The following is a 119,132-nucleotide window of genomic DNA, read 5'->3' on the forward strand; positions in this document are numbered from 1 at the left end:
CTGTTTTAGCACTTTGAATGACACAGTCATGTTACACTTCTGTGGCAGTCATCATTTTTGTGGTGTCCTCCACAGAAAACTATTATTTTCAAGACAGTCTGTACAATTAGCATTTCCATGAATGAAGATCCCTCTGTACTCACCAATATTAATTATGATAGCCAGAGCTCATCAGAAAATTGATTGTTCTGTTGAAGTGTGTCTCTCCTGATTTTTCAGGATTTTTAAGCACGGCACCTCATCTGCCCAAAGCACAGCTACCACTGGCTTTCAGCGGTACCACCCACCTCTTCAAAGATTGCTTGAATGAAGTGCCCTGCATCACCTGGGGACAGAGGGACAAGGAGAGTCCATCTTTCTGGAGCAGCACTATCCTTCCTATCCCCATCCTTTCCTTGCTGCAATATGCGCTTCCCTTCTGTTTGTGCTCAGAAAGGATAGACGGACTCTGGAGGTTCTAAAATCACAGTCTAAATGTACCTTGAAAACTGCTCTGGTCTTTCAAAGGCTGTTCTTTTGCTTCATGCTCTGCACTATAATCAGTTCTTTAGTCACATTATGAGCTCTTTCCAGAGAGTGGATGAACTGTCACTCATCCCACCCCCACATCCCCCCAAAGGGCACTCAAGAAATTCAGGCCATGAGAAAAAAAGCATTTTCATCCTCAACTTGGATCTTGAAAGTAGCTTAAGCTGGATGTCTATCATGGAAAATCTCTTGTCGAAACATTTTTAAAAGTTTGGCAAAATCACAAACAAGGAAGACTGCAGTTTTATAAGAGGGAAAACTGTTCAACCCAAATAATGAGTAGACTTGCTAGATCTCTCCAAAAGAGCACTTGATGTAAGATGTAAAAGAGTTTCTCCACATAAGGTTCAAAGCTAATAAGCTAAGGACTAGTGCTTTATAAAGAACTAGAGGGACCACAAAGAATCCTCTACAACTTGCTGTAGGCATTCATTGAGATTAGACTGACACCAAGAGTTGTGCTGAACTAAATCCACAGCCAAAAAGTGATAGTGTCTCTTGGCTGATGTGAATAGCCAAGTGTCTTCAGACTGAGTCGCTACCTTTATGTTCTACACTAGCAAGCTGTAGGACTAATTTGTGGAGTATAACTGATCACTTATTAAATCAAGGTGACAACAAGTATTCACAAAAATCACCTTCTGTCTTCCTACAGATGGTGTCTTCAGAAATATTACTCTTCATTTGCAAAAAGGTCTGTTTGGAAGAAAAAGCAAAAGCATTACTTTGACAGTCTGTGTGAGCGTTGCCTCTCTTTACCTGTTTTTCTGAGGGGTAAAGTGTGGGAACCAGAACAATAACTCAAAAAATGTTCTAATTTAGATACCTAATGTTAGATAGATATGGTTGAATATCATCCCAAATTCTATTTCAGGTTCTTGGCTTTATGCTCACTTCTATTCTTTTGGATTTAGTTTTCACTGATATGTGTTTTCCCTAAAGCCTTTTGCACTGCAGGAAAGAAAAGCCCACTAAAGCTGGATTGTGTAGATGTTTGAAACTGACTTACACATTAAAAGACAGACACAGCTGCAGTGAAGGGTACTAGGCTTTTGATCTTAAAAGAAGAAGGAACTTGAGTTTAAAGAACGTTCATTTTATGCAAATAAATCTGTGCAGAAAAACAGCATAAGAGAAATCCGTGCCCTTTAGAGACCCAGGAAAGCAGCTGGCCTGGCTCTGCAGGAAGCATCCTGCAGGTGCTGGGAACTGGTCAGAAGGTGAGATTCTCAGCTGCCAGATTCAGACCTGGCTTTTGCCACAGCAGGAGCAGGAGGACGTGCCTGAGGAAGCAGTAGTTGTCCCTGGAGAGGTGTTCACCCCCTCCTGGCTGCTTGGCTCTTTCCATCTATCACATGCAGATTTCTATCAAGCTGAATGTTGCGTTTGTCTTTTTCTTGCAAAATAAGACTCACTTTGAGAAATGTTTGTTTGGAGGTGGTGGCTGGCAGGCATTTCCCTCCAGGGCAGGCTGTGCTCTGACTTTTCTCAGCAGTAAAAAATCAGATAAATGCTTCTGGAGACCTGCAGAGGAGAGACTGATCTATTACCCATTTGAAACTTGAGGAGCTTGTATTTGCAGGACTTGTAACATTTTCTGTTTATTTCTCGCTTTTTTGGTACTGCTGTCATGACTGTGGATTTTCTCCCTCTTCAATATCTTTCATAGGAATATCCTGCTTTATCACAGGTAGTATTAGAAGGTATGAGGAGAAGGGAAGACAAAAGGAGTGCAACTGCCACATGTTTCTTCCCACCCCAGCAGATCTGAAGTGCTTGGCTTTCATCTCTCTAGTCTGTAAAAGTAAAGGATCAGTATAGGTAAAGGATCAGTGGAGGTAAAAAATGTTACACTGTGCTGTGTGACCTGCAAAGGGCTGGCAATTCCAAGGACTGTGTAACAAGCCAAGGCTGACACAGAGCAGGTAATGTGATGCATTGCCTGCCTTTTGTGTCACTTCAGAGGAGAAGGTGGACCAAGGCATCTGCTCGTCTCCCAGAAAAGAGAAGATATGTAGATAGCTGGAAAAATAAACATTTTAAGAAAAACAGTTGAGAAACAACTGGAGAACACAGTCATGAATATGTAGTGCTAGAACAATATTTTCCTACTTTCAGATCTCAAAATGCTTCACCACTTTATAAGATGGAAAGTACACAAAACTCATTGTCGTGTTCACCAAACCTGTCTACATCAGAATCAAGGGTGACAAATTACCTCCATGCTACTGCAGTCTCTAAACATTCATCTTTCTTTCACCCAGTTCATCTTATGGCATATTTCAATATAAATGTTCCCACAACAGAGGTTCACTGAGTTCAGAAGTTGAAGAAAATTGAAGGTAGACTTGGGTTTAAGGTGGATTTCAGAAAAAAAATGAGGTTAAGTTGGCAATATATCTTTCAAACTTTGAGAAAAGTCTAAGTGAGGGATGAGGGATGAGCAGCTGAACAATTAATTGTTCCATTCAGTGGGTGTTCCCAGTCATACTGGGACCCAGGTCCCCAGGAAAGAAATGCCAAGACACAGCTTTCCTCCTCAAGCACCAAACTAACATGTCTAATCCCTTCCCAGCTTTTCTTTAGCCATCTCGACCCAACCAACAAGGAAAACCAAGGCCAACCTCCATAGACTTTTTTAACCCTCAAGCTATTTTCCATACAAGTGTGAAATGTCAGATTTGCCTATGCTGGGTCTGAAACCACAGGACTGGGATGGAACAATTCAGTTGCTGTATCAGAGTCAAATGAGATTATGAGTTACATGTTTGGGACTGGGATATAGGATGATTGGCATGAAAAGATCTGTGGAGCTCTGGCTGTCAGGGTTTGGTAAGTGGGAAGAAACTGTGGTTAATACAATTTTGAAAACAATATCTTATTGCTCTGCTTCCAGGAGACCATCACTGGAATAAACACCAGGTCTTTTGAAATATTCATTAAAAAGACAAGATTCTCCCTTGCCAGAAGAGCCCAGTAGCCTGAAGTATCTAAACTAAATCTCATAATTTGGGTATGTACCAGGCAGAGCAGAGAGTGTGGCTGCCACGCATTGGCTTTTATTCTTTCTTTTTCTAGATTTTTGAGGTATTTCTCAGCCTTTCCTTCTAAAAGTATCCTATTTTGCATAAAGAAATGGGTATTTGGTAAGACCAGGAGAAAATGTGTCTGTATAGGCTATTAGTTGGTGTAAACTGATTACTGATTACTGGCATCCCAGTTTAAAAAGAAGAAGTAATTAAAAACAAAGGGTTTTGGCCAGAGTGCAAGGTGTGAATGAGAACAATGAGGCATGACACCAAAGTCAGGAAGGGATGGGAATGGGAGGAAAGTAGGATGCTCTGAAGGGGTTTACTGAAGAGTCAAATGTTGAGGATGATGTTTTGGCCAAAGTGAGACTAAAGGTGTTATGCTCAAAACCAAGAGCACGTTTCAGTGAAGTAGACAGATGTTTTCAAAGGTCAGTGGTAGCTGGTGAATGTGGTGACACTGCTGAGTAATTTCATATGTGTTTTGTGATCACTTCCTAATCCTTGGAGATGCTCTTACAGTGTAGTTTTGGGTCACCCTGCCTTTGGGAAAGCTGCTGAAGCAGAGCCCATGTGTCTCAGGGATGCTGGAGGGACAAACTGGTTGATGGTAGTAGATGGATTACCCACCTAGAAGAGCAACACTAGGCCAGGTGGTGTAATGGGTGCCTCTGCAGACCTGATGTACCTGACGAAGTCAGATACATGATCCTAGGTAGGCCTATCCTAAGGAGAGTCACAGTGGAAGTGGTTTCAGGACAGACATGTATTAACACATGCCTCAAAGATAAATCCAAGGAAGTGTGAGCTCTAGTGAAAGGTTTTTTGAATTTTTTGTCTCTTTCCAGGCCTGCCAAAAGATGCTCCTAACAGCATGTCATAGCACCCATGTGTCAACACACCTAATATCGTTCACCTGTTTAAATAGCGCCCTTTTTAAAAAAGAAAAAAAGTCAAAATAATTTCCTTATTTCCAAACTCAATATTTAATTTTCAGCATTCTTGAACAAGAACCTTTGTGTAGCATCCATTTGACCAACTGTAAGCATCACAATCTTAAACATGTACATATCTCTGAGTAAAGTGAATTGACATGCAGACAAGCTTCTTTCTCTGAATTTACTATAAATATGGAGTTAGATAAAATGCTTAACTCAGATTTGGCTACAGGCAAGTATTTTTGATAGCCTCCCTACCCTCAGCTCTCACCAGCTGTTTCTGCTCCTCGCCCAGGCTCCAGTATAACAGAACTTGGAGCCCACCAGCCTCCACCTATCCCATCTGCCTCGCACTCCACTCTATCTCTGAATGTTCCCGCTAAGTCCTGTTGCCCTACTGCAGCCTGGTCTCTATCAACCTGCACCTCAGGAAGTCTTCCATCATCCCCGTATCACCATTGGAGAATCAGAGCTCAAATCAGTTCAGCAGTTTAATTACCTAGGCAGCCTCATCTCCTTGGATGGTAAGCAGGTTAGCAAAGGCATACAGTGCCTTTGGAAAGCTTCATAAAGGAGTTTGGCGAAATAAACACTTGAAGAAAAGTACGAAGATCAGTGTTTACAGAGCCATTGTGCTGTCTACTCTCTTATATGGATCTGAATCATGGTCATCTACCGCCATCACCTACGTCTCCTAGAACGCTTCCATCAACACTGCCTCCGTTCAATCTTAAACATCCACTGGTCAGATTATGTGACTAACACGTCTGTTTTAGAACAAGGAGCAGTCACAAGTATTGAGGCCATATTACTGAGAACACAGCTGCGATGGGCAGGGCACGTCTCCAGGATGAAGGACCACCGCCTCCCTAAGATCTTGCTTTATGGTGAACTTGCCACTGGCTGCCGCGAGAGGATCCCTGAAGAGAAGATACAAGGACTCCCTGAAACAACATCTCAGCCTTGGCCACATTGATCATCATAACTGGTCTACTCTGGCCTTCAATCGGGAGGTCTGGAAACACACTATCTATAACGCTGCTGATGCTTTCAAAAAAGCAAGCAGGATCACTCTCAAGGAGAAAAGACAACACAGAAAGAATCGTGCCTTGCAGAATATACCACCTGAGGAGTCTTTCTGCTGCACCTTTTGCAACCGGACGTGCCTGTCTCGTATTGGCCTTTTTAGCCACCAGCGCGCTTGTAACAATCGTGGGTAGAGCCCTTCCCAAATCTTCCTTCGCGAAGCCTAGTCATGATGACCGCGGCCTGTTTGCCCCTTCAACCTTTGCTAAGCGGTGTGTGGCCGGCACACCGCCCCGAGCCCGGCCCGCGGCCCGGCCCCGTCCCTGCCCGCAGGTGGCGCTGCTGCAGCGGCCGCGCCGGGCCCCTCACACGAGAACAGCAGTAAAAACACAACAAAAGCGAAATAACTTTTCACTGACGGACGTTTCTTCTGCGGAAAACAAGCAAACAAGCAACGAGCCGCGGTGTCAGGCCCGGGGGCAGCGCTGCCACAGAGGAGCGACCTGTGGCCGCCCGGACGCAGCGCCGGCACCGAACGGAGCCCTCCGGGTGCGGGAAACCGCGTGGGTTGTGGCTCTGCGTCGGGGCACGGCTGAGGAGGGGTCGGGGCAGCCCCACTAAGACGACACGACGTTAAGGCAGACTGATTTCATAGCCCATGGCTTTTGTCTCTGATAACGTCCTCGAGGAGGAGGAGGTCTGCCGCTGCCGCCTTCTCGGGGGTTTCTACTGTATAGCACAGTCCATCCCGGCTGTCAGAGCGACAGTGGTTAGGAACGGCCTGCGAAGGGCACACACAGGCCACCAGCCACACTCCGGTGAGGTTTGTGCCTGACAGGAGATCAGAGGTCAGCTGCAGCCATTTCAAACAAGCAGCTTGGGTTTTTTTCTTGCCCTGCCTTCACATAATTGAGTTTTTTGTTTCCCTTCTCAGCTCGATGTCTTTGCTTCACCACTCCACAGCTATTATGAACTCCTTCAGTTATTTGTACAGTTCCAATGTACTGACACTGCCTAAAAAAATCCTCAGGGCAGAGTTTTAGGAAATTGGTCAGAAATCTTAGATACTGAGTCATTGGGGATGGGTTGAACTTTGCTTTTTTCTTCCAGCTGCCTGCTGTGTGTTTGTCAGATAGGGATTGAACTAAGAAAGGGTCTTGGAGTTCAAACGCCTTCCCTGCTGCAGTGAGGTGGAGCATGGCACAGGATGCAGCTTATCACAGATAACAGCTGTGTGTATCAGGGGTCTCTGCTTCCCTCTCCCTGCTGCTTGCTCGGCTCCCTGCCTCTCCCGCACACTGAGCGGAGGGAGGCTGGGGGTAGGGTATGGTTTTCAGACCCATTAACAGCTCTTCAGCCACCTAAAGTCAGTGTCACAGGGCACATCCTGCTGATTCAGCAGCATAGGGCAGTTCCTATCTCAGGGGGAAGGAGAATAAAACAGAAATAAATCTGTTTTGCCGTAGGAGCCATGAGTTACACCTTTCAACCCTGTCTGGGTGAAATGTGGGCCTATATTACAAAACTGTATCGCTTCACTCACTGCTAAAACAGTGTAATTTCTAAGCTGTCAAAAAAACTGTACAGATATAAATGCAGTCCCTAACAGTTTCCAACCACTGAACTTGAGCTGCAATAGACATTCCACTCCATAGAGCTGTGTGCACACCAGGCTTTGGGGGTTTGAAAGGTTGAGGGTGGGGGGAAAATTCAGGTACTCAGATCAAAACCATGAAAAATAACTTTTGGGGTGGTGGGGAAATGGGGTTTTCAAAGACCATTTCAGAAAGTTTGAAATCAATCCACAATTGTTTCATTATTCCTACTCCTCCCAAATACTCTTTTTAAATTTTATCAAAAACATTATCCCAGAATTATTAAAACACCAATACCATAGTCCATAATATTTTGATAATAAAAATGCAATAAAAGGCACAATGTTCTCAATGAACATTGCCTTATTGCAAGAGTTGACACCATCCATGAATTTTGTTTTTCACTTCTCTGGGGGAATAAAGGATGACTTTTACATAAGGAATGCTTCTGTTTAAAATCTGTCCCAGGAACTTGGTGGCCTCTGTTTGACTGTCCTGACTCACTTCCCTGCAGTGACTGTGACTCTTGGGGGCAAGAATGACACTGTGACGGGGGAAAGGGCCCTGTATTTTTGGCATGGTGCTGATATCCTTAAGGGGACCTTTGGCTGAAGTGATGGAATTGTATGACAGCTGTGCAGGGTAAAGGAGGATGTTGCAGGAACATGAAGGTGTGTCTGTGCTAAGAGGGAGAAGGTGCTGAAAAGCAATGCAGAAGGAAAAAAATGTTTTGTGGATACTTTTCAACCTCAGGCATTCAAGAGGAGGATGAGAAGGGAAGGAAATAAGAAAAGCAGCATATCATGAACTGAAGAGAGCAGTGACATTTTACAGCAGCCGAAGATCTCCTCCACAGTGTTTGTACTCCTTTCATGTGGTGTTATCAGAGCTCTTTGCAAGAGTTTATTATCGTGTTCTCCCAGACAGCAAGCAGACAGCCATCCTGTGACCCACATCCTGAGTTTTACAGCCCTCCTTGTCCTGTGCCATCTGGGGTATTTATAGTGTGACCTACCACTGGGAGAGCAGAGGACTTCCTTTATACTCCAAACATTATGCTACAATAATAATGAGAAACTGGGACAAATGACAAGCTTTCCTGCCCACAAAATGTCATAACCCTGCCACTTCAAATGACATGAGCTGGCTAGGTCACCATGCTCTTTGCTCAGTGGGTTTCAGGTTACTGGCTGTTGTTGCTACTACGGGTGAAACCCAGGCTAAAGGCTGTACCTGGGGCAGTACATGGTATGGAAGTCTAAATACTTTGCAGACTAAATGGAGTAGGAAGGGGGTAAGAGGAGAAGCTGAAGATGTTTCTCTGGTTATGGAAACATCTGTCCACCCAGCCCTTCCAAGGACTGGCTGTTAAATCAATGGCAAAGCAAGCTACAGCTATCCTGTAAGTACACTTAGAGCAGCACTATAGCACCTCAGAGATTTTAGGGATTTATTTCTTTTTTTTTCTTTTTTTTTTCCCCCCAAACATTTGCCATAATCTCAATTATTATTACACTAAGTGATCTTCTTTTAAGGGGTTAAAGGGGGGAGTTGGCTTCCTTCCTTTCTGCATCATCTCCTGAGGTATCACACTTCTGCAGGCTGTCCTTGGCACCTCACTGCATAAATGGTGTAAAGGGATTCCCCAGGGGGCTATTTTTCTTTCCTCCCGAGAAAGGAAAGATTCTAAGCAGAACACAGAGAAAGATAATACAGCCTTAATTGAACCTGGTAACATACCATTGTTACCCAGAAAGGTCAAACAAAGGGGCTGTGAGAGGTCAGTGGGAGAGAGAAAGAAGATGAGGTGTGTGTAGAATAAGATAAGAGCTTAAGGTCTTATGTGATTAGCCAAGGGTCAGGCATCTGTGCTAGTGTGGCAAAGGGTGAGTTGGTGGTTCTTCAGCTAGTTCTGGAGAGGTGGTGAAGTGAAGCCCTGCAGCTGGGAGTGTTTTGGGTTGACTTGGCAAGAATCCTTCTGAGTGAGATCTGAGCAGCATTTGCTCATCCTTAGCCACCACTACACTTTCCCACTGACTTGCTTTGCAGGCCAGGGTGGGCCTGAGCACCTACAGATTTGTCTGGAGGGAGCACAGACTATGTCCCTGTCCCTGTCCCTGTCCCTGTCTGGTGGCAGGAAGCAGAACATCTGCCCACCTGAAGCATACCATGAAAGTGCTGGCCAGGTAATATCCAAGAGCAAAACCGAGAGATGGGTCCCCGCTGGTGCAGGGCAGAATCAGCCTTGATACAGCTGCCCCCCTCTGCAGAGAGGGTGGGTGTGGGTGGGTGTAAGCAAGTGTAGGAAGGCCTCTGCCCTTATGCCTTCATGGCAGGGCTGTGTGTGGGTTCCCCAACATAACACCAGCCCCTTGCTTTGAAATGTCAGGTCTCAGAGCAATAGGACTGTTTGGACCCTGCGGACTTCTTTAGCTGAGAGCAAATGGGCCCACTCTGTTGTGTGCATGACTACTTTTGGAAAAAGTAATTAACAATATGCTTGAATTGATGCAGGTATCAAAACTAAGGTGAAGAGTAGAAAGAACAAAACAAACCATCCATCAGCAATTGAACTGAACACCTGCCCTCTCCTACCAGCAGGGGGGAAAAAAAAGGGGGTAGGAAAATTAGTTTCTAGACTCAAATCGAGTGAAAGATGACATTATGCTGGACTAGAGATTTTTATACTTCAAGCAGGTGAGGAAGGAGAGTTTATAGTGAGATTGGGTTGGCTGGATGATGAAAAGAAAATGAGAGTAAAACTGCCACAATGATTTCCATCTTCAGCCTCCCCAGATCTGTTGGGTCTTTTGTTCCACAGGTTTGTTGGTAACAGGAATCAGGATGAATCCATTGCTTGTACACAGCAGTACATGTGAACATGACAGTAAGGTCTAACCTTCTTGTGACAAAAGACAGAGCTGCACATTCTAGCCATGAGGAGCCTACACTTCTGCCTGAAAAAAAAATAAGACATTTTTTATATTAACTTGATAACTTAGTTCTCTTGAAGTCCTATCAGCAGAGATACAGAGCGTGCCATTCTTTACTGCAACACAGCCAAAGTAAACTATCCCAGTGCCATATCAACTTTTGCAAAGGGAGGGGAAAACACTTACATGAAGTGGAAAATGCTCTAACACTGTAGGTTTGCCCAGTGCAGATGGCTGGTTGCCAGGCAATAAAGAAGGAATTGACTCTCACACAGAGGCAGAACATGCCCTGTAAGCAGAAAACAAACAGAACACAACTTGGACACGAGTGACCTACAGTCTGTGCTGATCTGAGAAAGTGCGGATGTGAAAAACAATTCTTTAAAGTAAACATGATTTCTGTACCTGATGTACCTGATGCTGTAACAGGCCAGTCATGACGCCAGGTTTGGAAGCAGCAGTCCCCTGGAGAATACTGCAGCCTTTTAACAGTTCACCAATACCTTTATCTTTCTTGAAGGCAATGCAAACATCGGAGCACATGCTCCATTTTGCCCCATGATAACAACATCAACATCACAGAGGAGTGTACCCATGCAAAAATCTTTATTTGGAGAATTTCTCCTCTTGAATAACAGCACCCCTCTGGTTTACACGTAAGCCCAGAAACAGTATTTGCATTGTCCAGAAAAAAATACAAGGACAATTCTTAAAACACATTCATCTTCTGATATCATATAAATAGCATTGTAATAGCTTACCCCTATCTCCTCTATTTTTATCCTGCTAAATCTGTCTGTGGGCTAGTTAGAGAAGAAAACCAAGGCAGTGACATAGTATTAGTTTTGGAGATAGGCCACAGTATCTTAAAAGTCAGTGTAAATAATTATCTGTACTGTATAGGGACAGACACATGGATACTGATACATTGTCTAGCATATATATCTCATTGTTTTCCTTCTAGGTCAGGAATGGCTTTCAGAATGGTTCTGATTATTTTCTCTGCTGGTCCAGAGCTCTAAAGAAGGCTGAGATTGCGGCTGTTAAGTGTAGAAAGTTCCTCCTTCATTTTATAATCTCTATGTTATTGTGGTTTCCCTTGGCTGGGAAATTTCATTTTTATTTCTAATCTCAGCCATGTGTTGGTCAATTCTGACTTAAGTTCCCTTCACCCTCTCCCTGCTGTGCAGCTCTGCAAGCCATATTAGAAACATATTTTTCAGCATGGGTGGGAGGTAGCATTGTGGTTTTGGGCTTTACTATTGATATCAGGCTTTTTCTTTGTTCGAAACATTTTTTTCTTTAAAAATAGAGTTGATGGTAAACAGGGTTCATTTAGTCTACAAGGGGAGGTGGAGTGAACATTTTCATGCAAGTTTGAATAAGAAATCACAATTTCACAACTTCCCTAATGAATTCAATGATATAGTCATCATCTCATGAGATCTTCAGCTCAATCCTTTATTTGGATTATGCAGAAGGATAGAAGTTTAAATTTTGTAGACTCCACTTGTAATTAAATCTCAGTTCAGTAAATTAGGGTTGCAAGCACTGTGGCTTATTGCCAGTGGAGGGAAATTGAGCGATTGTTTGATCCTCAACCAAGAAAATACCAATGTCTTCCAAAAGGACAGCTTCACAGAAAACATTCAAAAGTCTGACAAGCTGTCAGCCCTTTCCATTCCTTTTAGCACTGTTTTGTCTACCTTCTTTGAACTGAAGGCTCCTGCCAAGAAAAGATTCATTTCTCACATATACTTGCCTCTATCACATTTTGAATCTGGACAAAAGGGCCCACTTAGCAATTGCAAGAACTTTTGCCATTCAGAATGCCAGAACATTACATTTCTACTTTTCTTCCAATCGCTCCACTGTTTTTTTTTCCTTTGAAAAGTGACAATGAAGATATCAACATTCTAAACCAAAAGAAGGTTGAGCATTATAAAACTAACACTCAGCTGGCTGTGCATGTGGCAAAGGCAGCAGAATGTTGACCCTAGGTATTTATATAGATTTATTATATTAAACGGAAATATTTTACTAAATTCCAGTATATATCTGTAAATAAGCTTGATGGGACTGCTCATTTCCTAAGGGTGACAGATTAATTCTGTGGCTTTACCACTTTAACCATATGCCGTCCTTCCTGTTTTTCCAGAGTCACTGGATGTTTCAGTACACAGATCTAACTCCCAACATCAGAAGCTGAGTCAAGGAAACTTGATGGTTTTGATACATGATACTGTTGTTTGTAATAAAGACAAACCTGTGTTATGAAATATATCAGCCCTTCTTATGCCCGGGGAAGGTTTCTTGAGTTAATAACTGGCGAGTGACGCTTGGTCAGGTGCGTGGTATCTTTGGGCATTTCCACCACCGGAGGTCTCGAGTCATTCAGAGGCGTTTCCCTCCTCTGCCTTCCTGTCCCTCCCGCCTCCTTTAGCTGTGGTGGCGGTGGGATTTGAAACACTGAAGAGTTCTGCTCAGACCGCACTTTGTCTCGTTCCAGACGCCTCCAGCAAGGAGGCTGGAATGGGGCCCGCAAAGAGCGGTTCCTCAGGGAAACCAACCTCCCGCTGGCGCTCGGGAACCGCAGGAGGGAGCGCGCTCCCCGCCCCAGATGCACCGCCCCGGGCAGAGCCCGCCCGCCCCCCGCTCCCGCTCCGATCCATCCTGCCCTGCCCGCGGGGCTCGGGCCGTTCATCAGCCCCGGAGTTCACCGGTGACTCCTCTTCCTCAGATTGAAGATAGGAGCCTGGAACTTTGTGTTCGTTGCTTATCTCCCTGCCACCAACCCCTCAGGCTGACTGTCCCTTCCGGATTTCAACACGGCTAAGGGAAGGAGACAGCAGGTCCTCTTTAGCTACCAGCTCCTGAGGAGTCTCTCCATTAAACATTTTTAAAAATGTATAAGCCAGGCAGGTTTGTGGTTTTTTTTCTGCAAGAGTTTCTGGAGATGCTCGTGAAACCAGTATCTTCCCCGACCCCAGCTTCCACAGCTGCAGCAGCACAGCAGCAGCACGAGCTGGGTACACAGCGCCTGTAAAAGCATAATTTCTGAGGATCTAGCTCTGCTCTTCCTCCTGAGAACAAAGTTCCTCACTTTTCACTGTTGTACTGCAGGAGGCACTGGAAGCAGCCTGGCCTGCCACATCCTCCACCTCTGCACCCGCCCAGCCCTGAGCTCCTGCTCTTGCCATTTCCATTGACAGCTGTTGCCAAGACAGTTTTATGCACCCATTGAGACAGGCACTGGAAGTCACCATTTACTGTTTTTTAACCACATGTGGTGTAAAAGGGGCTTTCTGTTCACTGCTGTTTGCAAACTGGCAAAGGGTTTCTGGAAGGGTGGTTCAGCTACGGTACCATCCAGCCCATTCCAATAGCTGATATTTACCCATGGCATAGGCACTGTAGAAACACTGAGGCGCAATTGTTCAGAAAACTGTACCCCATGTATTTCTCAGTTGTCTGTATCACAGTACCAAATTAAACTACCAGTGTTGTTAGAGGAATACACCATTTTTAAAGCAGCACTAACTCTACTCTTTCATTCACTGGTCAGTCACATACTACTACAAAACAAAGCTTACCCACTTTTTACGTTCTAATTTCTTATTCTTGGCCAATAAAACCTTCCCTGCAATATTGTCTCCTTTTTTTTTTAATTTGTGTCTTTATGTGCACTGAAAAAGTAATTACTTGACATGACTGATGAAACAGACATATTGCAGAATCAATTAACCCACTCCCATAAGAAGGAAATAAAATGCACAGAAAACTTTTGTTCCAAGGTAGCAGGACTAGTTATATGGGACCATTTACAGTTCTCCAGAAACCAAGGATAAATTAAAACTTTCAATTAATTGCTAGGCATCTCAGCTTTACTGGTAAGTGGGATGACAAGAGTTGGAGTTCTTTCAGAACTGGGCAGGATTCAGGTCAGGGGTATTGGCTAGGAGGAGGGGGGGAGGGGGCAAAACATGCTTTGTAGCTATTTACAAGCCCCTAGATGTCCTAGATGGTGATGAAGAAAGGTGAATATAGTAAGAGTGGTAGGAACAGTTTGTCAACAAGTACTGCTGCACGTCATGCACAGGAGTTAATAAAATAAATTATACACCACATTTTCCTTTCAAGCAAGCTTTAAATAGTCCATATGTAACAGAATCATGTGTTACAGACAAGAAATTCTTGCTGCCAAAACACAGGATGAGTGTTTTTCCGCATCGTTCTTTCCAAATTACAGACTTAGGAAAAAATATTTCATGAAATTAGAAGACTTTAAAAAATAAAATTATGCTAGAAACCAGAAAACGCCAGTAGAATAGACTGGTGAAGTACATGAACAAGTCATCAGAATAATGTTAGTACACATGTACTTACAAAAAAAACCATACAGGAATGGACATAAAGGCTTTTAAGACACAGATACTAAGCAGGCTAATTCAGGATCAAAGGGCAGAATGCACAGGCTTTATTATAAATTCTGTCATTCATGCATTTGTGTGTGCAGATAAAATATATTTAAAGCCATGTATTTAAATGCCATCAAGAAGACACCTGAACTTCTCCCCAGCAACACTGTTGACTTCAGGGAAGAACTAAACCCAGTTTTGCTTATTTTTGTACACTGGCCATATCCAAACTCATAATCTGCAAAAGGGAACAAAGTATAAGAAAGAAAGCAGGTATTTTATCTGAGCCATTCAGTGACACTGGGACAAAGATCCAAACTCACTTTTTGGTAATGAATGTCCCAGGAATGGAATGTCAGCAACACCACCTAGACAGTTCTCAGCTGTGTTTCAGAAAGTGGCTCCAAGAACGATCCAAGGATTGAGTGGGAAAAAATAGAAATTAACCCTGTAGGACATACATACATAGATAGATGGCTTTTTTAGAACAAAATAAGGTAGCACTACTGAGTAGGTGGCAATATGGTGTGTGCATTAAGATAAACAAGTGAAATCTGCTTGGGGCACCTTCACTCAGAGGAATAAGTCTTCTTAAAATATAATTATAATAATAATAATACTTCTTTATACTTGCCACTTGTTAGCAATTGTTTACATCGTAGAAAAATAGATAGTATTCTGTAACAAGAAATATAGTTACTTTGTTAAAATGGGCTATTTTAAACCAGCTACTATTCTTTCATATAAAGAATTTCTAAACAGCAAAACAAAAATAGGTAATACTGAGTGCAAAACAGCCAGTGGTATACTTTGCATTGGTTTGAAACACTAGTTGCCAGCTACTATAATTACATGTTCTGTACACTGTACTACAAAAGTCTTCCATCTTTTAGAAGCTTTTGGGTTTTTGTTTTTCTTCTCTCTAGGTGGCAAGTATTTAATCCAAGTAAATTCAAACTCTGGAAGTCAGAAATAATTTCAAAATCAGTCCTTGCTACTCTTTCACATTCCTTCCCCTACATAGTGCAGCAGCACTTTCTACTTATGGCCAAAACTCCATTGAGTTAAACAAAGTTTAGAATGTAGATACTTAGAAGTTTAGCTTATAGATTCACATTCTTTTAAAAATCATTTCACTAATCTCACATGTTTACATTTACACTAACGTAACACCTCACTTTATAAATTTCACCATCCCTGCTGAAGACTGAAATACAGTTCAGATGAAAACTCTTTGCCAATGGTAGGTATTGTCTTAAATGCTACAAAGCCAGATGGTTCCAATGTCGAAGTCAGATTTTTCTGTGGTCTCCACAACATTTTCAGATATGAACAGCTAATTCCTAGTGGCAGTGGTAAAGGCATTGTCAGTACACCATGAACATCACAAATGGAGACAATTTCCAAACATTAAAGAACAAAAACCAAACAAAAAGCACCCAGAAAAAAAAAATCAGTGAAACATTCTTAGTAGAGCAGAAATCTCTCTATTCTCCTCTTCATTAATGTCACACCTTTTCAACTTTGGTGGGGTCATAGGTATCTAGAACAAAACAAGAAAGCACTATTAATAATGTATTGTGAAATCTATTCAGTATTACTAGCTGTCGAAATGAGACATGTTTTCCCTACCTTTTATTAAAAAAAAAAAAAAGAAGCTGATAATGGACTTAGCACCTTAAAGATACATATCATATTCCTGACCCAAATTCTGTATTTATACCAGTGTAATTTGGGAACAAGTTTGATCAAATGCATGGAGATAGAATTTGGGAGGCCTTTGGTAGGTAGGAACAAGCACACTGAATGCTGAGTGATTACTTCTAGTTCTCAGATGCTTTGACAGGGAGAAAAAGACATAAGACTTGCTCCCCCTTGTACTGAAGATGAAGGAGCAGTAAATGCTTTAAAGATCCCAGCAGGGTGTTTAAGGCTAGCTGAAGGAGTGATTATGCCATGCAGTCATCAGGGTCTTTTCGTTTGATTGCAAATCCTTGGTTTCAGATTAATTCAACAGAAAACAGGAAAGCACAGCTGTGTTGCATCACTATGGCTGTCTCACTTCAGTCTGCAAAACCGCAGCTCACGTTTTGAGCCTTATTCACTAAAGCACTGGACTGGCTTACTAACACTGTTCTTCATTTTCAGCCTACCTCCTGTCAGTTCACAGGACATACCACACGTTGCCTTTCCTTTTCCCAAATCCCCAAGGGACACTCTTCTATCAGATTTTTTTATTGGATTTATCCTAGTGTTGGCCACAAAGTGAGCAGACATGAGCCTCGTCCTTCACCCTTGTGACTCTGGGATAGGATTGCAATGAAAAGGCTTTGCCTTGTGCGGTCTGCCTCCCCAGTGCCATCATGCAGGTGCCTGACTTACCTTTGGGATGCACAGTCATGGCTTGGAGGAACCACAGCTACCTGCAGAGGAGTCTGTAGGCGCAGAGGGGCCTGGACAAACCGGCACTGCAGCCTGTGCTGCCGTGTGCTACTTGCTGCTCTTACGCAACCCGAGTATCTGTGCTAACCTTAAACGTCCCTCCCGTGGGCTGTACTCCCACAGCACTCGCATTTAAACAGCTGAGCATGAAAACAGTTCCACACATAAATATCACACTTTGGAGTAAAACGTTCATCCTCAGGACTTTCATGTTGATGTGAGTGAATGTCTTCATTCAAACAAGCATAAAAATCCCCAAGGGAAATTTTTGCTTCCGTGTGCAAGTGTCCATCTGCAGCATCCAGACTCATGTCAAGGGGGAGACTGACTAAGAAAGGAATTCTGGATTTGCCCCCATTGGGTGGATTCCTGGTGCAGAATCCTTTATCGCTGCTCTTGCCCACCCTCCTCAAATTGATAGGCTGGCCAAGAAAGGCGTCTGGGCCAGCAACACCAATCATTTCAGAATTGTTTATCACTGCTAAGCTTCTTTTGGTATTTCCAAACAGACACCATATGAATGCAAAAAAAATCAACAGGAAAAAAGTTTTTGAGGGCTAGGGCACTCCAGGATAATGTTGCATCTTTCTAAGCTTAATGCACAGATGGTGTGGGGACATGCCTCTAAAGCAGTAATATTTTTTCTACTGTAAATATTTTGCCATCTAAACTGCTAGAACATACAAAAATTCTGAACTATTCTGTGACAGGTTGACCTAAGAATAAAAACGAATTTACATTTCAGAAACTTGATTTTCCTAAGGCCAGACACATTCACATTATGAGAATTCCCCACAAAATTGCAGGTGCTCACTGTTTCAGGGAGTGGCGGGACAGGGGTAGGGGTGGGGAGGGAGGGATAAAATCAGGCTACAAGACATGGAGCCTCTGGATGGCTCGGTTTATTCCCTTACTTATGCTTACTCATGCTTTCAGCACCTAAACAAGGACACAAAAGTGTCAGACTGCCAGGCTATGTCACCCTTCTGAGGGGCAGAGACACTGGAGTTCTAGCACCGAAACAGAAATGTTTATTCAACATTTGGTTAAGCTCATTTGAAATGCCTCTACAGAAATAAAGCCAGATTAGCAGCCCCATGTCTTCAAACAGCAAAGGAGAAAAGACATCCAATGCATTTGGGAACACTTGGAGATCTTCTTCTAATGGCAGTATTTGCATAGTAAGATGAGCTTCTTGCACTGAGCTTTGGCAGAGCTCTTACTCTGAGATGACTGTTCCTCTGCCAAGCTACATTATACATGTGAAAGCCTGTTTCTGCTAAGGGCTCCAGCCTCTGCGACAGGCCCAGTCTGCAATTATAAGACTAACCCTACTCCGTTTCAAATAGAATGGCCTTTTAGAATGGAATATTTGCTCATTATAACCAATGAATACAATGATTTTCCAGGATTAATTCTCATTTGGGCTTACAATTGTACCAATGGGCTAGTCTGGAAGCTGCAGTGAGATTTAACAGAGGAAGACACAACATCAGGCCTTTCTATAAACACAAATCTTCAGCCCTGTGCTGTTAAAGTACGGTGAAGATTTTGTGGCCATTGACAAATTAGGGTCTCTTTGAATGGGAAGAAGTCAGTGGAGGAGCTGCCTGCCCACCCCACGTGAGTGTGTGCTACCCTGCGGTACTGAATGTGTGCAGCAGGAAAGGAAATCCCTGCCATCCAGACATGGTGAGGGCTGTTATGGCTGTGAGGGAACTGCTGCAATGGGAACACTCTGCAGAACACAAGCCTAGCATTGTCAGCAAGAGGGATAAATTTAGACCTAATTTACTGCAGAATAACTCTCCAATAAAATGCACACAATCTGTTTTGATACATCCCTGAAGTCATGTCACCACAACAGATATTTTCTTCACTCCAGCAGAAACCCCAAGGGAGGAAAGCATATGAAATGCATGTGGTGCATACTAGACCTGATGGGTACAAGAAAGCTGAATTAGCCTGTTTGGAAAATCTGGTCTAGAGAAATACAGTTCAGAGCAGAGAGAGACAAAGATGTAGGATACAGAAAAAGACATGAAGGGAAAGGCTGCAAGACTGCAGGAGTCAATACTTCGAACTCATACAAGCATTTCTCTTCAGATGGAAATGCCTAAATCCAGTTTAAAGTATACTCCATTTCATTCCAGTCCCTCTGTACTGGAAAACTGTGAACAGATTTATATTGATGAGGTTTAATGAATAACTTGTGCAGATTTCAAGGTAAAGTGTTAGCTGTTACAGAGAGGATGGAAAAAGGAGGAGGAGATTGATGCTAATTTAACAACTTTCACACCGTACATTTGCTCACTTCAATTAATTTAATGGACTAGGCAGGTGGCCTGGGAGATTTATCCCTTTACAGAGAGCTATGGCAACAACTGATTTTCAGTCGTTCAACACAATGCTGTATGAAAACAGTTTTGATGAGAGAACAGCTTGTGTTACTTTTGGGATGCATATGGACTACACAAGTTTATATGCTTTCGAGAGATGAGAAACACAAAAAAATAGGGAAAAAAAGGTGTTCACTGAAAAAGTCAAGTTTCCGTTTGACCTGGGGTTAACAGTTATTCTCAACATCAGAGAGAGAGAATTTTCCAGGCCTCTGAATGCAGCCATTTCCCAGAGGCTTCACAGAAGTACATCAGATTTTTATTTTTAGTTTCTTATGAACTATGATATAGTATGTGTCTATTTAGGTATTAGGGAGGGAAAAAATTGGCATTCAAGGAGAGGCTATGATTAAATCACCACGTGTTCCCAAGCACTGGCACCAGAGTGACTGTCTTGGAACTCCACTGTTTTAGCCTGACCATTCCCTGAAACAATTAGACAGAGATGAGACCATAGAGAGCACTCCAGTCTCTGTGAATGAGTTTCAGTATCACAAGTGAGTTTTACAGTAACTATTCCTAAAATGGGATCAGAGAACACTCATCTTTTCCACAAGGAGAGCAAAGTGGGTGGCTCCCAGATGAGGGTAGTACCACCTACAGCCTGTTACTATTTGAGCAGTATACGTGGGCATAAGCAAACTGATCATGCCCGTTACATAAGGAAAGAGTACCCATCTGGATCTCCCACAATAGGGTCTTACCTAAAGAAAAATCTCTGCTGATCTTCTTCTTGTCCATTCCATCTAAACATCCATTTTCACTGAGAGAGATAACACGCTTGGAAACAGCCCCTGAGCTTGCCAGTTTGCTTCCTCTCTCCTCTTGTACCTTTGACAGCTTCTCCTCATCGACCTCCTCTCCCGAGTCTGCGCTCTTAATGCTCAGACGTCTCATCCGGGACACAGAGTCAACTTCTTTCATCCGCACTAAGCGATCCATGGCAGTCCGGCTCGGAGGAGAGGTGAGCTTGCCTTGAAGTGTCTCTATCACCTTCGAGGTGCTTCTCACTCTCTTTTCTGAATGCTGATACACAGGTGACTTGCAAACCAAGTTTTGGTCCTCACCTTGGCTGGGACTCACAGGTTTTTCAAGAACTTGTTCAGTTACCCGTGTTTTAGCACTGGCTTCCTGGTGAGTGGTCTGGCATTCATCAGGGTGTAAAGATCGTCCTCCAGCTCTGACAAAGAGAGCACTCTCTGTCCAGCCACACTTTCGTCTGCCTTCATAAGAATCCTCCTTTTTTCCTTCTTTGTCACTTACTGTGCTCTCCACTGATGATAACTCAAAGTCCTGAGCTCCATTTGCAGGACTAGTGCCTGGGTGGGGCCCAACATGGTCATCTGGAAGGAGAGACTCCACTGCTATATCTATACCTAAAATTCTTGCAGCTCTTGCCTGCAATGACTCATTCACGGGGATTTCCACTGCATTTGCATTTGAAGAGTGATCAGAGTTGTTAGCACCAGGTGCTGGGGCCACATCAAGTCCCACTGACCTCAAATCTGGCTCAGAGCACCCTTGGTTCCTCTTCGTTAGTGACAAATGTACTACCGAGCCTCTCTCTAATACTGTATTATTTGTGGGAGTTGCACCTTTGCTCAGTTTAACAAAGTCTAGGTAATTTTGGTCTTCACTCATCTCCTGCAAGACAGGGTTATTGAAAGGATTACTGTGACATGAACTGCTTGAGCTACTGGACAAAGCTCTCTTGACAGGGCCCACATGAACTGGCTGCTTGCTCATGCTGCTCTTGGCTTCCCCTGTCCCCATTTCTGTTATCAGACTTCCATCTGCTGGCCTGACTCCTTCACTGCTCCCTCCTGGATGCGAGGAGCCTTTAGAGCCAACATAGCTTGGCTCAACACCATGCTCTGTCCCCATACTCCAACTTTCAGACTTACTTTTAACTCTTCCTGACCTAAATACAGGCACCTCTGGCATAACCAGTTCTGATTTCCCACCATGTTTTGGCTCCTGGTTTGATTTCTCATTTCTGGATGTCCTCCTCTGCATAAGGGCACCTGCCTGCAGAGAGGCTGCAGCACTTTCCAAGTCTTCTTCACTGCTTGTGCTCTCCTCCTGTCCTTGCAGCTCCTTGTTAAAACTTTCTAGCTCACTTATTGCATCCCATGGACGGCGACTTACAGGTTTCAACAGGAACTGCCCAAACAGCTCTTTACTGTTGCAGGGAGCACTTGGTTCTCCCTTAATTACATCTCCCTTGGAAAGAAGGCCATTTTCCCTCTCCTGGGCAGGCACAAGCTGGCTGTGGTGGGCTTTTGGGGAGGGAGTCTGAAGGCCTGAGGTGGCAGTCCTGGAAAATGCACTGTTGCTAGACTGGCTGAGGTACATCTGACCCTTCATACCATAACTGCTCTGCCTGCAGCCTCTCTCTTCAGAAGGTGACCCTGTCTGTTTTGCCCCTATCGTGGATGCTGTACATCCCAGGCGTTTTGGAGACAGCAGATTGCTACTATCAAGCTGCCCAGGCTTTGTACCATGTAAAAATTGTGGGCTTTCAGGTTCTTCACTGAAACTGGTCTGTGTCTGCTGGTCTTTGTACTGATCACCTGGCCAGGAGCCAGAATATTTGAGCTCTCTGTGTTTTGTAGGCTGAATAAACCTGAGGTCATTCATTTGTTTGAACTCTTCTGGTCTCCACAGCTCTTGTTTTTGTAACTCATTTTTATTGGTCATGCTTCCTGTAAGCGCTTGTAACTCCAAGTCCGTTGAAGACATACTTAAGAGACTTTGTTCTTGCAAAGCCCCATTGTTATCAAACCCATTCTTATCAGGGCTCTGGGTTATGTTGTTGTTCCTATCTGTATCTGGCAGATTGGATTCTGATTTAATTGGGATAGAGACCAAACAAAATATAGTTTCATTCATTTTTTTCTTTGAACTCTTTTTGCTCTGCATCCCAGTTCCAGGTTCAAACTTTTTCACTTTTGTAACAGTCTCACAGGTGCTGTCCATATGTGAATTTCTTACAGAAAGTTTGCCTTTCGCGTACTCTGTGCTGGCTTCGTTACGGGGGCTGTGATTAGTTGCACTACAATTGTCTCTTTGGTCCGGCAAGGCACAATTTTCCTGATCTCGGATGGACGGTGCCAACCATCTGTTGCTATGGGTGGAGCTGTAGGAAGTTCTTTCTCCCTTTGCAGAACTGGACAAGTTTGATGCATCCACAAAGGCACTGTTGTACTGTACTTCAAGATTTCTCTCTTGCAAAGCACCAGAACTGGGACTACATGCATTTTCAGTGTATTTAGTGTTGTCCTGCAGACCTTCCAGTGGTGCAATTTTAATATGTCGTATCCGAGGATCATCAAAGGGAATGTACTGGACAGAACGCAGGTGGTCAGCAGGGCGCCTTGCATGGCTTTGCTTCCCATGAGGAAAATGGTTGTCTTTGCAAGGGTCACCCACCACTTCAAAAGTATTCATGGCTGGTCGTTGGCAGGGGACGACCCGCTCTGCAGCACCCTGTGGATCGCTGCTGGCGCACGTGTCGGCGTTAGGCACTTCACTGGGGGAACGTGGGGTCACGGTTTGGTGAGGTGGGGATTTGTAAGAAGGAGGAGGTACGTACACGGGGGGCTCCAAACCAGAGTCTGGAATGCAAACATCTTGCCTTGGCTCATTAACTTTGGCTAAGTAGGAGGTGGGTTCATCTTTCTGGTAGTGGTCCTGGAAACCCACGGTTTCTGCAGGTGCCCTGGTCTGCCGCTGCAGTTCATAGGATGGAGGCTTGAGAGGTCTCCCATACTTGGGTTTCACCAGGGGAAGGAAATGGCCTCCCGTTACATGGTGCTTGGCTGGTTCCACACTCAGTCTGTTTGGGGAATAGGAGGGAGTTTTAGTTACACTGAGTGAGTTGTTACTGTTGGTCAGGGAGGGTATTTCCACGCACCTCATGCTCTCAGGTGAAAGGACCCTCGGCAATGACTGTGATTTCCCCTTGCTGTGGGTGCTGAGTACGTTGTCTCCCAGGGTCAGTGAATACAGCTCTTGGAGCAGCTTCTCCCTGTCACCCTCGGACATTTGCCTCCCTACCTTTTTTGGCTGGTTCCAGCTTTCCATTCCCAGATTCTGCCATTTGCAGTCACTGGGCACTTCACAGCTCTCCTGCAAGCCGCTTCGCCTGACATACCCTGCGCCTGTCCCCACCTTCAGCTGATTCTCCTTGGGGTGCCGGGGTGCCCCCGGGGCTGCAGCCAGGCTTTTCATTTCCACAGTGGCTTTCTGGGAATAGCCTAGTAGCACACTGAAGTCCTGTCCTCGTCTTCTCCAGTAGGCGAGATCTTTATCAGTCTTGGGCTGGGAAGACCGTGCTAAATGAGGTCTGTCACAAACCCTGAAAAAAAACCACAGCATCAGAGGCAGCGTGCACAGGTGCCCTTTCTTTCTCATATGGATAAGGCCACTAGGAGGTCAAATGATGAGTTATGCCAACAGGGTTTGTGTAATCTATTTGCAACCAGATGACTGATTTTAATGAGAGGATTTAAAAGTCAGTCATTAACGTGAGTAAAGGAAGGGACAGAAGCTCTTTTGACATGTTGTTAGCTATGCAAAGCTGTTAGAAAGAAAGACAAATGGACACAGTTACCTGCTGTGCAAACATGCACAGTCCTCCTTGATGGACACTAGAAAACTGTCCCTGCCTACAGCAGGGGGCTTGGAACTAGATGATCTTGAAGCTTCCTTCCAACCCCAACTCTGATTCCATTCTAAAACCAGAAATTACTGTCTTGAACTTACTTCTGCACCCTGCTAAATCAAAATCATACCACAGACTGCTGTGGTATGCAAGTTTAACAGGATTCCAGGCAGCACAGGTAAGGAGAACAGGTAGACAGCTATTTTGTAAGATTTAAGATACGTTCTGTCAGCAACATGATTTGCAACCTAACATAAGTGCTGAAATTAAACATGTCATTTCCAGAATTGATTCTTGTTCATCTTTCTAAGGGAATAAAATTCTTCAAAGTGCTTTGGATTAAATCACATGTCACAACAATGGTGATGTATCAATACAGTTCTGAATAAGACGGAACCAATATTTAAAATGTAAAATACATCAAATAAGTATAATTTTTTAAATAAAAGAGGGATTACCTCCAACAATCTATTACTGAAATATGGAAGACATTGGACATTTTATTGCAGATTAGAAATTCAGAACACAGATTTACGTGAACAGAATGGGTTCTTTGTGTGTTCTGAACAGAGTGTAAACTGTTTTATACATTACTACAGAACAAAATTGGTACCCTTCTATATAAATAATTAATTTTCTACCTGAATTGCATTCTGCTATTCTTGTACCTAAGGTGTCCAACAATATAACTGCCTTTACACTATATGGCTGCCACCAGCTTAAGACTGGAAAGAAAAATCAAAATTGACAGAAATAGGACAAGTATGTACTTAGAACTCAAGAATTTCTTTCTTTTCTCTTCACCCCAAGGTATATAAACACTGTCATCTGGCTCTTTTTTACTAAAAACAATGATCTATTTAAATAGGAGTTTGTGAAGACATAATACAAGTCAAAATTCAGAAGGAAAATTAAGCCATCCAAATCCACAGCAATTTTTTTTAATGTATATTAACTTCATCCTGTGAGTCTAAAAGTTTTAAAATCAAACTGGGATAAGGAGCATCTTGTTCATATTAATTCAACTGGATTAAGACTGAACATCTGAACAAAATGTTCTGCTGCTGAAGCACGAAATACAGTTCGATTGCTGAACCCCAGGAAGCAACAGACGTCTTCATTAATCAGTGAGATATAACAGGACACCTCCTATATCAGAAAGCTGATTGCAGTAACAATGAACATTTCCACGTGGAAACATACAGCTGGACAAATGCTGTCTTCTACCTTTTCATTTCACCCCCATATTGCTGTGGCACCATTTGTATCTGTGTTTACAAAATGGGGTAAGAAACAGGGTCTAGCAATAGTGAGGAGGGAAGGGACAGGTTGCTCTTTCTGTTAGATTTCATCTATCATCATAAAAGGGTCTACAGAAATTGCAGGAAGTACACAGTCATAGATTCCAAGATCAGAAGAGACCATTACAATTATTTAGTTTGACATCTTGTTCAGCGCAGGCCATCAGACTTCTTTGAAATGACTCCTGCTTCAGTGGTATCATCTCCTAGAAAAGCATCTAAAACTCTTGATTTTTAAATTTCCAGAGATGTTGTTGCAAAGCTTAATTCACCATTTAAAAAACAACGAACAAAGTAAACCCAAATTCTTATCAATGGGAAGGTTGTTTCTCCATTTATTAAAAGTTGCTTAAAAGATTAAATTTATTTTTAAAGGTTAATAACTAGACTCCAGTAATGAACTTCAGAACATGATACAAACCACCATGTAACCTGTACTATGTCATCACTGAAACAGGAATGTAGAAAAGACATTTAAAGGATGGTATTTAGAGCATTTTAAACCTGATCTTTTCTAAGATCTATTCAAAGGACAGACAGTATCAGCCTCTCTAGCTCCTGGCTAAGGCACTAGAAATAGTTACACAGACAGTCTCTATAAGGGACCCCATAAACCTCTGGAAAAGATGAGACTGCACTGCACAGTGGGAAGGGGATGCTCCAAGGACCCTCCAGTTTAGCTCTATCTTGAAGTCTCCTCTGCTCCCAGCGTTGGGAGAGCAGCTCCTTCACACCTGCATGCAGGGGTGGCAGGTAGGCAGGAGGAAGTGGGGCAACACAGCATGACCACAGCTTGTGGCCACAAATGCAGCAGAGATTGCCTCCTTCCAGGACATGTAACACTTCCGAGTCTTGCAGTCAATGACGAGGTGGAAGGGGAAGCTTCCAAGAGCCTCTCCAAGTTCAATATGCTTCACTACAGCCTTAGCAATGCCACATCTCTGAACAGCAAGTACCGGTCATAGTGCAGTCTTTGTGACCATGACATATATTCAGTGAAAAGACCACACAGTCCCTCTTAGCAGCAGCTCATCTCTGTGCCGCTACCCAATTCAGTCTCTCCATGATGTGCTGGTACTGATGCACACCCGGACACAGCAGCTTGCAGACACCTCACAGCTGGGAGAGGTGCCAAGGATGGAGCAGTCCCATGGGACCAACTGTGGAGATTTAAGTGCCGAGAACAGAGTGGTCCCATGGGACCAAGGAGCTGGATTTTAACATTATGAACTCTTTCCTAACCAGCCTGCTTCTAATGGATAGCACATTTGCTGTCAAAGTGCTTTGAACTGATTCTACATAAAATTAATCTAATTAAAACTGTGTAAAACCCTTAAACTATTTCTAGCTTTCTATGAATTTTAGTCCTTTACAAGAAATGAGGCCATCAGTCCACCCTGCACTGGCTGCATGACTGCATTTCACTGAGCTGTCATGCTCAGAGCAGTGTGTTGAAGCTGCCCAGTTCCCTAAGGTGACACTGGACCAGAAGGACCTCATGTAATGCAGATAATGGGGCCAAAAGTGAAGGAGTGTGGCACAGGCTTTGAAGTCCAAACCCTGGAGAATGAGGCCACTGCAGGGGTATCTGTAGAGTGTCTGTCCCTGTTGCTCACTGACACCATGCAAGCAGTAGGTGTTGGGCACTCACTACTTCACCCTGCCTGAGCTGCAGGCACTGGCACAGATTTGGGGGCCCAACAAAGAGGCACTCTTAGAAAGGCAGCAAGGTGGAAAAATTTTCAGAGGGCTTTTCTGGACACTGGCAGCTTCTGTTCTATTTTGGGATCCTCTCCCGACAAACACTCTTCTGAGACTCAGCAGTGCGGAACACCAGTACGCTTTTCTAATTTTTCCAGAAAATATTCTCATTAACAATGTTATCTATTTATCTCTAAATTTGCTACCTACCAACATAACTTCTCCCACAGAAACAGCTAAGCAAAGTGCCTCTTCTCTCCACACAGAAGAGAATCAGCAGGGAGTTCTCCTTCTGTGAACCCTCTCATCTCTACCCAGAAAGGGTCAGCTTTCCCATGTTCTTTGACTTGTCTCCTCTTCCAAACCTTTACTTTGCAGACTCTGAATGCTCAATTAAGCAAGGACAGCCAGGACAGCCCTACCACCATCTGCTCCCTTACGCTTGCCTGAAGAACAACAGGATAGAGCAAAACCCCACTCCCCGACTCCACCAGGGCATCGCTCCCCCATCATGTGAAGCAGGAGCAGCGGGTGGTGTGGTGCCCATATGCAGTTGCTATGAAGCCTCTCTCCTCCTCAGCAAGGTTTAATTAGCAGAACAACCTTAATAAGCAGAGGTGATGCCCTGCCATCACAAAACACCCCAAGCCCTGCAAACCTGCCTGCAAAGGCAGCCACGAGGCCGGCAACATCACTCACTTCTGTGGTGCACAGGAGGTGATTAGCTCTTCTACACCAGTGGTGTAAACAACAGTGTGGTGTAGCTAATTTCCTGGCCCAGGAGCCTAAGCCATGCTCCGAGTTGCTGTGGAGCTGGTCACTGTCTGTGAAGGTAGTTGGGACACACACACACCACCTCTTCAGGCCCTCTCCTGCTACTGTGCTGGCTGGGAAAGCAGCACCAGCCTGTAATGTCCAAAGAGTATCTTGCTGGATGGTCATCCCCTCTTTGGGCCCAAATGGTCCCCAGGTCTCTACAATGTGCAGTTCTTTGCCAGCCTGAGAACCAGAAGGCTATTTCCCCCAACAGTCCAGAAACCAGGCAGCAATATCAAAATGTCTGGTGGAGTTCACTATGGCCCAGCTGCCACAGGCCCAAACACTCCAAACTGGGCCATCACAAATATCTTCTCATCAGTTTTAAAGCGCTCACACTCACATGGCAGCCTCGTGCTTCAGGTGCTTCCCCAGGGCAGGGGAGTGGGTCTGGAGAGGGATTATCACCCTGGAGCTCAGGAGCTGACACACAGGTGCCACAGTGCTGCAGCTGCAGCTTCCCTGGATCCGGCCCAGGGAGCTTGCTCCTCCCTTCCTGGACCAGCAGGGCCGTGGCTGTGTCACGCTCAGCACTGGAGGCACTTCACACACTCAGGCATGGCACGGAAGGGATGGCTGATATGAAGGTTTTCCCAGATGCTAGTGTCTTGCAAGAGTTCCCAGTAGGCTCACTGGGAAGCAGACTTTGCTGTAACAATAGTATCAAGAAAATATTTCTATTTTTATGAAAGCATGACAAAGCCATTTCCAGGGCTATGTTCCCTATTTTATGTGGAAAAGCCACTTTTAAAAACCAGGATACAATATTTAACTATCCTGTAGACTGACAGGTTCCACTCCTTGCATTTTGAGATATTAGAAAGAGACCACCTCTCTCACCCTGCTTTAAAATTTTCTTCTCTTTCATTCTTTTTCAGTATCTTCTCTCACTTTTTTTGCCATCCAGTTTACTTCATCCAAAACACACCAGGAAGGATCCTCCTTATTACCTTTAAACCTGTGTCCTGTCCTTCCTTCTTTAGAATGGATGGTTCCACCTGCAAACCTTCACCTTGACTGGGACTTGCTGCCCTACAACTGCTTTACAGGGCTTTACCTCTTCCTGCCCATTATCCTAGCTGGCAACCAGCAGCCATTCCCGCTCCAGGCAAACGGGCTTGCAAGGGGAAGAGATATGAAGGGAAAGAGTAGACAAGCCCAGCAGTGAGGGGACACATGGCTTTGCTACGTTACTGAAGGACTTTGTAAGAGGACAAGCTCCCAAGGTGACAGTGTTTTGCCCTGCTTTCAGTTTCAAGCCCACTCGGCAGGAGGAAGGGGCTTTTCCTTGTAAACTATCGTCATACTTGGGCTGGCTTCCAGTCCTGCTCGAGCCCCTTTCCTTTGTTCATCTGCAGCACTCAAATAGCTGCAGAACAATGGCCGAGCAGTGGTGTGTACACACAGCTCTTCCTGCCCAGCCGGCCCCAGCCCCGGTGTGCACGTACTCGGTGTCGAGCAACCATGATTGTACAAGCTCGTTTTATGGTGTGACGACAAGAGCTTCCACTGGCTTGGGGATGTTTTAAAAAGAAGTGCACAGGCACCTTCTCATGCTTACTCCATGACAGTGGCCTGAGGAAAACAAGAAAGTCCTCAGTACATACAGGAACACCCATCAAAAGTGGGTGTGTTGCACCCACCATGCTGCACGTGGCTGAATCTGCAACAAAAACTGGAGTGTGTATGTGGCAGAAAAAGCTGAGTTCAGTTTTTTAAAACTGAAGAAAAGGAAGAACTTTTCCCCCTATTTTTCCCTGTACTAGGACTGAGCTTCCCTAAACCTATCAGAAAGGCCTTTCTGATACAGACCACATAATTAAATCAAATTTTCCCACATGCAGCCACTTCCAATCATCCCAGTATTCCCAAAGGCCTTTCTCTAGTAGAAGGTGAATGGATGTGTCGCTGCTTCGTGCGGACATCCAGTGCATGGAAATGGTCACTAGGATGGGAGCAGGAAAGGATCACAGGAAGATGGTGTTAAGGGTTAGATTTGTGGTTAATTACCTGTCAGGACCAAAAGAAAGAGAAAGCAAAGCCATGGCATGATGCTGAAACTTACCCCCCTTCTGAAGTATGAAAAGTGGACAAACCCTGAAGGTCATGGTGGTAACCAGGACCTGTTTGCCTCCCTTGGCTCCCATGGCTGCTTTCAGTGCTGCTCGAGTTGCTTTTCACCAGAGGTTTCTTGCTGTAGGCCCCAGCTCTGGATTCTGCCTCAAACCCGTTCAGTGTTGACCTCTGAGCAGATCTGTTCCCCGTGACTTCATGCCGGTATCCATCATACCTGTTCTCATATGAAACAGGGGGATTTCTTGACAATTTGTATCCATGAGAAATCAGGAGGTCCTCAACACTGAACATGTTGTGCTGGTTTCACTCACAGCTGTGCCATCAGAAAGCTCTTTCCAGCTGGACCCATCACTAGAAAACAAAACCAAAAATAAGCAGAAGACTGCTTTAAACAAGGAAAGATATCTTTGATCAGCTGCTAGGCTACTGAAGCTAAAAATCTCATCCCCTGGACTCGGTTTTCCACCCTCTTAATAAAATAGATGAAGCAAAGTGCATGCAGATGCTGATGAATCATGTGATGGCTTTCCCTAGACAATACACCTCCTTGCACTCAGCCAAGCAGCAGATGCCGTGCTGCCACTGCTGCTGCTGACTCAGTCCCTTTCACTCAAGAATTCACTGGTGATTGCAGCTTTCAGATTTCACTAATGTGATCTCAAAAAAATCTTTGCACTGGAGGTAAACCCACAACTTGAGCAGACATTTCCTTAGAAAACTATTTTTCTCCAGTCATGGAGAGGTGTGTTCTATATTGTGTTTTAAGTTGCTGCAGGAGGAGGGAGCAAATTACAGGACAATATGCTTCTCCCTACAGGTCTGCCTATTGCAATTAAAAAAAAAGTTCACATGAACAATGACAAAATATACATGAGAACAAAACTGAATTATGCAACCACATGAGAAACCCAGGTAATATCATGCAACACCCCAGCTAAACAGTCTTTTTTACAGCTTACTTTCTATTCTCCCTGCCTTGGCCCATTGGAAATTTGCAGTCCTCAGATAGAATAACATAAAACCTAAGATTATAAATATGCTGTTTTTACAGTACATTTCCACTGAGTAACACGACTGGAAACAATCTGCAATGGTCTCCTCTACTGTGTCTCAATGATTTCCAAGACACAGGATGGTCAAGATTTTTCTTGCCCAGTGACAGCCCTCAATTCTGCACTGACTAGAGCAAAGATCCAGTAAACTGAACTAGTTGGCCAGAAACAATCTCTATTGTCTATACCACTCTCACAGCTTATTATAGCAATTACAGAACACCCAGTCTTCCAGAGTTTTAAAACGAGTGGAAGGTAACGTTCTGTACTGTAGGTTATGCAAAACAATGGACCCGTTCCGATACATTCCTCCCTGTTTGAACTGTGTCACCAGAAAAAAGAAATCTAAAAAAGGTGGATAAAGAGGTAAAATGCACAGAAATAAATTCTTTATGTAAAATATAAAACACAAGATGATTTTCCTTGCATGAGGAGTTCATTTAACATGCCTAGTGAGTACTGTATGTCCTTAGCAGTAGCAGGTCCACCTGTGAATCATGAATCCAGCACTGGCAGCTGCTCAAAAGGAGACTGTCCCTGCAAAGATCATGACATGCAAGTACATTTTATACGCTGGTCTCTAATGCGCTCCTTGGGCACGCAAAAAGGGAGGAGTCTGTTCACTGCTGTTGACAATTATTTCCTTGAAATGGAGCAACTACTGAGATAGATGCTGTGTGTTTATTAGTACCAAATCTCCCAGGCTACATATACACAGAAGTGGATGGGTTGGCTTACTATATAAACCAGTTTCTGGGCTGCAGCCCTCTATATACTATGGCCACTTTTTGCCTATCGAGCACCTCACCCGTTTTCTGTTCTGCCTTGTCTCCTGCATGCTCTGCAGGCTACAGAGCTGGTCTGACCAGCTGCTCTGGGCCAGCCTGGTGTGCAGCTCCTGGGCATGCAGGGACCCTCCAGTCACATCTGCCCTGCGCTGCCCACAGTGGCCACGGCACTCGCCCAAGGAGAGCCCACAAGTGTGGAAAAACTGGCACAATTTTTATGCAGAGCCACAACTTAACTGGCAGCCTGGAATGCTGCAGAAGTGGCTTTTCAGCCTGAGAGCCTGCTGAGCACTTAAACCGGTTTGTCTCTAGAGCTTAATGAATCTCTTCCCTTTTCACACATGTAACACTACACACCCTTTAAAAACAGAGAAATAAAGCTCTGTGCTGAAGATATTTTAGGAGTAGCCCTTGCTAGAACAGGAATCCAAATTCCCAGTAAGAGCTCTGAGTAGGCGAGCCAGCAGTAAGTACAAGCAGACAGAAAGCAGGGAGGAGTGGGACCCTTCCCTCATGGAAGGAAGGGAAGGCTTTGTGGGTTATTTTTGAATGCTGACCTAAAAAGCTGATTTTCCATCCACCCCCTGCCCGGACTGTGCAAGGAGCCAGGTACAAGCAGAGCAAAGAGAACAGCTGGCTGCTAGAGCTGTTCAGCTTCTAAGGAGAGAAAGATCCAATGTGACTACCATAAACAGCAGAAAGCCCATCGAAGCGCTCACAGGTGCAAAGAAGAAATGTGCTTTTCCTGCTATTATCAGGCAGTCTTGGAGCAGAGCTTAACCCCCTCTCTGCCGCCGCTGCAGCCATGGTGGCATCAGAGAGACAAAGATGAGTGGGTGAGAAACCTCCAGCCCATGGGGTTTACTCTGATCCTCCTTCTGGCACCAGCAGTGAGGAGCAACGAGTGGAAATGCACCATGAGGAACTGGAGTGACTGTCTCCTCCTGCTCCACAAACTTATCACATGTGGAAGGGAAAACCCCACAGTTCTATGGGTGGTGGGGAGGCCCATCTGGAAGCAGGATGCTATCACTGTGCCCATCACAACACCGTAATCAGAACAACCAAGGGGGTGAAGCCTGCACTGCTCTGCCTGCCATAGTGCTCTCAGCACCAAACCCCAGATGAGCTCTACTCAGACTCACCATATGTAAAAATGCTCCATGCTCATGGCACAAGCTCCAAAGAACCAGTAGCAGTGGTGGCAGGTGGTTGCTAGCTGGACACATGCCTTGAAGGGCTGTGCAGAAGTTGTGGGGAGGTGGCATCCCTTGCATAGGGGCAGGGAAGCTGGAGGTCATGCCTGATCAAAGCTTGCAGGACATCAACCATGTCAGCACCAGCATCTGCAAGGATGTTGGCTAGCTTTCCAAATCTGGCTTCAGCACTGGGACACTCACCCCACCCTCCCTTAGATAAATAAATCTAAAAAATAAAATCAAAGGAATTGGATTGGCAGGAGTAACAAAACCATTGCTGCAGCACTGTCATGTAAATAATCTGTCAGACTGGGCCACAGAGTAAAGGCTGTGCAGAGCTTCTAATTTGAGGGAAGATCAACAAGGCTGGAAAACAGTTTGTTTTTCCAGCGCTCATTTGTTTTGTTTGCCAATGACATCAGTGCTTTCTGATAGGGTTTGCTTCCTGAGGATGCCTGCTATCTTGCCAGCGTTTCCGACTTGTCCCCGGCAGCCAGTACAACTCTGCATTACATTAGAAACAGGGGCCAAGCTTTTCTCTGGAAACTTCTCAGCAGCACTCTCAGATGCAAAGAAACAAGCGTGAATGGCGGAAATCAGCATCAGCCCCCGTGCAGGCAGACACAATGGGGAGCTGCAGCCTCAGCGAGCGGGACACAATGGGACCAGCAGATGGAAACGTCATCAGAGCACCTCGTCTTGGGGTGCTCCGTCCAAGAGTGAGGATCTCATCTCTGGCACTGAGAAAAGCCCAAAGCACTCCTGAAAAACACCCTGAAGAAATCTGGTGCTAGAGTTTCCTCTGAGCTGCTTTTGGAGCTCATTCTCAGTGGGGAAAACACACGGGTTTCTATTGATGATCTGCATTTGTCTGTAGTTCTTTTCAGTGGCAGGGGTTCCCAAGCCTTATTATTTTGGGAGGGTACCACTGCCATCTGTATGGTAACCAGTGCTAGCAATGATGAATGCTAACACCTGCAGCAGTGGCAGGAGCAGTTCTTACCTCCATGCTCTGAAATAGCTTGCACGCTGTTGAACCCTCCCTTCATGGTGCTCCAAACAGCCCATTGGCAGGCTCCTTTCTTTAGCCCAAGTTCCAGAGAGCATCCTGGCACAGCAGCCACATATTGGTCTGGGAGACCAGAAGTGACAGAGAATTTGGCCCTGGCTGCCCTCTGTAACATCTCTTCAGCTCTCTGCTACTTGATTTTTTTAATAGAAAACATAGAACAAACATGATTCATATTGCAGAATTATGCCTACAGCAGCAAGAATTGCCAAAATCAAGGCACCCCACATGGACACACAATTTGCTGCAGTCTGTAATTACATGACTTGAGGCTACTGAATTCTGCAGGACTCCTGTCCCGGTTGATGTGCAGACTAGGTGATGCTAGTCTTCCCAGGTTTTATCTACAGCAGTTATCCAAACACTGTTCTGAAGATAGAGTTACTAACAGGCATCTAAATTACAAAGCATATTATCTAGATGGGTCACACATTAAACTAGTTTATCTTCACTCACGTCTGGGTGACATTATTCCCATTTCATATCAGACATGTGCCAGACAGAAGTATTCATACAGACAGACTAAAGCGAAAACAATTCCCTCCATTCTAGGCACCCTCTCTGAAGTGCCTACAACCTGATTTTTAAAAGAAAGACTTAGCTTTAAAAGTGAACTGGGTACGTTCAAAGCAACTGCTGCAAGAACCTAGTAGCTCTGCATATCAACCCAAGTGTGGCAAATCAGCTGTCCACGCAATGAAAACATGGGATAAGCAAAAGAACTGGTTGCAGTAATTTGTCTACTGTGCCTTCTTCCATTCCTCTGCCCATCTAATCCAACATCAACCCTTTTGTCCAGGCAGCCCAATATCCCCCCCACCCCTGTTAACTTCTAACCACCATGCACCCTAGTGCTTTCATTTCCCTCTTCCCATTGCCCATCTGTCCTTCTTGCTATCCCTCCAGCAACCCTTCCTTGTCTTCCTGTCTTCTGGTTCCACCAGTTCAGCCACACTTCCCACACAGCCCACCACTGTGCCAGCCAGCCCATCCCACCCTCCTGCACCCCTTACAGCTTCTCCTGGCCAGTCGTCTGTTTGCTTCCATCACCCCCCATTCTTCCTTCCCCTCCTGATGAACACCTTCTGTCCTGTCTATATTTCCAGCAGAATTACCTCTGTGCCGGCTCTCTGCTCCCAGATTTGAGATCCCATCTCACCTGTTCTTGCAAGAAGCAAGAGCCATCTTTGCAGGGATAATCCCCCTCCAGCAGCACATGCTCTGTTGGCACGTCCCCTGCAGCAGTTTACGGCATGAGCACCATCTCTGCACAGGGCTGGGTCAAGAGGGGGCTGCTCAGCACCAGAGGCTGGGGGGTGCTGATGTATCAGAGGGAAAAGTCTTTGGAAAATGGAGTAGCCGGAAACAGAGATGAGTCTGCCGAGGACATGCGCAGATGTCTCCAAGCCTTGTCACCACAGATGCTACTCCTGAACACGATGGCACAGCAGCTCTCAATCAAAAAGCTGGAGGATTTATCTTCTTTCCCCTTTTTAATGTGGGCAAAACAACATTCCTTCTCTCCTCCCCCCTAGTTTTTCTTGGAAATAGTTGCATTGGTTTAGCTGACAATATTAAAATAAACTTATCCTGAGAGAGACACACAACCTGAAAGTCTCAGATCAAATGATAAAAGCCTGACAGACTACAGCAATGGAAAACAGGTTCTTGTAGTTGAAGTTTTAATACTAGATGGTGCTACTTGCTCCATCTAAATATAACCCTGAGCTACATCCCAGGAGAATATCTAAGGCTTTGGCCATTTTAATTGCTCCTGTTTTCTCACTCTGGTTTTGCATGTGTGCAGATAAGACAGCTTATCAAAAACACATTAAACGAGGCTTTTACCTTGCTAATTTCATCTTTTTGGGACAATAAAGTCAGATAGGACCATAAATGGCAGGCTGATGTGCTGCTGTGCCATGCCCCTGCCCTCTGCTGTGGAAACAGCCACCACCACATCCACTGACTTGCAGAGACACGCTCCATCGGGAAAGATAAAATTCATGTGCTTGAAGAGCCTTCAACAATGATGTTCACTATGATTAAATGTTAGATATTTAACGCAAAGATTCTCTAGAACAGAGGAGAAAGAGATTAGAGAATATTAATGCAAGTTGGATGTATTTGATTCGGTGGGGCTTAATTAAGCATAGGCTAGGAGTAAGGAAGGAGTAGGGAATTAGCCAGGGCTGCCTCCAAGCCATCAGTGAAAAAAAACCCTTCTAGAAATTCTCAAAGGATGGGTGAAGGGCAAACATATTATCTAACTTCAAACAAAAGGGGGAAGGAGACAGATCTGGGGTATCATAGACCAAACAGCCTTGCTTTGATACCAAATCAGACAAATTATTATTCAATCCACTTGTAAATGCTTATAACACGTGTTGATTTATCCTGGAGCAGGAGGGAGCAGGTGTGCAATCCAGGAAATTTCCCTCTCCCTGCTTCCCACCTTGCACTGCAACTGCACCCCCCCCCCATGATAAAGTCATGAGAAAACAGAAAATACAGACTTGTCAAGAACAAATTAAGTCTAATCTATTTAATTTTCTTCTTTGACAGAGCTGGGAGCAGAGTAACTACGGAAGAAAAAACAGTAGAAGTCACACATTGGAATGAGGAAAGCTTTTGATGGGTTCATGTGATAGTCTTATATGCAAACCAGGTGAATACAACTGAGGTATAATTTACTCTGGGCAGGTATACAAATGCTTCAAATCTGTACTCAAGGAATAGTTAGTAAATTCAATGTCAACCTGAAAAGACACATAAGGGCTGTGCCTGGGGTCTTGCTCTATTTGGTATTTCCATTAATGACTTGTAAATTAGAAGGAAGATTACAATTACAAATATGTAGGGAGTGCTGTGAGCATTTTCAGGGATTGCAATTAGAATAAAATCTTCATAAATTAGAGACCCAGTCTGAAATGAATGATTGAGATTCAATAGAGGCAGGTGTAAAAAACCATGCTGAAGAACAAGGATGCAATGCAAAAGTACGAAATGGAGCGGTACAGCTGGGGCTCTGGGGCTAGAGCTACAAAGACAGAAGACATCATTTGACTCAATGATCTTACAGACCTTTTCCAACCTTAACAATTCCACAATTTTATGGTAAGAGCAGTGCAGGGCTTGGTACACACAGCTGAATATGCTTGGAGACATATCAAGAGAAGCATCACATGTCACGCTCTTTACTCCTCTCAGCCCTATATCCAGTTTGGGCCCTACCTCAAGCAAGATGCTGCTCACTGCCACTTACTCACAGGAATGATAAAAAGCTTAGCCAAATGTGACCCTTAGAGAAGAGAGTACAAGAAGTGAGCTTGTTTAGTTGAAAGAAGGGGGAAGAGGAATGAGGGTGAGAGAATGAGAGATGATAAGTTTTAAATATGTCAGGCTGCTAAAAGGCAGTGACAATCTTGTCCTTCTCACTGCAGATGTGGAAAACCAAAGGGACTGGCTTAGCAGGCAGCAAGGGAGATTTAGGTTAGATATTAGGAGGAACTGTCTAGCCATAACAATAGTTATCCACTGTTTATGCTGGGAGTCTGTGAATCTCCATCAACACAGGTTTTCAAGAACAGCCTCAACAAAGATCTATCAGAAATGGTGCAGATGAAGCAGATCCTACCCTCAGAACCAAGGGTGTGGGATGGAAACTAAACTTTTTGATATTCCCCCTTTCTCTCCCCCCCAAAAAGTTATTGTTTTGTTGGCGTGCCCCACACATTACCACGAAAATCAGAACTCTTATGTACAAGTCTCCCAGTCTTATAAAGAGCCACATCACCTGAATTACAATGTGGCTTTCCCCCTCCCCCACTAAAACTGTCCTTGCATCCCCTTTCCCAACATCCTCTGCATTGCAGGGAAGAGTGAGGGGCGTGCCAAGGGGAAGCAGGCCTGGCACAGGGGTAGGAACAGAAACTTTCCTCTCCTCCAGGGATGGGAGGGATAGGAAGCCTGAGACACAAGAGACACACCAGTGCTCAGGAAGGTTTCTGAGCAGAGAAGAAGCAGCAGATGAGCTGAGTGGAGGCACCAGAACAGGGTCCTGACCAAAGGACTCATATCAGATCACAGGTATGCACCAAGCAAAGCTTCAAGAAAGTTCCCATTACAGTCAAAGTACACTGTACTAAAGGCTTCAAAGCAGCTACTTCTAAATGCATAATCATTTCTACATGGAAGGAAGATGTGCCAAAGTCACTTCTGGAAGATAAGCCAACTTTATGCTGGCTCTGCATGTCTTCCCAGGCCAGTCTCTCCCATTCATCTCAAAGAATATAAAAAGAAATCTGTGAATTTTTGAGTTTAACCCTCATTACCTGTGGGCAGGAGAGTTCACATTTTTTCTCTAACACAAAGATTCGCAGACAGTGAAAATTACAGCTCACATCCTCTTTGCATTCTTTGAGCAAAAAGAAATCACTGAGGAACCATGCCAGAGAATAAATTAATGATATGATGTGTCTCAAATAAAATTAGGAAGCGGGGAGGATGAGAGGAGCAAGTCTTAAGAGTTTCTTTAACTCTCAGAAGGTAGTCATTCCTGTCTTGTATCTCACCCATGCACATACATGTGCAAACCCACTACCACAGCATGAGAGAGAGTGCAGAGCATCTCCTGGGGGAGACCTTAGCAAGTACTCTCCAGGTGCTGCCAGCCCCATTTGTTAGGAGATTTCACAGTTTGCTTTCTCAGATTTGCCAAGAAAAAATGGTAGAGAGCTAGATTATTTTTTTTAAATTAATGTGGGTGTTTGAGTATTGGGTTCACACAATGCTGAAAAACATGTCTGACTGTGCATGGATGGGAGTCAGTATCCAAAATAAGTTTGATTTTTAAATATTTCACGGACCAATCCATCCCCAACTGAACACTGATTCGCTGGGGCTCATAAGCATCCAAAGGCATAACAGGGAGAGAGGATACATCCAAGAATGCACAGATACCGCTGTTTGTATTAGCTGGTTTTCAAAATGTCAACAGCTTGCTTCCACTGATGACAGAACAGCACATTACTCCACTGAAATTGGTCCAGATTTTTTTCAGAGAAGGAGCAATTGTAAAAGAGTACTCACTGCTACTCTCTGCTCCAGATATAACCAGTCCTTACACCAATTGGCAGCATATGGTGTATTTTCTCAAATGACAGCTTTTGTTTGTCACAACAGGAGAAGAAAATAGTACATTTATTAAACAAAGCGTAACTAGTCAACTCTTTCCATCCCTGAAAGGAACTGCAGAAGTGGATATATTTTAAGACTCGGATGAACGTTTCCATGCTGTTTACAGTTATGTATGGAGAAATCCAGTCTGGTCAGACAAAGCACAGGGAATTACATTTGTCACTCATATCTTAAAATTAGGATATTATGGTCTAATCATCCCACCTAAAACACCTATGGGCAGAGTGCTAATAAGCTACTCCCACGCTAGGACTACATGGATAAGTATTATTGTTTGTATTTTTTTAATAGAAAAGCTCTCCATCTGTACAAGCCAAAAAGAAAAGGGGGGGAAAAAAGGATCTCAATAATAACTGTATTAAATCTTTCAAAGCACAATTTTTTAATAAGGGATCTATCACACAGCTGAACTTCTTTGAGGTGACAGTGACATGACTTATAGAGCCTGGGCTCTGTGATCAAAAGGATTACACGCATTAGCATCCTACTAATCACAGCAGGACAGGCCGGCCCGTCAGGCCAGGACTCATGGAGGAGTGATCCGTAAACAAACACTTTCTCCAGCTCACAGATGTGGCTGGGAGCAGAGGCGTTCCAAGGTTGGTGTGGTCTTCTCCTCTTTCAAAGAGATAAGGATTGTGTCTGCTGGAGTAAATAAATTCTCAGCATAGTCTTACACATCTGTTTGTTTACTCATTTTCAGACACCACCATCCTCTCCTGTGTGTTATCCCTTCTATATTACCCTTGTACGTATAATCAAATGCCCTCTCTTCTGGTTTGACCCTCTGCTTCTTCCTGTATTAAGACGCCTTTGATCTTTCTTGGATCTGTGTGTCCTGACTAGTAGTCTCTGCAGGATCTCTCCCCAACCCCTTGCTCTACCAGAAAATAAATGCCAAAATAGCATTTTTATGCATTAGCATAAAAAAAATAAGACAGATATTTGAGAAGCCTACACACAAGCGGTGCTGTGCTGTCGAGGCACTGTGCGTGCTGGGCAGGGCTGCCCCACCAGTAAGGTAAGCCCAGGCTGGTGAAAGGTGACCCAGCTGCTGAGCACAGATAAGTCCCCTGGACCAACAAGGTGAGCAGCCATCATCACAATCGGGGAAGACAGACCACCCTGAAATTTCAGAAACGAGCTGTTCATTCTTCCCCCTTCATCACGTTCTTGGTGACTTGCAGGGCCCCCTCAGCACTTCCAAAAAGCAGAACCCAGCCTTTAACTTTTGTCTTTTTCTCAACTAGCTGAGATTTCAGAACGCCTTCCCTTGCCCCACCATTTGAGATGGTCTAAGTTATGGCTGACAAGTTCTATTAATATCCTAACTGTAATACTCTTAGGCAAAGAGGCTGCTGCTGCTTTTTGTTCCCTGCAGGCACTGCCAATACCAGAACTGAGGGTTATTTCTAGGTAGATGCGAAAAGATGCCATCAGTTCACATAGAGACCTTAACAATCTCATCGCGTCTGCTGAAAGGCTGACCAACTCCTTCCTTCATAGCTGGAACTGGTGAGTAAGTTTCCCCAGCAAGACCAAGTCCACTGGCTCTTGAAACAAAGCACAATAGCAAGGTTGCAGAAAGTGAGATAACCCTTTCCACTCAAGAAGTAGAAAACAACATCTGTTGAAAAACAAATAAACTGATGTAATGGCTTCAGCAAGAGACCCAGAGGATTTTAGAGATGCAGCCCGTGGATTGGTCAACACATTGTGAACAGCAAATTACAAGAGAACAATTGTTTCATACCAAGCTCTCCCACCCCTGAACTCCCTCAAGGTTAATTAAGATGGCCTCTGGCCAAATTAATTAGAAGGGAAGATTTGGGCAGGACTTTGCTATGCACTCGTAACTAGTTCCAAAGTGACCAAGAAGTTCAGAAATGCCTCACCTTCCAAACGGAATTTGCTTGGCAAAAAACAAGCTCACATGTGCCATGTCATTTCTCTGACAATCAGGAGAAACACTTAAAAGTAATGTTTCCCTAAGTAACGGCTAAGGTAGAAGAACTTTCTGCATCCTTCTCACTGAACAATATGCCCTTGTTTATTTTCTGTGTGGTTTTTAGGTCATAAGAGGCCAGTGAAATTATCCATCTAAAGAACAATATAGCACTGTAACATGCCACTCGATACTCACAGGCTGGCAGACCCTGAAAGATCAATCTTTTCCAAGAGCTAGCAAATGTATGTTGCAGCATGAAGAAATACTGAGCATCATCATAGGAAGAGAGGATGCAGAAGGGCCTAGCCTTCAAAACGAGAGACTAAATAGGTATTTTAGTTGATATTCTAATATGCCCCAACAGCACAGCTTAGGAGACTATCCTGCCTTGAGTGCCACAACCATGCCTAGCTTCTCTACCCCACAGCAGCAGTTTGCTTCAACTTCCTCCAGACTCCTGCTGCCTTCAGCATCCTTGGAAAAAGGAATAGCTGGCAGGACCACACTTTTTTTCTCCAAGTGGTACCACAGTGAGTGGTAGAACTGCAAGAGGATAGTAGGGTACAGCAGATCTAGCCTCTGTGATTACAAATCGAGTGCTGGCACAAATTAAGGCTCTTGCAGTGGCTGCATCTCTGAACTGCAGAGCCCTTCTCTGTCATTAATCTGATATTCCTTAGTCTGAAGCTAAAAGGTTGCTATTTTCCATGTGTCTGTTACCCACAAACAGCAACAGCATTTCTAGGCAGAATCGGAACTTCTGAAGTAACAATGAGAAACTGCTTCAGCTCACGCAAAGAAGTGCATTTGAATACTTTTCAGCAGGACACAATTCTCATTGTCACTAGCCAGTATTTAATGGCTTGACTGTGTGGATCAGACTGACTACTTAGAACACTTACATCGTAAGTTCACTTAAAGACATAGGCTGAAGTAACTTAACATGTAAGGTCCGTGCCATTAAAAAGCCATTATTCTCAACTGTAGACCAAATAAAAAAGAAAGGGAAAGAAGCAAAACAAACACCACCATCCTTAATAGATGCAGGAGTCCTTTGGCACAGATCCAGTGGCAGACTAAGGCCATAATTTGCAATTCTGAGGCAATTATGAAATGACATAACAGCGCAGATCTCCTTCTGACAGAACAGCTGGGTTTTTGTCTCCTTTGCAAAAGAACATGCTTTAAAACAACCACCAAAAAGGGAAAACCCCCAAAGATCCCTCTGACTGCTGTGTAAATATCGGAGTACGGATAAACACCAGGAGGGGAGGCACTTGTTTCAGACCCTGATGCCACATCCTGGCGGGTCGGTGGGAGCCGGCCCCAAGCCGCAGCCGGTGCCCCGGTCCAGGGCGCAGGGGACCACAGCGGTAAATGGAAGGGAGCGGCTCCAGCGAGCGGCACCGACTAACTTCCCTGGAACCTCTCTGCTCAGGGCGAGCTCCCGGGGGGATGTCGGCAGAGAGACGGGGGTCGCGGGGGAAAGAGAAGAACGAGCAGGTGCAAAGCGATGGGAATCCGAGGGATGTGCCCCTCGCTGCCGCGCATCGCCGCCCGCCCCGGGACACCTCCGAGCGCCGCCGTCCTCCCCCTCTCCTCCTCCTCCAGCCGCCCACCGCCCCCTCCCCGACCTGCTCGGACTCACCTCTCCGGGCGGCCGCCCTCAGACCCTGGGGTGGCGGCGGGGGCCGCCGCGCTGAGCGGCCACGGCAGCCGGGAGGCGCCGAGCCCGCGGCGGGGCGGGACCGGGCGGGACCGGGCGGGACGGGCTGGACGCACCGCCCGCCCCCCGCGCCCCCGCCCGCCCGGCCCGGCCCGCCCGGGCGGCCCCGCGGGCAGCGCCGCGGTGGGGGCTGTGCGGGGTGGGTTGTCTTCTCCCGAAAGTTGGACGGGCACCTCCTGCCCCTTCTCTGTCCGCATCTGAGCTGATCCCACGGCTCATCTGAGATGAGCGGCATCAACTTTCTCAGCACAAGGAAAATCTGCAGAAGGGATCCATCAAGGATGGAGAGGGACAAGAAGAGACCCCTCCAAAACTTGGTGTTCCTGCCGGCGCCCAGACGTGCGCCCAAAGGGCTTGTCCTCAACATGATTTTCAAGCATTTTTGAAGCATTGCTTCTTGCCTGCTTCCCCACCTCTCCCCTCTCCATAATTTATTCAGCCTCTAGAAACAGGTGAATAATATGCAGATCTGTTTTGGTTTAATGACATTCTCAAAAAGAGTGTGTTTGTGAATCATTTACTTCAGTAATTGCTTGGGCCCATCAGTTGCTCACCATGTCTTAATTGACTTTTACCCCAGGCTATCAATGCGCTTTACGCATGTTCATAAATCGAGTCCTATTCAATATGTGTTCTAGTTAATAGTGAGAAAACAAGGGCAGTAAAGTTACACGATGAGTCCAAGGTCATAGGAGAAGTCTGTAGGAGAGCCTAGAACTACATACAGGTTTCCTGGTGCCCTGGTTTTGCAGGGCTCTGGGAGTAATTGTCATTGACCTGCTTTTCTACGGACATCTCCTTTTGTCTTCTAGCAGTGAGGATCTGAGCCTGCAGCTGCTGACACATGATGTAGCCACCAAGGACAATGCCACCAGCAGCAGGGAGACCTTCACCAAGACCCCTTACACCCTGTCCCTGAAGGGTACATGTGGAGTTCTTCGTGGCTTTGCTGGCTGGAATACACCCACGTTTTCCAATGGTAAAGCCTCGTAGCTGACACAGTCAAACAGCAGAAAGTTTAGGTCTTGTCACAGAGCAGCTTCATGTGGGCGTGACAATAGCAAGGGTTTCCATCAAGGAAGCCATGCTGACACAAGTTACGGTTTATTATTTAAATATCTTGGCTCCAACAGGCAAATTGGGAGTTCTGAGTTTTTCAAATACCTGTCTCCACTGTGTTGTATGAAAAAATTTCCAGGATGATTTTCTCATCTGCATGGCTGCAGCTCTGAGCTGTTTGCTCTCCTTGGTTGTAGGAGACAGTCCTGTTTACATCCCTTCTTCCTGAGCCAAAAGCTTTTGCTCCCAGTTGCATACTCATGATGCATCACACAGAGCAGGTCCTTGCTCCTGGAGCTCATGACTCCCTGTTGGGAAAGTTGCTGTGCTGGCTTTAGGGGATGGAAAGAGGTGGGGGCGACAGGCTAGACCTACCACTTTAGTGAAAGAAATTAGATCATTTACTGATAATGTCAAGGTGAAGGGAAGAGACATCTTTAAATCTTCAGGAGGTCACAGCCTGTGGAGAACATGATAAAAGCACAGAGGACAACACACCTTGGGTCTACCTCTCTGCACCTGGGGCTAATTTTTGTTACAGCTCTTCTGAGAACACTTTGTGGACTGCAAAGGGAGGTGCAGCCCTTGGAAGGAGGCACTTCTGCAGATTAGTCTGGAGTCCTGCAGTCAGTGAAGATTTCCCCTGAGCGAAGTCAAAGGGCCTTAAGCTGAAAAACAGAGCAAAAGCTCCTAAAAGAAGAAAACAATGCCAGTGCTTCTAGCTCTCCTGTTACAGAGGAAAACCTGAAAATCTGAGCTGAACATAGCTCCATAGCTGGGCACCAGAAAGCAAACATGATTTTTGAGGCAACATCAGGGATGTCTCGGGCTGGATTCACAATTAAGGACCAATGATGGCTGCTAGCCCCAATTCATGTCCAAGCGGGATTGCCCAGAGGGCTGGTGTAACACATGGAGCTGTTAGTCTGTGGTTTGGGAAGTCTGAGGGCTGTGCTCCTCAGTGTCAGCAGAGCTTTCAGGGACTCCCTTTGCTTCTGCTGCATCTTGCCCTCTGCCTGTTAGAGAGCAAACTCTTTGGGCACATGTTGCTTCACTCTGCCTTTGCTCAGTGCTTGGATCAGTGGGGATGTGGTCTCAGGTTGTACTGCAATGCAGACTGTGACTGCCAGGAGAAGGGTAAAAGTGCAGGAAAGCAGAGCAGGCAGGAATGCAATTCTGCTTTTTGAGTCAATGTGCACAACTGATGGAGCATTGCTCCTCTGCAAAGCCTACAGTCCTGAGGCCACCTAGAGATATCTCTCTCCTGGCTCTTTCCAGAGAAGGAGACCACAGTCAGACATTCTTGAGTTTAGAGTTTCAGCCTCAAAAAGGCTGAAAGAACTAAATGTGGCTGCGTGAGAAGCATACAGATGGAGTTTGTGTAAGAGAAAAGAGCACTAAAGGCACTGTCCTGCCATGTAGGACCCTTGACAGTGTGAAGGGGCAGAGCGTCATCATGGGGTAACAGAAGAGAAGTGCAAAAAAACCACAGATCAAAAGCCAACAGTGTCTTTGTGCAGCTAAGGTGGATATCCAAACAGGAGCACAGTGGGGCTGCATGAACCCAGCAAGCAGTAGAGGCATCCCCTGTGTCACAGCGGTCAGGTCCAGATCAGCATCCTGTGGGACATGGTGGAGCAGGTCCACATGCCCAGGCAAGCAGGGAACGCCAGGACTCGGCTCCTTGGGACATGAAGACCAGCGCCTGCAAGTGGCCATTAGGGACAGAAATCGTGGAAAACAGAAACACACGAACACGAGCAAGACAGGCCAGGGGGGGAAATACAGATGAATTAATGCACAGGGAAGGGAAAAGGAAAAACACAGAGACATGCTGCATGCCAGCCAGCTCTTCAGCAACAGCACTGCAGCGTGTCATCACTGTGACAAGTGAATGGGATGTCCTGCTCTGCTCGGTGCAAGTTATTGCTGCTTTATGTCTTTATAATTCTCTCTGGCCTCAAAACCTCCCTGATTGGGAGTCCTCTGTTTGTGTTTTATGTCCCATCATTAGTGTTGCTGCTCAGGGCCAGAGCTTTCCTGATATTTCTACCAAACTTTTTGCAGGCTTGGAGTCTCATTTCTGGAGGTGATCATTCATCAATGCTTTTTACAGTGAAATCAAGCAGATTTCTTCATAATTTGGTGTGGTTTGAAGTGACTAGGTGCATTAATTATTCCCCAAAAGACTGTAACAGGTTTTGTCTTAGATCCAGTTGCTGGGAAAATATTTAGGAACATATGCTGAAATCACCACATACCTGAAGTTTACCATAACTAACTAGCCACAGATGTGCTATTAAACCCCTGCTTATTTTTTCCTCTTGTCCATCCTATATGGCATGTTACAGCCATGATATATTAAACTTACTTAAAACAGATGTTAGTCATAAACAAAACAGCTATTACCTTTTTGCAAGAAAACATTCACATCGCCCATTCTGACAGTAATCACCTGTTTATATAATTGGCACCTCTTTTTAGCTTGGAACAGAGAAGCTTCGGATATTTTATTGCTGCATCAAGGGAAACGCTAAGCATTGCCATGGAGAAAGGATGTTTTCATTTGCCAGTTCTTTGGTGCTTCTTTCACTGTATTTTGACTTGGTATTTGAGGATTCTTTTCTCGAACTGCTTTATTGCTTCCTAAGCATCCCAAAGAAGCAGATGGGGTGGGTGTGTATTGAATAGAGGGAAATAGTTTACGGTGTCGAGTGGTGACCATTCTGCAAAGATGATTTAATTCACAGCAGTCAGTGTCTGTGCGAGGTGTTGGGCCACATGCTGCTGGGGAGGAGAAGGAGTGCACTGATGGAGAGTATTTTCCTTTAAATGTGAGGACTCAGCTATTGTGTCTGTTGGATCCACCTTAGAGTCCTAAAGTATGACATATGAAAGTGTGATGGAGGGAGGGAAAAATGGGGAGAAAAAGCTAAAAAAATAAAAGAATAATTAGCACAGAGGAAGCATACACCCATACCGTGTGAGTTCCTGAACATTGTGAAGACTGCTGAAAAGACTAAGAGGTGTGGCACACAAATTACCTTGCAGATTTAGCTGTTTTACATTTGGGAAAATTAGGTAGTGCTTCCAAAACTTTTGAAGTGCTAAATATTGTTAAAATAATACTTACAGCTCTTTCATTCAAGAACTTGGCTCAGGGTACTCAGCAAATAACTAATGAGTTTCTCATCATAACACCCAAGAGAAATGGGAAGTTATCACAGTAATTACCCCTGTCACCCAGCTGAGAAACAGAACAGTTAAGCCTTGTTTTTCAGGAGAGTTTCCTGAACAAAATATTTGTACAGTCGTTCAGCTGAAAAGTTCTTGAGAAGGGTTAGAAGCTCCAGCTGGCCTCCCAGCAAGGTGTCGAGGGGAGAGAGAGAGTCATCCCCAAAGGTAGGGGAAGATGAAAGGAGAATAGTTACGCAGTAGCAAAGCATATTGATGTTGGATCTATCCTATTTTTCTTAGTTTAAAATTTGAATGCTTACTACTCTAGAGAAGGCTAATCCCTACCTTCGCTTAATGAAGTAATATAGGTTTGATGCATTACGTACAAGGGTACGCAAATGGTACAATGCAGATGTTACAGCAGCTCCATCCATCTCCACAGAGCTGCCTATGGAGGCTGGGCTGTGACTGCCACATCGTTGCTCCTGCGAGTGATGTGACCTTCGCTCTCTAAGGAGCAAAGTGTCACAGACACTGGGAAGTGAGGTCATGGCTAAGAGGTGTGCAGCTGGGAAAGCACAAACAAGGTTTTAGCTTGACTTCTCTAAGAAATTAGCAAAAGCTGTGGATGCCATTAGCATCACTGCATGGACTAGTGCTGGTGGGAAACAGACTTCAAATAAGCTAAAAGAAAATCAGTGTTTGATCAGGTCTCATATGTTACGACAAGGTGTTGATAATCTTCGGGGAAAGGCCCACTTCACCATTACCTGTGAGTGCTCAGCAGCTCCAGGCCAACACTCAGCAGCCCATTAGGTCATGTTTGATGTCCAGTGTAGGTCTAGTCAAGACCCAAGCAGTGGGATCCATCCTGTCCTCCCATCACCTGTCTAGCTACAGCTCAGCACCATCCCGCTGTGACTCCAGATTTACTGTGTCAAGTTCAGATGTTGACCTGTTCGAGTTGCAGTGAAGACTGAGAGAAAACTCAGGTTACCCATAGGCATTAGCTAAAATTTTTTATTTTTTTTTCATGAAAATAATTTCAAATTTACTTTGGGGGGAAAAAAAAGCAACTTCATTTTCTAAACAGCTGCAAACATAGTAATATAATTTAACTTGCAAATGCATAATGGGTGCTGAGCAGGTCTTTATCTGGGAGAATAGAGTCTGAAATAGCAGAGAACCTGGGGGAGGAGAAGCACAAGTAGCAGGGTGATAAGTATGTGAAGTAATGTAGAAACTGTAGAGGTCATTTGGGAATGTCCCCTGCCTTTCCTGAACATATATGCATAAACAATTATCTGGAAGATGGCAAAAGGATCCTTACTTATTTACACTGATACATCTGGGCTGTGAAAATCACTGCTGCAAGATGTAACTGAAGCCCTGAGGTTTATTAGGAACAAACAAAAATATATACTGATGGCAGAAGAGCATGTTACCCCCTTCCCTCAGCCGAAGTCACTGCCCTATAGAGAGGCACAGCAGTGCTGAGGGACCTGTGGGCAGCCAGACAAAGGCATGCAGCAGGAGGGGCAGTTGGATCTGTGGCTCTAGCCTGTGGGCCAGCTATTGGCATGGTAGTCCTCCTGCTTACCTTCAGAAGGCAGGAGATAAATGCCTTTGAGTGACTGTCCTTCTCCCAGCACTTGCTGTGCTTTGAGCAGAATGGCTTTGGGTACCACTCATGATGGAGCCTCTGCAGCAAGCCCTTCCCTGGGGAGCGCAGGTTCACACTGGGGAAGGGAGGACATCCCTGAAATAGTATGTTTTAATACACAATAAAAAGGCTCTTTTTATTAATGCTTTGTGTCATAGTTCCATATTAGTTTCATAAGGACTGAATTAATAACTATTTAACTCACCAATTTCAGCATTTAGCTGTGGTAACGTAAATTTTAAAATCTTAGCTTTCAAAAGGCGGCACTGTCCTTTCTGACATACTGCCTCCCTCCTGTGGATCTATATAAGCTGCTTTTATGAGATAAAGGGGAGAAAGCTATCTATAGTAGGTTGTTTGGGTTTTTTCATAAAAGAAGTTGAGCACAGTAGCAAGGGCAGAGAGTGAAGAAAGGCTTGTTTGTAATGGGAGCACTCAAAAAGTTCAACAAGAGTTTGCAAGACCCCTTCATGTCAGTGCGTTCCCACAAACAGCCTCACCCGAAAAGCTGAAATTACAGTCTTTCTCAGTTACAGAAAAAAAAATGGGAGAATGACTTGTAATTTTTGAACCAGAAAAGCTATGTTTATCTTCCAAAGAACAGCCCCTTGAAGATGTGACTGTCATCCAGGGTTAAAGAGCAGGCAGAAAGCCCACAGATGGACGGGTCCTTGGCCACTCAACACCCAGCACCAGGCATCTGTCTCCTCAGGCGAGGGGATGCTCCTGTTATCTATCTAATATATAACAGAGTGTCGTGGCTTTCTGTATCCAAACACATCTTGACACTGGAGATTGCACAGATCCCAGAGCTCTGGAGGGAGGCCAGGGACGTGCACCCACCCCAAAGCAGCTCACCGCCACGGGAGCAGGCAGAGGCGGCATGGAGAATCGTTATCAGGGAGCAGTGACATGTCACGGCCGTCTCGAATGGGCCACGGGGTCAAAGGATTGTGACTCAAATCCATTCCTCATAGAAAAATCTTCTCCAAATGCCTGACTATACTATGAAATCACACAGGGAGTGTGCTGTTATCTGTGGGGGTGGTACAGACCCACCTCTGCTTCATGCGGGAAACCAAAAAATGAAAAATACAGCTGTGCAGAGCATCCCCGTCGTACAGAGTCACCTTGCCAAGCTGTTTTCCTTCCTTTCCACTCGCTGGTGGACAGGTTTACAGGAGTGAGTGGGGATATGTTTTAGCCCCACAGTAATAAACTTGCCTTGTGCATGCATATTTTAATCTTGAATTTAACTCTCATTTGCTCTCTTATTCTTTTACAGCAGGGTATGCACTTCTGCAGATGCTGATGTCATCCCTATTTCTTACCTGCTCTCCACTGGGATTGCTTTTTGAAGAGATAGGAGACACTTTTTTTGGAAAGTACTTTTACCAAGAAGTTACCAGAACAGCATTACAGAAACACAGTTTTGCTCAATAACTTTTTAAGTTACAGCAACTGTGCAAAGGATTGCAGCACCAACAGCAGAATCTCAGCCTGCACCTTAAAGGTTTGCAGGTCTGTAGGGACTGTATTTGGATTTGAAAGTCATTGACATCTATTAATTATCTTTTAGAAGTTGATACTGATACTACAAAGAAATCTTGCTTGGAAGGCAGAGAAGTTCAAACTCTCATACCAAAAAGCTTTCCTCGTCAAGCTGAATTCTTCCATTTCTCTCCTTCTGTACAGGATCAGAGAGAAAATGGAACCAAGCACCAAAATAATAGAAGATTTTTTATAATCAGAGCCTCATTCAGATTAATCAAAAGGCATCCATGTGTGTTTTACTAAGTGGTTTAGTTCTGTGATCACTTTCTGCACAATTTATACAGCCCCCAATTCACTAGAGGGCTTCTAGACTTATCAGTGGAATTTACACCTGTACCTCACTATATTTTCTGTACTTCAGAAACAGGCACCATTGAAGCCTTAATTTATCACATCCTTTCTTCCCCTGGCTCAAGCTTCACCCCTGATGTTTGGGCATATTGCAGCACTGTGATACAGAAGCATCATGCAGGTTCCCCTTAGGAGACAGGCTGTTTAAAAGACCAGGGTGCTGTGGGACATTTACACCACACACACTCTTTAATTGCATTGCCAGTGTGCCCAAACCCAGTCACTCCCACAGGCAAGTCGATATTCTGGGGGTCCCACACCCCTCTGTGTAGATGGAATGAAACCTCACAAGATTTCCCTTCATCTGACAAAGACCTGAACCTAGAAGGAGGTCCTTTGTACGAGCTCTTTTGGAGTGCTCTGGGAGAAAAGCAGCCAGCCAGCCTTCGAATGAATGGCTGTTTGAAAGGAGATTAAACCCTCCTCTGTACGTGCAACTTACAGCCAGGCAGACTACATCAGAGAAGTCAAGCTGCATCCACTCCAAGGAGAAAGTTAAAATAGAACTGAGCCTTCTTACTTCAGCTCTCCCTTTTGTTGTGCCCTGCAGGCAGCATTCACCTGAACATGTATCCTCCAAAGTCAGTACTTGCCTAAAGTGAAAAATGGCACACACAGCCATATCTTTTTATTCCCTTCATTTCTAGAAGAGCCTCTGTTCTCCTTCTATTTAACATAAACCTAGTGGTCATGAGCAGCACCACTAACCATGTAGGCACTTGACACATCTCAGAAGGGAAGATGAAGAGTGAGTTGCAAAGCTCATTGCATGGCTCAGGTCCTTATAAGTTGCCATATTCAATAATAGAGACAAACAATCCCTACAAAAATAACAATACTACTTTAAGAGGCTGTCCTCCTCTACCTGTCAAGAGCCACCTTCCTCTTTAACAGGGTCAGATGCATGGATAGTGGGAGCTGCACACCCATTTCAACACCAAGAACACCAAGTCATTGCTACTAGCCTGGATAGATTTCTGGACTTCACTAGGCTGATGGTTTTGCAGTGAAACCAGTGAGGAAAGTTCTGCTGAAGGGTGTTTCCTTGTACAAGTGATGAAGGAAACAGCTTGGGGCAATGACACCATAACCCAGTACAGCTGTTTCTGCAGTAATCATTTGTTCACATTCTAGGATGCATTAAAAGAGCAGCTTGGAGCATTTCTGTTGCTGCTTATCCTCTGACTGGGTTGTTGTTAATGCAACACTCACTCAATGAAGTATTTGGGATGAGGTCCAAAAAAGCACTTAGGTGCCTAAATCCAAGACAGGGATTCACAGCTGCCTAAGGACTTAGGTTCCCCCTTTCGTATGCCCCTTCCCTGTATCTCCTTAAAAACCTGGGCTTCTGCAATGGGTTGACTCCGGGTGCTGCCATCTTGACTGAGCTTGGCCACCAGAGCCTGCCTCCTGTGTCTTGGCCGTCCAGCCCTGGAGATGAGGTAGCTGTGTTTGGGATCGCTCAGACACTCTGTGGTTGTGCCCTGAGCTCTGCGTTCAGCAACCACAGCTGCTCTTGCTCAGACTGTGGCCGATGCTGGTCCTCCCCCTTGGTATAGCCACCATGGAGGAGGGTGGTGCTGACTGACTCTTCACAGCTAGAGAGTCATGAAGAGCACGGCACAAAGGTGACTTCATGCTGATGAGGGAAGAGGCTGCCACTAGCCTGGCTTGAGTACGTTTTCCCCCATGTAGCACTCTCCTTCTGCTCCCTAGCAGGGGTCCAGAATAAAGTGATTGACATATCCTTCACAGCAGATGGATGTTCTCTCTTCCACTGCCCTTGCTACTGATGGCCTGACAAGGAATGCTGAATTCAGGTCTGGCATCTCCTGCATGTGTGGAAGCTGGATGGGTCATGGCATGCCATGCTTAAATCCACTCATACTCCTACCTGTCAATAAATCTTTGCAAGAAAAACTTAAAGGCGTTCCTAACAAGGTATAAAATTCCTCCAATAACTTCTACTGTATTGCAGACCATAACTGTCCATGTGCCTCTTTCCTCAAGATAGAGCTCAAAAATGTAACTTCTGTAACTATTTTTAGTTACAGAAATCTAGTGATCAAACTCCAGTGACTTACAGGGAGTGAGAGAGAGCATAGTTGCTCTTCTACTGCAGCTTATTCACCCTGCTCCTGAAAAAGCAATTACTTCCAAGGAAGCGCGTGCAGCCTGACCATGTTTGGGTGCTCTGACAGACATCTTTTCAACCACATTCACGTGTCTTGCCATGAGACCATTAAGCTTTGCCAGGTCTCTCCTCTCATCTGGATAAAGCAGTTAGGGCTCTGTGTGACAGACACTTGCAGTTTTCAAATACATGTCTCAGGTAGGGCTCTACACGCGCAAGCTGTTTTCCTCATTAAGCCCTTCAGTTACTGCAGTTTACCTAATTCCAAGCTGGACTGTAAAAGGCTTGATCGATGTAACACATTCACTCCTGATGATGTCAGGGAGTCACTATACCCACCTAACAGATGAGCTGAGTTGATAGTCAGAAAATTTAGGATGACGAGCACGGTTTATCATGTTAAACCAGATGCCATCAGCACTCCTCAGTTCTGCAAAAATGCTCTAGTTCTTCATAAAGCTATTACTGAGACATGTAAGGAAAACATGAGATCTGAACCACTTCCTGCTCCAGCCTTCTGCCGTTGGCGCCTCTTCACACAATCAGGAGCAGAGCCCGATGTGGAGGCATGTTTCTGAAATGATTTCAGAGATGAGGTTTGATGTCTTTTCTGCCTACATGTGTCCTCAGCAGGAAAACTGCAGAACAGCAGAAGAGGGAAGATGAGGACTACTGTGGAACAGAAAGTGAATCTCCTGTAGATCTGTCCACGCACGTGTGTCTGGCTGGGCCCCATCCTGCAGCCAGGCTGTGATCCGTATCTCAAAGGGACCATGATTCCTTCTCAAATTATTGCTGCTGGCAGAGCAGCAGAGCTGGCAAGTGAGTTTTCAGGAATGTCTTTATCCTTCATGATCCATATGAAATAGGTCCAAGTAGTAATATTCTTGGAGAGCCAGAATCATAGCTTTTGCAAAGGTTGGGAACAGCAAAGCACACTATTAATAAAACAGTCACAGTGCTCTTGGTTTTGTTCTTTCTATAAGATAATTATAAGCAGAAGCTTTCTTTTGTCTGGTCAAAGTTTCTGCTGCTTCAAACTTAAAGCTGTCAGAGACAGCTGAGCAAGAGGGCTTCATTCAATGGACAGCAGTATCTGATCCAGCAAGTGCCATCAGTTTGCTTTGGTAATGTCAGTGGAAGAGTGAAGAGGAGAGTGTCTGAGGACCTACTCTCCCATCTGCTGTGAACACTATTGCAGTTCAGAGTAGCCCAACAATGGTGTCTTGGCTTAGAGAAAATAAAAGGATTTTTTTGGGGCTATGTACAAGCATATCCATCACTGTAGACAATGGTAAAAGCTAGAGTCGCATTAATGGTCATATTCTACTAATACTGACTTATTTTAAGGGGTACCATCAACAGGGAGAAATAAAGGACATACTCTCAAAGTAGTGGGAACCAGATACAAAAAAGAAGCTGCTCGTAAGGATCTTTTTTTATGCTCAGCCAAATGCTGTGAAAAAAAAGTGCCTTCTGGCATCATGAACCTGCTTAGGAGGGGAGATTTTGTTCCGATAGTCAATAATTTTCCGTGCACATTTTCAACAGGTAAGTCTCAACAGATACCATTAAGAATCAAAGCCTTGGTGCTCCAGAGGGCAAAGCACCCACCATCTCACCTCATTTGCAATTTAACAGGTTTATCATTTACACTAAGGTGTCTCTTTTAAAGGAAATCCCAGTGGAATTAACCAATACTAAATTTCAGGTGCAGGAGGAAAATGTGCAGCAGAGCATATATATGATAGAGACAGATATTTATGCTTGTGCCTGGCTATGCTGCAGAGGATATTGCTGGAAAGGGCAGCTTTTCTGCAAAGTTCTGTTAGATCCCCTCAGCAGGAAACAATTATCCGTAATACCAATTTCCCGCAGAATTTTGCAAATGCTTCCCTACAGGGATTTCACCTTTCATTGTTTCCCCTGCACAGCACAGAAAATCTGACTGCAGTGATACAAAATCAGATCTGAGTCATATTTTTTTTCCGCCTCTGGCAGCTGAAGGGAATAATATCATTTTTGACTAGAAGGAGATGGGCAAACAGGGTAGGGGCTGGTGACCTGAATACCAAGAGGACCTCCAGAGGTCCCTCCCCACTGCATCCATTTTGTGGTGTGATGCTCAAAAGGAGAGGGGTAGAGGACGCAGTGGTGGGGTCCCTGCCTTGGGGGCACTCATGCCTTGGCAGCAGCAGGAGTCCAAACCTAGGGATGCCAGGGCCCCAAAACATTCGTGGAAAGGAGCATTGTTGTAACCTGTGCCTGCCCAGAGGAGTCCCTTGCAATACCTGCCATTACCCCATGTGTTCTCTGAAGACCATGAAATCCCCATGGCAGTGCCCCTGACTTCTCTTTCAGCTGCGGTGTTGTGATGCTATGAAAAGGATTACAGCCATGGCAACCAGAAGTCACATTTTCAGCAGTTTTCTTCATTTTTCCTCTTTGTCCCTGACCCCTCTTCCAAAGCAAGGTATCTCACTGCACAGCTTCCTGACAGTGTGGGCACAGCCCTGCCTGTGCAAGCAGTCCTAGGCCAAACCCACGGCTCATAGAGGGGTTTGCCTTCTTCTCCCATGTTGGAAACAAACTCTGAGCTCAGCATGGGGTGCTCAGACTCCAAACTGGGCAGGATGTGCCCAGGGAAAGATGATGTGTGGGATTCACTGGGAGAGGGGGGGGCAAACAGAGCAGGAATCTCTCCTCAAGCAGTTCAGCATATTCAGAACTACTATATAGGAAGATTTCCTTGCATAATCCACTTTGTTCCACCTCTACAGATATTTTCAGAGAATGAAAAAAAAAACAAGGACTTTGGCTATGTGGTTAAGAATGCAGGTAGGATGAGCCCGGCATCACAAGACAGTCCATTTTTCTGTCCCCAGAACTGGAAACCCAGCAGCAGTGGGGCCTGGCCCACTGACTGACAGGTACAAGTAACTAGTTAGATGTTTTAACTGCACTTCCCAACAAGAGGAGGCTTGTGAGGTTGTGCTGTCTGTCCATCTGCACTGGGCAGCATGTGGCTCTGATGGCCACTGTCACCCAGTCCTGATGAGGGGGGTGTTTCAAGGCCATGAAATCCCCATGGGTTTGGGACATGTGATGAGTTGGGTCTGTCCCCAGCACCATCTGCCCTTTGCCCAGGTGAGTCCTGGCTGCTGGGAGGGCAGTGGGGCACACAAGGCAGTGCTGAGGCAGCTCAAAGGGCCGGACCCTGCAGGGACCTCACAGGCCCCCATAAGCCATTCCATCACTATTTGTCCCCATGCATCTCCATCTGTTTATTAACTCCATCCCAGATGACCTGACATTCAGGTAAACCAAATTTGATTTTCTGGCTGAGGGAGCCCTCAGATCTTTACCGTTTCCAAACAGATTGCATCAAGGAAAGCACATTGCCCTCTGAAGCCTGATCTGCAATGCCAGCAGCAGAAAGCACTGAGCGTGCCCAGCTGCTGGGTAGAGGAAACTCAGACCTTTGCGAAGCTCTGGCTGAGAAACAGGAAGGAGAAGGAGCACAGGAGCATCCCTGGGCTCAGCACTCATCCGGGGGTCTGATCTGGAGTGTCCCATAAAGGCCCATGTGTGGTCCAGGGTGCAGCTCCCCCCTGCATAGCAGGCATGGGGGGATGCTCACCCCTCTCCAAAATGCAGGTTGCACTAGAGTGATGTTGGTGTTGAGGTCCTGGGGCCACTAAGGTGAAATGATTCAGTAAGGCATGCAGGAAAGGCAGGAGGTACCCAGCTTTTGGGGGTACAAAAGAGATGGACAAACGAGATGAAAAAAACCCAAATATAAAGAACACCATTTGATATTTTTTGAATTGTTATGTACTTGGTACCAGAGCTGGACAAAAGACATTCAAATTTCTTAAGGTATTTTGTTTTTCAAAGATTGCAGACTTAATTTACAACTTTTTTAAATACACTGCAGAACACTTGTTCAAAAGCAACATTTTCATGCAACAATCGACTTTAAAAAAACAGTGACAAAATTTTAGTTTGGGAAAGAACATTTCTAAATCTCAAAAGCCTGAGTAGCTCTGCTCCCCACTGCAGATGCTTTCAGACTTGCCGAAAGCATGTGCATGTGTATATGGAACTGTGATTTGCTCTTCTTTGAGATGTCTTTGTTGTTGGCCTTGAAGCTGCAGAAGAGTTGCCTTGTTTCCAAGCAGAAGTGAATTCAAAGTATGCTGCTATTGTCCAGGAAGTGTGAGTACTACTCAGCTACTGTGGAGGCACACAAACTCACAGCACAGAAATTTAAAGCTATGGAGGAATTCTGCAGGGCTGTTAATATCATTTAATATTCTTTCCTGATCATTCATTTGTATTCATGGTCTTTTTACTTGATAGAATTCTCTAGCAGTCTTTAATAAAAAAATTCCTTTCCCACTTGAGATCTCAGATGAACAGGGTAAAAATGTAATTTGCATGATAGTCAAGGTCTCCTTCAAAGAAAGGGTAGGATCTGGATAAATTAGCCATAAGTTGGCAAGAGTGGGAATATCCATCAAAAGTTTGTCCTCTTAATTCCAGAGTCCAGGTGAACCCAAAGTGTTAGTTTTGTAGAAGCCAGGAGAGGTATAGTCAAAGGGAAGTTTGTTGCTGTGAGCTCTGTGCACCAGAAACCCTTGCTGAAGCAGGCACGGGAGAAATGAGAATAAACACTATCTCTCCCAGGCAGGAGGTGAAGTGATGCAGGAGGTGTAGTTGAGGGGGAGGGTGGGGCAGATCGTGATATTTGCAAACAGGTTTGATAGCCACTGAGGGAGGGGGCACATGGAGCTATGTCTGCCTGGGAGAGGGGGAGAAGCCAGTGGGCTTCCCTGGGAGCTGGTGAGCCTCTGCAGGCTGCAGCTCTCCAAGAGAAGATGCACCATCTTGCTCTTTCCTTCACTCTGCTGAAGTCTGGGAAGGGGTTGGTAGCACATTTATAGAGAATTTCTATTTTTCAGTCTCAGAGTTTAGTTGTTATTTTAATTTGAACATTTTTCATTCAGTTGTAGCATATCTGTGATGTCCCATGACATGCCGCAGCATTTGCAAAAATCAACAACAACCCGAGTCCTTTGTTGACTTGAAGCACTCCTGGTTATTTCTGAGTGCCATGGGAGAAGCAGGGATCCTAGCCTTCCTCCACAGCATGTCCTTAAGGAGGATGTAATTACTGAATTGGGTTTTCTGCTGGGCACACTCTGACTGACAGACTGGGCCAACCCACACTTCTCTCCCTCATTATAGTGGAAGCTTATCTGCCGGCAGTGCCAATAAAAATAAATCATCTGGTTGCCTTATGCTCTGTGTAGATGAAAACAGAGTCATCAATGGTCTTGTGTACTTCTACGCTAAGTTAACGCCCACTGCATTCTTTTTTTAAAATCAAATTTCAGGATTTTGAAGAGGCTACTATGTACTCAAGAGGAAGGGAGGGCCAAGGCTCAGTGTGTGCAAATGATGAGGTTACAATACAATCTTTGTTTGTTTATATAATGGTTTTTCAAATTACGTTTGCATGTATGAGTATAATGTTCTCATTGACTAGCGCAATGCACAATAGACCACCCACAATTTGGGAGGGTGCTACGAGTTTGTCCCTCTATGAGCAGGCACCATTTAGTTTTTCATCCCCATTCTGTCAGTATATCTTCAGCCTGGGCTTACTCATTCCTGCTAGATGAGTTGGAATCAGAAGTGGATAACATAATTTTCTGTGGTGGCCTCACATACAGTTAAAAGATGATTTCAAATTGAAAATCCTGAAAACCTGTAGAGTTGAGATCTGTACCACTGATCCAAAATTCAGCTTCGGCATTGCCCACTCATTCAGTGTGGGAGTAAATCAAAATTTATCCCTCTGAAGTCAGAGATTTACATAACTTTCAAGCAGGAATAAGTGAACATACCTCATCTGTCAAGGGGGAACCACCTAGCAGGTTAATTTTTTACAATATACTGGGGTCTCAGCTGCTTTGCAGTAGTTTTTTCATCATCCCTATTACCAGTCCCACTACAGTCATAAAAAAGTAAGTGTAAGCAGCCAAATACAATGCAGTTTGTGGAGGAATCACTCCCTCTCAGGTTGCATTGAGATAAAATTGCATAACTCAAAGCCACCAAAGGCACAACCCCTGGTTGCATTTCCATCTGGAACATACGTTCTTCCCCCTTCCCCCAGCGCTTGTAGAGGAGATGCTTGGACAGGTTGTTATTTATGTCAGCACAAACTGGTGGTACCAGGCATGTCTCTGCAGCGGTGAAGGAAAGTATTAACACCAGCATCGTTGTGCAGCATGTGTATGTGATGAGATAATAGACATCTGGCACTGAGTGGCTACTGGAGCTCTGTAAATCCCTTGGCGTGTGGTTTTGTGCAGAAAGCTACCTCCAGCACAGTATATGACTGTATAGTCTGGAAGAATAAACTGAAGATTTTGTTGGTCCTTACAAAGCACTGAGCTGTGTAACACTGCTTTTAGATCCCCAGCTTAGCACTTGTGCCCAGATGCCCTCAAGGGGCATCTGAAGAGGGCATCTGTTGCCTGAAGAGGGAGACAGGGAACTCTCAGGTGTCTATGGACTTGCTTTGAAATCCCTAAGATTTGCTTTGCTTTGCTTTGTCATATCCCAATATTTTAGCTGGACCAAGAAGCTCAGCATCTGCCCTTGTGATGTATGTCTCCCACCCAAGACCCTGCACATGATGTGTGCTGCCTGCACAAGTCTTCCTGCAGGAGAGCCCACAACCACACCCCAGACATCACCACCCCGTCCCACATCGCTGCCAGCAACCCACTGTCAAGGATGCTGGATGTGCTCACTGCTTTCTGGGCCTGACCAGATGTGAATGCCACGTCTCCCACTTCTGGGACAGGAGAGATGAGTGTTCAGGTCCTGTTCCAGGTGCAGGCTGTGCATTGCATCCAACTTCTGTTTAGGATAAGCCCCCTAAAACCCTGCATTATTAACTCAAGGTTAACATATAGTTATTCCAAATCAATAAGATTACAAATTCCTTTAATATTCACCACGACTGATAAGCCCAGGAGTAGGCGAATCCTCTGCAGGACGTAGAACATGTTCGATTCTGTGATGGGTCACTGCCAGCTCAAAATCCCTTGGGATGGGTGTGGGACCAAATTCAACTCTGTTGCACTGCCCTACAGCTAAACTGACTTCAGTTTGCATCCCCATGGATTTATGTGGTAAATTGGTGGGATATTTGATCTCTAGTACCAAGAATAGGAATGAAGTGTCTGATTCCAGTGCATGATATTCTGCAAATATCTATTGGAGTAGCCAGGTCTGAGTAAAAAAAAGAAATCAAATAGAGGGATGTGGAAAAATCTCTTTATGCCTATAAAAGGATCACTTCAAAACCACAGGATTTTGTATAGGAACCTTTTTCCTTAAATAGTAGAAACAGTCGCAGGGTGCATTCCATCAGCGTAAAAAATGGGGGTTAGAGGAGAGCCGCTGTGTGCAGCGGCGGTTTCCTCTCCTTCCTTCTCTTCCTTTCCTCCCCTGCCACATGTCTAACATGTCTTAGCTACAGAAACTGTGCTTGTAGAAAACATATCAACACTATAATTGCAATATATATATATATTTATACACATAGGTATAATCAAAGCCATATACATATATATGTATGTGCTATGTAGTTAAAGAGGAACTGTATGGTGGGATTCTTCTGCATTCTTCAGGAAACACCCTTCTGTTGCATTTTCCCACCTAGGTGAACAAAACTTGGCAGTGAATTTTGTTGGGTGTCTAAAATACCAGAGCAGGCTCCAACTGCAGGCTCACACATGCAGCCTCCTACTGCCACCACTGGCCAGAGGCAGGGGAATAAAACCCAGAGCTCTTCAGCAGTGGGCCAAATCCTGCCACAGAAACCCAGCTGACATCATGGGGACTAGATGAGTGGCTAATGGAGACAGCCGGATTTGTGTCAATCTTTTACTTTGGATGCAAAGCCGAGTCCCCTGGTCATCAGTGTGGGGTGGCTGGGGCTGCAGAGGGACCAGGTCTCCTCGAGGGTGAGCAGCCTTGGAGGGTGGCACTGGGCTTTGAGGTGCCCTGTATGTGTTGCCATGGGAAGGAACAGGAATGTGGGAATGACTCTCCCAGGGCATGGGACACAGGTGCATCTTGGGACAAAGGTCCTGTCACTGTACTTTCCAGCTCAGGGATCCCAGGCCAGCAGAGAACAGGAAGGGAGAGATTTCTGTGAATTGCGGGTTCATTGGCCCTTTTGAACAGGTTTGTCTGAGGGTGGGTTGGGGAAAGGAGTCAGAAGGTTTCCATCTTCAAACTGTAGCTAGGCTAAGTCGAGACTGACACCTTTCCTGGGAGCTGTTTAGAAACCAGGGTGGTGTTTTTAGTGCTTTATAAGAAGAGTCTTGTGTTCACATTACTGTGATGAAAATGTCATGCAAACAGACCCCAGGGACTCTGGCTGGCTTCAGTCCATCCTTCCACCACGTGCCTAGGTCAGTCCTTACAGATGTCTGGATAACCTGTTCTTAAAAATCCTTAATAACAGAACCTCCACAGTCTCCCGAGACAAAGTATGTCAGTGTTTTACTACACTTACTATTAGGAACATTTCTTAAATCTGTCTTAAATTTTTCTAAACTCCCTCCCAGCCAGACCCAGTACAGACTCTTACTGAAAATTTAACATGTGGCTGATATCTACAGCAGAGACAGAGGACAGTTTATTTATTTTCTTGTTGCTCAGCTTGTGAGCTTATGTGCTTGAAAGCAATTTTTTCTCCCTTTAGACATCTCTCTTTTAAAGAAACTCATTTTCTTTAGCCTACCTTTCCACTAATACCTGTTTAAACCTCTCTTGAGGAATAACATCTCCATCCATAAAAAAATCTTTAGGTGCAGTGTCACACGAGAAAGAGGAGCCAAACTGAGGGAAGGGAGATGTCTTACATACTGCATTTCTATTTATGTACTCCAAAATGGTGTTTGGGTTTTTTTGTTTGCTACAGTATGACATTATAGGTACTCAGGTAGCCCATGACCCATCACAATCTGCAGGCCCTTGGAGCCGACCAGCAGCCCAGGGCAGTCAGCCCCAGCCTGGCTCAGGGACACGGGGGAGAGGTGTGAATTCATCCCTCCCAAACTGCATCTTTGGGATTTTCAATCCTTATCTCCATTTTGTCATTCCTGCAGCCTACAGCCAGCATAAGACCTGCCATATTTGAAACAAGCTCATTGTTTCATTTTCCCCTTGCCCAAGCTGTCACTGAAGATGTTGGTTACTTCTGTTGTTAGTTCTGGGATGAAGGGAGACCCCCAGGGTCCATTCTAGGCACTCCCTTAAGTCAAACTAGGAAGTACTGATACCTTTCACATATAACTTTGAAATGGCTTTGCCCTTCCCATAACAGTTTCACTGCAACCCCACTTCTGCTGCTTGTTTGGGAAAGGGCTGACACTGCCGGAGTTGGTGGAAACCAGGAGGAAAGGATTCTAGGGTGAGAGTGCACCCACTCACTCCTGCTCCATGTACTGGTCTAGAAAAAAACTCCTGAACATTTTTTAATGTGACCTGGCAGGAGACCAGGGTAAATGGCATGTTCTTTTTCCAGTGCTTTAGCCCAAAATGTGTGTTTCAGAGGCTTAAAAGAACAGTCAGTCAATTAAATGTGATAAACGAGGCCATTTGTCACCAGCATTTTCATTTTTCTTTTAAAGTATAAAACGAGATAATGAGCAGGGCTTGAAGAAATCCTTTGTGGTGTTGGAAGCCAAGGTCACATGATATACAGAACGGATTTTCTGCCTCTCCCGTCATGAGAATGCGATCTGACAAATACTCCCCCTCATGACACAGAAATCAGAGACAATGTTAAGGGGGGGGAGAAAAATCACTAATGCTTGAAAAAACAGTGACACGTTGCAATGAAGATGGGAAAAGAAATGCACTTAGTTAAGGGCAAATCTACCCCCACTGCAAACTTCCTGTTGTAGGTGCTGGTCAATAGGAACAGCAGCACAGAGACAGTTCCATAGTACCTTCATCTTATAACAAAGCCTAAAGCTTTATCACCCTGGTTTCTAAACAGTCCCCAGGAAAGGTGTCAGTCTTGACTTAGCCTAGCTACAGTTTGAAGATGGAAACCTTCTGACTCCTTTCCCCAACCCTCCCTCAGAGTTACCAACACATCACCTATTCAGAAAGAAGACAGCAGAGTATGTATCCAGTGATTGATGGAAAAGATGGTTCATCCCTTGTCCCAATATGGGGGAAGGGACACAACTACAATGGGCTGTGTGAGCTGTGGGGTCCTGCACAGTACGGGAGTCCTGAGGCTTTGAGGCTCCAGGTGGTGGGAGGCTATTCCTCCTGGAATGTCCACAGGTACTTCCAGCATACTGAGACAGGTACTGTCTCACAGGTACTGAGACACCCCGTTCAGTGACAGCCACGTAAGCAATGCCGTTCAGATATATAGCCCATAAGAGCTGTGGCACTTATGGTGGTGTGGTGCAGGTGGCTGGAGACTAGAGCTGGATATGGACCCAGAGCTGGAGTTTTTCCAGCTCTTTTTTGAAAAATAGCACCTTTCTTTCTGGCAGATTCCCAGAATGTTTCCTTCTGCATACAGTCCTTTTCTATCATGTGTATCTAGGAATTGGGAAACATTTACTCCAACGTGTGAACCTTCTCTGCACCTATGGGACATGAACATATTGATGGCATTTTGCACTGGCCTCTGTGCCACCAGGCCAGTGTTACTTCTACAGCCTTTTCCCATCTCACCTCTGCATCTACACACTTGTGCTACCACAGTAAAAAATTACTCTTTTTTGGGTTTGGGGAGGTTTTAAACTTGTTTTCTCAATCAGTCGTCAGTTTATCCTGAATACATTGAGGCATGCCAGTAAATATGGTTGTGCACAAACAGGAACAGATATTTAAGGAGCTGAGAACCACTGACAGTTGGTCTCTACAACCTATGTTTTATTTATGTCTGTACTGTGCTGTCTTGGCATCATTTCATTTAGTCCTGGGATGAAACCCCTGTCTTTTTGCAAACATGGACAGCCTCACACATGCCTCTGACATTAAATAAGTGATACAAACACTGCAAGGAAACATATATTTTAAGACAACTACCCAGATGCACCAGCAACAGGAGGTGTTGAAGTAACTTGAAAGACTAAGAACTAAAATCTTATTAAAGAAAATGCAGGACAGGAGGTACCAGTCAGGTACCAAGGGAATAAACGCCAAGCATGCAGTTGAGCCAATGACTCAGCACCATGTTAACTTCAAGTCTGTGAGTCTTCACCTGATGGTGAATTTTGTGCCTGGCCTTCAGTGGGGCTCTGTGCAGAGGAGTGCCCTCCTCAGCACCTCAGCAACTCAACAGCAGTAGCCTACAGCCACCTTCACCTATGTGAATGTTTCCAATACTTGTAGTGGCTGCCACAGTTGGACTCAATGATCTTTGGGGGGCCCTTCCAACTCAGGATATTCTAGGATTCTATGATTCGCATTTGTGAGGTCTGTGCCTGAGGGATTTTTCAGATGAGGTATCAAACAACATGACTAGATCCTCTGCTGTATTAAACTGCTAGTAAGAGCAGTCTGTCTGTTCCTACCCCCAACTGGAAGCAGGCTCAGCCTCAGTTCATGAGTTGCCCTGGTTGTGGCTTGCTGAAAGGGTAGGATAATCCTGCTGAAGCCCTTGGTGGGCTGCCCGTTTCCTCTCCTTCCAACTCGCTTGCTTCCAAAACAAATTCCTATTGCAAAGACTCAGGTCCTTTCAACTCTGCATTCCTGCCTGTAACACGATCCCTTTGAAAAGGAGATGAACTGGTACAACTCAGTGAACTTGAAAAGAAAAAGATCCCAAATAATTGTTGGAAATGATTGGAAACAAATATCTCATAAAACAACATATTTCCAAGTGTTTCCGAAGCAGTTAGCTGTGCAATGGTCTATTTTCAAAAGCATGGAGACTTACCACAGGCAGGTAATGGAAGTATGGGAGTCGATGCAAACACTATTCCCTTTCTCATGCCCAAAGCCCGTGGGATGGCTGCCTGAAACAAGATGTTGTGTGAAGGTGCTGCCAGGATCCATTTCACCAACAGACTGGGACCCAACCCAGCAGCCTCTAGCTATGGCCCAAGGAATGAATGCTGGATCATTTCTGAAGAAGAAACTTGCTGGCATTCACTTTGTTTGGGTTAAGAGAGAAGGACATGGAGAAGGAGGGGGAGGGTCTGACTCCCTCAAGTTCAAATTTACAGCTTCAAGCAGGCAGTTCCTTTGCAAACACTTTCCATTGTTTTCTTCCTCCTGTTATCTCTATAGAAGGTTGAGCATCTTTAAAACTGCATTAGCCTCCCTTAGGGAGGCTTGTTTTCAGATCCCTTCTCAACCTGATTTGGAGCAGGGACATCAAAGGCAAGGCAAATCTGGTCTCCTGTTAACTTGGATCCATTTGGAGCTGGTCTGGGCAGTTCGAGCTTGCCATGATGTTCACAGTCTTTCGAAATATTTACTTATCTGACTGACAAGAGAGCTATTTCATAAGTTATGATGTCTCCAGTTTTGTGTAAACAATTTACAGTGCTGTGATTGATGCTGAATGCTGTTTGGAGAGAGGCAAGACTGATTGTATATACTAGGCTTTGGTTTGGAGAGCTCAGGCCCAGGACTGGACAGTATTCTACCTAATAAATAACAACAGTGCTGTTTCAGTGCTCACAAAGCCACACAAACATGGCTGAATTAAAGCAATGCTTCTTTGAGCAGACCTTTTGGCCATGCAAACATCTGAGACCCCTGCAGAGGTGCCTGGTACAGTGGTCGCAGTTCCCGATTCTGCTTTTGACCCATGCCCAAGCTGTCCACAACTCTCCAGCACTTACTGAGCAGAAGGAAACAGCTGGTTTTGTGGGTAGGACAGCCAGCACAAATGTGGAGCATCACACTTCAAGCTCCCTCTCCAAATCTAGGAGGATGGAGGTTGGGAAGTGAGTATCACCATGTCAAGGAGGCACCTCCAGTCCTTACAACAGTACAGTGAAAGGAGTGGGCTTGCTTCTTCTGGCACAGCTTCAGGTCATGGTACATGAGTGGTTTCCTCAGTCTTGCATTTTTCAGTGTCTTACTGCAGGTCTCCAGGGGCTTCCATAAGGAGATGGGACTTCTGCTGCAGTGCTTTGAGTCACACCACCGAAGTCCCTCTTCTGGGTGAATACTTTCCATTACAGCTTTGTATGATCATGAGAGAAGCCTAATCCATGGCAAAAGAAGTATTCCCATCTCCAGTGGCATGACACAGGAGTATGATTGCCGTGGCTTATAGGTGCCTGCAGCCCAGCTGATGAAAAATAGCCGTAGACAAGTATAAGCCCGCATGAGATGCCAAAGCAGAAAAGAGAGGGTATAGACTAGTGTCAACTGAGAGGAAGTCAGAGTTTTTCATTCAGATCAAATTGCAAACAAGTTGTTTCAGTTCTGAACCATCAAAATGTTTTGCTTCTGGAATTAAGTGAACTGGACATGTCTGAAACAACAGTTGTAGGACTATGTAGTTCCCTCAAATTTTCTGCAATCTGACTTTCTGACCTGATTGTGAACAAAGGTATGACTTCCAGAAGTTCCCATGAAACGGAAATGCTGGGACCAGTGGCAATGCAAGGCAGAAGTTTGGAAGGAGAGGACGAAAGACCCCTTTCTTGCTCTAAGTAGCTGTTCAGATTGACTGGTACAGACAAGAAATTAAAAAAAAACCCTCACTTTATTCTGGAAATCCTCTTTCAGATACATTCACTCCAGATGCTGCGAATAAAGAATGGGAGGAAATTAAAAGGAGGGAATTGACCCTAACACTGACACAAGATGGCTGGTTGGATGCGAGCTGGATAAAGGCTTTATATACCCATGCAGAGAAAAATGTGCTTCCTCTGAACAGAGCAAAGTAATGAAGCATTGATTTGAAATTATTGAACTGTGATACTTCATCCATGTTTCTGACGGTGGCCTTGTCTAATGGAGAGAAAAGTACAAGGAGGTTTTTCCAGTTCAGACTGGAAAAAGGAAAATTGTGTCTGCGGCAAACATTCCACATATTGCATTCACTGTGGGAGGAAAGTAATACTCAATGTCCTCCTGATGTTCAAAACTGTTTCTGCAATCACCTTCAGCCACCAGAAAAGGCTGATTATCTCCCAGTTTCACCAGTACCATTCACTCTCAAAAGGCTATATCTTTTCATTTAGTCTGTTGAAATCTGCACTCAGAACAAGAAAGGTCTGAAGCAAAATGCAGCCTGCCTCTTCCTCGCAAGGGACCAGCCGAAGAGTGATGCACTTAGCAAAGCAAGCGCAGATTTAGGGGGGACCTAAGGGACGAATGGCATTGCCCTTGGTCTCCTTGGAGATATGCCTTGATGTAATTAATAATAAAAAATGGGGGCAAGAATAAAAATGATTCAGAGAAGCTTTGGTACTTCTCCCCAGTTTAGCTCCTGTGACTAAACCCACACAGAGCCTAGAATGAGGAGATGAGCCTATTATACCTAAATAGCAGCATAATGAATTATCTTCTTTGCACTTACTTTTGCTAGTGAGTAATCCAGTTTCTACCCAAACCCATGTTGGCTATGAAGATTTTGCCAGTAAAGATTAATCAAGATGCTGGAAGAATGTGGAATTAGAAATGCAGAAGGACCGTAGCTCTCCACCATTTGCTCTTAAACATTGATAATCTAGGGCAAACTTTCTAATAGATAACATTAATACAACCAACACTTTGGTGAAAGTCCATCTTTAGCTAAAACTAAATACAAAAAAATGGTCTGCTTAGTGAAGAGTTTGAATCCTCTCTTTTATGTACAATATAAAAATATATTTATTTTGGGTGATGAGTCCTTCTTAGATTTGCAGACTCCAATTGAATAGTGTAGAGCATGTTGTGTGTTTTATGTGTCTTTAGGGTCTTTTGCTCAGAAAATTCCCAGAACTGCAGGTTATGAAGTTATAATTTAAATGATATTGAAAGGTATCAGCAGCCTCAGCTTTCCCTCACTTTCCCAGGTCTTGCAAGCCACAGAGGGTTGGCATCACTGCGTTTCCAGCCTCAGCTGTTGTGTGTGGGTACCAGTAGGAAGAGATGGCTCTCAGAGCACCTGAAAAGGAGTATCTGTGTCTGAAAGAAGCCTATTCCTGAAAGTTAAAGAGTTGTTGAATTCACAGGACAGAAACAATATGACTGCTGAAACTCTGCCCTATGACTCTGGGAGCTGCTGGCATGATTTGAGGGCTGGGTTCCTCAGTCCTGTGGAGCAGGCAATGGCTTTCTGATCTGTAGCCCTGACAGAAGGAGGTGCTGGCCCACAGCACAGTGAGCAGGAAGAAAAGCAGTACAAATAAATTTTTAGAAAAGCATTTGGGGTCAATCTTGTAGAGCACTTTCTAAAGAGCTCAAGGGATGTTATTGTTTAAATAAATATTTAAGGGAGATTCCTCTCAGTTTAAACACAGTGAGCTGTAGCATGTGCAAAGCAGCAGTTTTGATTACGCATATGCAAGAGGCCAAAACAATCCATTACAAGCGAAGGTGTCAGAGGAGGAGAATACAATTTCCTTTGATTCTCTTTCTCTGAGACAGGTTCTTGACAACACCATTTCTGCCTAGTGCCCAGGTGCAGCAGGGATGCAAACCCTGGCAGTCCCAGCACTGGATGTGCTGTGTAAGTAAGCCATTCTGCATTTTTCTGATGAGATGGCTGGGGATGGAAGTGCAGGTTTAGCTCCGCAGGTTGCTGCAACCCAACATGCAGCAGTAGGACTGTGTGCCTAAGTAGAAGGGGAAAAAGGTGGGTATGGCTGGTCATGCATGACCCATCACATGTGTTGGACAGTCTTTGATGGACATACAATCATAGTCTTGGTGCTAGAGGGCTGCTCATTACAACAGAGGTTCACTTTAAAATCCTGCTTGATTTGGTTGAGGCTCGCGGATGGCAACTCAGATGAGTTTATTGTGTGTGGTGGCTACAGACTTGGAGTCACCTTGTGCCATGAGTTTGGTACAGCCAAAGCTTAGCGCCATGCACTGTCAGAGGTGGGATACAAGGAGGTGCTTCTTGCCCTTCAGGTAGACAATGCCAAGGGTGTGAACAGCCATCTGGTAGTAGCAGAAGAGAAAACAAAAGAAATTCACTGCTGAGGGGCAAGACATCTAAACAAAAGTGAAAGCATGCTAAAAGGCCACAAGCAGCTAAAAACCCTCAGTTAGCTTGTGGTTATTAGGAAGTGGTCTAGTGGTTAGGGTGCAGCACTCTCACAGCTGCGACCCGGGTTCGATTCCCAGCCCCCCGGGCAGATGGAGCTCATTAGCCCTGTGAGGCAATCCATCTAAGAGAAGGTCACTCTAAACAAACCTACGTTCTGAGACCCTCACTGCCACTGTCCAAGCTTGCTTGGCCCCGGCAGATGAACCTCAGGATTAAAGGGTGGGCTCAGTTCAGCGCACGCTGTGTCTCACCTAAAAAAATCCACTGCGCAGGCTTGAAGGGTTAATGACCTTTCCCAAATCTTCGCTCGCGAAGACTGGCCATTATTAGTAATCACTGTATGTCATAAGTCTCTTACATAGACTTGGATGATGGGATTCACAACAGTGTTATAAATGAATTGAATAAAAGGGACTTAGGGCAATTCACAACACTTGTCTCAGTGTGGCAAACCTGAGGGGTTTCCCCAATAGTTTTCAGCAGTGTAAAAGGCTGAAATGTTCATCCTCCTCACCCTGTGCTAGCCTTTTTTTCTTTTGTGAAAAAGGTAAGGCCTTTGCCTTATCAGAAGTGAGTTTTTCTTCCCTGATATGATTGCATATTCAATCCCCTTCTGCATTTGAGTTGAAAAACAACAGAGCACCAAAAAAAATCACATTTTCCAAAGTGTCCCTGAAATTGAAGGATTCTGTAAAGGTAATGCAACCCAGGTGATGTGTATTTCGTGGATGCATCTGAAGATATGGCAGATCCCCTGTGTGAAGTAGGACCATCCAGGGTGCAGATGAGGAGGATGTAGCGCTTTCAGATCTGTGTGAGAAACTTTATGCACAGACCTGTCTGCTTCATTCGTCTCATCAAAGTTGTAACAGCAACATCCTCCTGGATTTATTAGTTTTGTGACCACTTCCACAGTGACATCCCCCATAAGCATCTCTGGTCCTTTGACTGTCAGTCTCCACTCCACCCATCTGCATTCCTCCAGCATCAGAGGTTATGGGTATCCATTTTCTTCCATGACACTTGGAGTAGAAGCCCATGAGTATCCACCACTCCTTTTCATTTTCTGTTTCAGTTCTCCTGCAAATCCCTGCTTAAAACTCCTGTTTGTGACATCCTTGACAAAGGCAAGGCTGCTGGTGTGAAGCAAGTACTGCCTAACATGCTGGCCAGCACTGCCTCACAGCTTTTTAGAACTCCTTTCTCTCCCAGTAGCTGTCTGTAGGCAGCTCTGGTCTTCTCACATTGTCAGCTCCTGTTCTTCTGGTCTTTGTTTTTACACAGTCTTGCAGAGCTGAGTCCTGGTGTGTGCATGGGGCTCCAGGATAATGAAACTTAACTGCCTGTCTCTGTGGAAGGAGAGGCTGTTCAGGATGCTCCACAGTCTATAGTCATTCAAGAAGTGAAGGAAATCACCTTTCTTTGACACTTCAGCAGCAGCGGAAACAAGCAGACTGCAGATCCCTACCTTCCGATGTGGAAATCACGTCAAGAGGCACAATGAACACTGAGATTTCACCATCTGTCCCCAAATGTTGCATATGCATTGCATATAAAAATAGGCTATAAGAGTACAGTTATGACTGAAAAATCCATGAGGGAAGAGATGCCAGAATTAGGCCTCCTTTGTGGTATCTGTTATGATACGCTTATTACATGATCACACAGTGTTTTGTCAGAGGTCTCAACTTTATCCCATGGTACAGCATGGACTGTCTTCACTGGCAATGTTATTTAGAATTATTTTTTTTTCCTTAGAGTTCAGTGCGGTCCTAGGCTTTATTTTCTTCCCAAGTCCTCCTCTTAGTAAGAATTACTGATTTTCCCAACATTTGGGAATTACAATGACATATCTCCCTATAATATCTGAACGCTCTGGTACCTCCATTAAGGGTGTGGTGGTTCTTTAGCCACTTGAACAAAATGGAAACAGAGACAGGCATGTAAGCAAATATCTTGGTTGCACCAAGCATCAGTTTATCGGGGCTCTGCCTTGGTCACTCATCCCAGCTGTCCCCCACCACAGTGCTGAGCCTTCCCTGCAGCAAGACCCATGCCCACATCCACCCTTGCAGGCTTCATGGGTCCTACAGGCCAGTGCTTCAAGGTCATGAGCTGAGACCGAGGGATGACCAACAGACATAGCTGGGGCTGGGGCTGTGCAAAAGTGTTCAGCATCAGGCACACTGAACTTGCCCGAGGCAGAGCTTCCATCAGCTCCAATCATGGAAGTGGACATTTGGTAGCAGGGTCTTATGGCACTTGCAGATGCGTGGGCACACCGTGTAGCTACTGACTGCAGACTGGGGAAAGCCTCGGCAAGACCTGGTACAGAAGACCCTGCAGGGAGAGCAGGACTGAAGCCAATTCTGAGAGGTAACACTCATAGTCCGAAAAAGGGACCATGGGTAGAGCAGCTCAGGTTTCATGTTGAGCTCTGGCAGTGTCCAGACTCTCCCTATGGCTCACATCTTGACAACACACCTTCCTGCCCTGCTTCCAAGTCCCCTGACTCCTCACTTGTACTATGTGAAGTACCATCCCAGTCCCATGTGACCCCATCCCAGTCCCATGCAATCCTTCAGCTTTAGCAACCCAGTACCAGATGTTTGCTTAGCTCAGTGTCCCCAGAGTCCCTGTCTGCCTCCTGGCTGTGCCAGGAAAGAATCAGAGTGTATTGTTCCCTGCCTGCCTTTGCATTGACCAACACCTCTGCCCTGAGTAGCATTACATGGACAGCCCATCTTCATCCTGCTTCTAGAGCTGGGGATAGTTCTTGGACTGCAGAGAGGGGACACAGGTAGCCTGATCCCTGCAGATCTATGGGGAAGCAGCAGGATCAGCAGAAACTTGGTAGCACTGACTGCTTGCACAGGAGCACTGGGGTCAGCACTGGGCTGAGCTTGCTCATGTGAGAAGGAATCTCAGTGGATTTTGACTACTCAGCCCTAGCACGTCCCTAATAAGTTGCTATTTTTTCCCTTCAAAGGCTATCACTAAGCCAAATTGGAGGAGATTTGCAAAGTTAAAAAAAAAAATCACATTCCTAAGACAGAGCTGCCAAATTTCAGATCTTAGCTCCGAAGCGCAGAGGGATAAGAACTATCCAAGGAAAGAATCACCAGGTTCCCCCCTCCCGTTTCTTCCTTTCATTTTTTTCAAGTTGGACAACAATTCCTTTTTCCCTGTGCTCATTCTTGGAATGGACAAAATTGGCTGGACAGTTTTGGCAGAAATTTTCCAGAAAAGAACTTAGCCCAAGGCAGACAATCAAGTTGGAAGAACTCAGTCTAAACTGTTCAAGTCTGACAAAGTTATAAGCAGCAGCAAAGGCGGTCTTATAGCAGGACAGATATGAGTAACCTTTATCACAGGAGCCGCGTGCGATCCCACTGCTGACGCATTCGGAGTTATAATAGCTGATGATGCTGTTCCATTCAGGTGCATCTGATCACGATTCAGATATGTCACCAGTAAAAAACTGTTAACTCAGTCATCCCACTGAGTCTTCCCACACCCCTTCCTACTCAAGCAGCTCTTCCCAACTAACAACCGATCCTTCGAAAAACCACAGTTCCCTCGCCTCCAGTATTTGCGAGCAGGATATGTCAGCTTCAGCTTCTTGGATAGAGGCAGCTGATGCTAAAATGAGATTGCTCTCTGAACTAATGTATTCAAAATTAATAAAAGAAATAAAGCAACACACTCCTCTGGCATGTTCCCATGCATATTTTCCATAAAAGTTAGTTTTTCCACAAGAACAAGTTGTGAGTTTGTAGGGGTTTTGCACTGAATCTTGATATGGAGCTTAGAATTCTTGGCACTGCTTGGGACGTTAAAATGACATCAGCTCCACTTTCTATGTTGGAATTTTATAGTTCCTGCCTGACCGCATTTCTTTGTTCTGCACATATTCTCTCTCCTCCGAGCTGCCTCTCTGCCACAGCGTGCTCTTACATGAGTGTTGGGAAAAGCAGAGTGTTTGTATTCCTTATAGCCCTGCTTGTTCCTCCCTGTGCCGGGCACCCAAGTGATAAAGCTGCATTTCTCCCTTCAGGACAAAGCAGCACTGTTGGCTCAAGGGACGAGGGCACCTTTGCCAGCCAGAAGGCTTCCCCTCAGTGTGGCAGCTCTGTGCTGTGAGGGACCTGGTGTGCTAAGCAGAGTCCTCTTTTCTCTGGCTGAGCAGAGGAGTGGGGTGCCTGCTGCCAGGGTGACATGGCTGTGGGACAGCAGGGGCTAGGTGGGAGGACAGTGATTGCAGACAAGACAATGTGAAACCATCCTGTCTCACTCAAGGAAGGGTAAAGGGAGCTGAAAGTAGGGGAAGAGGAAAGGGAGCATCTCTGGGTGGGAAACAAGGCTTTCTCTAGCCCTGGAAAGGTAGCACCTGGAGCAGTGTTTGTTCAGTGCCTCAGTTCTCCCCCTGCCACTGTGCCCACACTGCCCCATGCCTTGGGGCAAGGAGGGGCAGCATTTTTTTAAAACAAGCAAAAATCTGAGTAATGGTGTTTCCATATTACCCAGCAGCTCGACCTGCTGTGTTTGAACACCATGGTGCAGGAGGACTGATTTGGTACTTGGGATCCCCTGTGAATCACAGCACAGGGCTGGGAGAGTTAACAGACTCTGGCACTGGGAGTACAGTTCCACAGGCATTAGCACAGACATCACGCTTGTTTCCTGGATTTCAAATAAAATAAGGATTCAAGGAAAAGATGATGCTTTTCTACATCCCCTATGACTTGGAAAGCAATAAGAGCAAATAAAGGCAGTTAATTATCTGGCACACCGCATCCAAACATTTCTGAAAGCACGGTTCTGCTGTTACTGTACGAGTCACGCTGGAGCAGCATTAGCATACACTCTGTAAACAGACTCAGTGCCATCCTCCAGCACAGCCTCAGCCTCCCGAAAGGGATTAGAGCAGCTGGACAAACCGAGGAGGGACTATACCTGGCAGTTAACAAAATGCCAGTTTTGCTTTAGGCTGGCTTGATTGCAATAGCACCTGGATTTGCTATTTCCTATGTTGCCTACATGCTCAGCCTCTCTAATGTGTGAGGAAAAATCACTGCTCTTTGCTTCTCTGTGCAAGATTTATCATTTCATCACTTCACTGTTATGTGGAAATAGCCAGACCAAAAGAACAGTTAAAGGTTGTGAAGCCATTTGCCAAACACTTCTTGCTTTATAACAGCAACATTTTTACAATTGCATTTGCAACAGCATTTTTGCAATCACATTTATAAGCTCCTTTACAAGCACATGCAACCATATACAGAATGAAGAAAATCTTTACCTTGCTTGCCCAGAGGAGAGAGCCTGGTTTCTTTTCATGGATCAGAAGTAGGGTGAAAAACAAACCCGAAAAAGACCCTTGAACAGACTCATCTGCTGAGAGTTGTTTAAATCCCAAGCCTGCTCCTGCTAGCAGCTCTAAGTTTGTGCTCTGAATAGAGGCTGTGTTATTTTAACCACAGGATTTCTAGTCATGGGGGAGGAGAGATGGATTAGGTACGTTTGCAATCTAATGCTTCACATTTACCTCAACAGAAATGAACTACTTTTAGCCTGATGTAAATAAGTACTGCTAAGATATAAATTTCAAGAGCCCACTAACCAATTATGCTTAAACTAACATGCTAAATAACTGTGGAAAATTCCAGAGGAATAAGATAACATACTTTTGTGTTCTTTCCTAAATAAAAGGCATGTGTGGAATTTCATGCTAGATACTGTGACAACTGAGGGGCAGCAGATGAACTGCACAAACTAACCTATGCAAGGTGCTATACCTCATAAAACAGTATTCCTAACACCTGTTAGCCTGGATTTCATCAGGCATCCCGGTAATATGGGTTTCCATGGCTTGTAAAAAGTACAGATATGAAGGATTTGAATCTAATATTTCAAAAGAGCAAATAAAGCTCTATAAGTTAATAATGCAAGACTTTAAAAGGTCACGGGCTCTGTAGTTCTGTGGGAGCACAAACTTTAGTCCACTGAACAAGTGCCACCTCCAACATGATGTAAGCTGGATACCCTCCCTGCAGCTCATGGATTGACACCGACAGTGTTAAATGCAGGCAAAATATTGTGCCTAGCACACTCGTTTGTGGTTTTGTTGTTTAATCCAGCTCAAACTCTGCCTTCCTTTCCTCGTTTATGACATTCGGTGCCACAGCTGATGTGGTTGCAAAGCACAGCTGTAGCCCAGGCTTCCACAGCCACTTCACAGTTGAGGGGAAAGAGATCCCTTTACTTTCTGAGAGGTCTGATTTGTAAATAAAACTCATTCTTAGACTTTGGGCTAAACTAAGAAAAAAAAAATTGAATGCAAAGTACTGGAGGCTAGGGGACAAATTCCAATTTGTCTTTGATAGCAGAGGCTTCAGGAACACAAGTTTAATTCCATTTTGGATAAAACCTGGATCTATAAATAACATTATCTTACACTTACATAACACTCTTCATCCCAGAGCGCTCCCGAGTGCTTTGCAGATGTAATCATCCTTTCTGAAAAACGCGGGCAGAGCTCCCGCCCTGGAGGGGAGGATCGGGGCGGATCGGGGGCCGTGCTGGGCAGGAGGAAGTCAGCAGAGTATCCCGTGGTAGTTTGGCCAGCTCCTGTCCCTCGGCAGGAGCTGACAGCTGGCTGGGGCATCACAGCCATTGCTCTGATCCTGGGGTGCTGACCAGGAACACGGGGAGGCAGCTTGCTGGGTCACCCAGGTATGGCTGAGAGAGCTCACTCTGGTGTACAGGTCTGGTGTCTTTAACAACCGGCAGTGGTTCAGAGCCTGTCACCCAGTTCAGCCTGCAGGTTCCTTAAGTTGACTGGGGCATCTCCAGAGATGTTAGCCTGCTTCCCAGCGCTCAGACTGAGCTCTCTAAGCTCCCCAAAATGCCTGGCTCAGTCTAGCTCACCTAAACGTGGGTGTACGGGTTTTTGTCGGGTAGGCGATAGGTAACCTATTGTGGTTTAGCCCCAGCCCATGAGCAAGTACCAAGCAGTTGCTCACTCCCTCTCCCCAACCTCCCCAGTGGGAGAGGGAGTCGAATTGAAAAAAGGCAAAACCTGTGGATTGAGATAAGACCAGTTTAATAATTTAAATAAAGTTTACAACAACAGCAATGACAATGATGATGATTATGATGATGATAGGAAAAATGCACAATACAATTGCTCACCACCCAGTGACCAGTGCCTAGTCTGGTCCTGAGCAACCTGGCTCCTCCCAGCTGACTCTCCACAATTTATATATGGAGCATAACATTCTAGGGTATGGAAGATCCCTTTGGCCAGTTCAGGCCAACTGTCTCACCTATGGGTCCTCCCAGCTTCTTGACACTGCTCAGCAACAACTATAACATCAATGGTATCAACATTATTCTCATACAAAATCCAAAACAAAGCACTGTTACTAGGAGGAAAATTGACTCTATCCCAGCTGAAACCAGGACAGATCCCAAGCATCTGTGCCACAGGCAGGGATTTGCACCTGAGCTAGGAGGAAAATGTCCCCAAACATCTCATCAACATACCCTTTTCTCATCAAAAAGCCTCTCCTTCCCCTAGGCAAGTAGCTCGCTCCACTCAAGTGGGTTTTCCTTGGCATTGCTGTAATTGTCGTAACATCAATTCCACTGATATTTTCCAGCTACAGGTTCTACCTCACCCTTGCATGGGACCCCATGAGGAAAGCAGGCATGAGAAATGCTCCCAGGGCAGGAACAGCTGTTGCTACAGCCGTTCTGGGGGAAGCCTCACCTGGAAGAGCCCAGGTCCCCCAGTCTGCAAACAATGGTATCTGCACCAGACCTGTGCACCAACACTGCCAGAAAGGGCTTCTGTGTGCTTCCTGCAGCACCTGGATGGGGGATCTTTGCATGCACAAAGGAAGTTTCTGTGCTGCAGATGGGTATATTTTTCATTTTTGCTTAGCTGGTTCAATAGGAAACAGCAGGAGGAAGAGAGGCCAGCAGATGTTGCTCTGCAGGTTGACCTGAAGAAAGTCCATTTTTCGAGAGAAACTAAAAACAAAAAAGTGGGAGTGGGGAAAGCAAAAATAATTTTGCATTAAGTGAAAGCTTTTGATCCTAATGCATGGTTTGGTTTTTCTAGCTTATCTCTTAGGTTAGATTGTACTCAATTTACAAAGAAACAGCACTTTAAAAACAAACATAAAGGAAATTTAGAGTTTTGTTTCTAAAATGTCAAGGCAAGACATTTCAGTGTTCCACATCGCTCCTGTTTTTTGGGATGTGTAGACAAGTAATAACAGAGGCATGAGTTTAATGTTCATTTCCTTTCTCCTCCTAGACATGTCAAAAAATTGGACCCAAATTTACCACCAGTTCCCTCAAGTTTGTATTATTTAGGAAATAAAAACAAAAAACATTCAGACTGAAACCTTTGCCAGAGTTAGGGTCTGAGACAGCATCCAGCATTTGGAAATTGAACACCTGCCTATTGATGAAGTTTGTTATTGTTCTCTCGTGCTTTGAGGCAGCTCAGACCTGCTCCCTGCCTTATGTGACCTGCTGCAGTACAGACCACAGACATGCCCACTGCCTCCAAAACAAAGTCAGCTTCACATAGTTTCCTAAGAGCTCCTTCCCTCTTCATCCAACCCTAACATTATAGTTCTTAGCTGAAATGGCTGTTTTCCAAGTGTAAACAGCAACAAATTATTCCTGATCTGTGAGAGGAGCGTCCCCTTTCAGCACCCTCTGTGCAATGCTGGATATTTCTGAGCTGTAATCACACTGGCTGAGGTCTGTAAGCTGTGGTGCTCACCTGCCTCTCATTAAAGCCTGCAGAATAAAATACAGCCCGTGCTAGAACTATTTAGGGATTCAATTTTGCTCTTCAGTCAGCATTCATATGAATTGGGCAACAAATGCAAGGGAAATGTGAAGTGCAATGAACTGTACAATGAAGTACAATTTTGCAGCATCCAGAACTCCTACACTGGCCACTCATTCTGAGATAATGGGGTGAAGAATTCATAATAGACACTGTAGATGGGAAATTATATGTTAAAGAAACTTCAATAGTTTCTATTTTGTATGTTTTCTCCCTTTTTTAATAAAGTGAACTGAAAACTAGAAATAAAAAGTTTCTCTTTCTTTTATATTAGGGAACTGCTTCTTGAAGTGATGCTACAATCCACACTATTAAAAATCTTCCATTAGGATTCACACAAAACGTCATGATTGATCTAGAAAACACAAGCTTTTGGGGAAAAAAAGCCCATTGGGAATGGTAGCAGAGCACATTTTCATACTTCTGCTCTTCAGTTTTGACATCTTGTAGTTACTTCTGTTGTAAAAAAAACCCAAATGTTTTCTTTAGTCAAAGTACACCAGGAAACCGAGGTCCTGAACCAGCCCCTCCCAATATCAAGGACTATAAGACACAAAATTGTGATAGTTGTTAAAAACTAAAAAAACCCCAACCAACCAACAAACAAAAAACAACAACAACAAAAACTAAAAAAAAAAGTGAATTTAATCTCATGCATCTGAATTATTTTCTCTCTAGATTGCAGTGCTTGTTTCTGTTCCATTTGTAAGATTACATCAGTCGCTACCATCGGTGAACATAAACCACCACATGATGTGACAAGCTAAAACTGAATGAGTTTACAGATAAATGCAGGTTAATCTAGGGAATTCCACCAAAGAAATTCCCCCTAAATGAAGTGTGTGCAGCTCTATTACAAACCCCTGCAGCTCCACAGTGGAGCAAATATCCACCTGCAGCTCATGAAGAACCCCTGCACGTAATATCAAAAGAACTGAGGTAAGATGCTTCACCAACCTGCTCACAGGCATTCTTCAAGCCTTCATCTCACCTAGGAGCCCAAGAGGAATTTGTCCAAAAATTATGAAGCGTGCATGGAAGACCTAAAATTTTACTGAGACTCAAAGCCCTTTGCACTGTCCAGGGTGGGTAGTATGATGTGGAGCTGTCTCTACATCATTACAGTCATATCAGCCCTGAGGACATTTCCTCTTACGGAGAATCATAGAACCATAGAATGGTTTGGGCTGGAAGGGACCTTAAAGATCATTTATTCCCAACCCCCTTGCTATGGGCAGTGACACCTTTCAGTAGACCAGGTTGCTCAACACCCCATCTAAGCTGGCCCCAGAGCTCACCTGGGGAAACACATAAAAGGGCCCTAAGAGTCTGCAAGATTTGCTTAGAGCTCTATTTTTTTTTTTGGTCTAAAGCAAGACAGCTAAGCCAAGGCTAAATCTTGTGCTTTCCAAACAAGTAAGAGGCCTGAATAATGTACTTTGTGTCAGAGATGAGGATTTGATCCCCATATGTATCACAGACTCCCTGCATCACTTTGGCAAATCACCTTGTGATGGATTTTCATACACTTGGCACTAAGGTTGGGTCGTTATAATAACTGCATGAGACAAGATCCCCAGAAGAGCTCATTTCCCCTTGTCCAGAGTTCTTTGGATGAATTAGCCCACTATTTTACTTGCTAATGGGAGTTCAGCTCTTCTGAAAACCTGCCTGTACTTGGCAGCCTCAAGTTCCTAAGAAATTTTATCCCCACACCTCTGTTTCTATTCCTATAGGCATGTTGAAAGAAACCATCTTTCCTTGGAGCCCTTTGTCTGGTTTTTCAGTTCCAACCAGGAGTTCCTGGTGGTAAGAATTCTGTTATGTGAGGTGTCCTGACCTGTCTTTCATGTCAGGGCACAAACCTCTGGCACACATCTGCCTACCCCTCTTAGACAAATACACGCCACTGATAACAGAAGTTGAACTTAAAGAAGTAAACTGCACAAAGGAAGGACAACGGAAAGGGAAATAAAACATCATGTTAGATTCCTCTTTGATACACTTTAATCTGTTTTCTCTTGTAAGATCCTGGATGTTTGGGACCTATTTCTGCTGTGCACACTTGGCGGATTAGAAGGCACATTTTTTGCAAAAGGTGGTGTAAATCCTCTTTGCGTTTTTAATGATGAAGATGAACAAGGATGAGCATACGCTCTGTAGGGTAAACATCAGAAGGAGCAAAACACCGGGAGTTCCCAGGAAAGATAAAGAAACTACATTTAAGGTCAGAGGAAACTGAACTTTCCTCAATTTTATGACCACAGCAATTCCTGATTTTTTTCCTGAAATTTGTGTTTAGCATAGGATTTCTCAGGTGTTGGAACTGCTCCTTTGACCTATGGAAACTTACTCACAAGCAAAGCTGCAAAGATAGTTGTATTCAAATTATACACTGCCCCTAGCAGATCAAAACTCATTCCTACCTGTTCATATTCCAGAAATCCAAGTCTCACAACAGGGGGGGTGCACTGATTGGCAGTGCACAGGTGTTTACAGGTGATGGGGAAAAAAAGGATATTTTTGGCAAAGTTCTGATAATCAGACTTGGATTTGCACTTAGACCAAACAGCTCACAGTAACCACTCCCAACAAAAGTAACAAGAAAGCATGGTAAAATTACAGAAAATAATGCAGAGGCTGGCAGATACAAGTTTTCAGTGCTGAATTGCTCTTCCAGATGTAGTCAGGGAGGACTCCTGGAAAGGGACAGTGGTTCAGTGAAATTTCCCACCGAATAAAAGTGTTTGTGAAGACAGGAGTGGGAACATTTACCTGAGCAAAACTCAGGTGCAAGTATCTTAATTTCATGTGTTACCCCTTCATACAGATGCTCCTGAGTTTGAAGCTGGGTTTGTTAAACTTTAAGTAACAAACCATGTGGGTTTCATTCCTTACCACCTCCTTTGCAATGCATTTCAGTTCTCTACAAAAAAAGCCTTGTTGGGCCATTCTGGGCTGTATGCAGGAAGTAGCCTGGATACAGAATCTTTTGCTTTTAGCAAATCTCTTCAAATCTGTTTAAGACAGGAGCAGTTTGAAGCTCTTACTCTCTGAGAACTACTTGGCAGCTCAAATTAAATGAATTAGGCCAGGCTCCAGAAGATGTGACATTGTCACAGCAGGATCAGCAGCAGCACTAGCCAGCATCCTGATTCCTGTTTGCAGATGGGGCGAGAAACCCACTACACTCTGTCCTCATAGGAGGAGATGAGTGAGATATCACAGGTGCTTTAATCTCAGAGCACCACTAGCTCTCTGAGCACAAAGCCAGGCTGCTGTGTCCCACTGCTGCTTGGTGGCTCCCCTGCCCATATGTGAGTGAGCCGTGGCTAGAGGATGTCCAGCAAGAGAAGAGCAAGGTGGTGTGCTGCCAAAATTCAGGCCACATAGCATTTTCCATTATTGTTCGGATTTGTCTCCTTGGTGTCATTATATATTTCTTTTCCATTTTGTTTACGTCTTCCTTTGAAGGAGATATGGCTGCACTTGTTATGAATTCTCAGAAGCAAAGTAGTTAACTGTTGATTATTCCAATGCATTTCTGTGTGCTGGTATTCCATAATGGCCTATAAACAGGTTTTTTTTAGGGATTCTTATTTGAGGCAGAGCAGCAAAACAAACTTACACTCTGGGAAAACTCGGGAGATTTAAAAAGCTTAGAAAAGCTCTGCTGTGAGGAAACAGAGATGCCTGCCTGGTTTGCCTGCACAAGCCTGGCTTCCCTAGGAAGGCTACTTGGAGGAAAATGGGGAGGGGGTCCTTAGGTGAAACCATCTTCTGTTTTCAGCCCTGCAACTGTGTGAGCTGCTGTAGAGTTCTGGGGCCCTTTGGTGCAGAGGGGCTTTGTGTCAAGAATGCCCATGACAGAACTAAAGGGTTTTAACTCCCCTGGCAGTTGACATCTATCAAAATTGACACATTCCCACAGAACATTCCCATTTTGACCGACTGGCATCTTCACATGGAAAAAAATATTCAGCCAGAAAATATCCAACCGGATCTAGTCCTCACAATGCTCTGCACTGACACTGTTTGCGCACTGGAGGCTGGCATAGCTTTCCCAAGTAAATTAATCCAAGAGGAGCCTTAACAATGAACCACAGCCAGTGTTGGAATATTAAGGCAGAAAACTCTGGTGCATTAGCAAACCCAGGTGGTGCCATGAATATGACTGCAGCAAGTCCATATCAGCTGTTATGGTGCTGATGTCAACTGATCGATAACTCAAAGTCCCATGGAAACGAAGCTGCCTGAAAGCAAACCTGTTCCTTCTCCTCCCATTTAGACTCAACTGCTGAATTAGACATTCACAGTCACAATATACTTTTTACTGCCCCTTCATGCCTCTTAAAGAAAGGAAAGGCAGTGCTGCTTGCATCAGTCTGAAGTTAAAATCATTTTGAACTTAGGAAACCAAAGACCAGAGTTTTTTTTGTTTTCGTTTCCTAAGCATCCACAGATATGAGATTAATCATAACATTGCCTTACAAAATGTCAGCCAAACATGAGTTTCAGGCTTTTTGAGTGAAATACTTTGTTTGCTCCATTTTACACTTAGAGGATCAGAAACATGAGAGGTTTTATGCAATTTATGCGGCTTTAAGACACACTGTGGGTCATTGTCAGACTGATGACTCAAAGAGCAACCCTTGACCTATATCTGATTCATCTGACTTTGCTACCTCAGAAGTTCACAGCAGAATAATGCAGGTGATATGTTTGGTGCTGGTGGTCTTATCCATACCTGCTCAAAACCACTGGCAAAAACCAAGTTCACAGAATTTAGCATCAAACTAAAGAGAATCCCTGCCACAGCCAGGATCTGAACACTGTCCTTTCAGTGACCCTGCTCTTTTCACAGCTTCTCCTCTCCATCTGCTGCAATCTTGTGCTGTCGTGGTGTGTTCTCCTCCTCCTGCACTGCTCTCCCACCACCAGTCCCTTGAGGCTCTGAGAAAATTTGGGAAGGGCTGATAAATATTCAAGAGGCTAACTGGATCAAAATGTGAATCTTGAAAATGAGGGATAACCACCCCCCCTGCAAAAATGTGCCTCCCATCTATCCAAGTGACAGCACTGTGATGCTTGGGGGATTCTGTGTTCACACCTCTTGTAACAGGCTCTGGCTTTTCTTTAATAGTCCAGCTCCTGGAATAATCTGATTATGTGAAAATGCCATATGTGAAAGTTTATTTAAGGAAAATATTAGCAGCTCTCTTGTTTGAGGAGAAAAGCTCAAAAATATGAAGCTAAGGAGATCAAAATCCAGGAGGTAAATTAAAGAGCTGTCAGGTGATGTCTTTCAGCTTCCCCCTCAGGGTCCCCTTGCTCATGAGGTGGTCTCTCACTTGTGAGTGCTTCATCTGCCTGTTAGGAAGCTCTCTGAACCACAGGCCATGTGCACTTCTTCTGACAACTACAATTAGCACAATGTGTAATTCACAAGTTGGCATCAGGCCAGACTGGCACCCTGCTGCAGGACCGGCTGTGCTGGAAGGGGCACACACAGGCTGAGCTGAGGGGAGGTGCTGCACCAGGAGTGAAGCACGAGAAGTAAGGTGTGCAGCAGGAGCACTGCAGTGACCGCAACAGGAGTCCACTTGGTGAGGGCAGTGGACATGGCACAGGAGTGTCCTGAAGTACAAGCTACCCAGGGGAGACAGCGAGGTTATACTCTCCCAACTACCCCATGGAGGTGTCTCCAGAATGTCAGTCCAGCCTTAGACACAGCCAAAGTCCCATCCTCCCACCTGTGAGAGGAGTCTCTGACACAGGAGCATGTCTGCTGGATCCTCTTTTATCCCATTTCAGCCAGACAAAACCAAATTGCTCTTTAATTCCCCCCTGGAGCATTTGATTCTGCATGCTCAGCCAGTGGTCACTGTAGAGAAGAGCTGGCACTAGATGTGGTGTAAGCAGATGTTGCCATTAATATGCTGTTCATCTTTGGAGCAGCGTGATGCTCATGGTGCACTGGTGGCATGTGGTGTTTCTCATCAGGCTCACTCCTGGGTATCTCTGTTGAGCAGTGCCTGCTGGGCTCCCAGCCACATGATGTGAAGGCAAGACTGCCCTATGAGCTGCTGGCCATGCTGAGGAGTCTGTCCTGCAGACAGGCATGGGCTCAAGATGGGCTCACACCACAGCTTCCACTCAGGCTACGCCAGCAAGGGGACTTTGCTGCATCGCTCTGAGCTTCTATGTCTTCAGCATCTCCAGCAAGGCTGGTGTCATCAGACAGCAATAAATATCTCACTGCAGAGAAGATGAAAGCCTTAATCTGTTCCTTGCACGGATCCATTTTTGCATGTGATTTCCTTGTCTGGAGTTACAGGGACAAGATTAGCTGACCTGCAGGGCATGCTGCAAGGCACATTTGCTTCCAGGCCTTTTCCTGGGGCAGTAGGAGGGCCATAACAGAGGCAATTTGCAACACACCCAGCTAGCGGAATGCAGCACTAATAAACAACACTAATTAGTTGCTGTGGTAGTGCTTGAAGCTATGGAGGAGCACTGGGATGCTGCACCTTCTAAAACTGTCCTTGCTCTCTCCTGCTTACTTGGAGCATTATCAATGTAAATCTTTTCACTCTCCCATCTCTTAGAGAAGTCAATTAGCAGTGATATTTAAAAAAAAGAAAAAAGCTCCAGAAATTTGACCCAAGAAGTTTTGCCCATTTAGAAGCAGACCTGGCTGGGCTGATCAGCCAGAGGAAAAGGGCCAAAAGGACAAGTGGTCCCACTGGTCACTTCTGTAGCTGATGAACAAAAGGGTGTTGGGCACTGCAGGGGCATCCCCTCCTGTGAGTCCCAGCCCTTTGGGGAGTGTGTCCTGGCTGATGTCTGCTGCTGCAGCTGTACTGTGGGGTGGCTGTTTCTGTTTTGATGGTTATTGTCCTGCATTGATAAACTAATGTGTTTCCTTCAATATTTTATTTCTTAATCTTTCAGAATAACATTAATCGTTTTGAAAAGTATAATTCCTCTTACCAATATCAGCATTTCTAACTACAAATATATTTCAATGTGGGATTGGAAAATATCAATATAATGAAAATATTGAGTTTGAAAACTTATAACCACTACCACAACTTTGGTGAAAGAACAGCTGGTAGATATTTTTGGCCTGGCAGTTACATTCATGGGACTGCCTTGCAAGTCTGTATCTCAGATTTGCAGTGTGACAGTATCTTTATAGGCAAAGTACTCCTGCCAGAATGGTGAAGGGACTTACCTCCAATGAACATAGTTTTTACTTGCTCATATTGGAGGGCTGACAGCAAAGCAAAGAAAGATTTTCTTTTCCCCTTCTTTCTTCTCCTAATTTAAACAGGAGGAAGCCGTCTTAAAATGACTTCACCTCAACAGAAGACTGGAAATTGTTTAAATGACTACAGTGAGGAAAAAGAAGAAAATAATGGGGAAAGAACACCAGGAGACAATGGTGCAGAAAGCAAGCAACATTTTCATTTTGCTCTTGATGTAATGGGCAAATTAGCCAAATTGCTGTTGATAAGGCTTTTGGAGATAGAATAGCTCCAGCCAGCCAGGCTGGCAATCTCACCCCCTGGAGAAGTGAAAAGTTTTGTAAGGAGGCCTGGTGCCATGGAAGTGAGATGAACCGAGAGCGGCAGGGTCACCTACTCCTCCTGTAAAGGGACTGCAGCAACCCCAGAAATGCAGGACACACTGGAGTGGGTCTTTCTTGTGTGCTTTACAGGACTCTTCCCACTATGAGGACACTACGTCTGCATGTTGGCAGACAGTCCCACAAGTAAAATGTAGTTTTATGCGTTGTTATTCAATAGCTGAAGGACAGCAGGTGCCCTTAGTGCTCTGCTCTCCAGAGAAGACACAGCTCTGCTGGCGTCTAAGTCCTGATGGTAGCAATGGCAGGGAGCAGAAGCAGCAGCTGACGATGGTAAACCTGGTTGCTCGTAGCTTGTTTGTGCCCCTTGCCTGGGCATGAGGAGATTGGTACAGCTGGTTGTCACCATAGTTAACCCTTGCCAATGAGAGAAGGGAGGTGCTTGATCTCAACATGAGAAAGCCAGTTCTGTGGGACCAAGAGCTACCTCCCCCCAGCACATCTCCTTGTTTGGATGGACACCAAATGGTGTCAAAGCCTGGTGGGGTCAAAGGTGGGTTTAGTGGAGGGCAGCCCAGTAGTCAGATGCTCAGTCAGCTGAAATGTGCTGCCAACACTGCAGCAGGTTAACACTCACCTGCCTCCACTCCTTTCCTCACAAATGCTACATTCAAATGAGGGCAATGCTTGTGTCCTTGCTGTAGGTGAACCTAGTGTCTAACCCTAAGGTTTGGGGGGTTGACCGCAGGTTGTCCATGTTGACTTCCATCTACATAGTCTCCCCTGGCATGTTCTGGGGACCCTTCAGACCCTGGGAGGGGCCTGACATGCAAGAGACAGGAATGAAGGTTTATTTATGAAGATAAAGACAATAAAAGCTACTGGATTCATCCCTTTATACTTTCAATATGTCTTTCTGAACCTATCAGTTTGGAGCTGCTCTTGTCAAGGGTTTGCTTCTCATACAGCCTGTAGCACTGCACAATTGGAGACCCTGGGTGCTATAATGGAGCAGAGAGTTATTTTGGTTATTGTCTTCAGGCACACAAAGAGTATGAAACAGCTTAGGGTTTTGTTTGTTTGTTTTTCAATAGACTTTCTGGAGCACAAGAACAGGATGGGATTTCCAGAGAGGGCTCAGGGTACTTCTGGATGGGCTGGGCAGGGCAGGCTGGCCATGGCTATCCCTGACACCCCGCAGATGCTTCACAGGACCGCAGAGACCAGTGCAATAGCTCACCTGCAGCATAAGATTCATAATTTCAGCTGGGAACTGGGAGTTTTACCAGGATAAGGACTGAAGGGACAAGGGCCCCTTTTTGACAAGAGTGGCATTTAACAGCTGTCAAATGTACTGACACGGAGTAGAAAAAGCTACTTACGTAAAGCCATTACAAAAATTGAAAACAATTTAGCGCTAATGCCTAGATTGCCCTTCACTCTCAGTGGAAGATGTAGGAAAAAACTGTGTGCTCTCAGCTTTCTGTTTAAATGGGCAGGTTTCCTCAGGAAAAGCCTTTGACCTGCGAATAGCTAATACAGAAATGCTCCACTTTCTCCCAGCTTTTTAAAGCTGTTCCTCAGCTCTCCATTCTAGTTAGACCACAGAATATGCCAAGTTGAAAGGGACCCACAAGGATCATTGAGTCCGACTCCTGGCCCTGCACAGGATGTCCCCAAGAGTCACACCGTGTGCCTGAGAGTATCCTCTGAATGCTTCTTGAACTCTGTCAGGCTTGGTGCTGTGACCATTTCCCTGGGGAGCCTGTTCTAGCACCCAACCACCCTCTGGGTGAAGAACCTTTTCCTAACATAGGACCTAAACCTCCTCTGACACAACTTCAGGCCACTCCCTTGGGTCCTGTCACTGGTCACCACAAAGAAGAGACCAATGTCTGTCCCCTCTCTTCCCCTCACAAGGAAGTTGTAGAATGCAAGGGAAATCAAGGAATATCCAGCTACGAAATGATTGCTTAAACCTATTGTATTTCAGGACACTGCAGCCTTGTCTGAAAGAGTTTTTCAAAAATTTTGGTTTTGGGGAACAGATAAGCGGGAGCTCACTCATTGATACAGACGATGGAAGTAGTATTTCACTGGAATGTAAAGTTGGGTTTTTTCCCCCTCTATAAAATAATAATTCAGCTAATCAAATCTGAGAAATACAGGAAATCTCATCTGGAAAAAAACAAATGGAAATATACCTTTGCAGCTAATCATCCTTGAATCCTTTCAGGGTAACAGGCTTCTTGCAGGTCTTGCCATCATTACACAAACTCAACAAAAACCCATAATGCCATATCAGGGACAGTGATATTGAGTGCTACAGAAATGGTGTATAAGGTGTCAGACACCCTTCGACAAGTGTCTTGTGGTGTACAAATGGAGGAGAGTGGTTCCATGAAGGCACCCTCTGCTCATGGGCTCAGGATGAATATAAACACTCACCGGAGAGGTGTTGCAGAGGACATGCACCTGAGGATACACAGGAAATTCATAAAAAAAGATCCAGGGAAAGTGTGAAGAGGCTGCAAAAAAAAAAAAAAGTGCACCTTGAAATAAAATGAGGGGCCAGAGTGGGAGGGTATCAAGCCTACCACAGCAAAAGGGGTAATGAAAGAAAAAAAATATATATTGTGGTTTGTGTTTGGGTAGTGGCACAGGGCACATACAAGGAAAGAAGAGAGAGAAGTGAAGTTCATTTCAAAATAGAAAACATGTCCCTTAGAGAGCCTGTGAACCATCCAGAGAACCAGGTTTGTTCTGTGTCCTGCCATGAGAGACAGTCCAACAGCTCCCCTGGAGAAAATCCTTATCAAGCAGCCAATTTTCAGTGTGACCTTGAACTGAATTGTGTGAACCCTGGTCCAGAAGTGGTTTCTTCCAGTTTCTGGAAGTGCTGCAGTTGGAAAATCATTGAAGCAGACATGGGCACTCAGGAAAACCCGTCAAGAAACCTGGCAGCTTCAGATGGATTAAAACCTGGAAAACAGAGATTTTATTCCCAGATCTGAGAGTAAACTGATATGTGACATTGTGGAAGCCAATCCACCTATCTTTGCTTCAGTTTCACCATATGTAAAATGAGCATAATTAACATTTTTGTATTGTGCTTTCTGTTCTACTAATGAAAAGACTGGATAAGAGTCCAGTATTAATTATTATTGTCATTATTAAATAGGCAATTAATTAGAGAGAAGCTCAGATCATTGAGAGCCTTAAACCAAAGACACTGATTGTCTTGCCCTAAGCTGCCAGGCTTCAGTGCTGTGTGTATGCAATCCTGCAGAAATCCTGCTCTCCCTGTCTGTGTGGCCACAGGGCTCACTGCCTGTGAGCCAGGAGCCACCACCCCAAGCTGGTCACATCAGGTAGGGGATCTCTTGAGGAATGTGCCACTGTGGGTCACTCTGGACAGAGTAAGATAAAAGCTGGTGTACAGGAAACAGCCTCAAGCCCTAATGAAGGGCCAATATCTAATGAGCTTTACCTGACCCACTGGTTGCAGGGACATAGTAATGATGGCTCTTGCACTCTCCCTGCTGATAGGATTTCTATATAATCCATTTAGCATGAAAATCCTTTCTCAGAAATCAGCATGCATTGTCACCTACAATGAACCTTAGATACAGTGGTATATATTTTATGAAGGACTTACGAGGACGATCACAAGCTGAAGTAACATAACTGACCTGACTGTGCTCTCGGCTTGGATTCAGCCTAAGGCTGCTGCATTATATTAGCTTGGGTTATCTGAAAAGAAAATGCCTTTGACAATCAGGATGGATTTGAATGGTCCTTCAATATATGCAGTTCAATGGAAATAAGAAAGAGCATTTCCTTCACCTCTGTGGCCTCTGCCTTAGAGACAGGCAGACATACTTCTTGTAAAGGAATATTATCCATATTGATGTTTGAAGTTTGCTCATAATTCACTTGACCCATCCTTTTCTGTCTGTGCCACACTTTACAGCCCTCACTCAAAGTTTTGTCTCAATGTCTCAGTTCTCATGCCTGCAATGAGCATGTTCATGCTCTGCACCATGCATCAGAACAAAGATGGACTTTTTTAAATGAATTGTCTTGTAGTAACAGCTCCATTATCAATATTCTCCCCAGTTATTCAAGGAGGTATGATGTCTTTATACAAACATAAATTAATCCTTAAGATTTACCTTTGAGAAAGACATATATAATTGTGCATAACTATGCAATTTACTTAGCAGGTATTGTCCTTCTTAAGGACTGATTTATATTTCAGGATTAATGCTAATTACACACACAAGGAAATGGCTGGAAGACCAAATGCTCAAACCTACCAGATCCATATTTTGAAGTGTCTGGAGTAATGCATTTTCCAAGACTTGTGTTCAACAGCTGTAGCACTGGTGGAGATTTCCTTAGCAAGGAAAGGAGCATCAATGGTTGGGAACCTTCATTGCCTCTAAGATTTCTATTCAGTAGGTTGTTTGATTTCTTTTTAGCTTTACCTCAATAGACATGTTTTAAAAACAAAATAACCCACTTTCACATGGATCGGTGATGAATAATATATGGGAAAAAAATAGCAACCAGTAATTGCAGACAATGAAGGGTTTGTTTACCTCTTAAGGAAATTCTCTGCTATTGATGAACTGCATAGAAGCAAAAGCTAAGACACAGCTGAGGAAAAATCAGTGTGGCATGAATTGGTAGTAAAACTAATGGGGAAAAAGTTCAATTCAAACACATGGATCTCTGTCAAAACCAAGCCAGGAAGAAAAAAAATCAGTTCTGTGGCAGTAATATTGTCTTATATTAATATTAGTATAATTCACTACTACTTTTGAAGCAGTATGAATATGCAAACAGATTGAAGTTTCTCCTTGCTTCTCCTTGCCCATGTGAACACGAGCGATAGGGAGACAAGATAGCAGGGCTGTGCATGCCATGCAGGGCAGGGCTGGAGGGTATAGGACTGACAGGGACAGGGCTGGCTTTCCAGGATGGGAAGGCAGCTATCTCTGTTGGATCTGTGCTGTTTGCTCTGAAGCGTCTGAAGCTGCCTGGATAGATGGTGTGTCAGCCATCTCTCCAAGTGATCATTCCAAGTATGCAAACCATCCACTTATGGAGCATTTATTGTCTTTTTTTGTGCTCCCTTCTACTCTGCACGTTTCTCCACTGCTTTGCAGTGGTGGCAATTCCAGCCCCTTATTTAGTTTGCCTGCAGGCTGGGTAAGGTGTAGGCAAGTACTTCTGCTTGGGAAAGAAGAGAACTTGTCTTCCTCCTGTTGGCTGCCAGGGGAATGCCAGGCACTTTGGGGACCCAGTAGAGATCTAGACACAGCCCCACAGCAAGCAAGGACTTCTCTGAATTTACAGAAGCAGCAAATAGTTCTAAGAGCTGATGAGGGAAAGGAAAATGGGGCCCTCTTGTTTTGGTCTCTGTCAGTCTCCTTGCTTACTTCTTGTCCTCAGTGTCCCGGAGAAAGGTCAAGGAGAGAACAGGCATTTTTGAATAAGGTGAAAGTACACATAAATGGTGCAGGTGAAGGGTGTCCAGAAAAAAGGCTCTCCAAAAAGAAGACGCCGAACAGAGTGTATGGGGATATGGCAGTCTGGGGAAACCAGGGAGGGAGGGAGACACCACCACTGCCCAGCAGCTCCAGTGCCTGTCCCTGGGGGCAGCAGCAGTGGCCAGAGCCAACACTGCTGTCACTGTAGCTCCAGAGCCGCTTGCCTCTGCCATGGGACACGGAGGAAGCCAAATGTACACCCTCCCTGCCAGCAGGAAAATGGCATTTTCCTGCAGAAACTGTCTTTCACAGCAGTTAGTCTTTCCTCAGGGCTCACCCAGTCAAACCAAGAAGGTTTTCCATTTAATGAGACTATTCCCTCTGAGAGATGAGGAAACTCCATTCTGGCCTTGAGTCAACAACATCTCCATTTTTATTCCATGTCTTCAATGCATCCTGGTGTTTTGGATGACGTGGTAGGGGCGGCACAGCAGAGCTGTCTTGCAAGGGAAGAGGAGACATGCCACGCCTTATTTAGGTGTCAGCCTCATTGCAACATGGAGCTGCTAAATGGGCCCTGAAGCTCTCCACAGACACAGGCAAGGCAGTAAAAATAAATGCCAAAAGGTGACAATGCCACACCCTTGTCATGGGTAGGGAGCTTACTCCCCAGCTTGGAATGCTGGGCTAATGGGATGTAGTGGAATCTTTATGAATAATAGTAGCAAACACTGCAGGAAGGGTTTGGGAAACTAAAGGATTGAGGAAGTATGATGGGTGTATCTGGAAGGAGTGATAACTGTGCTTTGTAAAACAGTGTTTGAGGCTTTCAGAGTGGTTTTGGAGTTTGTCAGAGATGAGTTCTGAGGGCTGGGATCACCACCTGCTTGGTTGGTTCTCATCTGACTAAGCACAGATATATTTAAACTTATCCTTTAGACTCACTTTGAAGAAAAAGCAGAGAAATAAGCACTTTAGGGGTGCAATTCTCCTTCTGCTAAAGGAGAGGTCAAAAACAGGTGACAAAGATCTATCCTCAAAGTACCTGTTTCCCTCAACTGAGTATAAAAAGCCTGTGGTGACTTGTTCTACTGGAGACATCCTCACTGTAGTTATACAAAGGAAGGCAATGAAAATCCCACTGTAAGTGATGCTAAAGAGAATAAAAATGTGATCAGGGAGCTCATCAATGTGGACCACAAAGTGCAGCAAAATCTGGAGCTGGATGTCAGAGCTTGGGGCTTTTAGATCAAAGGGAAGGCGTTCTAGGAATGATATTAACCAAACATGGGAAAGGTTTAGCATAGGCTGGGGTGGATTTTCAAACCCCAGAAATTTTCCTACAATGCATTTTTAAGCAGAAATATTCTAGTTCAAAGGCAAATTAATTTAGGGAACCTCTGGCCTGAGCTGCCTGGTAAGTCAATGTGTATAACAGTGTCTTCTGATTCTGTATTTGGCAAATCTAAATGGCAAACTGAAGACAGGTTTCACCAGCTTTAGTACATTTTAAGATTTACAAGTTACTGCACTGCAGTGATGAGAACTGGATCTGATGGGCATTAGTAATGCTGAGCTCACCAGGGCTCCATTTGCAGTATCTGTCACTCCTTCACCAGGTCTGCTAGAAAGAAAAATAATTCTTTGCTTGGGCTGTCCAAGGCTGTATCAGGAAAGCAATTATTTTGAAAGGGAAATGACTGAAATCATTCAGGGTTTTGCTCCACAGAACAAAAAAGCAACACAATTGAAACTGGGATGTTGTGGAAAGATTGGGGAATGCTTATTTTCTTGACTGAGTCACCCCCACCTTTTTCCCATGTAGGTAGTTACTGCTCATTCAGACATGAAAATGGCACAGAGCTGTACTTGGGAAAAAGGCTGAAATCAACTTCACAGAAGTTGATTCACAGACAAGCATGTTTTTCCAGGCCAAACACTACAAATGCATTGTTTAGGAAAGATTGAATTGAAAAAGGGGCTTGAGCCAGGGCAGCAGTGAAGTGCAGCCTCCCCACAGCTCTGGTTGTGTTTGGCTGGTCTCTACCAAGGCAGGGCTCTATGTTCTGCCTCATGCCACTGCCACATCACATTAGTTAAGCTCTCCTAAAGACATTTAGAGAAACAAACTGCCGGCTCTAACATGAGCTGTCTTCATCTCACGGTTTACTTGCTTAAAAGCACAAAAAGAGAAGGGTTTGTGGCAGCAGGGGCATCCCTCTCTTTTAACTCTTATTTTCATCAGTTTGTGCATGTTGTGATTTTCCCTTTCTTCTTCCACAGGGATGGAGCACCTCTCCCGTGTGGAGAGCTGGGTTTATTCAGCCTAGAGAAGAGAAGGCTCCGAGGAGATCTTGTTATGACCTTTTAGTACTTGAAGGGGGTCTATAAGAAAGATGGTGACAGACATTTTAGCAGGGCCTGTTGTGATAGGACAAGGGTCGATGGTTTTTAACTAAATGAGGGTAGATTGAGACTAGATATAAGAAGAAAATTTTTATGATGACGGTGGTGAAACACTGGAACAGGTTGCCAGAGGGCTGGTAGATGCCCCTGCCCTGGAAACATTCAAGACCAGGTTGGACAGGGCTCTGAGCAACCTGATCTAGTTGAGGTTGACCCTGCTCACTGCAGGGAGGTTGGACTAGATGACTTTTAAAGGTCCCTTCCAACCCAAACCATTCTATGATTCTGCCTTTTGAAATATTTTTTTGTCTACTTCAGAAACACATTTCACTAATTCTCTTTTTTAATACACATGCAGGTGTATATATAAATATACATACCTATGACATTGTGCCTTCTGTTTGAATATACTATCTGGGGCAGAAGTGGTAGTTTCAATCCAGTGTCTAGCAGGAGGGATTCCCCAGAGTCCTTTGGGAAGACTCCTGAGCTTCATTGTATACAGAGACATCCCACAGTAGTGTAGTAGGATGGGTTGTTCGTTCAATGGCCAACTCGGAAACTATGAGGCCACCACACCTGAATGCTACACAGCCTTTCCTCATATATATAGTCACTTTTTTTCCTATCCCTCTCCTTTTGGCTGTCACTGTTTCTACTCCCAGATATCTCTGTGTCTCCCTCAGTGACACCCTCAATATGGCACAGGTTCCCTAGACCTGTGCTCTGTCTCTAATGTCTAATCACTGTGCCTAATCCCTCACATGCAAATTCTTCAGTCACTGCAGCTTGCATTGTTATTTTGAGTCACTGAAGCTGGATATTAAAAAGATCTGTTTAATCTTTGTCTCATCCCTTTTTCATATGTAAAGATCAAATCCCTTTTGAGAGGACACATTAAATATTTAATGTTATATTACACTTGATCTTCACCAAAAGCCTCTGAGAAGGTATTTGTGAAATCCTAGGCTTAATTAATAGTCATCTCTTTTTTTTAGTTTTCTTTTTTTCCCTCTTTTCCTTTTCCTTTTCTTTTTTTCTCTCTTTTTCTTTATATTTCCTTTTTCTTTTTTCTTTTTTCTCTTTATTTTTTCTTTTTCTCTTTTTCTTTTTCTTTCTCTTTTTCTTTTTTCTTTCCCTTTTTCTTCTTCCTTTTCTTTCCCTTTTTCTCCTTCTTCTTTTCTTTTTCCTTTTCTTCCCCCTTAAGAAATAGCAAGTTAGTGTTTAAGAGGAAGCAAATAAAGGGAAGCACTGTGGTGTATGGAGAATGGAAATACCCCACAGGGTGTCTTGGCCGTAGGTGAGATGTTGCTGTTCATCACCCCCTTGTGGGATCTGCGACATGGTGCCTGGAACCACACTGGCACCCGGTGGGTGAGAATCCCCAGCAGAGCCCCTGCCTGTGGGTAGCCATGGGACATCAGAAGGGGCAGCGAGGAAACTCAAAAATTGACTAAGAAGAAGCAACAGGGTTCAGCACCAGGCTGGAAAGCAGAACGCAGATGTAGATGTGCTGGGAATAGCGCTGTCCCAGAGATGGGACTGCTGGCTGCTTGGAGAGGGAGGTCTGTGGTGACCTCAGCCCCATTCCTTATCTCACTGCCACCTGGGCATTCACTCCCTTGCAGAGGTATAGCAGGATCCCCACACTGCCCCAGTGTAAGCCTGGAAAGGCAGCAATGGCTTGGCTGGGATGGCTGGGGAGAAGGACACACTGCCTGCTCCCTCTGCAGTGCACAGCCTCACCTGTGCCGGTGCCAAGGAGCCTGGAAAGGATTGCCACAATCGATAGTGAGGGTGGGGTGGTGGAAAAACACCCTGGAGCCCCTGTGCTATCACAAACGTCAGTAAGAGCTCCACTGCCAGCCTGTGAGAGGCAGCTCCACCACGCAAAAATGCAACAAGAGAGAAAATGTTCAGGGCTATGTGCTTAGAGAACCTGCCCGACTAAAGAAGTCCTAAGTTTGAGTAGCCTACATAAAAAATAAGATATCAACACAGGGAGAATTTTACATGTGAATACTGTGGTCTGGTTCAAGTTTTCTTTGTTGCATCTTTCTTAGGGAAAAGAAGTGATTTTGCAGCAGGATTCTGCTTCTCCATGGATTGCAGCCCTGACCAACGGAGAAAAATAACCTGGAAGATTTTGCTTTGTGTTCTGTGCTGAGTGAACAAGAGCATAAAAATACTTTCTAACCACTAATGAGAAACTCAGCAATCCCGTAGTCAATGAACCATGGAGGTTATAGATGAGAAAGATCAGTAAAATTAGGTCAGGTTGGGCATCCCTGTTCCAGTGCCAGAAAATCTTAAAGCTCAAAGGGTTGACTTTAAAGCAGAACAGACTCACACATTTCAAAATGCACAGAAGTTGTAAGGGGTCTAAGTCACCCCTGAGCATCCTGGTCCTAGCAGGTGCAGTGCTGCTGAGGTCTTGCAGTGTCTTTGGTGACAATGAGTTCAGGAGGCACCAGTTTGCTTCAAACATTTGTTTGAACTCATCAAGTCACTTACCCTTATGATTTTTTCACTCATGTCTGTAGAAGGGAACTTACGTGAGAACCACTTTCAGCATTGTGAGGTGCTCTGGTCTTACAGTTAGTGTGACCACCTGAGCAGTTAAGACACCTGCTCTACTGACCTGGGTAGGAGATACAGATCAGGCCAAAACTAGAGCTTTGTGTGAGGTAGGCCTGGGATATGGCTTCTCAGATTCTTGGATATTCTGGTCTTTCATGGTAACTGTACTCATTTGGCTGCACTGGAGAAGCTTGTCTTGGGGAAAAAAAAAAGACTTCCAGGGATCCTGTTCTCCATAGCCCTGAGGAAGACAAGGATATGAGGTTGTGGGTATAGGGAATACAAAGGGAATGTATTCTTCATTGTCTCTCTCTGCTGTTTCAATAGGCAGAGGAAGCAGGACTGGGAGTAAAACAAACATTTTCCAGCTTGCCAACCCCTTCACCTCAAACCCCAGGGTTTCAGGGTTTCCAAGCCTATTAAATTCAGAAGGAAACAGACTCCTTAATGCTCTTGCTCCTGTGACAGCCCAGTAGCCTACTGAAAGAGAGCAGATAAAAGTTCAGCAGGAATCAGCTGGGCCTGTGTGGCACCAAATTCAGGACAGTGGTTCTGGGGCCTCACAGGAGCCTATTTCAACAATGACCATCCCAACAGGCCTTAGAGAAACAAATTAAAAAGTGAGATAGCCCACAGGTGTAGCAAAACATCTGTGAGGTGGCACTTTCAGCCATCCCAATCTCCTGATTTTGATGAGCTTTGGGTAATTTTCAGATTTTGTTTGTTTTTTTAGGAAATAAGATCCCAGATGCTTTGAGAAATGACAAAGGAAGGAAAGGTCTGGGTGTTTTACCTCTATGTTGCTGCACTGTTGCACCTGGCTCAGAGCCAACAGCTTCCTTGCAGCTGTCTGGTGGAGAGAGAATGGAGTAATGTCTCCGGATATGAACAGAGTAATTTGGATGTGCCGCCTGCCTTTTCATATGTGCAGGGTAGCTCTGTTTTCCTTGCGGGGTAAGGACACAATGTTTAGGAGAGGAAATTTGTCCCCTTGCACTTGCACTGAAAAGAACCCATGCACCTTTCCTCAGACTTAAACCAGTTGTTCTCCATGGCCCTGTTCTGTGAGATGCTGAAGGATAGGCCAAGCCCCACCCATGGCTCATGGCATCCCTCCAGATGACACTGGCTTAGACCTTCCTCCTGCATCACTACTGGATCAGTGCATCTGGATTGAAGCCATGAAGAGAAGTCACAAGATTCTGTTCACGGGCCATTTTTTCAGAGCTTTCCTTCTGCAGTCCTTTCCTTTTCTTCCCACCTTCTGACAGGTCTCTGTGTGCTAGACAAGCCTCAGACTGACAATGTCCAGGGCTATGCTGTCCAGACATAGAGCTGGCAGATGTTTCTGGTGGTGGCGGTCTAACCTTCCTCCTTTCCCAGTGCTCTTGGGGGACCTTTTCACCATCTGCTCCCTCTGAAAGTTTGCACACATACCTCTGGTGCTAATAAGAAACATCAGAGTTGCTCCAGTACAAATGATAATTATCCCCTGCAGTTGGGTGATGATTCTGGTATCTTCCCAGTGGGAAATGTGTCATTGGTTACTGAAGAGCAAACCTAACAAGCAGCAGAAATAACATCAGCTGAGCCAATGTCCTCAGCTACTAATGGGGGAGAAATGCCAGATTTCCTCCTGTATAAAGGGGGAGCTGTATAAAGCCTAGACATGGTCCCTAATCCTTCAGGGACAGTTTCAGAAGAGCATTTGCCTGGGTAGCTGTCTGTTTGGCTGCTGTGGGGCTTGTCTGTTCAGCACCCACCCATGGGCACATACAGACTTACTCCAAAGGACTCCGTGTTGCTGCATCTCACCCACACACCCTGCAAGACAGCAACACTGGGGTGAGTGTGTCCTTGGGCACCTCCACTGGGGACCGGTGGCCAAAGATAACATTCCCACAAACATAATGCTAGACTTCTATGAATGTGGGCAAGGGGCATCCCTGATGATTAGTCTGTCCAGCACAGCACAAGGGTGAAAAATATTATGTCTCCATCAAATAAAAGGAAAGAATTGCTAGACTCAAACTAGCCAACATTTGCCAGTCTTATGGGAACAGAAATGTTAATCCCATACCAGTTTGGTGCTTAGCGGTGAAAAATGTGTTATTGTTTTGGATGGCAACATCGAAAAGCCCAAAGCAAAACAAACAGGCAAAAACAAACATGACAGAATGTAAAGAAATGTGCTGGGCTGTTTCCTTCATGTATTTATGTATCTGCCCTACATATATTTTGATACTTTCAGTGTGCACATGCTAGCAGCTCATTTGTGGGGAAGCCAAGTCACCATTCCTGGCCAGGTATGAGCTGCAATTTCCCAGGGCCATGAGGTGCCCAGATGCACAGCACAGACTTTTGCTGCCCTGTGCACACACAGGGTGGGCTAGGATGTGATAGGATGCCTCCTGCCAGTCCTGCTCTCCATCACAGAGTAGTGACAGTCAGCACTGATCATCCCTGTCACCAAAAGGGCTCTGCTTACAGAGACTTCTGGCTTTGAGCCACATAGTTGTGACTCTTGTTTACTAAAACAAACAGTCTTGCCCAGGTTTTTTTTGCTGAGGCTGAGGCTAGCAGACTCTGGTGCAATGTGCAAGTGTCCTCCATGCAGGAAAGGCCACAAAGAAGGTCACTCCAGTTGGGCACTCATTCTCAGGCAGGCTTGGGGCTGCACTCAAAGAGCAGGAGTGAAGCCACAGGTCCGAGTCCCTCTCTGGTTGAAATATGGCTTCATTTCCAGTCAAGAGCCCCAGGGACCAAGTGACCACATGGACCTGCAGGAATAAAAGGAAGGGGCATGTCAGCCCAGCTGGATTCCCCTCCCTGCACCACTCAACAGGCAGGTGGTGTCCTTTGCTCTGATGGTGTCCTCTGCTCTGGTCGACAATGCAGGCACCTGCAAAACATCAGGTTGCCTTAGCCAAGCATGGTCTTCATGCTGTTAAAGATGAATTTGCTTCAGGATGCTTTGGTTAACAAAGGAAGACTAGCAGGAGGAGGCTTTTCCCATCAGGGAGGGAGCGTGGGAGGAAGCGTGGTGGGTGACTCACACAATGCCAGCCCAACAATTGCAGGAACTTGCTGGAGGAAATGACTAAAATAGCCACGTGGGGCAGCCCTGGAGAGCAGGCTTTGGATAAATAACCAGAACATGAAAGCTGAACTGCACAAGGTGAGGAAGAGCAAGCAGGGAGGGGGAGAGGGGAGGTCTCAGAAGAGGATGATGGAGGGAATTGCCGCCATCCTCAGTGGTGAAGGACTCTTCATGGCAATGGCTAGAAGGTCAGCAGCAGTGCCGAGAGGTACAGAAGGACCCAGACCTTTCCCAGGCTCTCCAGTATAGACACTGCAGTTCATCTTTGGTTCCTCTTGATCTGGGATTAGGCAACTGGTCATTAGACATGCCAAAAAAAAAAAGCCAAGCAAAGGTTTTTTACTCCCTCTTCGCCTTTTGGAAGAACATGGCCAGAGGCAGTTATATCAGCATGAGTACACCAGGAGGAAAGTATTTTCAATGTAACTGTGTGAGAAAAAGGTGCAGCCCCCATCCTTTCCCTGGCCAGGGAGGCAGAGCTGCTGCCCAGGAGCCGTGTGTCTGGAGAGCCCACCTCCATCATCTGCTGCATGCCTTGGCCTTGGCCTCAGGAGCACGAGTGCCTTCATGCAAAGTTCATAAGTCTTTGCAGAGTTTATGTTAAAATAGGAGCTCTAATAATCAATCTTCCTGCAAAACAAGTAAACAGAAGGATGTCACCATGCCAGCCTTTGTTTTCAAAGAGAGTTCTCTATGTTGGTTATTGCTGAGATGAATTTATTTCTTCATCATAGATATTCCCTATGCAAAATATATAGTTTAATAGCTTTGATCTCCCACATGCAGTACTTGAAGCTGATTCCAAGTTTTATACAGTTAAACACTACCACATGCTTGAAGAACTCAGTACAGCCTTTTCTATAAACTAGCGTAAATCAGAGTAGGAATTTGACCTGCTTCTTGCCAAAATAGAGGGTGTGCCTCTTGCCCACGCTAAATTCCTTTCTTCGTCTCTGCTCTGCTCACAGTTAACCTGCAGTGTAGCAGCCTGGGTTTATGTGATGCCCATTGCATCCCACACAGGAACACTGCAGCCTTCCAGTGACTCAGAGATGCAGACCAAAAATTAACAGTCCAAATCACCAAGACAAGAAAGTCTTTCCAATCTTGGTTAATCATTCAGCATCCTGGTTACATTTATTTGTCAAAACACATGAAACATTGGGGGAAAAGTACGAAAGGGAGAAAAAATCATCTGTAGGACATACACGATAGCCAGTCTCTGGAAACGCATCCAGTCCTTCTCCATTTCACTGTCCACAAAGCCGTTTCAAGTAGAGGAATATCATTCATTAACAGGACAGCCCAGTTCAGTCCCAGAGCATCAAACATCCCTGTGTCGAACTGCACCCTTCAGCATCTTCAGGAGGGGATGAAGCAAGGGCAGGTGTGGGCAGCAGGGGCCCATTCCTGATGAAGGCAGCCATTCTTCTAAAAATCAGATTGAAGCAAAGCCCAGTTTGGCCTTTGGTTACTTGAAGATTTTTTCCTGATGGACACATGCTATGGCTAAAATAAATAGCACACTTCCAGGAGGACAATGAGGGAACAGTTAAAAATCCCACTGGAGGGGAAACTCCTGGGCAGCTTGAGGGTGACAGGAAGACAAGTAAACATGTGGGCAGCCAGGAGCCTAGTCTGTGGCTTTATTTAGGATGAGAACTTGTTCCAAAATGGGTGATGGCACACTATGATGCACAGCTGCCATAGACAGTGTGCACTCTGATGTGTAGTGCAAAGCTGTAGGTTTTGCCTCCATCCAGACATCCCCATGGCTAGCACCAGGACCAGGGCATTTCTCCAGACTTGTCCCAGTTTGGGACTGGATATCACCTCTTTGATCCACTGAGAAGTATGATCCTTGCTGTCCTTTCCTGTGCAGAGGCCTGGAGAACTGGAGGAGCTTATCATTATCCTGGACTGATGACAAGGAAAACAAGCGCCTGAAGGGGGGAGGAGGATATGGATTGATTTGGTTTCAGTCAGTGCTCCTTGCACACACTGAGGGCTCTTGGGAGCAGTCTGAAAAATCCACTTGATTAGAAAATACAGAAACAATTAAGCACTTACTGCTGTTTACTTTTACACTAGGAACAATTGATCCTTCTTCCTTCTGACTTCCACCTCTAACCCTAATTCCTCGCTCTGCACACAGCCAAGCACAATTCAGACAGGGGAAACAGTAAGAGAGATTAAGATTCTGGACTTCAGTTAGAAACAGAAATCAGCTTTGAAATAGTCACATTTTTTGGACTAACTAAAGGAAGTCATCTGTACAAAATAGGCTATGGCCACTTTTTTTGTAACAAGAAATATGCCAGCTTCCTGGCTGCTAGAAAATACATTTTTGTTGGTTTTGTCATTGACAGTGGGATCATCATGTAGCTGGCAACATTTGAAGAGAAGCTTAGATGAGGGGAAAGAAAGAGGTACTGCTGTGGCACTGGCTGATGGCATGACCAGATACAGAATCCCTTGGTGATACCCAAGAAAGGAGCTGAGTGCAGGATATAGCCCAGGGTCCCAGGCTGTGAATGGAGCACATAGGAGGGAGCAAAAAGGAACCATTACACCCCATAATGATCCTATTCCTTAGAGGCATTTATTTTCATGTCTTTACTCTGTATTTTGCCACTCTAGGGGTGACACATTTCCCAAGATTGTGTTACTGGAGGGTTTCCTGGAGCTGGTGACTTCCAACCCCTTCCTCATTAGCTGTAGCTGCCAGCATGTACTGGGACACCAGTTCATTACCACATCAGCAGAACCTGTCCCTGTCCTGAGGTGTGCCTGGAGGTCCCAGTAGCCTCCAGAATGGAACCTCTGTGTTCAGGGGCTGCGCAACTGCTGGCCACAGCTAGTCCACTGTCTCGCCTCACTTGCCAGCAGTTACTTCACTTCTTAAAATGGGTAAGAAAAGTAAACTATTTGCTCTGCTTGAACACATATTAAACAGATGCAGCTTTCCCCCTCTGGTTTGCTGCTTCTTAACCCAAATCATACTGTTGCTATAGTTTAGACTACAGCCCTCAAAAATTGTTGCATTGGCACAACTGAAGTGGACAGTGGGAATGACCACAATCTCTGTGGAACAAAAAAGTTCAGCACCAAACTTCCACCTCGTGCATGACAAAGACCAAGAGGGAGCCCAGAAAAGCCTTTGGCATAATAACTTTGCGTGTAAGAGGCAATAATATATTTTCTTTTTCCACTTCTGCAAAATGAAGTTATAATGTAAATGCTTCAGGACTATAGCAGTGGGAGGGGAAGTGCATTGAGGTATAAAACATATGGCAAAGAATCGCTGAGAAATACCCAGGAATAACAGAACCTCGGCTTCACATCTGTTCCTAAATATGTAAAACAACTAAAACTGCACTGGACAGTTTCCACTGTCCACAGTTTCCAATCTGGACATGCTGGACTTTACATTAAAACTAGTTTTTCTCTGCAACCAGTTACTGAAACTTCAAAGCAAAATGTCATGTCCTTCCCTTTGGTGTCCCACCTTTTGCTGCTTAGTGTCCCATATGACACTGATCTAGTGCACTAATAGCTCTCTCCTCTAAAGAGGGGAGTGTCCTGAAAACAAAGTGGCTATACAGCTCAGTGGCTTTGAAGACAGGAAAATGGTATCTTTTTCTTTTGAAGCCTGCAACAGAGCTACCTTTCAACTGGTCATGTCAACATGGTTGTCCTCGACTGAGACTAAAGCTCTGTAAACAAAACCCAAGGAGGTGGGGAAACTGCCTTTCTGCTGCCAGCATTGACATCACCTGCGGTGTGTTACCTCAGCCCAAACACCACCACACTGACAGCACTGCTGGGTGCCTCTGTTCACCTTGCAGCAGCATGTGCTGGTCTCCAGGCAGCTCTCCGGTAGCAGGAACCACACAGGCACACTGCCTGCCCACAGCATCCTTCACAAACTGTTCTAACACATGCAGACTCTTCGATTTCACAACTGTTTGCAGGCTGCTATAATTTTTTTGCATTTCTGAGGGATGATTATTTCTCACTGGTCTCCAGAAGAATGATGCATGGTTATGGGTGTATGGATCATGATTTGTGCTGTATCATTAGATAAGTGAAGGGATTGCACAGATAGAAGATCTGGCAGGGCAGAACTGGGATAATGCAAGTTACCAGGGGGCAGTTTGGCTTTGGTGGCATTTGGAGGGTAACACAGGTCTGAACAGAGAGTGCATCACAGAGAAAACACAGTATTGCCTGGTTCCTGGTGCAGCCAGATAAGGTGTCCACTCTGACCTTCCCTACCCTCCCAAAGCAAATGACAAATCTGTCACATCTCCTTGGAGAAATACAGATAAATATACTGATATATGGGTCTATGAATCCACACAAAGATTCTGCATGTTCAGGCATCTTCCACTGTAATTCTTATTTGTCCTGTATGGCAGTGAGAATGGTCAGGGGCAAAAGCCTCCCAGAACAGGACTGCAAGAACCGGCGCATACCACCGTGTCTCTACCCTTCCATCTCCAATATCCACCATGGAAAAGGACAGCAGTCATGCAACTGTCGCTGCTTATCAGCATCCCGGCACTGCAGAGAGCCAAAGAGCACCAGAATTTAGACTAATCATCTCTATCCAATGAGTGTGGTTGCAGAAAGTCAGATGTGATCAGCCTCAGAGCACAAGCAATTGCTGCAGTGCTTCTTTGTCATGTCAGGGGCAAAACAGAGGCTGTGTGTGGATCCAGTCTGTTCCTCTGGAAGCAGTGCCACAGAGCAGCCTGGCTCATCATGGTTGGGCTTCAGTAGCAGGCCCTTGCATATTTAGTTTGGTTTCTGCCCCATCAGTGACCTACACAACAGTTTCTCATGCCCCATTGGACACGTGTATAGCAGGGTGGGCCTTGGCAGTGGGATTAACTCACTGGGTTCTGTAAAAGTCAACTCACTGGTCATAGGCAGATTAATAGAGAATGACACTGGGTAATTAATTTTCTGTTACAAACAAAAAAAGAATGGGATGCATCTCATTTTCTAACCAAGACTATAAGTAGGACTTTCCCTCTCTCCAAGTTTAAACTATATGATCCAGAACATGGAATTTAATTGAAATCTTTTCAGAAGAACCCCAAACTGGCAGGGGAACGGGCTTGGAATCGGAGAATCTCACTTATGTCTGTTTAGGAGTTTAGTGCACCCATCGTGGTGACTGCGTACTTGGCTTTAGACATCTGGTTTATGCCAAATGCAGCCTGCTCTGGGTTTGCAAACATGATCTGGGTGTGCAGGAACAAACTGGAGATGAAGCCTGGCTCTTCACACTCACTGGCAACAGGTCTCTCAAGGTGGGAGTGTAAGTTGCTAAATTTTTTCTCCTTTTTTTTTGTCCTGCAGCATGGGTAGTATTTTCTTGGATAGAAGATTTTTTCATCTAGCAGTGTCCAAAATCCAACTGTCACACCATGGCTGAAGCTACAGAAGGATCCAGTCTGACTGAAAGAGCTGAGAAGGAAAAAAGTGCCAGTGTGGGGCAAAGAAGCAGGTTTTGGCATCCAGACCAGACAGGAAGATGGGGAGAAGGCTGGGACTGAGGCAGGTTGCTGGGGTGATGTGGGCACATATAGAAAGAAATGGAGAGGAGGGCTCATCCTTTCCACTATCCAGCTGAGGGGCTCTGCAGAGGGACAGGGAAAGGCCAGGCCAATATTTCTGAAAAGGCCGCAGTGGTGTATTAATGCACAGAGTGTTCTTCTGCTTGAGGAGAATATAAAAGACATAAGAGCACTTTGGAAAAAAAGCTGTCATTTCAGGGTACGCCTGCTCTGTGGAAGCGTGAGGACTGGCACGCTTGACAGCAACCACCGGGAACACTTCTCTGAGCCTGTCCAAGGCTTGTCAAGAGCACAACCAGCTCATGCTGGGCTCACAGGGGTGGGGCAGCTGGGCTCCTATGCCATGTTGTGCTATCCCAAGCATGGGACAGCCAAGATGAGGGTCTCCAGTGCCAGTGGGGAGCAGCACAGGGAGCAATTCCGCAGCCCGTGCCGCCTCTGACAGACGTACAGCTAAAAGCTGCTCTTGCCTGCCATTAGCACATTTTAACATCATGAATCTTTCAGGAAACTTCTGCAGTATTCTAAAGCACACCCTGGGTAGCAAGTTAAATTTGTATGTTTAAACAGAGCCTGTTCACCTTTTTGCTGCGAAGATGCAGCAACGATACCCCTTGCTGGGGATTGGATGATGTCAGTGCTGGGGATGGGATGAGGTTAATGGAAAACCTTCACCAGAGCTCACTTCCTCTGCAAAATGAAGCTGAAATTTTCAAGCATGCACCTCAAGGGCTTAAGCATGCAACTCTTGTGCCCCTCAGAGCAGGAAATGTGAGTCCACAGACATCCTGCACTGCCTATGTACATCCATAGGCACTGAGGGAGGAGGATGATTTAGAAATAAGGTGCTGGAGGTGAGTGGGAGGAAAAGGGAGGGAAGGAAGGTAGATATAGAGGTTATAATTACATGCAAACATGCTGTTGAGGTAATTTTTTTCTGGAGAATGCTGTAGAACTGAATAGGGAAAAAAACCCAACACGCTGTGAGCACTGCAGAGAATTAACAGAAAATTGCATCCTTGCTCTAGGATGCTATGGACTACCCTGAGACTGGGGGGAGATATGGAGTAAGAGAGAATTACCTTCAGTGGAAATGGTCATGTTAGGGAACATTTAAACAAATTGGACATATGCAGGCCCATGGGACCTCTCATGGGATGCACCCAGGAGTGCTGGGGGGTTGGCCAATGTCATTGTGAGGCCACTCTGCAATCTTGGCAATCAAAAGAGATTCCTGAAGACTGCAAGAAAGAAAATATTTCTCCTTCAGGAAAGACAATAATAAGATCTGTGTAACTTTGGGAAAGAAGACCACTGGTGTCATGAGCTGCATGATTCAAAGTTTGCCAGCAGGTCAGAGGAGGTGGTCTTTCCCCTCTCCTTAGCACTGGTGAGGCCACACCTGGAGCACTGTATCCAGTTCTGAGTTCCTGGGCAACCTGCTCTAGCTGACCTGCTTTGAGCAGGAGGTTTGACCAGATGATCTTCAGAGGCCCCCGCTAGTCTTACCCAGCCTTATCAGTCTGTGATTCCAACGTTACCATCTTCAAGTTGTTACGATTTTATCTTTTCATTCAATGATTGATAGACTTTTTTAGTGAATGACAGTTTTTAGTTGGTAAGAAGCATCTGATCAGACTTTATCAGCTCTCAGCCCAAACAGAAAAGTGTATAGGGATTTTCACCAGGATTAAAAAATGCAGATATTACATGTACGCAATAGGTCTTGAAAGAATAATCTTGGACTAATGAGAAATTGTAGGAAAATGTCACAGAACAAATGGTATCATTACTCCGGCTAATGCTTACAAGAGTGTGAACAAACCTTCTGGGAAGACTCTTTTTCAAATTCAGTTTTAGAGAAATCTGAAGAGATTGGGAAAGGTTTCCTAGCTCGCCTGGGACATCAGCAAAGCCCTTTCTAATCAATAGCCTCACGATCCAGCCTCAGGAGAGAAGGCCAGGCAGTTTGGTTCGGAGTTTGCAAGGAGTGCTGTGGGGCCTTTGACGTGTGCTCCTGCAGAAGCAGCTATTCCATGTTAAAAATATGTATTTTTAGCACAGCAGCTTGCAGCCTCATGCTGAGGGAAAGAAGCTGAGCCAAGGGAGGGAGGGCTGATGCCGCAAGGTCTGTGGCAGGCGGAACAGATGCATGATTTCATGCTGAAAGAAATCACCTCCTTATACAAGCTGCCTCCATTATCCCTCCCACCACCATTGGTGGCATTTGTCTTTCTGGAAAGTGAGGCCTACCATATAGAAAAAGTAATTTATCTTCTCCTTTTAGGAGATGTTTTTGCTGGCAGAGCCACATACCTTTTTTGCTTTTCAAAGTTTTCTAAGCACTTGTGGTGAAACGTTTCTAAACACCCTCCAGTAGAGCCCATCAGCACAGCCATTGCTTGGCTGGAGCGCATGCCCAGCGGGGAGATGAGCTCAGCTTCCTCAGCCACTTGCACCTCTGCTGGTGGACTGCCTGTGCCCTGCCAGCAGGACACCCTGCACGCTGTGGTGCCACGTGTAACTCCACGGAGCAGCGATGAGGAGGCTCGGCTGTGGTTCAGCTAAGCAGTAAATGTTTTTTGACAAGGAACAGCAGTGTGAAGTTTAGTCTTCTGTGCTGCGCTGAAGTCGTTCCAAAATTATGATCTGCAGCACCTCCCCACCCACTGAGTTGCTACTCCTGGGACCAGACCACCCAAACTCTCTCTCAGTGCATTGCAGGCTACTGCAAGGCCAAGTCCATGTAGTCCTTACACACTATGAGATGGAGAGCTTTCCAACACGCTGTTTGCCATCATCAAGGACTGGTTTTGTTTAAACTCCATGCAGATAAAAGATTTTTTCTATTAATGCTGGGGATAAACTCAAAATCAAGACAGGAGAGAGTGTTTTGCTGCCTTCTAACTGTCAGGATCTGCCCTTCTCCCAGTTGCTGAATGTGCAGAAGAGAGGCAACGTTTGTCCAGGATGTGAACTCAACACCAGAAAGGTGGAAGTGGTGCAGCCATCAAGCACTGAATAAACTGACAGGTAAGGGAGAAGTAGACAGATAAAGAGCCTACACAGGGCTTTCTCAATAAAGAGCCTACACAGGGCTTTTCCCAGCACAAGGGAGAGAGGAGAGTAAGGTTCAGAGGTAGGTGTGAGCAGGACAGAAGAAGGGGGGATGGCACACAGCCCAGATCATGACTTGTAAATTTTATCATGATGAAAAGACATGAAGAAAAAGACAGAGAAACACAAGAGGTCACAGGGCAGTGTCTGCCCTGAGCTACTGCTGGCACTGGAGTTCCAGGGGGGCGCATTCTGCAGAGTGCCAGAAAACTAGTGACAGGTATGCAGGGGTGGTGGGGGCTTGCAATGGCACTGCCAGCAGAGGCTGGGTGACTAGGGGAGGTGGGGGCAGCCAACTCACTAGCCTGAGTACTCACACAGGCACACACCACCGATACAGATGGGTACAGATGCACTAATACTTGCAAGGACATGACACCTGTACATGCACATGGGGCAGAGCAGCCATGGCACAGAGAAAGATTGTTGTAGGGACAACCCCTGAGGATGCCAAGGATCTCCACCCAGGGAGGAGTGGGGCTCCAACTTGTAACATACTGATATTTCAGATGGTGATGGATAAAAGGCCTGTGTTTATCCAGTGTAAGGGTAATTACTTACAAAGATTAAGCTTCACATTTACACACCACAGTCTCACAAACTGCCCCAAACCTCACACATCAAAAAAGCACTTCTCTGAAAGGCAGAGGGGGCTTCTCTTGTGGGCTCTCCCATGGTGCATTCAAGAAGCAATCACTTTCCAGGATGAAAAGTTTTCCTATTTTGGACTGAAGTAGATGATGAGAAAGTTAACTCACTGCAACCTGTTTTGGAATCCAGATGCTTGTAGCAAGCTGGTTCGCAACCCAAGTCCATCAGCCATGCCTGCTCTCAGGCATAGAGTTCTCAGGCATACAGTTCTCAGACTTGGTGCAGTATGGAGCCACTCACGTGCTGACAGCGCCCACCCGCCTGCCTTTGCTCACGCGTTGTGAAATACAAGTGAATTTCTTCAAGCTGTGTAAATGCCTTAAAAGGGAGAAAACAGAATGAGCACATTTTTCACACTGTCCACTTCTCCTTCCAGTGTTATACCCAGGGAAAACATGCTGTGTATTGTATCCCTGATAGAGTTGAGCATCACAGAAACACTCATGGACTTTTCAGAGGAGATAGGCAAAGGAGAGAATCGGGACCTTTCCATGTTAATAGATTTATTCACTACTCTAGACTGGAATTTCCAATTCCAGGGAGAAATGGAGCACTTTGCCCAGGGTTTCAGAATTGGAGCAAAACCCAGGAGTATCACAGCAATCAGGATTTCCTCTCTCCCTTTTTGGAAAACTAGGGTGATTTGCTCTGCCAACACAAAGCAGAGCAACCAGATCTCCCATCCCCAGGGACTTCAGATGATCTGGGGAATGCAGCTTCCCAGGGGATGCCCCGGGGAGGAGCAGTGGGGGAGATGCTGAGAAAGTCACTGTAAGACACAGCATGTACCCTAAAAGTTCCTGATAGAGCACAAGTAGTTTTAAAATCCCCCAGTCAGAGCTGCAGCTTGTTCAAGCATTGAAGCAGAATTATTACCAGCTCCAAAGACATGTTGGATGAGGACAGAGCTTTCTCTTCTACAGCCAGAAAAGCAAAAGCTGCAAGGTCGGTGCTATTGCACAAGAAGGACCGGCTTATGCAGGGGGATTTCCCTTGGAGCAGTGCAGCTTGCCGAGCCCAACCTGCAAGAAGTTCTCTGCGTCATGGGGTGCTGTGTGGGCAAGAGGCATGGTACAGCCACGGTGGGGGCGGTTGCCTTAGGAATAAAGCCCACGTCAGTCTTTTGCTGATTAAAACATAAAGAGAACAGAAGTTACTAGCAACTGGTCTAATATTTACTGCTGACGAGCTTCAAGAGCTCAAAAAAAGCAGAAGAAAACCAAGTTTGTAGTTTCCTGTGTTCATCAAGCAGACAGAGGAGCAGGGTAATGTGGGCTGTGTGTGGGACACTTTTATGGCCCCTCTTGCAGGGGCGATCACCGCAGGGCTGTGCTGTGCAGGCGCGTCTGCCCGCACCAGAGGGCAATGCGGGAGCAGGGACACGGGGAGGGCAGCTCCCTCGGCGGCAGCCGCAGCTGAAAGGGCGCCAAACTCAGCTAAAGGGTGTGTAAAAACTCAGCTAAAGAGTGTGCAAACCTCAGCTGAAAGAGTGTGCAAAGCCAGAAGCCGCTCATGAAGGTGCAGCACAAGTTTCTCCCCAGAGGTACGGGGAAATCTAATGTCTCCAATGTTCTCTTGTCTTAGCCTGTGCTGTTGACAGTTTTCACTCGAGGATGAAATGGTATAGCCATAGGCATTCTCTGGTAGCACTAGAATTGCATGGAGTTACACTACGGCAGAATTTAATCCAAATATTTTTACTGATTATGGGAAAATTCCCCTACTCCACCTCCATTGATTAACTATGGCAAAAAAATTTTTTCCTGTAGATGTGCATAAAATGCCTTAGAACTTTGAAAGAGGAACAAGAAAACTTTCAAGAGCAACAGAGAAATCCAGCTTTGAATGTTATGGGGATTTTGAACATCTTCTCAGCTGCACCATTACTTCCAATGGAGCAACTCAAGGGGGATCCCATTTCTGTTAATTTTTATAGGAATCAGACCAAGCCTAACTTTTAAAAAGTAGCTTTATTTAAATTAGTGCATTAAATAGATGCATATAAAAATAGCCTAATATAACAGCAATTATTACACCACGCAAATCTAAACACAATCTTTAAGCTTGACAGTCTGTGGTAAAGGCTTAATGAAAGATGTTTTTTCATCCTATCATGCTGCTTCTTATTCTAGTGTTAGAGATATTTAAATGGGAAGATTAGAATGTAGCCTATGCTTTACACTCCTTTTTTTCCATCTATTTCAGCAACAAACAGTAATGGCAGTGTTAAACAAGGTTATAATAACTTGTGTAATTAAAAACATCACCATTATTTTAGCATTTGAAATAGTCATCTATGCTTTTATCACAGCAACAACTGAGCTATTTGTTGGATCAGTTGGATCAAGTTTCCAGACGACTTCCCATTCTTTCAGATATACACTGGCTCATTTACAGGCACAAAGACAGGACTGGAATGGACAACTGGCTCACCAGACCTACTGGCCATTCATCACAGCATGATGCTTCAGCAGAAGACATGCTCCGTTTCCTCTTCCCAGCATAAGCTGCTCTGTAATGGATTTTTTCAGTGAATTTTCAAAGATGCTGAAAAGATTTGAGATTCAACACTGGAGCCCTTTGAAAATTCAAGTTCGTTTCCATACAGATGCTCCTCTGTGTCAGAACATGGTGCTCTGCTCTGTGTTGGCATGCATTTCACGTAAGAGTGCAGTAGCAGAAATCAAAATGCCCTCCCATAATTATTCTTTATGCCTTTTCTTCATAATCAAGAACAATCAAGATCCTCAGCTAGGGACTACTGTTGAAAGCTATTAAGCTACAGATACTTAAACAAACACTGTCTAGGGCTTTAGCCCTACTAGAAGAGAAATCTCACCTTTGGGCAGGTAGACAAAATTTCCCTGGTTTTGTTTTTTTTTTTGTTGTTTTTGTTTTTGTTTTGTTTGTTTGTTTGTTTGTTTGTTTTTAATTAAGCCTCACCAGCAATAAAAAATATATTCAGTAAAATTCTCATGATGAGACTGAAATAAAAGTATCAGTTACCACCCACTTCCCTTCTGAATTGTGTTGCAACTTAAAATCTTTGCACATATAGTTATTTCAAACTTATTATCACCTGACTTGGTATCTTTTCTGTGTGAGAAAGATTTTCATAAGATAATCTACAGAATTCCAGAGAAAGTAATTGCTATAAATGGTTAGGGCTGATAGAGGGAGGAGAACAGACTCATAAAAGGCCACACTGTGCTGATAAACATGCCAAGAAAAAGGTATGATCATTAGACAACATCATGTCCAGCCTTCAGGATTTATTTCCTTCTTTCCAGAAGAAAAAAATAGGTACATGATCTGATCTTAGAACACTGCTTCCAACTTCTTCAAAAATCTATTCAGCTCTCAAGATATGTGACAGAGAGAATACATTTCCTTGAATTTGTGTGGTGTAGAACCTAAAAAAGTATGGGTTTGGCTGCAACGTTTGTCATATATTTGAGCAATGCTGTAAGGTATTGCACACTTCTCCCACTGGTATGAGAAGAAGCTGACAGTCACTTTAAAGGAGATTCATCATTTAGAAAAGAGTTATTCTCCCCAAAATAGGAAGGTGCTTCAGCTTCTCCTAGCCACAGAGCAGTATTAGCAGTAATGCTGCTGTTTATGTAGATGATGGCAACAGAGGATCAGAGGGACACACCTTGAAGCAAGAACCTGAGGTGTTGGCACGGGCACATGCAGGAAGACACGTCTGGTCCAAAGAGTGAATGATACCATCCAAATGTACCATGCAAAAGCAGTTCCAGGGCCCTCCCCCTTTGAGTGCTCATATAGGGAAAAAGGTAAAAGTTTGGTTCTTCATCTTCAATAACCAGAGGCTTTCCTGGAAGGAAGAGTCATCAGGGGAGAGTTGGTTGAGTCCCACAAGAAGACATGTCATCTTCATGCATGATGTGCAACGGGGTGTACAGCAAAATGTTGTAATGTGTTACAAAAAATTATGTCCCAAAAGCATGTTTTGACTGAACGCGCAAAATCCACACTGATGGGTGAAAAAATTTCTGAAGCAAAGAACTAAAAGGCACAAGGCTGCAAAAAAAGTCCTGAGCTAACCAAGTTACCTGCCAATTTCCCCTGATTTTTAAGTACATTAAATATATACATGTACATCAACTACTGTCAGGAACTCATGCTGAAACAGCATGACTGAGTATTTCTAAGGGCCTTCTCCTTGGCACAGACACAGACTTTAATTGCAGAGCTTGAATAAAGAGTAAATGAGCTGTTTAATGTGAAAAAGTAAACCTTCTCATATATAGACAGTGTTCAGCTCTGCCAGTTAGACAGCAAGTATTTGACAGAAAACTGTTCATAGCCTATTTCCATCAGGGGAACAATTTAAGTTATATCAGAATAGGTTTTTTCCTGTCATGCTTCCCATTCCCAGACATCTTTGTAAAGTCTGCAAACAGAGATGCCAACATACCCCATTCTGACCTACATAGCGAACAATTGGACTTGTATTCCTGCTGTGTTATCACCAAAATGAATCATTATCATGTCTTCTCAAAGGCCTGGCAAGACGGAGACTTTTCTGCTGGGAAGTGTCAGCCGAATCCTGCACCTACTGCTCTCATGACACCAACTGCATACTTTGTGTTTATAGGAGAAGAGAAAAACACCCAGCAGAAAAAGGCTCAGCTCTGAATTTTGCTCTTTGCCAGGACAAACATGGGAACCAGCGAAGCACAGCTCTGAAAGCTCTAGCTTATTAAACTCCAGGGAAAACAACAACAAAAAATTTCATCAATCTTTTTTGAAAAACAGAATAAAGATGCTAGATAAAAATGTGCACACACGCTCCCCCACACATACATAAATTGCACAAACCGGAGGAATAGAAATAGCCATAGCATCATTATTCTCTCTTTCTGCATCTGAGAAGAATTTTAAGGGTATGTCCAACAGTTATGGAGTCAGAAGGAAAAAAAACTTGCTAAGAATGGGGCAGGGAGATGGCAAACTGCTTTTTGCCTTCTCAGGTACAGAAATCCCTAGGTTGGCTTGGCAATTAAAGGTCCCCACTGACTTAGGGGAAGTCACCCCTACCAGGAGTGAGCAGCTGGCAGTGGTTAATATTTATAGTTTTCTGCTGCAATGGTAGGTGGGGTCTGAAAAAGTGTAGGAGATTTGGACTAGGTGTCTCTGAATCAAGCCTGCATTAACCTATGTGATCTGAAGCTTCTCTCTTACCAGCATTTGGAGCATAAAATCCTATCACTTATGCCTAACTGCCACATACTTGTAACCCTATGCATGTGGGATAAAATTAAATCAAGACAAATGGAGACACCCGTATTCCCCCTTTATAATTTATAAGGATAAAAGGCACATTTTTTTGCCAGGGCAGGGTTCAGGAACTTTAGATATCTAGCTAGAAAAAATTTCTTCTCTCCCTACTAAGAGATATCTCTCAGAGTTTGTCAGACATCCAAAATGTTATTTCTGCTCTCTTCATTAGAAACCAAGTGACAGAGATGTACTCTTCACAGACCACCATTTACTTAAACAAATTATTAATCATAAAGCAATGATGGAAGGCAAGAACTGTTCCATCTCCAACCATGACTTGACAGCATTTGGTTTGACCTTTGTTCTGCTTGGAAAATCCCCAAAGTTAAAAATGTCTATTGGGTGACTTGAAGCTGGCTGACAATGAGCTTTCTCAGGGTTTTGTGTCCTTGCTTCTTTGGTGAGCTCTGTAGACATAGTTCACTGGACACTGGGGCATTCAGAGATCAACTGTTCAAAACCACTTCTCTATGAAATGCATCCTCATTTCAGTGCAACAGATCTCTGCCCGCATCTGAGGAAGGAGAGCACCAGATATGATATTCTTTACCTCCTCAAGGACTTCAACAGCACAATGGAACAGCAACTTACTGAACAAATACAGAGAACATATTTTATTTATTATTTATCTCATAGAAGACATATAAAATTAATTACTGCAAAACATTTCAAGGATTGAAAATATTGTCTAGAGTAAAAAGGGGAACTAAAATCATGACAGCCTAAGTGATAGAAGTGTGAAAGTCTGTTGCTAAATGTAAGCGTTTGCATTTTTAGGATAACTGAAAATTATAATATTCCAGATTCCTAAGTCAATGCAAACCTCCAATGCAAACCTTCTTAAACATGGGTTTTAGAGCAGAACTGTAACCACTAAGATCTTTAGTGTCTCAACAAAACAGATCATGGTCATTTCAAATGAGACCTTACTTTGAAAGCTCAGAAAACAAGTAATTACAGCAAACCCTCTTTTGATTGGTGTCCAAAGATAATTTTCAAAAAGAAGAATTATGAATCACCTAAAGATCCACAGAACAATTCTATGTATTGTATTTTTGAAGTCACAAAATCTCTGAATTTAATTTCATGATGGAGTCAGTAACACTTCTTTTTTTTTTTTACTGCAGTGGCTAAATACTCACCCTCCTATGTACTGGGTACTGTAGTTTCCATTCAGTATGCTCTCCCAAATCCAACCCTTGTATAAAAGTAGTGCATCACTGGGAGGACTACAGAAAATCAAGGCAGGAAAGCTGGTTCAAAGAGACAAGGCGGTGTTCCTTGTTTATTGCCAGACTGTTATATGCATTATTTTCCCCTGTATAACTATTTTTGATAATCTAAGTACTATTTATCTGATTACCTGAAATACGAAGCCTTTGTATATGCTCCCAGTTCTTGCTCTCATCCTGAAAATCTCTAGTAATTGCTCCTAGAGAAGGACTTAAAAAAACAAACTTAAGATGGAAATATTCGGAAAGAATTTAAATAATAGTGCTTTTCACTCCAACAATTCAACTTCTAACATATATACCTTTTCTCTGCAGGAAAACAGTTTTTCCTGTGTCCAACATGAGAAAAGCAATACAGAATTACGGGAATTGTCCCATCCCATGCAGTCAGCACCACAAATGAGAGGCTATGCCTTAGTAATTTGTGGGGCTTTTACCTCCCCTGTTGGGCTGGGAGGATAATGCCTAGAAGACATATTCTGGGAGTTGTTCCATGCAAAAATTCCTGTACAGGGCTGCACTGTTTACATTGACTACAAATCTGTGTGCACAAGAGAGCTCAGCATGGGAACAAAAACCTATCTCTGAAGTCATTCTGTGAAACAAATTGAACATAGTTTTCCCCATAACAACAAGGGGAAACAGAAATAATCTTGAAGGATAAAGCACCTCTCAAAAAATTTGCAGGGAACTTCTGCTTTCTAATACTACAGACTGTGTTAAACAAGTTTCTTAAATGAAAAGACTTCCCAAAAATATATGGTCAGTATAGGTGAGGCCCATCAAGTCCAGCTAATTGATCCCTCTATGAGCCATGGGAAATGCAGTATGGAGACTCAATCTACACAAGAAGTGAAGCAGTAATAAAAAAAAAAAAATTACATCACAATGTGAGAGCCACATTTTAAAAGCTACCTGTTTCTTGAATGCAGCTGTACTCACTATTGCTCCACAAATACTAGGGGCCAAGTGAAATACTATTCTTTACAGATCAGATCAGATGAGATATGATGAAAAGACAATGAGGAGAGGGAAAAGAAGCAGGGAGGTCCTGCAGAAGAAAGTAAACCAATCCTCTGATTAAAGAAAGTATGAGAAACAGGTCTGCAAAAGCAGTGGATCAAGACTTTCAACTAAGAGGATTTATGGAGAAGGAGATTTTATCTCCAGGCACAGGTTAGCCTCGTATAAATCCTAACCCTTGTTTTAAACAAACTGACCCCAAATTACCCGTGACGTTCAGAAGAATTTTGTACTAGAAGAAAACCTTGGTGGTAATTTTGTGATAAGCAAGGCAAGGCATTTGGAAGAGAGAGCTTTCCAATGAACAGGATGATTTCACTTTTAAAAACTTCCTAATTGTTGATTCATCATATTTTCAAAGCAGCCCAGGCTGGAAATCCTAAACTTGCTGTAGCTGAACTTGGCATGGACCTTTAACTAGTTTGTTGGTAAAATCATTCCAATAAAGGCTGTTTGTCTACCTTTCCTTTTCCCAAAGGGACAAAATTTTAAGAAAAAACATAGTCTGTCCTGCTAGAGAGCCTAAAAGAAATTAAACTTAGAAACAAATCTGCAAGACTATGCTGTTCTAAGAACACAATTCCTCAATGACCACAGACCCAGTGTGAGCACAGAGCACAGTGAGGCTGCAGTTGAGAGCCCGACTGCTCTAGATCCAGAGGTGACACAGCACCAGAAATGTGCCAAATCCAAGCGGACAAGCTCTGCCAGGCAGCAGCATCCTATACCACACTAGTGCAGTTGTGGAAGCAATGAGGTCCTGTAGATGCAGCACTGTGCTCTAAGATGATTCCACACCTGCACCAGTATCTCTACATGGTGTTATGTGCTTTTCTGCAGCTGCACCAGCACAGCTGAGGCTACCTTGGATGTTTCCATCATGCTCCACTACAGCAGCACAAATGTATTTTCTGGGGCTTTTCTGCCAGTACAATATACCAGTCTGGTACTCACAGACTCTTATTTTCCTGCAGAGTCTTTTAGAAATTAATTTTTAGTCAGGATTTGAATGTCATGAGGACTTTGTAACCTGGATTTGCGCAGTGGCCATATCAAGGCATTCAGCCAGAACAATAAGGGTGGACAATAATAACCTCCACTTACGCCAGCTTGTGGACATGGATTGAGAGAAAAGGATACAGGGTGACAGGAACAAAAGGGACCTCAAGAATAATAAAAAATTATTAACAGGTACCCACCTCAAATGTACAGATACAAATGTGTGGTAGCCTGGGGAACAAGCAAGAGGAACTAGAGCTCCTTGTGCTGTTACTACAGCATTGTTGGAGTAACAGCTACAATGGGAAGGCTCACATGTGATGGGAGCACTGTGACGGATGGATACAAGTTCCTCTGGAAAGACTGGGAAAGAAGAGAAGACTCAGGGGGCTTCCTACACAAAGGAGCAGCTTGAATATTTGTAATGGATGGCAATCTGATTGAGAGCATTTGTCAGGATCAGAAAAGAAGCCAGGAAGAGTGACAAGGATATGGTAGTCTGTTACAGCCCAGCCCATCAGGGTGACAGGGAGAGTCGAGCACTGGAACAGGTTGTCTGGAGAGACTGTGCAGTCTCCATCCTTGGAGATTTCAAGGCCTGACTAGATAAAAGTCCTGGTCTAATCTCAGAGCTGATACCATTTAAAAAGGCAGCTGGACTAGGTCCAGAGTTCTCTCCCAGCCTGAATTATACTGTGATTCAAAGTTTAAAGAACAGAAACCCAGACAGGAACTGTACTTTGAAATTGAGGGAGAGGAACAGAGCATCTGTTACCAGCCAAGAAGTCTGTTTTGGTGACTGTGTCTTCACCATAAGCATGACACAGAGATGCTCACCCAGCAGTCAAGGCCAAGGCTTCAGATTCCCAGGAAGTTACAAAGGAATGATGGAGCAGTGGCAGTTGCAGCAGAACCTATGACTGCAACACTTGTGAGCATCAACATCTAGGGAAATAAAAATAAAAATCTCTGTCAATAAATGTTAACTTGAAGTTAATGTCTTGAAGTGTATTTTCACAGGGCATGGAACTTCTGAATGTTTTCAGTTTCCCTAACCACTCAAGAGCCAGGAAATGTGAGATTGCACTAAAAAGTATTCCCAGCAAGGGAAAGGGGCAGAGGGGCAAAAATGTGTTTAATTCACTCATGTTCCTTACATGTGACCTCCCTAACAGCCTTACCATACAATACAGCATACAGCATACAGCATATCAGCACCAAGTTTGAGAAGTAACTAAAACTTTCTGCCTCACTCTCAAAGAGATATTCTTTACATGCTTTTGGACCATATGAATGAGCTCTCAAATGCAACCATAATCATAGTCCTTTCTTGACAAATATCCAACCCTTGTTTTCACTGACAGAACCATATTCGTTTTTTCTAACTATCTTCAAGACTGCAGCCCCTAGGAAATTATATTCACATCATCTCTCTTGATTTGATAAATGCACTCCCTCAAATCTTGGTTCTTTTGTCTGGTTCTCTTCCCACAGGTGGCTTCAGTTCCTCTAGCATCACTCAGCTCTTCTCCCAGACACAGCTCATGCTCTAGGGAAGCTCATGATCAGCCCTCCATCTCCATCTCCATCTCCAATCTCCAATCTCCAATCTCCAATCTCCATCTCCATCTCCATCTCCATCTCCAGCCTCCTCTATGAAAGCTGCCCACTGGGCCTATTGGCATCATCAGTGAGAGCTGATCCTCAAAGCCTCAAGGTTTCAGTCAGCAGCTCCCTGGTCTCCAGCCCCCTGGACTTGCAGACATCTGAAAAAATCACCTGTGCATTCCATTGCTACAACACTGCTTTTGGCTTCTTTCACCTCTTTTCAGAAGCTGGCCTGCAGCCATGACAAAGGTTCAGAACCATTCCCAAAAGGGACAGGCAGTCTAAACAGAAAAGTGATGCTGAAAGACAGTGCATGTACAGTAATGGTGTTCTGCCCTGCCTTTTAAGGAATACTAAGCAGCTTGAACATCTATAACCATTTACAAATGAAGCTTGTGCTTCAGCATGCCTCAACCATATAACCAGAATACAAAATGTATTATTTGTCTACAAGTGTCCTGTATCTACGTGTCAAAATT

The 119,132-nt window shown here is 44.7% G+C and overlaps 1 protein-coding gene across 7 annotated transcripts; it reads right to left on the reverse strand.

Moving 5' to 3' along the window:
* Positions 1–14,176: 14,176 nt before the first annotated feature.
* KIAA1462 (KIAA1462 ortholog) lies at positions 14,177–74,575 on the reverse strand. 7 transcript variants are annotated; one of them, XM_017820266.1, is made up of 5 exons: positions 74,381–74,575; positions 30,180–30,219; positions 29,858–30,082; positions 20,013–23,668; positions 14,177–16,010 (listed from the first exon to the last, which is right to left on the reverse strand). In XM_017820266.1, exons 2-5 carry the CDS (start codon positions 30,215–30,217, stop codon positions 15,976–15,978), a joined length of 3,954 nt encoding a protein of 1,317 aa, XP_017675755.1. In that variant the 5' UTR covers positions 30,218–30,219; positions 74,381–74,575; the 3' UTR covers positions 14,177–15,975. The 7 variants fall into 7 exon arrangements, with proteins under 7 accessions (XP_017675755.1, XP_017675756.1, XP_017675754.1 ...); XM_017820267.1 differs by lacking the exon at positions 74,381–74,575 and adding an exon at positions 42,772–42,852 and having other exon boundaries at positions 20,013–23,146; positions 23,225–23,668; positions 29,858–30,219; XM_017820265.1 differs by lacking the exon at positions 74,381–74,575 and adding an exon at positions 42,772–42,788.
* Between the last annotated feature and the right edge of the window lie 44,557 nt (positions 74,576–119,132).

Source organism: Lepidothrix coronata, unplaced genomic scaffold, assembly GCF_001604755.1.
Source record: "Lepidothrix coronata isolate B3197 unplaced genomic scaffold, Lepidothrix_coronata-1.0 Scaffold80, whole genome shotgun sequence".
In the NCBI taxonomy this organism is placed as follows: Eukaryota; Metazoa; Chordata; class Aves; order Passeriformes; family Pipridae; genus Lepidothrix; species Lepidothrix coronata.

Bases quoted from the DNA above. Each gene is read 5' to 3' on its own strand.
- KIAA1462 (XM_017820264.1), bottom strand. From the start codon at position 30,159: ATGTTCAGTGTTGAGGACCTCCTGATTTCTCATGGATACAAATTGTCA. The intron at 23,669-29,857 runs GTAAGTTTCAGC...GTTTTTTTTCAG, and splicing joins TTTCATACTTCAGAAGGGGG to GGTTTGTGACAGACCTCATT. The intron at 16,011-20,012 runs GTAAGACCCTAT...GTTTTGTTCTAG, and splicing joins CAGCAGAGATTTTTCTTTAG to ATACCTATGACCCCACCAAA.